Source organism: Malus domestica, chromosome 10 (genome assembly GCF_042453785.1).
Source record: "Malus domestica chromosome 10, GDT2T_hap1".
Taxonomy (NCBI): domain Eukaryota; kingdom Viridiplantae; phylum Streptophyta; class Magnoliopsida; order Rosales; family Rosaceae; genus Malus; species Malus domestica.
In genome coordinates this window covers 29,519,736-29,642,857 of record NC_091670.1, presented here as the reverse complement: position 1 = coordinate 29,642,857, position 123,122 = coordinate 29,519,736, and the positions used below count along the sequence as shown (strand labels likewise).

Below are 123,122 nucleotides of genomic sequence, written 5' to 3'. Positions count from 1 at the left end.
CCTTATTTTTAATTCACACATGCACACATAATGAATGCACACATAATTCAACGATGATAAAATGAAAGGGAGGGTTTTTGTTAAAAAAAAAAAAGAACAAGGAGGTTTGTAGTCTTAAAAGTCAAAGATATATAATTATATTGTTGTGGTCTATTTTAACTGACAGGGAGAGAAAGGGTCAGCAGCAAAGAAAGATGTGTTTGTAGGAATGTAGGGGAATGTGTGGGTTATCCCTCCTACATGATGTCTTTATTTATAGTAATAAGGGAGAGAATAAATCCTTCTACTCCAAGGAATACAAGTCATAATAGGAAATGATAACTAGAACCAAATCTAATATAGGATTTACACACACACTTTAATAGGAAGTTTACAACACTCCCCCTTTAGTGTGTAAATACTCAAGGTAGATTCAACATCATGTAGAAGTTAAGGAAGTCGACTCGTAGGCACTGATATTGGGAACACGTTATTCTCAATAAGGTAGGAACTTACATAAGGAAGTAAATCTCACAAAAAAAAACCCTAAGGCTATGGTAAAAACCCGAGTAGGGATAAAGTTTACATAAGAACTAGCAATGTTACAACTCAGAAAGTTTACGCATACCAATTCCTTGAACAATCTTCTGAAATGTCGTCTTCAGTAGTGATTTGGCGAAGAGATTGGCCAGATTGTCTTGTGATCAGATTTGCGTGACTTCAATCTTCTGATGCCCTTGTTGTTGATGTAAGAATAAAAACTTCGACACAATGTGCTTGGTGTTGTCTCATTTGATGTAACCCTTCTTGGGTTGTTCGATGCATGTTGCGTTGTCTTCATAGATCGTTATCAGGATGTCAACGACAGGGTAAATATCGCATGAGCTTCGAATATGGCCCACAACTGCTATCAACTAAAAGCATTCTAGAGTTAATTCATGTAAGGCAAGAATTTCAACATGGTTAGACGAAGTGGCAACGAAGGTCTATTTAGTTAAGCTCTAAGAGATTGCGGTGGCTCCAATGGTAAAAACATAACTCATTTGAGAACGCGCCTTGTGCATATCAGATAAGTATTATGCGTCGGCATAACCAACAAGGCAAGAATAGACTTGAGAAGCAGGGGGTGCGGCATCACTCGAGGATCCATAGGGATAAAACAAGCCCAAATCCATAGTACCTTTAAGGTAACAAAAGATGACTTTAACACCAGTTCAATGTCTGCATATTGGTGCATTAATGTATCTTGCTAAAAGATTAACAGCGAAGGAGATGTCGGGTCTAACGCATTGAGCTAAGTAAAATAAAGTGCCTATCGCACTTAGATAAGGAATTTCAGGCCCCAAAATCTCTTCATCATCTTCATTCGGACGGAAGGGATCTCATTTTGTATCTAGCAATCGAACGACCATATGAGTACTTGAAGGCTTCGCTTTATTCTCCTTAAAGCGGCGCAACACATTCTAGGTGTAGTTTGATTGATGTACTAAGATTCCATCCAAATGGTGCTTTATCTCGAGATATCAAGTCTTTCCTAGATCTTTCGTCTTAAATTCACTTCAAGTGCATGACAGTGAGCTCGTCAGGAGTTTTGATGAGATTTATGTCATCGACATATACTGCAACACTTGCAAAACCGGAATGTGACTTCTTAATGAATACACAAAGGTATAGTCCGTTGTTCACATATCCTTCTAGTCAAATTGACACACCCCGACCCGGAATGTCCACTAGGACTCCAAATCGAGCTGTGATAGCCGACACCTGGAAGGTGACGAAGTCATGAAGTATAGTGATATGGAAAATGTGAATAAATTTAAACCTTAAAATGCTTAAAGACAACAGTGCGTTGTGAATGGGAATGAACCCATATGTATCATACCCTCAGAGAATGCGCTGTCAGAGCATAAGTAAAGTACAATAGTGTAGGTAAGGATCATACCCTCAGAGATAGAGACCTATATTGAGATTTGCCAAGAATTCTCGTCGATACAAACTTTCAGCAGCTAAAACTTGGAAGGGCGAAAAAAAGACAGAAAATGTGAGTGGGCAAAAACAAAGCTTTTTGAAACCATTTCTCTTTCCAAAAATAATAATCTCTCACTGTAAAACCCATATAAGTTCCCAAAAAATAATAATACGTATGTATATAGAAATCATGCTCGAGAGCAGTGAAAACCAAGTATATGCCATGTCAAGTATCTCAGCAATGAAATAAGTAAGCCAGGTGAAATAAATCAATGTAAAATGATATGTCAACCGGAGTCACCTAACATGACCTGTACGGCTGAGCTTATAGCTGATCTACCAATTCCTGCACACGAGTTGGAACCACCTAATGTGGTATGTACGACAGGCTAGGTGTAAATAGATACGCTCTAGTGCTACGATCACGTGAAGGTTATGCGAAGTATCGCAAGTCACCTACGAGTCAGAACCACCTAATGTGATATGTATGACAGACTGGCACCTGCCTTGGATCCAAGGTGAGTGTGTGGTGTGGGAGGTGAACAATCACGTGAAGGCTAAGCCTTGGCTTCGGGCGGAGCACTAACACCGGGATGCAGGATAATGAGCACTAAATGCATCTAACCATAACCATACACACTGCAATTTCTATCATCAATATGCACTTACCTGAAGCTTACCTGGGCGTTAGCTATGTCATGCATTAATATGCATATCTATACTAATGCATATACTAAAATGTAATGCAATTGACATGGCATTTAAAAACGTAAATCCATTTAAAACAATTTCTAGGAAAATAGAAAACATATATATACGTATATATAGAAAACCAAAAGCCCATTCACCTGGAGTCTGCACTACAACTCCCTAGCACGAATATCGAGACATCACGAACGATTGGCGCCTAGAACAATTATCAAATCACATCTTAGAATTCTTATTGATAGAACATGTAACTTACGTAAAACACATCCCTAAGGGCGTTAATGATTCGAGACCCATTGACTAAAAGTCAACCGTCGGTCAAAGATCGACGATAGGGTCTATAACCCTACGTAACTAGATCTGGAAGATTCGTACCTCGAATTTCCAATCCATAACTTTCAAATATCCATATTATGCTTCTAAAACATCATACTAAAATTTCATTATGATTCAACGGTTGGATCTCCGCCAATTGCAAATTCAAGTGACTGTTAATGTTTTATTTTATGAACTTACAAATTCAATTCGGGAAGCTCCATACGTAGGATTCCGGATCTATAAGTTCCTAATGTCCTCAAATATTACGTACTATAACGTATCAAAGTTTGGTGATGATCTAACAGTCAGATCGTCAATTGCTAAAATAATCAAGCGGCGGACCTTCAAGTTATCAATTTAGCGTAAAATAGCATTGGCGGCCCACTGGCCACGCGTCGCCGCAGGTGGCCGTCGGCCGCTCCGACTAGCTGAAAAATTCAATTATTTCTAAAAATTCTCAAACTTCATAGAAATGAAGATCTCAGTGAGTAGAGCAAGTTTTATACATGTGACGAAGGCCAATTTGGCTAAGAAAAGCCCCAAATCGCCTCGAACCGGCGGAAACCCTTAAATTGGGTGTTCTCCAATTCGCCCTTAAATCGAACCCGACGCTCCAAAACTTGTTTGGGCATTGTTCCCTGGTTCAAGGGAAGTTGTTTGATGGTGGGGATCGATAGTAACACCTTTAAGAATGGAAAATCGACTCCATGTAAGCCCCGAGGCCACTGGTGATGTTCTTTTAGAAATAGGAGCTAATCCTCGTCTACAATGGGTGTAAATGGAAGAGGAAGCAACGACATGATGATTGGTGGGGGTGAGTCACCTCAATTCGTCGAAAAAATGGACGAAAAGCATCGGAATTGGCTACCCAAAATCGGGTTGCCGTCGGGTTAGAACCAGGTCATGTGAGATCCGGTGGTCCTCCATTCTATCATTTCCCCTCCTTTATTTTCTCCCCCATTAGTCACTCTCACTTCCTCTTCCTTCTAACTAGGCAGTGCCCACCCTTCTTTATCTTCTTTCCTTTGCATATCCATCATCCATTTCCTCATTTCCTTTCATTTGGGCCACACACGTGGCATTCTAAATTTTGTTCAAAAATCTGGAGCATTCCAGAAAATAATAAATTTACAATTTTACCCTCGACTTTAAACGTTAATAACTTATTCGTTATAACTTCAAATTGCGTTTCGTTTGCGCTCACGTATCCATAGCGACGAGTACTATGAGGATACGCCAAGAAAACGAACCTTACATGACATGACATGACGGTCCACAAAAGTCAATGTCTTTGCCTTGCAGGGCATTTCCATAAATTCACATTTAAAAATTATAAAATCATATTTTTGGGGGGACGAGTTGTTACACAAATACTCACTCAGACGGTTATACCACATTCTTCTTAATTGTTTTAAACCGTAGAGTGAATGCCTCAGCTAAATTGAGAGTGTGTTCCTGGGTTTGGAAATATTTGATCTTGTTAATGTAAGTCATTCAGGAACTTTCATATAAATTTCCATATCAAGATCCCCATAGAGATACGCAGTTACTACGTCTATCAGCTGCATACTCAGTTTTTCAGAAACTACCAAACTGATAAGGTAGCGAAAAGTAATCACATTCATAACGGATGAATAAGTTTTGTCCTAGTCAATCCCAGGGCGTTGTGAAAAGCCTTGCACAACAAGACGAGCTTTGTAACGTACAATTTCGTTCTTCTTATTACGTTTCCGAACAAAAACCCACTTGTACCCAACGAGCTTCACATGTGGAGGAGTATGAGCTACATGTCCAAACACCTTACATTTCGCAAGCGAATCAAGTTCGACTTGGATTGCTTGTTTCCAGTTTGACCAATCGGTTATACGTCGACATTCATCAACAGAACGCATTTCAATGTCATCACTCAACATGATCTCAGTAGCTACTGTATATGCTAATACATTGTCGACGATCATCTTATTTCTACACCATACATTGTCGACGATCATCTTATTTCTACACCATACATCGTCGACGATCATCTTATTTCTACCCCAACAATGCCATGGACACTCTCGATGGAATGTCTTTGACATGATCAAAGATCAAGGACCTAACCATTAGACATCTATGATGCCTCAGGTCAAATGACTACTTTGCATATTGCAACTTACGAGTTCTTACATGACATGTATGTTCGAACTCTCTTTTGATCGTTGTTCAGTGTACTTGATTACTCTTTCAAGCACCTATGTGTTTGTCTTAGTGTCCAACACTAAATGACTTGAGACTAGTCATACTCACGCTTGAGTAGACATAAAACATACTAAACTTAGCGGATTGTCAATGCCCAATTGGCAATCCTATGGTTAGGAACGTTTTAGGAATGAATATAAGAGAAAGGTCTCGTTAATTTAACTTACTTAAATCACTTCTCTCTTAGATCAAATACATTCCTTGGATTCCTTTATTGCTTAAACACATGATACAATAAATAGTGATTAACAATAAGCTTTGCCCTTCATTAAACATATAATAGTTTAATACATTAAGTATTTCAAAAGCTATTACATCAAATGAGTGGCTTTGTGGGCATACTTCCAACAATCTCCCACTTGCACTCAAAGCCACCTTCCCATGTATCTAATACCCATCTTTTCCATATAGCCGTCAAGTTGGATTTGAGACATTGGCTTTGTCAGTGGATCTGCTACGTTATCTGCTGAGGCAACTTTGAGGATGTTGACTTTCCCCTCGGCAGCATATCTTCTAATGATATTAAAGCGTTTGTTAAAATGCTTGTTCTTTTGATGAGCCCTGGGTTATTTGGCTTAAGCTATCGCCCCACTATTATCACAGTACAAAGTTACTGGTGATGTAATGGTTGGAACCACTCCAAGTTCAGTAATGAACTTCTTCATCCAGAACGCTTCTTTGCCGGCTTCAGCTGCAGCGACATATTCTGCCTCCGTCGTGGAATCAGCAATTACATCTTGTTTCTTGCTTTTCCAGCTAACAGCCCCACCATTCAGAGTGAATACATATCCGGAGTTGGAACTTATATCATCGACGTCAGATTGGAAATCTGCTTCTGTATAGGCTTCCACTCGCAACTCTGTCGCTCCTCCATAAACGAGGAACATGTCCTTAGTTCTTCTTAAGTACTTAAGAACCGTCTTGACAGCTGCCCAGTGTTCTGATCCTGGGTTTGATTGATATCGACTAGTAATGCTCACAACATATGCGATATCAGGCCTTATGCATATCATGGCATACATGAGACTTCCTATGGCGGAAGCATAAGGAATAGCACTCATCTACCGTATCTCTTCAGGAGTCTTAGATTCCATGGACTTAGAAAGGTGAATTTCATGTCTCACATGAAGAAGACCTTTCTTAGATTGTTCCATCTGGAACCTACTTAGCACCTTATCTATGTACATAGATTGAGATAATCCAATTAATTTTCTGGATCTATCACGATAGAGCTTTATCCCAAGTACATAAGATGCATCTCCCAAATCTTTCATGTGGAAGGTTTTGGACAACCACACTTTTACAGAAGAAAGTATTGCAGTGTCATTCCCGAATAGTAATATGTCATCTACATATAACACCAGGAATATTACTGCATCCCCAACGACTTTTTGATAAACACAATTGTCGTCTTCTTTTTTAGTAAAACCAAACGTTTTGATTTTAGTATCGAAACGAATGTTCCAACTCCTGGAGGCTTGCTTAAGTCCATAAATGGACCTCTGAAGCTTGCATACCTTAGTCTTTTCAGACTTAGGCACGAAACCTTTGGGTTGAGTCATATAGAGAGCTCTTCCTCTAGGTAGCCGTTCAGAAAGGCCGTCTTCACGTCCATTTGCCATATCTCATAATCATGGTACGCAACTATAGCAAGCAAAATCCGAATAGACTTAATCATGGCTACAGGAGAGAAGGTTTCTTCATAGTTAATCCCTTCTCGTTCCCTGTAACCCTTAGCTACGAGTCTAGCCTTATAAGTCTCCACGTTCCCTTCAACGCCTATCTTCCTCTTGAAGACCCATTTGTTTCCAACAGGTACTATACCTTCTGGAGGGTCTACAAGAGTCCAGACCTGATTTTGATATATGGAATCCATCTCGGATTTCATGGCCTCTTGCCATCTCTTTGAATCAATGTCGGACATTGCTTCAGTGTAGTCTCTAGGGTCTTCATTTGTGTCATTGTCACCTAGAAGGTGCAATTCCCCAAAGTCATTATCTAAGCCATACCTCTTAGGTGGCTTGCTAACCTTTTCAGATCTACGTGAAGCTAGGGGTTCAGGAACAGGGTTGTCAACTTGTCGAGTGCTTGTTTGTGGTTCATCATTAATCTCATTAATTTCCATCGTTTTACTTATAGTTCATTTGAGAACAAATTCGTCCTCTAGAAACTTAGCAGTTCTGGCGACAAAAACTTTTTGGTCGTCAAGATGGTAGAACTCATATCCCATAGTTTCTCTAGGATATCCCACAAAATAGTACTTAACTGATCTCGCTTCAAGCTTCTTGACATATGCTTCACAACCCCAAATCTTAATGTGATTAAGCCTTGGCTTTCTTCCATGCCATATCTCATAGGGCGTTTGTGAAACTAACTTGGAAGGTACTCTATTAAGCAAGTAAGCTGTTGTATATAGAGCATATCCCTAGAATGTTACTGGTAGATCGGCGGAACTCATCATAGAACGAACCATGTTCATCAAGGTTCGATTTCTCCTTTCAGAAACTCCATTAAGTTGTGAAGTTCCCGGTGGAGTCCACTGTGATATTATTCCACACTCTTTGAGATAATCTAGGAACTCGTTACTTAGATACTCTCCCCCTCGATCTGATCTTAGGATCTTTATCTGTTTCCCAGTTTGCTTCTCAACTTCATTATTGAATTCTTTGAACCTTTCAAAGGATTCTGACTTGTACTTCATAAGATACACATAGCCAAACCGAGAGTGATCGTCGGTGAATGTGATATAGTAGGAGAAGCCTCCTCTCGACATAGTAGACATAGGTCCACATACGTCAGTGTGGATTAACCCTAGAATTTCAGTGGCACGCTCTCCTTTCCCAATGAATGGATATTTGGTCATCTTCCCTTTTAAGCAACATTCACAAGTACCCATTTGGTCATTACCTAATGGGCGGAAATATCCGTCTTTCGACATCTTGCGAATCTTATCAAGGTTCACATGTCCAAGTTTAAGATGCCACATCTTTTCTTGGTTAACTTCTTCTCTAGCCCTTTTGGGTTTTGAGGTATTTCCGCTTTCAATACAGTGCATTCCACTACTTGTCTCTAGGTGAAAAAGTCCCTCTATCATATTACCATGAGAGATAATACGACCGTTCAAGTATAAAGTGCAACTCATTTTGTCAAACAATACTGAGTGCCCATCTCATAAAAGCATAGAGATAGAAATCAAATTCTTTATACATGAAGGAAAATATAAACAATTTTTAAGTTCCAGGACTTCCCCAGATGGTAGTTTAAGCTTGCAGGTGCTTATTGCTTTTGCAGAGATCTTAGTGCCGTTCCCAACTCGCACAATCATCTCCCTATTGCGCAATGTCCTGCTCCCTGTAAGTCCATGCAACGAATTGCAGATATGTTGACTAGCGCCTGAATCAAATATCCAGGAATTGGAGCTCATTGTAAAAGCACTCTCTATGACAGAAATAGTCCCTTCAAAAGTTCGTGTCATAAGGCTTGCAATGCGCACCCTGTATTTCTTCTTCCAACATTCATCCTTTCCACAATGAAAACATGTTCCTTTGGATTTTCTTGCCTTCTTCTTATGCAACCTTTTCCTTGTGATTGCATTCTCACTCCCACTGTCCTTTTTGAAACCTTGTTCAAACTTACAGCACATGTCAATCATCTCGGTAAAAGTATGATTGAATCTATTCACTTTATGGTTTACAATAAACTTAGTGAAATCATCCGAGAGATATGCAAGGAAAAAGTCTTGGGCCATTTTCCCATCGATGGAAGTTCCTAAACTTTCAAGATCTTGAAAGATCCTTTCCATCTTTTGTCCATGTTTTTGGACCGATGCCCCCTTTGCCATTTTGGCATTCAATAGATTACAAACATTTGAGAATCGTATGTTACTAGTCTCAATGTCATGTATCTTATGCAAACTATCAACCATGGCACAAGAAGTGTTCATGTGCTCATGTAGCTTCTTAAGCTCCTCACTAAGTGAAGTGAGGATTAAGCATTTGGCTTGTAAGTCATCCTCATAGTGTCTTGCATAATTTTGACACTCCTCCTTTGAAGCTAGTTTCGTAGGAGGTACATGAGGAGAGGATTGCTTAAGCACATACAATATGTCTTTCACCTTTGAGACATTCTCAATGTGGCGATACCAAGCAAGGAAACGTTGGCCCCTAAGGCCCTTTTGTCAAGTATAATGGTGGGTGTAATTTTAGGCATGTCATTAACTACATAACATAACATAAATCGTATTAGATTGTTGATTTTAAAACTACTTGATTGGGTCTTAAATCAAATAGTACCACCCACTATTTTTGGCAAATTCCACATCCCTCAATGGAATTCGAGAGTTATGTTGAACTCTTAGCGGGGTATGGGAGGCTCACCATTACCAAGCCCACCTCACGATGATACGATGTTAGTTAGCAAAAATAATGATGAGAGAATAACGCTTTAATCATTACAACTGTTGTAATTACCCATCTAGTTTGGCCTCTAGAGAATGATGCCTCACAATGATATGATGTTGGCACCATTGCACTTAGTTAAGTTATTCCCACCATGCTAGTTTGTGTAAGGGTTCAAGAATAACCTCACAATGATATGATGTCGGCCATCCTCATTGCCTACCTCACCACATCATGTATGTTTATATGGACCTTTCCTGAATGTAAGCACATACTTTGAACTTCCCCATGATAGGGTGAAGCCGGTGTAGGAGTCACAAACGATTGGAGCCCATCATGGTGGAAGGCCTACGAAGAGATGTTCAAAGCATCTCTCGCTTATCAACTTAATATTCGTTTTGTTGAGGGAGTAGTGTTGGGCTACATCAATTTTATTTTAATTTTATTAAAAGAACTTGGGCCTATCACAACCATTGGTCCAAGTTAATATGAATTAGTAGTATATAATACTCCCACTATTTCGATGAAACAAGTGAGACTATATGGAACTACTAACGAATGCATTGCATCATCATATGGATTATATGGTCATATTAGGTCTTAGGATGATTATGAACCGTTTGATTTGATCCAACACGAGCCTTGTGTTGGACCTTGGGTTTAAGGTAGATAGTTGTTGATTTTAGTTACGCGTTTAATCTAATTAAACCGTTATTTCCTATTGGGTTTTGGACCCAACTATTCCAATTTGCATACATATAAACAAAAAGGAATACATGAAATAAAGAGAAGGGCTTATGCCCTTTTACAACACATTAGAAGGACTTATGCCCTTTTACAACAAATTTGAACTAATCAAATTACATTCAAATCTAAACTACTTAACCCAAACATTCATAATGTAAAGTGGCCAATCACATAGCTCAATTATCGAGGCCTTTGGTTCATAATCACCCTTTTCTTAATCAATCAAATTAACTAAGAAAGCAACTTAAACAATTGGTTTTCGTATTCATAGAATTGATTTAAATGGAACTAAATGAAATGAAAATCCAATTCTCGTTAAAGAGACAAAACCATTTTGTTCTCATCTTATTTGGGCCGAAAAACAATGACCTCAACAATTGGGCCATAAGGTTAAAACATAAACTTTTGGGGTCACTTTGTAAAAACACAAGAGTCCACAACTTCATGTAATTACAACTAGAACCCAAAAATTTCAACAATAGTAAAAACTTCATTAAAGGAGAAAAACAATTTGTCCTTTAGCGTTTTTGGGCCTTAACGTAAAAACGTAAACTTTTGGGCCAAAGTACAAATACACAAAAGTATCAAAACTTTATATAATTGCATAAAAGGCCCTAAAAGTACCCCCACTAAGGGGTGGCCGGTTTTGGTAGTGAAAAAGGAGGGGGGGAAAGGTTTTGGTGAAAAATTCAAAATTTGAAAAAGTTTTGTGCAAGTGGATAGGTAGGTGAGGAAAAAGTTGATTGGGATGGGTTGTAAGAAAATGTTTTGTCTAACATTAAAGACATAAATCATCCATCACCAATTAATTATAAACTAAAACTTTATGAAAAACACCAAACATTTTGAACCAAAACTCCAAACTCTTTTGTTCTTGGTAAGAAACTCAAGAACATTGAAGAACACACATGAAAACTCATAAGAGCTCCATGAATGTTTTCACACAATAAAACTCAAATTTTCACTACACAAAAGAGGGTTAACATCCTAGGGTACTTAGGGGTTCCAAAAGTCACTTTAAAACTCTTTTAACAAGACAAACATGAACCAAAAAATCCACCCTTTGGATTTGGCCGAATTTCCCAACATACATGGCACCAAATTTTAGTTCCAATATTCATGCTTAAATGAACTACATCTACAACATTTGAGATGCTAAATTTTCAAGCAAAATTTATATTCAAAAGCAAGAACAAAGCTTGTAACATTTACAACATTTAAATCACAAATCATGAAAATCACAAAACCCAAAAGGATTCACCATAAACTAGACCTAGGCTCTTGATACCACTTGAAGGAAAAATTTTGTCCTAGCTAAGAACATGTGAGAATATTTGAACACATATGCAAACTATTAACACATTAAAGTAGGCATGCATTAAAAAACAATTCTAAAACCCATAACTTTCAAAGCCTAGTGAATGGTGAACCAAGAGACTCTTTTAACAACATTAAAGAGAAGGAAGGTTTTAGAGATTCATTACCCTTGAAGCTCATCCTTGTTTACACAAGGGATTCACCCAAGTTGAGGGCCTTCAAGTCACCTCCTAGCTCCTTGGATCTTCCTTGTGATTTTCTTCCTTTTGATGCTCCTTTGCTCCTAAAGGATGTGAGGAAAGGATCTCCAAAAACACTAAGGTTTGGTGTCTCTAAGTCTCCACACCAAGGATGAGGTGTGAAGATGAAATGGATGACTTAGAGAAGAAAAGATTGCTAGCTATTTCTTCCCTATGTGGCCGGCCTCCTTGTAGAGAAAAAGAGAGAAAATGTTTCACCTCTTTGCCTCAAGGAAACCCTAATGAGGTAAAAACTATAAAGAAGCTTTTATATCTCTTTTCCTAGGTGAGTGGCAAACTTGCAATTAAGCAAAACTTCCCACTACCCTTGCTATGGCCGGCCATCTTAAGTGATTGGGCTATTTGCCCATATTTGTTTTAGTTGTCATACAACTTAAACATAATGGGCCTAGTGGACCAAACCCTTTTGGACCCCGAAGCGCAAAACTAACTTAAAAGCCCAATACGAACCTTTCGTAAAATTAATTAACTAATTAATTATTCTTGACCATTCTCAATTAAACCATTTAATTGCTTATCCATCTCATTTATATTTCTTCACTTTCATCCTTACTCGGTGTACGATCCATTAGGTTCCAATTAGCGAGGCAGTGGGCGATTGTTACTCTTAACGATCGATCGTGAATTAAAACAACATTTCAATTCTCCCTTTGTTGAAGATTAGTGTTTGCTAATCTTCAGAGCTTCCACAAACCATAAGTGACACCTAGCAGCATGTCATGGCTACCCAAGCTAAGTAGAATTGGTTGGAGAACCTATCCAGTTACAATCACAATGCAATACGGTCATTCTCTAATACAATACTCTTAATCACATTGTTTGAGTGATAGTTTGTTTCATGTCTACTATCCAATGTAATACTTTTCTATATGATTCAATTGAATATGATTTGGAACATACTTCCTAAGTCATATTCGTATGCTTTGGCCAAAGACTCCCGAATCATATCTTAGAGTATTCTCCTTCCACCATGGAAGGTTAGAGATCCCTTGTTGTGCATTCATATGCCTACATGACTAGATAGCTTGACCCCAACAATTCCGTGGACACTCTCGATGGAATGCCTTTGACATGATCAAAGATCAAGGACCTAACCATTAGACATCTATGCTGCCTCAGGTCAAAGGACTACTTTGCATATTGCAACTTACGAGTTCTTACATGACATGTATGTTCGAACTCTCTTTTGATCGTTGTTCAGTGTACTTGATTACTCTTTCAAGCACCTATGTGTTTGTCTTAGTGTCCAACACTAAATGACTTGAGACTAGTCATACTCACGCTTGAGTTGACATAACACATACTAACCTTAGCGGATTGTCAATGCCCAATTGGTAATCCTATGGCTAGGAACGTTTTAGGAATGAACATAAGAGAAAGGTTTCGTTAATTTAACTTACTTAAATCACTTCTCTCTTAGATCAAATACATTCATTGGATTCCCTTATTGCTTAAACACATGATACAATAAATAGTGATTAACAATAAGCTTTGCCCTTCATTAAACATATAATAGTTTAATACATTAAGTATTCCAAAAGCTATTACATCAAATGAGTGACTTTGTGGGCATACTTCCAACAGTGTTCCTTATGGACAACAAGCACACGTGTGACCAACGTGTGGAAGCCTCAACCAAAGCCATAAAATATCTAAATGGTCTGCATGAAGGGTGAATCGATCCACAAATGTCCCCTTGAATCCTTTGTAGAAAAAATAGGAGTATTCGAATGAATCTTGTCATAAGAAGGCTTAGTAATAAGCTTTCCCATTTAACATGTTTAACATACGATTCCTTGAATCAAACTTAAACTTCAGGTTAGTGGATGCCCGTGTGATGATTTGAGGATACAGCGCATCGCTATTCGTCCATAATGTCTCAAACGATCTTGCCAAAATGTAATATCATGCGTGGTCCCAGAGGTAGGGCCGGCCACATGGTGGCACTCTATGAGGCATATGGTTGTAGTATACAAACCAATCGAGATACGCTCAATCTTCTCTAAAATACGCTTCTGGCCATATTCATAAGAAGTTATGCACAAAAATTCAACTTCGTTTTCTACGTGGGTTTTAGCGTGGTAATTGTTATCTTTAATGTCCTTAAAACTCAACAACGTTCTTCTAGAACGCGGAGAATAGAGTGCATCATCAATGGTCAAAATTGTACCATTAGACAACATTATATGTGCCTTACCATATCTTTCGATCAGGTTTGATGGGCCTGAGAAGGTTGTCAGAGGTGCATTCTTAGGTATGGAGTTAGTGGAATAGATGCGTTCACGTAAAACGGTGTGCGTGATTGCACTATCTAGCAGACAACTAACTTCCACTAGTCATACCTAGAATGAAAATTAATTTGAATCGGTCACATGCATAAAAGTTTTTTAAAAAAATCACTAATAGATAATCTAAACATAAAGGAAAATTGTTCAAAATTAACCAAAAACAAAAAAAAAAAGGTTCGGCCACTATTGTGGAATTCAGCCCTATTGTCTTATTTTAACTAAAAAAATAGTTTGTCTAAGATTCTAATCTTTCATAGGGGTAACGACCTCTTAAAAATAAAAAAATCTTCATCTTTGTACTCTTCGGTTTGTCCACTTGCACAAAATTTGATTCAAACTTCTTACGACGAGAATGATATTCAGCTACAACCTTCTGGGGAGCTCGGTAAACACAGGACCAATGGTTATTTGAACCACAACGATATAACATATCTGCATCCATGGTTTCAAGTGCTTTGCCCTTATTCTTGAAGTTTGGGGCCTTGGGAGCTAGGTTAGGGCGCTTATGGGCTTTGTTTCCTCCATTAGATGGGCCTTGGATTTGTTGACCTTGACGAGGTGGCTTCTGGCAGCCCTTACCACGCCTCTTTTGACAATTTGGCATTTGTTCGTACTACAATGTGCTTTAGGCACAACAGTCGCCCCAGTAGGTCGAGCTTGATGATTCTTCATCAACAATCCGAAAACTTAGTGAACTTATGAGCTCTATATTGTTGCGGCAGGACAATATTAGTAGCAGAGAATGTCGAATAGGTCTTCTCCAGGAGATCATCTTCGGTCAAAGTTTTGTTACAAAACTTGAGAAGTGATCGGATTCGACAAATTTCAAAATTATATTCATTCACAGACTTAAAGTCTTGGAAGCGCAAATGATGTCAGTCATGTCTTGTTTCAAGCAAGAAGGTGTCCTTTTGGTGATTAAAGCAATCAGCCAAAGCGACCTATAATGCTCGTGGATCTTCCTCAGCAAGATACTCGGTTTGTAGTGCGTCATAAATATGTCTTTGGATGAAGATCATAGCAGTGGCTTTTTTAGCTTCGCCAACAGGGTTGTCCGTCTCATTTTCAATAGCGGGACGCAAATTCTTTGCAGTGAGGTGGAGCTTCACATCTTGGACCCACTTGAGGTAGTTCCTTCCAAAGACCTCCAAAGTGGTGAAGTCGAGTTTGTTCAAATTCGACATGTTCCTATCACAAAATAGATGGACACGATGTGGTTAGTGCAATGGAGAAAAAATATCAATCCATTCACATAGGAGTATAACATTCACATTCTAATAGACATGTATTGGTTAAAATTCACATGAAAAACTTCGGGGGTGATGTTTTTAAGGAAAACTTCAGGTTTTCAAACAAGGCATGTTTTTAGAAACTTCAAGTTTTGAAATAATTATGAACTTCAGGTTCATATGTTCCTGTAGACAAACGCAAATAATGACTGAAATATGAAATAAGAAAATATGCAAATAGAACTTTAGGTCTATAATTATAGTTGAATTAATTATTTGGACTTCGGGCCAAATTTAAAGTGTGGGTGAAAAATATAAAATCCATTGGGCTTAAAAATAATTAGGCAATTTAAACTCCCAAAAACTTAGACCAAATCCCACGGGTGAGCAGAGTAAATTTGTACCGTGCGGCCCAGGCCTAAAAATTAGGCTGGGTTAGACACGGGCTGATCATGCCCTAAATGAAATGGTTAGGCTGCAAGCCCGGTAGCAGCAAAACGGGTTGCAAGAAGGCCAGGCCCAAAGACATAAGCCCAGACTGGGTGTTGATCAGGTGTTCCAGCTGCAGGCTGGATCCGGTGCATCGTATGGATGTGGGACACCATAGCCCTCGGGCTGGTGTCGCGAGTTGGGTCATGCATTATGGTGAATGTTCATGCTACCAGGGCTGCAAAAATATCAAGATAAAAACCGTTGTTTTGGAAGAACCTGATTGTGTGATGATATGGATGAACTGGTTTGATGCATAGAGTTTCCACATCAAATTCCTAAGCGCAGCGGTAGGAGCGTGCTGATAACGTATTGTAGCCTATTTTATCTGACTAAAGGGAAGGGGTCGGCGGCAATGAGAGATTGTAGAGACAGATATGTTTGTACAATTGTAGGGGAATGTGTGTGTTATTCCCTCATACGTAATGCCTTTATTTATAGTAATAACAGGGAGAAGAAATCCTTCATCCCCAAGGAATACAAGTTCATATAGGAAAGAATAACTAGAATCAAATCTAATCTAGGATTTACACAATCACACTTAAACTTCAAGGGAAGTCAATAATTAGGCTAATTTGAATACTTAAGTGTCGTAAACGTAAATAAGAACGTCATGACTCATGATTCTAATTTCTTTTGCAGTTATTACATTACAAATTACTGCGTGACTCATTTTAATTTTTTGTGTGTAACAAAACGCAAAAGAAATCAAGAATTAAACTAATTTAAATACACATGTGTCATTAAACGCATATTAAAAAAAATCAAGAATCATATTAATTTTGGTACATATTACAAATAAGTAAACATGTCACGACGTTAGGCCATCTTCAACCGAAGGGTTCAGAGAGCCGAAAATAACCCGAAAACCGTATCCAACGGAGGGTTAGGCCAAAGGGCTTGTGGGCCCCACTAGACAAAAAAGGACTAAAAGAACTAGCCAGCTCAACCTAGCCAGCCAATCGGGCCCGGGCCAGGCCACAATTTGAATGCAACGGTAACTAGCTGACGTCATGCTGATGTCAGCTAGCCGTTATTTTTGAATTTTTTTTATTTTTTATTTTTTATTTTTACGAAATTTAAAAAATAAAAATAAAAATTCTATTTTTTCCCTATAACTTCCTAAACCATTAAACAAGAATTTGACAGATTTTTTTGGATTTATATATCCATGGATTTTTATGGAGTTTAACTGATTTGTAGAGATTTCATGTAAAATTTTGATTCAATTCTCTCGAAATCTCATAGGGAGATGGGAGATTTGTAAATGCTTAAAATACACTATAAAATCTCTCTAATTCCCTCTAGTTCCTCAACTTTTCCAAATTCTTTAAATTCTAATTCTAATTGAATACACCTGAAATGCTATAAACTTTTTTAAAATTCTAATTGAATGCATCCGAATTTCAAAAGATTTTAATAAACTATATTAAAATCATGATTGAATACACATTGAAATTTAAAGAATCACTTAAAATCCTGATTGAATACCCCTGAATTCATTAAAAGAATTAAAATCCCTCAAAATCCCAATTGAATACACTCCCCTAAGTAACATGAAATAACATTAAACAATATTAAACAACATTAAATAACATTAAACAACATAAAAATTATACAACATAAAAAAAAATAGTTAACAACATGAAACTTAAACAACATTTTTAAAAAATATTTAACAACTTAAAACTTAAATGCCTACTCTATGCTTGTTTTGACCCAAAGATGTGCAACAACATATTGTTGTAGATACTTGTTTGTGGCACGAGAACGTATTATCCTATAGCGCCTCATGTACTCATTTAAAAATATTAAAAAATTCTCATTTTTTCCTATAAATTTAAGTTGTTGTAGTTTTTTAATTTAATTTGTAGTTTTTTAATTTAAGTTGTAGTTTTAAAATTTAAATAATAAACTATGTTTAGCCTTCGGTTGGAGATTTTTTTTTTTTACAGGACTATGTTTGGCCCTATGATCCTTTGGCTTACGATTGGAGATGGTAAGAAATACGATCATGCAGTGTTTATTAAAATATTAATTTCTTGAAAGATCAAAAAGTTAAAACGAACTATCTGATCCTCCTTCGATTGTAGATGGCCTTAAGATCAACCTGGCAAATGTCTAAATTTAGAGAGTCAGACTTTCACAATTAAGACTATTGCCACCTGACACCCCATTTTTGGCCAAGAATTGGACATTTCCAATCCCACTTGTCATCACTCATCACCAATGATCTGTAAAAAAAAGTGAAAAAAGCAAAGGGCTTTCACTTTCACGCGCCAAAATCTCCCATGTGACATGTAATGCCGCGTATTCACGTGCTTGTCTCTCCAGATCAAGGTCTAAAATATCGATAATATCGGAAATATCGGTAATCTAAAAACATAAAAATATCAAGATATTATCGATATCGATAAAAATTGAATAAAAATTGAATAAAAACCACAGAAATTGTAAGAAAAACTTGGAAATTTTTATTGAAACTTTACAGGATGTTTATTTAGTCAATTCTCTATTACTTTATCACAAAAAATTGGAAGAAAATGCATTGCATGATGAATTTAACTAATTTAAATTGATTATATAGCGAGCTGGCAAACATTATGAATGTAGAAAATATGTAGTAATTAATGAAAGAAATTTAAACACACCATAATCATTTATATATAATGAATTAGTACAATATTTTACACTTTATACATTTCATGGTAAGATACATGAGTGACTTAGTACCACATGGAGTTCCTATCAATATCTAAAATATCGATGATATCGGAAATATCGATAGTCTAAAAACACGAAAATCTCGATAAAAATTTCGAAATAATATAAATATTTTAGATCATGCTCCAGACGACAACCTGTATCCGCGTGTTTTTTCACCGTCACCGTCACCCTGTCTCTCTCTCTCCCACCTCTGTAGATCTCACTCTTTTTTTATTAGTCGAATAGATCTCACTCTCTCTCTCTCTCACTCCATCAGAGTCAAATCCTCCCATACTGTTTTTCAATTATATTGTTTCCGTATTTATGCTTTTCACTGGTCGCTCACAAGAATTAGGGACCCCGTCTCTCTCTCTCTCTGACTCTCTCGCTCGCCTCTGAGAAAAACCCATCGCAACCAGGTACGTCCTCTGCTCAATCCTCGTTGAACAATAGACCCCATCTAACGATTCAGATCCAACCCCACTCTCCAATTTCACTCACTCACTCTGTTTCTGCATTGCCCATCTGCAACTTCGAGTCTCTCTCCAAAAAAGATCTGATTTTTTTGCTGTTTTTCTTACAATTTTCATCTGGGCAAATTCAGATCGAACGTTTTCAGCTTTGGGAATTAACATTGCCGACGATTTTTGCGATTTCACGAGCTGGGTCGTATCAATCTCTGTCAATTTTTGTTTGTTGAAGTTGGTCTCACATTTATTATACATATGGCAACAATCAACTGTCGGTGCTTTGCGTCTGTTAATGCTTGATCTTTTTTTGCGGGTCTTGTTTCTGATTTTACCCTCCTCCATCTTCACTCTTATGCTTTCTACTGGTACCATTCGTTTTTGTATGCCATTTATTTCAGACATTTAATGTGTGTAGACAAATCAGGTAGTGGTACTTTTTTTTTCCAGATTTGTTCCTCTTTGAAAGAACAGGGTCAGATTGGAATTCCTCTTTTTATTGCTGGGATTGAATTTTTGTTTTTCTTGTACTTGTTTCACTTGCTTTGGTCTGGTTGGTGTCGGCTTGTGAGTTTCTAACACTACCTTTTAGCTGTTAGTTTCTGGTTTTCCTTTTCTGTTTTAAATAATGACATTAAGATATCTACAACCAAAACCTAATAACTTTTTCTTTTTCGTATAATATTGATTGGATTAGGATGATTCGTTGTGAATCTTGCGATTTAGTAAGTTAAAGGGCTGTCTTCCTTTCACCTGGATTACTTGAAGTGATGAGTTCAATGGTCTTAATCTTATATGTTAATTTCAATGTTAAATTCGTAGTATCGCGGATCATTTTCTTTATGTACTGGCATCGTATGTGTGATCTATGGAACTAACCAGTTTAATCTTGTTTTGGTGATTGAAGCTGTTTCTGAAGTGAGACATCGACTGATCTTCCTTTAGGAGGAAACTGGAGCTGGCATCTTGTAGCTTGGTTTTGAACTCTGCATGTTGAAGTCAAAGTAGAAGGGGGATTATCTTGTTGGTTTGCAACAATGTCGAAGGGAAGGGCTGACGGGAGCCCAAAGAAACGTTTGGTCACCTCAATTCTTGTTCTGGTGATCATTTGTGGTCTCCTATACTTGTATTCTAAGAAAAATGATTCCTCCACTCTTGAGTATGGCAGTAAGATAAGAAAATTCCGTTCTACTTACTTGGGTGCGGATGAAGATGTTGATGAATCACCTCCCAAACTTGGTGAAGATGAAGAGGATGGTGTTATATTGAAGAGCATACCAGTGAGTTGCCTTCGCTAACATTTACTATGTTGTTTCACTTCATAGTGTACTTATGAGTAATTTATCTGAGTTATCTATTTTTTAGGCTAATATAAGTATGTTCTCAATGATGAAGGTTTGTGATGACAGACATTCAGAACTGATTCCTTGCTTAGACAGAAACCTAATCTACGAAACAAGGTTGAAGTTGGATCTGTCTGTGATGGAGCATTACGAGAGACACTGCCCAGTGCCTGAAAGGCGATATAACTGTTTGATTCCACCTCCTTCTGGATATAAGGTGAGATCCTGCTTAAATCATTACATCAAATGGAATGAGCGAGGAAAGGTTGTACTAGAAGTTTCACTTGAATTGTATGGTCTGAAGCTTTTCTGCTGTTTTTATGTAAATAGATCCCAATCAAGTGGCCTAAAAGCCGAGACGAGGTATGGAAAGCAAATATACCTCATACTCACCTTGCGACCGAGAAGTCTGACCAAAAGTGGATGGTTGTCAAAGGTGAAAAGATTGGATTTCCTGGAGGAGGTACTCACTTCCATTATGGAGCTGGCAAGTACATCGCTTCAATGGCTAATGTAAGACAGTGGCCCTTCACAGGGTAAAAATTGAATTAGTCAGTAGAAATTTAGTAATTCTGTAATTTTTTCTTTCATGATAAAACACTGACTATTTTTAGTTTGGATTGGCAGATGCTCAACTTTCCTAAGAACATTTTAAATAATGGAGGAAGGCTCCGAACAGTCCTTGATGTTGGTTGTGGTGTTGCTAGTTTTGGAGGATACCTGCTGTCTTCTGATATTATCGCAATGTCCTTGGCACCTAATGATGTTCATCAAAATCAGATCCAGTTTGCATTGGAGAGAGGAATTCCTGCATATCTTGGTGTTTTAGGGACCAAGAGACTCCCTTACCCAAGTAGATCTTTTGAACTGGCTCATTGTTCTCGCTGTAGGATTGATTGGCTTCAAAGGGATGGGATACTTCTCCTTGAGTTAGATAGGGTACTTAGACCGGGAGGTTATTTTGCCTACTCATCTCCTGAAGCCTATGCACAGGATGAAGAGGACCTTAGAATTTGGAAAGCGATGAGTGCCCTTGTGGAACGGATGTGCTGGAAAATTGCTGCTAAAAGGAACCAAACTGTTATTTGGGTCAAGCCGCTGACTAATGATTGTTACATGGAAAGACCTCCTGGTACTCAACCACCCCTTTGCAGATCGGATGATGATCCAGATGCAGTCTATAATGTGAAAATGGAGGCTTGCATCACGCCGTACTCTGAGCGTGAGTACTATTTCCTCCATTTTCTAAATGATTTCTATAATTTTCGTGCTTTGTTAGTTGTCTTGAGAAGTCTCAAAATAACATGCTAGAACCTTTTTTTGGTCGATTACATTGTTATTTGAGAATTACTAATGTAGAAAATGGACTCACCTGGAACTATAGATTGCTGATACTTTTGCAGTATCTAGTTGTTTAAATGGCAGAGAGTTGAGAAAGCACTTACATTTTGTTGGTGTGTTCTTTTCAGAAAACCATAGAGCAAGAGGAAGTGGTTTGGCTCCTTGGCCTGCTCGATTGACTACGCCTCCACCTCGTCTTGGTGATTTTGGCTATTCCAGCGACATATTTGAAAAGGACATGGTAATTCTCAAAAAACCTGCATGTTTTTTACCTACTCCGCCGTGGTTATATTCACATATATAAATTACAAACATACAAATACTTGGTGTATGACAATATTGACGTGGTGCAGGAAGTTTGGCAACAACGAGTTGAAAATTACTGGAATCTTTTGAGCCCAAAGATTAGTTCTGACACAATAAGGAATGTGATGGACATGAAGGCAAACCTGGGTTCATTTGCAGGGGCTTTGAAGAACAAAGATGTTTGGGTTATGAATGTGGTGCCAGAAGACGGACCTAACACACTTAAAATAATATATGACAGAGGACTGATAGGCTCAGTACACAACTGGTACGTTGAACAATCTTTATGAGTTAATTTGCTTTTTATTTTTGACAACTCCCCGTATGGTTGGGGCAAACGGAAAGATGCCGGAGAGGATGGTACTCACTACTGGTTAGGCAAACTAGCCAATGAAAAATTCAATTAGAAACTTGTAGAACCTTGAACCGTTAATGGTGGTTGGTGTTTAGAATGAGAAATTCCCATGCCATGTATAGATTTGTTACTCTTAAAATATTACTAGGAAAGATCTCAGGCTTACTTTCGATATGGGAACGAGAGAACCTTTCGTTGGATTGCATTAGGGATTAGTGCATAATGGATAAACAACATGATATCAACTATGGTTGCCACTGTAACATGGCATCAGATATTGATATATCAGTTTGGTGCAACTGGTGACAGGTGTGAAGCCTACTCAACCTACCCACGAACTTATGATCTACTTCATGCTTGGACCATCTTCTCCGACATTGAAAGGAAAGGATGTAGCGGCGTTGACTTGTTAATTGAGATGGATCGCATCTTGAGGCCCAAAGGTTTCATCATTGTGCGTGATAACCGAAGGGTGGTGGAGTTCATAAACAAACATATGAAGGCGTTACACTGGGATGCAGTGGCTACCGCTGATGCGGAGGGAGGCACCGAGAAAGATGATGTGGTGTTTATTATCCAGAAAAAGATTTGGCGTACGAGCGAGAGCTTTAGAAATGTAGAATAGCGCGACATGATCCCGGCATTTCACAGCGCTTAAGGAGGTGCTGATTTTATCTATAATTTTGTTGCATTTGGTCAAGTTACATTTTTGTTTTCCACAGCTTTCCCAATTTTCTTTGTTCCTCTAATTGATACAGAAAGGGCACAATTTTTACTTTCTCATTTATAATTCATTGGGAAATTGTAAAATAATCACTTTCTGCTGTTGATTGGAGAAAAGTGGAGGCATACGCCATCTGCCTTTGAGGGGACTGAATCTGTAATCTTTAGCAATATATACGAGTACTAAAACGGAAAACTATATGTGCGTTTTTCCTATGCACTCGATTTCAAAATCCCGTCTTGAGGAAATGCTCAAACGCCCCTTGGCCCCTTGAAAACTTTGACATGTTAAAAGACTTGTAGTAGTCGAATTTAAACCACTCAAGAGGCCAAGGGGCCAAGGGACGTTCGAGAATAATGAGAATAATGAGTCGGGAAAGGAAAAATTGATGAGAGTGATGATGTAATCGACGCAGTTCATTGCAAAGTTATGTACTTCTGATATGTCGAAGTTATACTAATGATGTGAAAGATGAAGCCCGTCCCGTGGGTACAACTTTCTTTTTCTATAAATATGATCTATGGGTAAATTAAATTCTGAAGTTAAAGAGGTACATGTATAACATAACAAAGAGCCCTACAAAATTTGTTCTATAAACTCCCACGCTCTGTTCGTCTCTAAACGAAAGTTTCCTCACCCTTTCGATATCTCTTTCAAGGCCGAAAATTCTTTTGATCTCTCTAAATGGGAGATTGCTTGACTGCCATTTCAAGCAGATTTCAACTTGGATGACGAAGAGGCCAGGTGGGAAAGAATTCGGTGTCCGACAAACAGCAAGAAGGCCCCCAACAATCCAAGCGTTTTGAGAGTCGTAAATAGATCCAACTGTACATGGAACACACAAGTAGGCAAAGCTTAATCCATGTGCAGGGAAACTGAAATGACGTTTACTAGTATGCCTAATCTTAAACAACTTTGTATGGTTGCCTCAGAAACTGCATTCAAAAGCCAAAATCATCTTCAATAAGCGTAACCTATGTTGCGAACAAAATATATATTAGTGTTATTTTTTGGGTTCTAGAACACAGGTCACCCTATAAATATTAGGAAAACTAATGAAAATGGTTTGAAAACTTTGAGTTTTAACGATAAGGACAAAATAAAGGGTAAAGTGAATAGTACCATGATTGACTTTTTAGTGTAAAAATGTGGTTTTTCGTTAAAGTGAACAGTACCGGAAGCTTTTCGTTAAAGTTCCCATAAATATTAAAATGAGATCGTCCAGATCATTGGGGATATGAAGCAGATGGGAACCTTCCTGACTGAAAGTGCAAGTAAACAGAATTAATGGCATACCTTCAACCAGAAGAGCACATAGAGCAAAAGAACTGCAGCGATGCCAACATGGAATAGGATACCGAAGGCGGCGGGTACTGCTGAAGTGGGGAAGTTCTTCAGATTTACCCCCAAGCGTAATAGCTGTTTAATACATAAAATACAGTTAATTAGAATACAAAATGGGTAAAAACTTAAAGAATGTTGACAGCAACCAAATCTCTTTTGGCCCTTTCGTACTCTAGAGAATGTCAGTTTATGAACAGGTCACCTCAAACCAACTTGGACTTTCCAAGGGTATTCGAGCATGAACTGTTAATAAATTTCAGAGCCAAATGACAACAGATCAAGGATTCACTTAAGAAAGACTCACTCCAATCAAAAATCCAATCAATGGCAAAAGCACGAGGCCCAAGAAAACGAGAGAGAGCTCCTGAGAAGGACGCTTTTCTGGAACCCTAAAGATATGGGTTATCTCAGCTTTGGGCCCATACTTTGAGTAAGGATCAACAGCTGGAGAAGGAGGGTGCGAGGCCTTCTCAGGTGCTTCTGGTAGATCCAAATCAATCTGGCCAATAGCCCGTAAGAAAGAGTTTTCCTGTAAAAGAAAGAAGTTCGCTTAGACAACAGCACGTAAAAACTAAAAACAATTCTAAAAACTTGAGGAAAGCTCACGCTTACCATTACAGCATCGCCAACAGTTAGTTGAATGTCATAACTACCAGACAGATAGAAAAACTTCTCCACTAATCCGAGAAAATCCTGTAACAAGATACCAAAACCAATCAAAACAAAGAAATTAAAGAGCTCTCCTTGGGGTAAATCCATGACCTAAGATGGTGAAAACTGCACTTTTATATTATTCAAGTATCCAGACATTAATCATGGGTTTATTTATCACAGTATCACCTATATAGATAAATTAAAAAAAATGAAAAATCTAAGGATCTACATTTCTAAAAGAGCGCTACATGGCTCCACATAGTGTTCGCAAAAATCAGGCCCATTTGACTGCACATACATGCATAGTAATCTATGCGGGGGAAAAAAAATCGCAGTGAGTTGTGACCAAGTATGCTTTCAACTGACAGTCTTCAAAAAAAAAAAAAAGAGCCAAAAGTTAGGGGATGAATTCAAAGAAACTTTACCAGTATTTTCTCAAACTTTTGGCCAGAGATTCCCACCACAAAGATATGTTCAACCTTGGTCTCATGTGTCAACTTAAGAAATACCTGCGGCCCAACAAATGCCTAAGAGAACTGAACGGAGAGCATTTACTTAAGAATACAAAAAGACACAGAATACAAACCTGATGAGGCTTAAAAGCATGCCCTGAAGGAGTGGTCAATTGAAAGGATAGACGCAGCTTTTGGAGGTGGTTAGCTGATAGTGAGACAGTACTTCCTCCGGCTAAATTTAGTCTGTTAAATCGACAACAAACAAGTAACAAAAAGTTTATATATTTCAGAAGGGAATAAGCACGGCTTTTGTCATATAACAATTATAAAAAATGAAAAAAAAAATATAAAAAAATCCACATTGACCATGTGATTACAAGCATTCAACTTGCAGATAAAAATTCAGAAGAAGAAATGATAGAGCAGGAAATATAAACCAAATAAAATTTGAGTACGTACTTTTTCTGGGTTTCTATGCTCCCAATATCACTATCCAGTACTGCAATCTCTGCATTTTCAATTTTGATAACTCCTGTGATAAATATCTGTACTTGAGTAGACCCTCCAGTTGCATAAACATTTTCTTCTTCAGAATCATGCAGAACCACCTACGAAAATTTGGTAAACTCAGTACAAATTGAGGTCACATGGAAGTTAATCCAAAGGAATTAACCAAAGGAAAGAGAAGGGTACCTCAAAGACAAATGTGTAACTTCCAACATCGATACTTTCTGGCAGAACATCCAAGAAATGGGACCCACTTTCTTTGTCAAACTTGAGTTCCTACATCACACACATGATAAAGCAGTGAACCAAACGCCATCCATGCAAAAATCTTGTAAAAAAAGGATATCCAAAACTAATTTGTGATAGGAAGAAAAGAAGGGAAAAAAAGTTATTACCCACCTGGCTTGCAATTTTGGACGCAGCTTTTGAACCAGAACTGAATGCTTTCACCAGCTTAACTGTCAGAGGTGGTGCACTTGAACCAAGCACGGTATTCACTTTCACCTGATTAAAATTTCCAGTACAAATAACACATTTGAATTAACCAAAGTATGTTATTTGGCATAAGCAACATTATTTTGTAACTATATCTTTTCCTCGGTAAAAAAATTAATCCACAGATGGGTGATAAACACTGATTCTGTGCAGGTCAATTAAAAGCAGTACACTTTAGAAAATAATATGAGCATAACTTAGTACAGGAGTTTGACTTTTGAACAAGAGAACAAAAAACATAAAAAAAACAAAACAAGTCGGATTGAGGAAAAAGGTAAACAGTGCAGATTTCAAAAGACAATACATACTATATATGTATAGATATACATCAAAGAAAAGGCATATCCTTCTATTGTAACCTAGGAGATGCATATATATGTGTGTGTGTGTGTGTGTGTGTGATACCGTAATACCTCACAGCAATCAGTTTCAAAGAAGAAATGCTGTGTTGATAAATTGACAAACCTGGAGCAGGTCTTTCTTGGTCAATGAAAGCACTGTAGCTGGAAGTGATAATACCAAAGGAATAGAGACCCTGCACCAGAAAAGAGAGAAAAAAACACACAAATTAGGGCACAAAAAAGAAAATTTAACTTTAGATGTTGCATTGCACAGTTAGAAATGCAAAATACTTGGGAGATGCTATTCAATAAAAGAACAGGGTTTAGCACTTGCTTATTGCTTTCCAAAGACGCTAATGAGTCTATTTGGTTGAAAAAGTCTTTAGCATTGCCAGGAATGCCAATTCCAAGGAAGAATTTTGCCAGACCCAATATCTTGTCCCCTGGAATCTGCAAACTCTAAGCTAAAGCATTAGTATGCATATAATACCAACCCCCTCATTCCCCAAAAAGAAATTGCATTGCGCGGAAGAGCAGGAAAGAAAGTGGCACTGAGTATGCTTCCAATCACCTTTATGTTTCCAGATGTCACAGTTGCAAATGCTGTTAATCCTCGAATAACTGATGCAGTAGTTGAAAGAGGACTCTGATGCTCACGCAGATCAACAACTTTTTCATCAAAGTAAATGGTCCCATCATCTACAAAACATAGTTATATGATTTCACATGAATAACAAATATACCAGACAATTAAATGACAAAACCAAACTGAAAGCTGGATTGAATAATTAATGAAAATAAAACAAATAACCTGTGCATAGACATCAAAATGCATGCAGACTGCAAGCTCATCTTATAAAGCTAAACTTGCTTGGGTATCACTAAAATGACAGATATAAAGTTCCATGATATCACCCAGAAAAAAGATGCAATTAAAGCAACTGTGACCCAAAATACCAAATTTTTTGCACCATACTCCTGGTAAAATGTGATGATATAGAACTTCACAGAAGCAGTTCATGAACCATGGATTACTATATATAGTGAAAATCCAGATTAGGTGAGTCTAAAACCTACATCAGCTTCTGCCCTACAGAATAAAAAATTATAGCATAGGAAAAAGAAAAATGAAAATAACAAGCTTATAAGGAGACATCTGTTGGAAAATAATACAAAGATACACATACCATATTTCTCAATACTGTCAAAAAGCTTCAAAATATCACTTTTCAATGTACCAATCTGCCCAGAGACAACATTATCGAGTATTAATAAAATGAAATGTATAACAGAAAAGGACAAAAAATTTACAATAACAGAGTAGAAGCACATTATACTAATAAGATTTGTACAACTTATTACACATCTATATAAAAAAAGACTAAATGGAACAGAAAAATAAGTCCACTGATACTGGTAATTATTTGGTCAGTGTGTAAAGATATAACAATTCTGAGATATTGTATTAATTTATACTTTGTCGGTTGAAACGTCTAAGATACTATTAAATTAATGGCATGCAATATCTGAGACGTGTTTCTGTGCTGATCATATAAACCACACTTGCATGCACAGATAACATAATGTGGCACGTGTTTCTGTGCTGATCATATAAACCACAATTGCATGCACAGCTAACATAATGTGGCCAGTGGCCACATGTGTACCTTAGCTATTTTCTTCTACGGTTTTCTACATCAACAACAACAACAACAAAGCCTTTTCCCACTAAGTGGGGTCGGCTATATGAATCCTAGAACGCCATTGCGCTCGGTTTTGTGTCATGTCCTCCGTTAGATCCAAGTACTATAAGTCTTTTCTTAGGGTCTCTTCCAAAGTTTTCCTAGGTCTTCCTCTACCCCTTTGGCCCCGAACCTCTGTTCCGTAGTCACATCTTCGAACCAGAGCGTCAGTAGGCCTTCTTTGCACATGTCCAAACCACCGTAACCGATTTTCTCTCATCTTTCCTTCAACTTCGGCTACTCCTACTTTACCTCGGATATCCTCATTCACAATCTTATCCTTTCTCGTGTGCCCACACATCCCACGAAGCATTCTTATCTCCGCTACACCCATTTTGTGTACGTGTTGATGCTTCACCGCCCAACATTCTGTGCCATACAACATCGCTGGCCTTATTGCCGTCCTATAAAATTTTCCCTTGAGTTTCAGTGACCTACGATGGTCACACAACACGCCGGATGCACTCTTACACTTCATCCATCCAGCTTGTATTCTATGGTTGAGATCTCTATCTAATTCTCCGTTCTCTTGCAAGATAGATCCTAGGTAGCGAAAACGGTCGCTTTTTGTGATCTTCGCTAGATTGCTCCGGTCATTAGTGTGGATAAGTATATAAATGGATAGAGATAGGAAAGCAAACACCAGATGTACGTGGTTCACCCATATTGGCTACGTCCACGAAATAGAGGAGTTCTCATTAATTGTGAAGGGTTTACACAAGTACATAGGTTCAAGCTCTCTTTTAGTGAGTACAAGTGAATGATTTAGTACAAATGACATTAGGAAATATTGTGGGAGAATGATCTCGTAATCACGAAACTTCTAAGTTCCGGAGTGTGGTATCGTCTTGACTTGCCTTATCTGACTCGTAGGTAGATGTGGCATCTTCTCTGGAAGTACTCTTCCTCCATCCAGGGGTGGTATCTTTAACTGGTGGAGATGCACAAGGTAATGTATCAATTTCACTTGAAGCTTACTTGTAGTTTCAGGCTTGGTCAAGCGCGATACAAACCATGTAGTAGGAGTCCTCCAAGTCGCCGAGCTAGGGGATCTGCCGAAAGAGGTGACAGACAAGGTAAGCAATCAGAGCTCCAAGCAATCAGTCCCAGATCAGAACTTTGACTTCGAGTTCCGGTTGATTGTTCACATTCTCCCTATCTTGCAGGCAGCATGAAGGATAAAGAGAAGAAAAATGAGAAGAGATGATATGGGATACTTTTGCTTTTGAAGAAGTAACTTTCCACAGGCTTATTCTTGAATTGGGCTGGAGGGTTTTCTGGTTTCCTCCAGAGTATAAGGCCGACTTAAGAATTTGAGGGTCAAAACAAGTCCATCAAATCTATAGTACGTTCGACCCTGCTGATATGGGTTACTTTTGCTTTTGACAGAGTAGTGGATGTATCGGCACGTGTGCTGTTACGCTTGTCTCCACATGCTTCCTTGTATCCTTCTCACTTGCCCTATCTGTTCCTCAGGCAGATGCAGTATCTTCCCTGGAAGCATAAGATGTTGAAGATGAGTACTCGAGAGCAATGCCAGGTAAGTAATCAAGTAAGGGGTTCCAGGCAGTCAGTTCCTGACTGGAAGCTTGATTCCAAGTGCTGACTGATTGCTCTCTTTCTCCTTGTCTTGCAGGTAAGAACAAGGCTAAAGGAAAAGACACGGAAAAAACATGATATGGGATACTCTTGCTTTTAACCCTGATGATATGAGATATTCTTGCTCTAGTATAGCTTGTTTGCAGAGGTATTATCGGGGGGAAAGAAAACTGAATATTTCGAAAGGCTTCTTTGGGAGTGCCCTCTCAGATATGAGGAAGGGTTGAGCATTTTTGCAGGTCTGCCTGTCTGTTGGGGATAGAGGTCAACATATATAGGAGTCTCCCTAACAAGTAGTAATGCTATTCCTTTACCCTGCTTGGTCATAACACGGTAGTGGGAGCTGTCAGCTTCACATGTTTTAACTCTGTCAGAGCACTTTGAAAAAGTGGTCTGTGGTATCTGGAAAGCTGATGTTGTGTGTAAAGATTACAGACAAGCTTTATCCAAAGAGATCCGGCTCTTGAAGTTGGGAAAGTGGTGCCTCTTCGGTTTTTGAACAAGCAATCCTGTTGGAGATCTGGCTCTCGAGATTCGGAGAACGATGCCTTTTCGATTTTTGAGAAAGCAATCCTGCTAGGGGTCTAGCTCTGGAGATTCGGATAGCGGTGTCTCTTCGATTTTCGAGAAAGTAATCATGTTGGGAGTCTGGCTCTCGAGATTCGGAGGGCGGTGCCTCTTCGATTTTGGAGCAAGCAATCTTGTTGGGAGTGTTTTCTCGAATGTGAGAAAAGGTTGGGCATGTTTGCTAGTCTATCTTGCCACGAAGCACAGAGGTTGACACACAGGGACTTTCCAATTATCCAGCAGTGGTACTGTTCCTTTACCCTTTTTGTTTCACTCAATTTCGTTGAGTATTGAAAAAGTTATACTCAATTGAATCTTACCCAGTTTCCGGCGACCTCAGTGGCTTTCGAGGCAATTTCCGGCCAAACCACGAGTCAGACGTCGTGTGAGGTACCATTCTCTTCATCTCTTCGAGGGCTACAACTTTCCTTTTTGTTTCACTCAGTTTCGTTGCGTATTGAAAAAGTTATACTCATTTGAATCTTACCCAATTTCCGGCGACCTCAGTGGCTTTCGAGGCAATTTCCGGCCAAACCACGGCGAGTTGGCCGGCGTGCAAGGCATCAATCTCTTCGTCTCGTCGAGTAGTAAAACTTTCCTTTTTGTTTCACTCAATTTCGTTGAGTATTAAAAAAGTTATACTCATTTGAATCTTACCCAGTTTCCGGCGATCTCAGTGACTTTCGAGGCATTTTCCGGCCAAACCACGACGATTCAGACGTCGTGTGAGGTACCATTCTCTTCGTCTCTTCGAGGGCTACAACTTTCGTTTTTGTCTTGCTTGATTTCGTTGAGTTTTGACAAAGTTATGGCCGTTTAAAGTGGGTGTAAATTTTCGGCCGAAATTCTGATTTTCTCCTATTGGGAGAGTCCCACATCGCCCATGCTTGCTCACTGCCCTCGCAATTTGTCCTATAAAACCCACATTCCCCTGCTCAGTAAGCCATATCTTGTTCTCCCTTTGGGCTATGATCAAGTGAAGTATGTGTTGAGTTTTCTCAACATATTTAAGTATTTTTTAGTATTATGTGGCGATATTATCGATAATTTCGAAAATATCGCGATATTATCGATATTATCGATAATATCTCGATATTTTGACGAAAATCATTTGGATAGTTAAAAAAATATCGGATCTCCAAAAAAACGATAATATCGGCGATATTTCGCTGATATTATCGATTTTTTCTTCCATGTGCACTTCTAAGATCTTGATTTGTCCGACCTCTTCTCTCTTCAACACCTTTGAAAATGTCTGGCCCCTTCGACCGTCGTTTTGACTTGAACCTTGTTAAAGAGGCAGCCACGCCTTCTCCAGACAACATATGGCGCCCATCCTTCGTCTCCCCTACTGGTCCTCTTACAGTTGGAGATTCCGTGATGAAGAATGATATGACCGCTGCGGTAGTGGCCAGGAACCTTCTCACTCCCAAAGATAACAGACTACTTTCCAAACGGCCTGATGAGTTGGCTGTTAAGGATTCTCTGGCTCTCAGTGTTCAGTGTGCAGGTTTTGTGTCTAACATGGCCCAACGCCTATTTGCTCGAACCCGCCAAGTTGAATCATTGGCGGCTGAAGTGATGAGTCTCAAACAGGAGATTAAAGGGCTCGAGCATGAGAATAAACAGTTGCACCGGCTCGCACATGACTATGCTACAAACATGAAGAGGAAGCTTGACCAGATGAAGGAATCTGATGGTCAGGTTTTACTTGATCATCAGAGATTTGTGGGTTTGTTCCAAAGGCATTTATTGCCTTCGTCTTCTGGGGCTGTACCGCGTAATGAAGCTCCAAATGATCAACCTTTGCTACCTCCTCCTTCTAGGGTTCTGTCCAGTACTGAGGCTCCAAATGATCCCCCTCCAGTGCCTGCTCTTTCTGGGGCTCTACCGACTGCTGAGACTTCTCCTAAGCAACCTTTGTGAAGGCTCCCGCTTGTTTGTTTATTTTGACTCATGTATATGTACATATTTGTGACTTATCGGGAATATCAATAAATAGCTTTCCTTCATTTCAACGTATTGTGTTAAATACACCAAAGCCTTCTTCGCTAAGTTCTCTGAATTTTCTTTTGTTGAAGCTTGTATGTTAAAGCTTTGTGAGTGAAGCATGTAGGTTGAGGTAGTATTCCCTTAATTTCCCGAGTGAGGAAAACTTCTCGGTTGGAGACTTGGAAAATCCAAGTCACTGAGCGGGATCGGCTATATGAATCTTTGAACGCCATTGTGCTCGATCCTGTGTCATGTCCTCCGTTAGATCCAAGTACTCTAAGTCTTTTCTTAGAGTCTCTTCCAAAGTTTTCCTAGGTCTTCCTCTACCCCTTCGGCCCTGAACCTCTGTGCCATAGTCGCATCTTCTAATCAGAGCGTCAGTAGGCCTTCTTTGCACATGTCCAAACCACCGTAACCGATTTTCTCTCATATTTCCTTCAATTTCGGCTACTCCTACTTTACCCCGGATATCCTCATTCCTAATCTTATCCTTTCTTGTGTGCCCACACATCCAACGAAGCATCCTCATCTCCGCTACACCCATTTTATGTACGTGTTGATGCTTCACCGCCCAACATTCTGTGCCATACAGCATCGCCGGCCTTATTGACGTCCTATAAAATTTTCCCTTGAGCTTCAGTGGCATACGGCGGTCGCACAACACGCCGGATGCACTCTTCCACTTCATCCATCCAGCTTGAATTCTATGGTTGAGATCTCCATCTAATTCTCCGTTCTTTTGCAAGATAGATCCTAGGTAACGAAAACGATCGATCTTTGGTATTTCTTGATCTCCGATCCTCACCCCTAACTCGTTTTGGCCTCCATTTGCACTGAACTTGCACTCCATATATTCTGTCTTTGATCGGCTTAGGCGAAGACCTTTAGATTCCAACACTTCTCTCCAAAGGTTAAGCTTTGCATTTACCCCTTCCTGAGTTTCATCTATCAACACTATATCGTCTGCGAAAAGCATACACCAAGGAATATCATCTTGAATATGTCCTGTTAACTCATCAATTACCAACGCAAAAAGGTAAGGACTTAAGGATGAGCCTTGATGTAATCCTACAGTTATGGGAAAGCTTTTGGTTTGTCCTTCATGAGTTCTTACGGCAGTCTTTGCTCCTTCATACATATCCTTTATAGCTTGGATATATGCTACTCGTACTCCTTTCTTCTCTAAAATCCTCCAAAGAATGTCTCTTGGGACCCTATCATACGCTTTTTCCAAATCTATAAAGACCATGTGTAAATCCTTTTTCCCATCTCTATATCTTTCCATCAATCTTCGTAAGAGATAGATTGCCTCCATGGTTGAGCGCCCTGGCATGAACCCGAATTGGTTGTCCGAAACCCGTGTCTCTTGCCTCAATCTATGCTCAATGACTCTCTCCCAGAGCTTCATTGTATGACTCATTAGCTTAATACCCCTATAGTTCATGCAATTTTGTACGTCGCCCTTATTCTTGTAGATAGGCACCAAAGTGCTCGTTCGCCACTCATTTGGCATCTTCTTCGTTTTCAAAATCCTATTGAAAAGGTCAGTGAGCCATGTTATACTTGTCTCTCCCAAAACTTTCCACACTTCGATTGGTATATCGTCTGGGCCTACTGCTTTTCTATGCTTCATCTTCTTCAAAGCTACAACCACTTCTTCCTTCCGGATTCGACAATAAAAAGAGTAGTTTCTACACTCTTCTGAGTTACTCAACTCCCCTAAAGAATCACTCCTTTCATGTCCTTCATTGAAAAGATTATGAAAATAACCTCTCCATCTATCTTTAACCGCGTTCTCTGTAGCAAGAACCTTTCCATCCTCATCCTTGATGCACCTCACTTGGTTTAGGTCCCTTGTCTTCTTTTCCCTTGCTCTAGCTAGTTTATAGATATCCAACTCTCCTTCTTTGGTATCTAGTCGCTTATACATATCGTCATAAGCCGCTAACTTAGCTTCTCTCACAGCTTTCTTCGCCTCTTGCTTCGCTTTTCTATACCTTTCACCATTTTCATCGGTCATATCCTTGTATAAGGCTTTACAACATTCCTTCTTAGCCTTCACCTTTGTTTGTACCTCCTCATTCCACCACCAAGATTCCTTTTGGTGTGGGGCAAAGCCCTTGGACTCTCCTAATACCTCTTTTGCTACTTTTCGGATACAACTAGCCATGGAATCCCACATTTGGCTAGCTTCCCCCTCTCTATCCCACACACACTGGGTGATTACTTTCTCTTTGAAAATGACTTGTTTTTCTTCTTTTAGATTCTACCATCTAGTCCTTGGGCACTTCCAAGTCTTGTTCTTTTTTCTCACTCTTTTGATATGTACATCCATCACCAACAAGCGATGTTGATTAGCCACGCTCTCTCCTGGTATAACTTTGCAATCCTTACAAGCATGGAAGAAAAAATCGATAATATCGGCGAAATATCGCCGATATTATCGTTTTTTTGGAGATCCGATATTTTTTTAACTATCCAAATGATTTTCGTCAAAATATCGGGATATTATCGAAATTATCGATAATATCGCCACATAATACTAAAAAATACTTAAATATGTTGAGAAAACTCAACATATACTTCACTTGATCATAGCCCAAAGGGCGAACAAGATATGGCTTACTGAGTAGGGGAATGTGGGTTTTATAGGACAAATTGCGAGGGCAGTGAGCAAGCATGGGCGATGTGGGACTCTCCCAATAGGAGAAAATCAGAATTTCGGCCGAAAATTTACACCCACTTTAAACGGCCATAACTTTGTCAAAACTCAACGAAATCAAGCAAGACAAAAACGAAAGATGTAGCCCTCGAAGAGACGAAGAGAATGGTACCTCACACGACGTCTGAATCGTCGTGATTTGGCCGGAAAATGCCTCGAAAGTCACTGAGATCGTCTGAATCGTCGTGATTTGACACACTCCTGGCTTCCAAAATTCAATTCTTTTACTTTATATAAACTTGAAAAAACATAATCGGCATCTAAATTAAAGTTTAGTCTTATTCTTATGTGTAAGAAATTTAAAGTGTCAAATTCGGCACATTATTCTTCATCATTTTATTCACTTCCCTTTTTTTTTTTAATATCCTAAATAAAACCTCCAAATATTGTACTAATTAATTATATATAAATGATTATGGTGTGTTTAAACTTCTTTCATTAATTACTACATATTTTCTACCCTCACAATGTTTGCCAGCTCGCTATATAATCAACTTAAATCAGTTAAATCCATCATGCAATGCATTTCCTTCCAATTTTTTGTGATAAACTAATAGATAATTGACTAAATAAACATCCTACAAAGTTTCATTAAAAATTTCCAAGTTTTTCTTACAATTTCCGTGGTTTCCATGTAATTTTTATCGATATCGATATTATCCCGATATTTCCATCGATATTTCCGTGTTTTCGGACTACCGATATTTCCGATATTACCAATATTTTCTTCCTTGCTTACAAGTTATACGATCCCCTTTCCTCATTAGAAGAAAATCTATTTGTGTTTTTGACGACCCACTCTTGTAGGTGATCACATGTTCTTCTCTCTTCTTAAAGAAGGTGTTGGCTAAGAAGAGATCATATGCCATTGCAAAATCCAAGATAGCTTCCCCATCCTCGTTTCTCTCCCCAAAACCATGGCCACCATGAAAACCTCCATAGTTGCCTGTCTCCATGCCCACGTGTCCATTTAAATCTCCTCCTATAAATAACTTCTCCGTCTGAGCAATTCCTTGCACCAAGTCTCTAAGGTCTTCCCAAAATTTCTCCTTCGAACTCATATCCAACCCTACTTGAGGTGCGTACGCACTAATCACATTGATAAGTTCTTATCCTATTACAATGAATATATATAGTTTTCAACTCTTCTAGAAAAAACTTAGCCTCAGTTCACTTTAGTTAAACATAATAAGAATATGTTTGATTGGTGCCTGTATAAGCAAGAGAAAGAATGTAGACTACCTTAGACTGATCAACTTCAGAAGATTCTAATACGATAACTCCAGAAAGTGCTTCAAGAGCTAATCCTGCAAGGGGGATGGCAAGCTCAAATAGTGAGTATAAGCCACTTACAGTTACTAAATATCTATACCATGTTCCGCGAAGATGTAAAATAAATGGTAAAAGAAATATTGGTCTTCATAACAAAGTGCTGCTAAATCCCCTCTATTTGAATAAAGATCTAAGGGGAGCAAAGGAATTTAGGTGTCTGGAGGGAAAGTTCCCACTTGACATCACCAATTGATCAGAAAAAGTTATCCATGAGAAAATATGAAGCATAACAAAAGTCATTACCAGCAGCATAGGTACTAGCCTCAGGATTATCTGAACTGAAGCGCCACCTTCCATCACTCTGGCTGAGAGACTGCAACAATATTTCACAATCATTCATAAATTCAAAAAAGAAATATATTCTTATGTGAGACATCAAAAAAAGTGAATGCAAAAGAGGGAAAATGATTGAGAGTTCAGAATCCGAACAACCCATTCACATTACAAGGAAAATAAAGTTGCGACCAGAAGCTAAGAATTATCTGACATAGCAAGTTCTGTCAGGACCTGGAGATAGCAAAAACTGAAAATATTTCATCTAAGAAATACCACTAGTTGTTGTGGGAACTACCTTGATAGAATGGAAAATCCCACCAGCATCAACAAGAAGTACATCGACTTCAGGACTTTGATCCTGCAGCAAGAAAGACAAAATACAAGAATTAGGAAAAGAATTCATAATCTAAAGACGTAGGGCCTCAAAGAAACACAGAAAAGAGGCCCTTGCACAATAGTTCAAACAATTAAAATAGTAACATTATTCAAAATATTTGTTTTTTTCCCGCATAGAGTTGATTTTATTTTCATAAATCACCATTCCTACATGTTGAATCTGCAGCCAAACTAAGACCTCAAACCAAAAAGAAGATGTAAACCTGAGTTGGAAAGTGCTGCCGAAAGGTAGATCAACAATTTACCTTAATAAGTACCAAGCTTCCAATTGAGTAGTACAACTCAAGCAATGAACTTGCACCATTGACATTAGTTTTAAGTCTTGAAGCAATGCCCTAGACAAGGAATTAAGAATTAGTCACCAACTTCATTATTCTTCCACATAACTCATAAGTAATTACTTTCACGTCGAGAACAAAGAAAAGGGTGCTAAAGACTTAACAGTACCTCAAATACTTCATTTGTAACCTCGCATTCCAAAATGCCGTTAACCTTTAAGGCGTAGAACAAATCCTTTGGGGCAGACGACGATGACCTGAGTTTTTCAACAACAGACTGACAAGTAGCGGTCCGTATATCGGACTTCTTATTAATCCCAAGAACCTCAAACGATCTTAAGGCTTCATATGCCTCTTCTAAACTGTCAGCAATTTATCGAAATCGAATAATTAAAATCAAATTTGAAATCAATATCCAAAATAAACTACTCTAATCACGCAAATGAAAACAAATTCCACCAGAATTAAACGCTAACCGCGCATTATAGTAAAATGCAGGGAAAAAACCGAAACTTTAACGTCAAATCGCAGAATTCTAAGCGGTGACGTCACATAAAAGTGAAATAAATCCCTTTTTAATTGATCAATCGGAACATCCAAAGCATTTCATTTTCTCAGAAACCAAACGGAAAATATAAAATTAAACAAAAAGATTAATCATTTCGAGGGTTGAATTACCTCCCGAACGATCCATCGACGGGGGCAAATAGCTCCGCAGCCGCGGACCGGTGAGAGTCGGAAATCGGGTGGAAGACAGAAGCAGCAGCATGGCAGATCGAAACCGCCAAAATCAGGACCAGAAATCCGCCGAGGTTTCCGGTAGCCATTCCTGCAACAGTAACGAAACCAACAGCTTCAGATACGTAAATTCACTCGCGCATTTGTGTACGAATGCGATTCGGAAGACGCTAGGGTTTCAGATCGAGAGGAGGAACGTACGAAGAGCGTTGGAGAGAGAGAGTGAGATGGTCAACGGTGTTGAACTTCCAGGGCGAGTGAGGACTGAGGGGAGAGAGTGAAGACTCTGGGGCAGCTACGAACGAGGTCGTTTTAGTACGTTTGTTTGGGCTTTTTTGGAATTTTAGGGAATGGAGACCCGCGCATGTAATTACTTTTTTTTTACTTTTTTTTTTTCTTTTTCTGTACTTTCTTGCGTATAAATTAACAATCCGGTCTTCTGATTGGTCGAGCCTTGTCTCCGCTGTCCCTGTATTTCGAGTAAATATGGAAAAATCAATTTGCCTTTACGTGATGGACACTAAGACAATGTAATTTGTGTCGCTAATATTGCAGACGGGTCGCGTGGGTCTTGTTGATATATATTTACAGGTGAGAGAATTAAAATTTGACTCAAATAAATAACAAATTTGATAGTAAATTTATTGTGTAACTTAACCGGAATAACTATAAGGAAAAAAAAGGCCCATAGACGATAATGATGAAGGGCGTTGTGTCTGGACGGAATGGACACGCGGAAGGTGCCATGTAGTGCGGAATATTCCGAATCTCATGTAAGACAACTAAATGAACCTCGACGTGCTGCAGAAGAACTGGCGTTGAGCACAGGATAGGTAATTGAGCTAGCCTGTTCGTTATGGGGAATCAATGCTCCTGGCCGAAAGAGCTTACCTCTGGCACCTGGCTTTCTCCAGCGCCCTCGTTGTTGCGGAAAAAAGCCTCAATATTTTTTTAAGCAATCTTTTGTAGAACTCGGGTGTTAAACGAGGTCGTCAGACGTTGGCTAGTACAGATGAACTCTAGCACCCGAGTTCGAATGTCTCTCTCCGTACTTTATAGCTCGTTTGGATATGTTTTTAAAATGACTGAAAAAAATTTTAGAGAAAATGTTTTTGGGTTCTGAAAGCACTTAAAAGTGCTTTCTGCAAAACACACAAGTTATGTGCTTCTTCCAAGAAACACTTTAAGTGTTTTTCCAAGATTTACTTGCATTTTTACTAAAGATTGGTTCTAAAAACATTTTTACTAAAAACACTTTTAATCATTTTAAAAGCATATCCAAAAAAACTCTTAGATTGGTTAAAATGAACTCCGAAATTGGATTAAGGTGCGATGATAGCGTCACACCAATTATATTTGCGCGGATATCAGCTCATATATACATTCAATTCAAATCCATGGTTGTATAAGTACCTTAACTTGGGTAGATAAAGGCTGAAACTAAATTCGCAACGCATATTAATAGAAATCTACGACACTCAGGAAAAACTTAACGGATAACCAGTCCACAATCATTTGTGGTGCCGCTACATACCGGTGGTAGACATTCAGTTACAGTACCGAATTCAACCAGATAACACACCTAGTAAAACTTGAAGCTCCGAGACACTTCAAAAAACGACATGAAAGCAGCGAAAACATGTGAAGTACTCAGTACTTTAGAGGTGACTGCTGGGTTGGCAACAATCCAAAGCGCTTCTTCAGAAGATACCTTTGCCTTGAATATTTGTCATCAGGGGAGAAGCGGGCTGCAGTTAATCATGGGAAAGAAATGGATTAGTAACAAAAAGAACTGGGACGCTTTTCGCACAGAACATTAAGAAGAGTAACAGACACCAGATCATCACAGGACTCACTACTTATACACACATAACACAACCATTCAGAGCACGGCATTGAGAATTCGGGAACAATCAGGCAACAGAGAAGACGTAGGTTACAGCAATCAATCTTATATTTTTGCAATTACAATAGCAACGATCGGAAAAATCTCGTGAAAGATTACAGCTCCAAGCATCTAGAAATATCCAAAGGATTCGTAGAAAACAATCAGCCGGGAACTTAGGACTACTTTTGATTTCATCCGTCTCCTACCATCGCGATAGCAGTAAACAGTGAAGATCCCATACTATATCAACAACAGGGGTACAAAACCCTCACTAGTCACAACATAAACAATCAATGCAACCACCGATTCAGACAACTATCAAAGCAGAAAAGCTTATAACAAGCTCGAAAAAAGACTCGGACATCTTACCGGGATGGGCAGATTGCGTAGCATGCCCAAGTGGTGATTCCCTCTGCATTCACAAAAGCAAATGAAAAATTCAACAAGTACCTCAAAAATCGATATGCCGGCAAGTCACTACGTGTTCTAACAACAACCCAAAACACTCATCATCATCACATACCTTGGTGGTGTACACTTTGTTGCCATTCTCGTTTATGTAGTATTGAAGATACATGCTGCCTTGCCTGCTTTTTTCTTCAACCTGCTGAAAATTAAAAGCAATTCTCCATGAAACCCTCACAGAAATCCTTATTAAAAAAAAAAACTCCGCTGAAAATTTTCCAATTGAAACCAACCCATTAACTCCAACTAGTAAAATCCCTAGAAATTTCCTCGATATTTATTTTTTGGCGTTAAAAAATCTCGAATTTTATCAAAAAATTGTTTAGTAATCTTGAAATTGGAGGTTTTAAAACATGAAAATTATGAATTATTAAGGAGAAAAGACAAGAAATTGTTCAGAAAAAACATATTAAATTCGTACCTGAGAGCTCCAAAATGTAGGCGGAGAAGGTGCTCGGCGTCCGCGCTAGGGTTTAAGGTCAGTGAAGACTCTGATTTTGCGGAGATATATGCTGGATTAGCTTCCGAAATTGCCCCTCTACTGTTGCTTATTGCCAAAACGAACCCAAACTCTTGGCCCAGATAACAATGCCCGAACTCCGACCACTTTGCTTTTGTTGAAAATTTTAAAATCTGAAGCCCAATAGGCCCAATTCAATAGTAAGAGACTGAGACGGAGAGCAATATTTTTATGAAATTGTTATTGATACTCCGAAATTTTATCAGATTTCTTGTAACTTGTTAGTTTTGTGTTACGGTCATCGGGTACTTGATTCAATTGACACCAAGTTAGATGAGCGTCCCGTAATTTCTTATAACTTGTTGGCGTTGTGGATCAGCTAAATGCGGCATGTCTTTAGTTCGATTTACTTTACAATTGAGATTGAGGTAAAAGGGTAAAAGGGTAATATCACATCATCTACCTTAGATAAAATCCAGTTGACCATTCAAGTAAACTCCATCTCTCACCTTCGAACCCACGTCTCTCTGCAAACTCTGCTCATTTGAAACCTGCCGCCCACCATTTCCCCATTACTTCGAGTTCACGTCAAAATTCATCTCAAATTCTCCCCAAATCCAAATCACCAACTCCCTCACCAAAAATTTGATCCCCAAAAGATAATAATTTTTTGTAATTTTCTCGAATTATCAGCCGCATTGCTCGATCGGAATCCGGAAAAGCTCGAAGCTTTCAGCCCCCAGTTCGATCCTGAAACGATGTCGTTTGAGGACGAGGAGGAGGCGTTCGAGCACACGCTACTCGTGGTCCGGGAGGTCGCAGTCTTCAAAATCCCGCCGCGGAGCACTTCCGGCGGATACAAGTGCGGCGAGTGGCTCCAGTCCGATAAGATCTGGTCGGGTCGGCTCCGGGTCGTGTCGTGCAAGGACCGGTGCGAGATCCGGCTGGAGGATCCGAACTCCAGCGAGCTCTTCGCCGCCTGCTTTGTCTACCCGGGCCAGCGCGAGACCTCCGTTGAGACCGTCCTCGACTCGTCGCGCTACTTCGTGCTCAAGATCGAGGACGGCACCGGGAAGCACGCCTTCATCGGGCTAGGGTTCGCGGAGCGGAACGAAGCGTTCGATTTCAACGTGGCGCTTTCGGACCACGAGAAGTACGTGAAGAGGGAGCACGAGAAGGAGAGCAACGGCGGCGAAACCAGCGACGAGGGCCACATCGATATTCATCCCGCCCTCAATCACAGATTGAAAGTACGAAAATTTTTACTTTAATTTCTCATTTTTAGTGAGCAATTGTGTTTATTTATGTCATTTTTGGGGATCTGAAGGAAGGTGAGACGATAAGGATAAATGTGAAGCCGAAGCCGACGAGTGGGGCCGGGATGTTGTCCGCTGCCGGGCTATCCGGGACGGCAAAGGCAAAACCGATTAGTTTGGGGTTGGCTCCGCCACCCGGGTCCGGGAAAGTTAGGTCGGCTCTGCCACCACCTCCCAATGACCCTGTTGCTGCTAGAATCAGCTCTGGTGGTGTCAAGTCGCCGGATAACACAAGACGTGGATCCGACCCATTATCGGATCTTTCCCAGATTGAGGTATGCAAATGTTAGTCATTGTTGTTTTGGCACTACATTTCTTGTTCAGCTGTAATTGTTGTTCATCTTGAATTTGGAATTCGAAGTTCAAAATCAAATGCAATGTGTCTTTGAGTTTCAGTAAATATTAGCTATAGCATTTGTCGTCGAACTTAGCTGACTAAAATGCTAGAATTCCACCTTCAGCATTTGCGTATTGATTTGTTTAATGCTCTAATCTAGTCTAAACTACGGAACTTGAGTGCACAGGAAGGCACAAATTGTTTGATCGTATCTGTGTTTATTTTATGGAGACCTGCAGTATCGATTGTTTGTTGATAGGCTGATCTCTGTTGTCTATGCGTATTATTGAATTTTGATTGTATCCGTGTTGTTTGAATGGTAATGTCGAAGTATGTCTTGAGTGACTTGCTGCTTCTGACCATATATGGCGCATGTTTGTCATCAATGTCCCTAACTTATTTGATACAGGCCTTACCAGCCCTTCAAATCCTGATTGACCCGAAAAGTTGGTTCCGAGTCCCATTCTGAGAACAGCAAGCTCTGAATGAGTAGCTCGCCAACATGAGTTTATGTCCACACCTTATTGTCAAGTGCGTTCAAAGTTTGAACATGTAGGAAGTGATTGCAATCAGAAAGCTTAGTTCTAGCAAATTTGGTATTGTTTTTCCTTTTGTTTCAGCTGGTTTCTTCTGCGTCCTTTGTTTTTATGTCGATCGATGCATTTCTTCAGACACAAAGGAAAAAGATGCAAACTCTGTCAGTGCTATGGACATTTTACTTATCGTTGCCTCTTGGAGAACCCTTTTTCCATAATTCTGATTACTGATGCATTTTCTTATGATTCATTTCCAGAGGAATCTTCCCCCCACGACCGGATCAGGCTCGACAAAGACAAGTGCAGCAGGATGGGCGGCTTTCTGATTGTGTGAGCATCTGTTATTATCACCGAGGTCTTCATTTGATTTTTTTTTACTTTTTTTGAGGAAAAAAAAGTGAGAAGAAGGAATATGTGAGAAAAGAAAGAAAGCGAGGTACCAAATACTTCCATATGTGTGTTTCCCCGCAATATATTTTCGAGCTTCTTTTGTTCATTGTGCCGGCTCTTTGTCAACTTACAGTTTCATGTTTTTGCTTCTATATAATAGAGAAATGTGCCTTATCTATTTCATTTGCTATTTTCTCTGTTGTTTGTTCCTGGTTGGATGTTAGTACTTGCATTATGCAATTTGACACTCTGGTCGACTAAAATAAGTTGGTTGGTCATTTTCGGTTCATGAATTTTGTAATAACAGCGCCGTCTGCCCATTGACGAAGGGGAGGAGCGCAAAAGAGAGAACGGAAGTGTGAAAATCACTCCCCTGTCGTTTTCATAGAAAACTTGAAACATATCTTGCCAAAACTCCAAGTAATTGTCCTTTTCTTTACTGTATAAGGTGGTTTTCGTTGTGGCCTCCTTTCCAGTTTCCACTAGAGTTGAGGGATAATTATCTCAGAGTGCCTTGCAGGTTACTACTAGAATAAAAGTCCATAATTTTTCCATGGCTCTTTTTCACAGAACAATATTCTAGACTATTTCAATTTACGGAAGAAATATTCAAACTCGAAACCTGACTAGTTGACCTAACATTGTTGAATGGAATGAGTAAATTATCAACAATAACAACAAACCCTTATCCCACTAAATGGGGTCGGTTGTATGAATTCTAGAACGCTACTGTACTAAGTGGAACGACTAAATTATCAGAACTCTACAAATTACTGTACAGATAAAATGTATCTAATCAGTGTGGGTTTGATCAAAACCTTTGCCCTACAAAAGATATTACCAATGGTAAAGGATGAAATTAATCAGCACTTTCGAGCGATGAACTGACGGTTTGACGAATCACTACTTCAGGCTGCACTCCGCCTAAGTTCTGAGCCGTCCTAGAAGTTCCAACATCGAAGAATTTTGCTATGTTAAACTGATGCTCAATTCCGGTTTCCACGGCTCTTTCTTGGTTTCCTCGAATTTTTGCCAGTAATTCAGCAGAAGATAATGCCCTTCCAGCAGGTGCCCCAGCCACAAAGCCATCTGTGCTGCTGCTGGGGCCTTCGTCTGACCGTTTGGTATTCTTGATCAACTGGGAATTCACAGCAGACCCAAATTTCCCACGGACAGCTGATGATGCACCTGCCATTCCTGATTTCCCAGTCCATGTGGGGACAGACATACCGTCACGGCTTCGAAGCATCCGTGACTAGCGCAACGCTTCCGCTGCTCTTTGTGCAACTCAGGAAGCTTGCTCATCAAGCTTCATCTTCTCTTCATCATGGTCATTCATGATTACATCATGGTTCATAGCAATAAAAAAATGTCGTACCCAGTGCACAAGGCTCCCGCTTTACGCAGGGTCTGGGAGAGGTGAATGTCGGCTAGCCTTACCCCCATTTATGGAGAGGCTAGCCTTCATCATGGTTCATAGCAATCTGAAGTCAAAATTTGAACAGCATGTAAAATAATAAATAACAGGAACAGGAAGAAACCAAACAATTTCTTGATTGTTTCCGACAAAAGTAATAACAAGTTTATTTCAATTTAAGTTCCACAGCTGTAGATAAATCCTAACATGCCCACAGTTACAGTACTATAAAAAAAAATGTGAATACGGTAAACAAAGTGAAGAAACTTACGTGTATCCCTTGGGCGTCAAAAAGGCACCTCAAAAATTTTGTCTCTTCATCTACTTCACCGTTACTGGTAAGGCTAGCCGACATTCACCTCTCCCAGACCCTGCGTAAAGCGGGAGCCTTGTGCACTGGGTACGACAAATCTACTTCACCGTTACTCTGGTCAGCCTTTTCTTTCCCATTCCTCCTGGATGGTCCAGCCTCTGAGTTATTTGCCTCGTCAGCCACAGCACCATTGGTAGACAGTACAGAACCTCTCTGAGATTCTTGCTTATCCGGCTTATCATTCTGCGCACCAACGACGTTGGCATCTTCAGATAATTTACCGAACAGATAGGCTGTTTCGGTAGACCCATTCTCTCTGTCGTCACTCAGAGAGAAAAGATCCTTCATGTCTCTAGCTTTAAAGAACCTTCTCTGCTGTGGGTTCTTCAATATCTTATTGGTCAGGAAATGCTTGTAAATTTGTCTATGATATACCTTCTCCTCTATGGTTCCACGGGTGATCAGTCTATATATAGTTACATCCCTCTTCTGACCAATACGCCAAGCACGCTCCCTTGCCTGTTAAAAACACCCAGATTACAAGGTTTAACAAGGCACAAATCAACTATTCTAAACAAGGTTTAACGAAAATCCTGTAGGTATTACTTCAATAAGAAATATAATAGAAGGATCCATCCTCCTAAAATGTTCATAATTTTGCAAGGGGGACATATCTATGATTCTATCGTACAATTTTACAGAGGAGAAGACAAGTTTCCAAGTTCAAACATTTGCATCCAACTGAAAACTAGAAGAATAGTAAGTCCACCATCATATACCTGCATGTCAGTTGAAGGGTTCCAGTTGGGATCAAAGATGATCACCCTATTTGCACCTGTCAGATTTGTTCCTAAACCACCCACCTTAGTTGTTAAAAGGAAAACAACCACATCACTTGAGTTGTTAAATTCATCTATTAAGGCCATCCTCTGTTTGATGGGAGTAAGACAATCCATCCTCCAGTAACTATAACCATCAGCAACCAGAAAACTTTCAATAATGTCAAGCATTTGCTGAGTTTGCGAAAAAAAGAAGAACACGATGCCCTTGATCCTTTCCAAACTTTAAGCACTTGTGAAACCACATTTAATTTCCCACTGCGTTCTAGGGTAACATGCGGATACTCATCATCATCATCTACATCTCCAACATCATCTTGGTTTTCTTCTTCACAGCTGGGAGTGTCGTCTGCAAGAAAAATAACACGTCTCATTACTTTGCAGATTTCTATTGTCAAGCAAGGAAAATAGATATTAAACAACAAACTTGATAATATCTTGTAAAGAATAGATATACACTATTAAAACAACTTCTGTTTTACAAAACACTTAACTGTACCATACATCTGCCTAACACCACCATAAGCAGTGACAACACTGAACGTACCACTTTCATGCAAATTATTTTCCTCAAAAGAAATGTGCTTTCTCTTGGGAGCAGCCTCTCCATAAATGGGGGTAAGGCTAGCCGACATTCACCTCTCCCAGACCCTGCGTAAAGCGGGAGCCTTGTGCACTGGGTACGACCTTTTTTAAAAGAAATGTGCTTTCTCCATCTTTTGTCAGGCAAAGGACGCTTCCTTTTCTTTCCTGAACTTTTATTCCTCTGTGTACCATTTTCTAAGGATTGAGGAATTTTAAGCGGTTTCCTTAGCCTCTTAAAAGGATAAGTGGGTGGATCAAACTTTGGTAGAGTTTCTGGATCAAGCAGCTTTGTAGCTGGGCGAGCTTGAGCAGCCTCTGAAAGCGACTGCACTGCTCTAGCAACACTGGCTGAAACAAAATCATCACTCCTGCCTTCTTCTGCAAGAACACTACACCTCCGCGATGGCCCTTGTTCTTGAAGGCTGCGCCCAAAGCCCTTTAGCTTATGGAAAGGAGTCAAAATTCCTTTCCGAACTAATTCATCCCTTTCCTGGCATATCAAAAGCATCAACTTTGATATCCTTGTTATTAGTTAATCCATCTTACACATCAAAATTTACAAAGCATCAACAAAGCCTGCAGATGCTGCATCCAACACGGCATCAAAGTCGTCATCCTCATCAAATGAGACCGTTTTAATCCTTTTTGCTTGATTTTTTCCGGATTTCTGAACTTGTTTCAACTTCCTCTTGGGTGCAGGCTTGTCCTTGACAGTATCTAATAAGACTCTGTTGCGCACAATACCCGTGGATGGTCTTCCCTTGCCTAAATCCGAAAGCTCCTTCTCAAGTTGCACCTTTGCTTTCTTTAGACTTCTTAGCGGGTCAGTAGTCAGGGCATGCTGGAGGTTATCCTCCTTATTTCCCGGCTCTGCGCCATCACCACCATCACAATCACCATCTTCTCTCCCCACTTGTTCTGGTTCAACAGTGGACTCAACAGCATCGATTTCAAACTCAACTGCCCTCAATTTGTTATACAATTTGACCTCACTAGCCACCAATGGATCAACACTTTCCACTTTCTCAAGTCGTTCCTCCTCCTCATTACTCTCTCCAACTTCACTTACATTACTACCATTGCCATTGTTATGCACCTGCAGTTCAACACAACCTATTGTTAAATCCTAACATCCAATCCAATTAACTATTCCATCACTCTACCCATCTTTTCGGAGCTTAAAAAACACGATTTTGAAAATTTCGATCATCTACTCGCAATGCAATATATAATCCAGATTAAAACAACGAATTCAAGCAATTCCACATACCCCTGATAAAATGTCCCTCTCGATATCCTCCGCATTCGCCGCCGTTGCCCCTTTCAAACTGTTGAGCAAATTTGCATCCTCGTCTTTCTCCATGCTATTGCAAATGTGAAATTTAGGGCAATTTTTTCTGATAATTTCAATTAGCAACAGCATTTAAGCATGCATTCGAATTCAATTAAGAAGAAAATCCCCAAAAATCAAACACAAAACATCAAACAGAAATCGAATTCGATAAATTACGTACCGAATTCAGATATTATAGGTTCACAGAAGCGAAATCCTCTCTCTTCTCTCTTCTCTCTTTCTCTTTCCTATTGTGAGAGGGTTTTGCAGCTACTGTTCGGTTGCTGTTTCTATGGCGCGCGAGCGGCACACGATCATTAACCTGCGCACCCTCTCCGTCGTCTCCGAGAAGTTGACTTCCGCGGCTTTCTCACTTATCGCGGCAAGGGCGTGACCACGGGTCCCGCGGGTTTTTTAATGCATCGTAAAGACACGACATGTCGTTGGAGTAATCTTCAAATTTAAAATCTTAACGTATGTTACAACAGCTCCACTCCTTTGCTTCTACGCGCCCTCCCGCCCAATTCTAGGTTTCGGGTTTGTTGCTACAAGATCAGTCTGCAATCTCTTTCCAAAGGTGTGACACCTAAAAGATGGACTTACAGGATTCATCAGCTAGGAGTAATTTTTGGGTTTTAACAGTTACGGACCCAGCCGCTAAAGTTGGGGTTGGCCGGAGCCCACCCCTGGCACCTTGGGTCTGTTCCTTATAGCAGCAACTCGCTCTTTTCGTTCTTTTCATAAATTGTCTTATTTTTTATGATAATACATCGGATTATTACTCAACATTGACAACAAAACAAAAATAGTGAATGCTAACGATTAGTCGTCCACACTCGTGATTGGCCATTTGTGCAACTAAGAACCATTGGTGCATATTAGTTTCACAATACATCAACTTGCGGTTATAACTCGCTTGAGCCTTGCATGAGCCTAGCATATATTTCTAAAATAAAAAGTAGTCACTCGGTACTATGGTTTGGTGATATTTCTCTTCGCTTAGAAGTGAGAGATATTAGGTTCGAATCTCGTAGATGACGAATTCGATACCAAATTAGGCTGCCCATTATGTGGTTTAGCCGAACTTCCCCTCCCTCTAATGTAAAAATATCGATGTATTAAAAAAATAATATAAAATTAAAAAGAGAATATTTCACCAAGATTTTGTTTCAACTTGCGACGAATAATCAATTTCAAAGTTTAAAGGGTTATATGTGCATTACACAAGATTCTTCAAAACAAGTGTGTGATATTTCGAACGCCAAAATATACTTTTGAAAAGAGTTATATGTGAATTATTTAAAACTTTTCAAACTAAAAAACAAACAAAATCAAACTAAAAGTGACTAATTGCAACCAAGGAACAAAATGTCGATATTATCGGTTTTTCGCCGGACCGATATTTTAATAGGTATCCAAAGGGTTTTCGTCAAAATATCGCGATATTACCATTAATATCACGATATTATCGATATTATCAATAATATCGTGATATATTAAATCTCTCTATCGCCTCTCTCTCTTCTCTGCATCCTATAACCCATTCCCATCTCCGGGTCTCCCCCCTTCCCCTTCCCTACAACCCTCCACCCCTTCCCCACCCACGCCAACATCTCCCTCTCTCTCAGCTCACTCCCTCTTTCTCCCCCCTCTCTCGCACAGACTCTCCCTCTCACGCCGATTTACATTCACACACCCATTTACACACCCACACCCATCGACGACGGTACCAAAATCATCACTGGCGTCAACCCTCTCTCCCTTCATCTTCGTGAAGCTCCGGGGCACCCTGAGGACACCCAACCCAGGTCCGGCGAGCCATGGGTGTGCGAGCCCAAGTCTCGGGTGGATCGTACCCATCTAGACGATTGCAAATCCCAAACGCGCAGCAACTCTGAATCTGCAACTTCCGATCTCGGCAAGCTTCTGCAGCTTTGCCGTCTGTGAGCAAATGGAGGAAGAGAGAGTATGCGCAAAGACAGAGAGAGAGAGAGAGAGAGAAAGAAAGAAAGAAAGAAAGAAATGGGAAATTGGGACCGAACAGATTTAATGGGAAATTGGGAAGGTGTTTTACTTTTCAAAGGGTCAAAATGTATGATCATGAAACTGTATGATGATATGGGGACTCAGCCCTTGGAAATGTGAAACAAGTGGAAGGGCACACAGTTTTGAATTATGAAACCGTGTGCTTTTTGTCTTTTCAATATATATATATATATATATATATATATATATATATATATCCTTTCAATATATATATATATGGTTTAGAATTATATATAGAATAAGATAATATATATATATATATCCTTTCAATATATATATATATATGGTTTAGAATTATATATAGAATAAGATAATATATATATATATATATATATATAAATGTTCTATGAATTTTTTGGATAATGTTTTTTTTTTCCCTTAGACCATCAAATTATGTAGATAAAATAAATAATATAAAAAAAGTATCCATATATATAAATGATTATGGTGTGTTTAAACTTCTTTAATTAATTACTACATATTTTCTATACTTACAATGTTTGCCAGCTCGCTATATAATCAACTTAAATCAGTTAAATCCATCATGCAGTGCATTTCCTTCCAATTTGTTGTGATAAACTAACAGATAATTGACTAAATAAACATTCTGCAAAGTTTCAATAAAAATTTCCAAATTTTTCTTACAATTTCCGTGGTTTCCATATTATTTTTATCGATATCAATATTGATAATATTCCGATATTTCCATCGATATTTCCGTGTTTTCAGACTACCTATATTTCCGATATAATCGATATTTAATACGTTGATTGCAACAACATTTTAATTGAAGTGGCACATTGACACAATTCTTTTGGCATATAAACAATTATTAAACACAAGATGTCAAATGTACAAAGTAAATATTTTCGACCAACTAAGCTACAAAACTTTTCCTATTCACATCATTATTTTTTTTTTTTTAACAAACGATATTTTCTACACTAAGGAAGATGGGTAGACTTAGCCTCATAATAACCTAATAATAATTTGGAAACTTAAGACCTTTTACTCACAAGTGAAAGAATATCATTAAACTATATTACTGAGTGGCATTCGCCTTTTTTATTTTAAATTAAGAGAATAATTGGGAAATAAAGGATACGCAACCCGCGGGAAAACTTTGAACATAAACACATGGAAGTGGAAGAACCCGGCCACCCACGCGAATCTTCGCCGATCAGTTTCTCGCCAGATCCAACGCACCAAAAAATAAAATTAAATAAATAAAAGTTTGTAAAATCATTAATTATTTGTCAAAATCCAAAAGGAAAATTCTAAGGAAGATGGGGAGCTATATATACCAATACACAAATGGAGGGAAGATGTGTCTCCCTCTGCTGCCCACAACACACAGAAGAGAGAGAAAGTGAGGAGAGAGAGAGTTTATTTAGGGTTATCGCGGATCGCACTGTCTTTTCTTTCCTGCCCGTCGCTAATTTTACGCGGTAATCCGAATTCTCAGCCCCAATTTTTCAATTTCTTTTTTCTCCAAAATTTTTCATTCCTACAATGCTCGATTTGCATGCAATCGATTGCATTCGATGCGTTTCGTGATCGGAATTACAATGCAGATTGCTCGCGATTGAGAAATTCACGTTGCGATTTTGGCATGGTGGTGGGCTGCATTGCTAGGGGGAGGAGGCAATGGATTCGGCAAGGAGTTGGCTGCAGAAGCTTCAGCCGCGCGACAAGCTGAGGAACTCGACGAGGAGGAAGGAGCCGTGCGCCGGCGGGGATGGAGGCGGAGACGAGTCAAATTTGGACGAGGAGGCGCTTTCCAATGTTACGAAGCAGAAGGCCGCGGCGGCGAAGCAGTATATTGAGAACCATTACAAGGAGCAGATGAAGAACCTCCAGGAGCGGAAGGAACGGTATATATATATAATTGCATTGATGAATTTGCATTTTTGTTTTCGGAAATTAGGAAAAATGTAGAATTCAGCAATTGTAATGCTAAATAATGCAGCTTTGTGATAATTTCTTGTTGGATTTACTGATATAGGAAGAGAAATTTAAACCAGTTTCTGTGAGTTTTTTTTTCGATTTTGATTTAGTAAATATGATTCTTTATGGCAGACGAAATATGTTAGAGAAAAAGTTGGCTGATGCCGACGTCTCTGAGGAAGATCAAAGCAACCTTCTGAAGTTCTTGGAGAAGAAAGAAACCGAATACATGCGCCTTCAGAGGCATAAAATGGGTGTTGATGATTTCGACTTGTTGACTATGATCGGCAAGGGAGCATTTGGTGAGGTATATGCTTTCCATCAAGATCTTGTACTTGTATCGTCTTCTTCAGTTTTAATAGCTTTAGAAGTGTTTTTGGTCTCTGTATATGGGGAACGCGGAGTTGGTGACTACATGATTGGCTACTAAAAGAAAAATGTTACATTAAGTAGAGACCGTTAATGAAACAAAAAGTTCAGTTTCAGCGTCCTAGCATAGCACGGAGTTTTTGTCTTATGGGGTTGATGTAAGTGTTTGACCAGCAAAATGTTGCTTCATGGTGCAGGTTCGTGTATGCAGGGAAAAGACGACTGGGTCTGTATATGCCATGAAAAAGCTAAAGAAATCAGAGATGCTTCGTAGAGGCCAGGTAACCATTTTTATTGTTCTGCCATTCAAATTTACTGAGGTAATTACAACTGCATTTAACGCCATTTGCTTTATATTATGTTTAGGTAGAGCATGTCAAAGCAGAAAGGAACTTACTTGCTGAGGTGGACAGCAATTGCATTGTCAAGCTGTACTGTTCATTTCAAGATGATGACTATCTTTATCTTATAATGGAATACTTACCGGGAGGAGATATGATGACTTTGCTTATGAGAAAGGATATTTTGACTGAAGATGAAGCTAGATTCTATGTTGCCGAAACAGTTTTGGCTATTGAGTCTATCCATAAACACAATTATGTTCATAGGTTTGTTGCACAAATTCACAATTCACACTGATTTTTCTGACAAATTCGGCAACAGAATTTTATTGGACTGTGAAATGGAGGTTAACCTAGTCTCCTTTGCATATTACAGGGATATTAAGCCTGACAATTTGCTACTCGATAGATATGGACACTTGAGACTGTCAGATTTTGGGTTGTGTAAACCTTTAGACTGCAGTACTATCCGAGAAGATTTTTCAGTAGCACCCAATGCTAATGGCGCTGCACAGAATGATGAACATCCTGCGGCTCCAAAACGAACACAACAAGAGCAACTGCAACATTGGCAGAAGAATAGGAGAATGCTTGTAAGTTATTTACCACTATGCAATCTAATATCTGCTTGAGAGTAGATCAAAGATGAACTGATTCTTTGTGGATGCACAACGTTGTCATTCATGACCTTTTTGTAGAATGTTGAAAATGTGTCATTCCTTAAATTGTTGATATATGCCTATTGCAGGCTTATTCGACTGTTGGTACCCCTGACTATATTGCTCCAGAAGTTCTGTTGAAAAAAGGTTATGGGATGGAATGCGATTGGTGAGTATGATGAATTTTAGCAATAGGATGTTTGAATGTTTAACACCGATGAATTAATTTCAATATGTTTTAAATATCAATTGAGATCTCTTTACATAGACTCCATTTTTGTTAATCAACAATCAGTTGGAGAATCATGTGGCATACAATCACTATTTTTACCATGTACTTCATTTTTGTTAAATCAACAATCAATTGGAGAATCATGTGGCATAACAATCACTACTTTTACTACCTTCTATATTTTAATGGGACCATTTTTAAAATTGGTGTACCATATCACTTTTATGGACCATAAACTCAAGAGCCACCTTGTTTTTCGATGCCTGGATTGACCGAGTTGTGATTTTTGTTGATACACAGGTGGTCACTTGGTGCTATTATGTATGAAATGCTTGTGGGTTACCCACCCTTCTATTCTGATGAGCCAATGTCAACATGCAGGAAGGTAAAGTTTAGAAATATTGAAAGTTAGATTGTTCTCTTTTAAAAAGTCTCAACCATAATTCCCTTGGGCTTTTTTGTGTGTGGCTTGTGACTTCTTATTTCACCATTTATCCTATCCTATTTTCCTGATGTTTTTTGTCTTGCTCGTCTCTTGTAGATTGTAAACTGGAAAACTCATTTGAAATTTCCAGAAGAAGCAATGCTATCTCCAGGGGCAAAAGATCTTATTAGTAAACTTTTGTGTAATGTCAACCTAAGGTTGGGAATAAACGGCGCAGATGAAATAAAGGTGTTGTATAGTGTGTCCTGTTCTAAGTTTCTTTGATTTGCTCATGAACTTGTTGCATATAATGGGAATTACCTTGCTGCTGATTCCTATTTCAGGTTCATCATTGGTTCGATGGGACTGAGTGGGATAAGCTTTATCAAATGGATGCTGCATTTATTCCTGAGGTCAATGATGATTTGGATACTCAAAATTTCGAAAAGTTCGATGAGGTATAGATGTCCCTCAGTTTTTGTGGATTTTGTCAGGCTATTTGTGGTGAGCATATCATGTTGCTCATAGTTTGATGAATAATATTTTCGGTATGCAGGTTGACTATCAAACTCAGAGTTCATCCAAAACTGGTCCCTGGAGAAAGGTAAGCTTATGAGTTTCAGTCTTTTCACTCAGCTATTGTCACCGATTTACATATAGAATTTGTCACATTGTTTGTTATATAACTTGCCCTACAAGCTACCCCTGCCGCACCCCTAAATCTTTCAAAATCTTCCCCTTATATTTTTCTCTCTCCATTTTGCAGATGCTCTCTTCTAAGGACATTAATTTTGTGGGCTATACCTATAAAAACTTCGAAATTGTTAACGATTATCAAGTGCCTGGGATGGGTATATCTCTTTCTATCTTCCATGAACTTGCTGGAGAACTTTATCTTTTGTTATATATTGGTATCAGTTTCAAAGTTTTCTATATATACGTGGGCATATACATGGATTTTGATGGTTCATGTCATGCAATCTATGGGTAAACCGGAAAATGTGTGGTCTTTGGTATGGCAATTTTCTGTTTTATGTAAACTTGGGTGTCTTCTTTCTATGTAGCCTCGTTGAAGAAGAAAAACGCCAAATCGAAAAGACCATCTGTAAAAACACTTTTTGGTAAGTACATATATTGCTGCCCAGCATTTAAAGTTTTAATCCAGGATCGGGCAAATGTCTTTTACATTTCTCACCTTTTTGTGTTCACTTGATGCAGATGAAGAGTCTGAGACGTCTGAGACATCAGAAACTTCCGATAGCGGAAGTAGTCACCATGTGCAAGGGAGCTTTTTGAACCTCTTGCCTCCCCAGTTAGAAGTATCTCAAAACCGGGAGGAGTCTTCCTGACCTGACCAATCCATCACACAGACTAGGAGCTTGTTCCCAATTGCATTTCGGCTTTCAAGTGATGAAGGATACAATTCTCGACGCTGCCTTCTACGCCTGTATTTTTCCGTGGCTATACCGGCTGGAGCTTCGAGGTTTCGAACGAAAACTCAAGAGGCTCTTGAGGCCTGAAGAAAGGTAGTGCAGTTTGAAGCCACTAATTCTAATTGAGCCTTTTTCTTAGACCAAGCCTCCTGTAAGTTTTCCCTGTCTTGAAAGATGAAAGTAAAACTGAAGAGTAAATGTTACCCAAATTCAATTTACCACAACTAACGTGTAACTGTTGATGTATTTCTACCAAAATATTGTACAAACACACTCGAATTTGTTCGCGGTATACATGTGTTATTCACTTTATTAACTAATGACACCGATGTATGCTTGTTTTTTTTACTTATCAACAATTATTGTCGATGAAATTTGAACTCAGAACCTCATCTAACATGATGGAAATTGAGTCACCAAAATTATTAAGTTAATCTTTCTCTTTTCCTTTGAATTTTGTGCTTCTAATCTTTTACTTTACAAATCAATCTATCAAATAGGAAAAAGCACCAACTGAATTGGTTACGAATTTCAGTTGGTTGCGAACTTTTAATCATAAGTAGTATTGGAAGAATTTATAGTTGGTTTTATTTGAACGTATCTTTCCGATCAAATTTATTTGAACGAATGACGCCACCTTATGTCATGCTTACTGTGACTATGTCGTGTATGTATATTATATTTTTCATTTATTTAATTTATTTTTATCTTTCAGTCGAAAACATTGAGTATGAAGATTTAGAATGCACGCAACCGGGAATCTCATTGGAGGCCAAATGAATTTAGGGCATAATTTGAAAATTTTCTCCAATTAGGGATATGAAAGGAGTATTTCTTTGGGGGAGTTAAGTAACTCAGAAGAGTGTAGAAACTACTCATTTTACCTCCAAATCAGGAAGGAAGAAGTGGTTGTAGCTTTGAAAAAAATGAAGCATAGAAAAGCAGTGGGCCTAGATGATATACCGATCGAAGTGTGAAAGGTCTTGGAAGAGACGTGTATAGCATGACTCGCTAACATTTTCAATAGGATTTTGAAAACGAAGAAGATGCCAAATGAGTGGCGAAAGAGCACTTTGGTACCTATCTACAAGAATAAGGCCGACGTACAAAAATGCATGAACCGTAGGGGTATTAAGCTAATGAGTCATACAATGAAGCTCTGGAAGAGAGTCATTGAGCATAGATTGAGGCAAGAGACACGAGTTTCGGACAACCAATTCAGGTTCATGCTAGGGCGCTCAACCATGGAGGCAATCTATCTCTTACAAAGATTGATGGAAAGATATAGAGATGGGAAAAATGATTTACACATGGTCTTTATAGATTTGGAAAAAGCGTATGATAGGGTCCTAAGAGACATTCTTTGAAGGATTTTAGATAAGAAATGAGTACGAATAACATATATCCAAGCTATAAAGGACATGTATGATGGAGCAAAGACTGCCGTAAGAACTCATGAATGACAAATCGAAAGCTTCCCCATAACTCTAGGGTTACATTAAGGCTCATCCTTAAGTTCTTACTTTTTTGCATTGGTAATGGATGAGTTAACAAGACATATTCAAGATAATATTCCTTGGTGTATGCTTTTCGCAAACGATATAGTGTTGATAGATGAAACTCAGGAAGGGGTAAATGCGAAGCTTAACCTTTGGAGAGAAGTGTTGGAATCTAAAGGTCTTCGCCTAAGCCGATCAAAGACAAAATATATAGAGTGCAAATGGAGGCCAAAATGAGTTAGGGTGAGGATCGAAGATCATGAAATACCAAAAAGCGATCGCTTTCGCTACCTAGGATCTATCTTGCAAAAGAACGGAGAATTAGATGGAGACCTCAACCATAGAATACAAGCTGGATGGATGAAGTGCAAGAGTGCATTCGGCGTGTTGTGTGACTGCCGTATGCCATTGAAGCTCAAGGGAAAATTTTGTAGGATGACAATAAGGTCGGCGATGTTGTATGGCACATAATGTTGGGCGGTGAAGCATCAACACGTACATAAAATGGGTGTAGCGGAGATGAGGATGCTTTGTTGGATGTGTGGGCACACGAGAAAATATAATATTAGAAATGAGGATATCCGAGGTAAGGTAGGAGTAGCCGAAATTGAAGGAAAGATGAGAGAAAATCGGTTACGGTGGTTTGGACATGTGTAAAGAAGGCCTACTGACGCTCCGGGTCAAAGATGTGACTACGGGACAGAGGTTCAGGGCCGAAGGGGTACAGGAAGACCTAGGAAAACTTTGGAAGAGACCTTAAGAAAAGACTTAGAGTACTTGGATCTAACGGAGGACATGACGCAAAACCAAGCGCAATGACGTTCTAGGATTCATATAGCCGACCCCACTTAGTGGGAAAAGGCTTTGTTGTTGTTGTTGTTGTAGGGATAACTAGCCTCCATGCACGCGCGTGCAGAAGACATTTTTGAATCACAACGTGTTATGCATGATTTACATGTTTTAAATGTATTTATATATGAAAATGACTAATAAATACATTTAATAAAAGTGGTCTTTTAACTAATCAAAGCAACTGAATCCATATTAATAAAAGTTGTCTTTCAATTTCCATCTACATCTTATTGAATTTACATTAAGATTAGAAAAAATAATATTTAATAAACAACTGATTGTTAGCCTATTGTGAGACTAAGCTCACTCCCTTCCCTTAGTGTAGATAACATCGTTTGTTAAAAAAAGATGATCATTTAACAACTAATTGAATCACATTATTATGCGTGTGCGAGAGACTTTTTTTATAACTGGCATTACGCACCTCTTAAGTGTTTAAAAATTGAGAAATAATATTTAATAAACAACCGCGTGCAAAAACTATTTTTTGAATCACAACGTTCTACGCGCGACTTAGACATTTTAAATGTATTTATATGCGTGAATTGCTTCAATATTTTTTTATTTTGTTATTTTTTTTTATCACCAGCGCTACACGCCTCTTGAGATGTTTTGAACACAATATTCATGATTTTTCTTATTTTTTATTATATTTTTCTTCCCCATCACTTGGGCACCATCAACTTTGTCATTTGTTTATTCTTTTCTCTCTTCCTATTTATATTTATGTTATATTTTATGATGACCAAATTACCATCTTATCCTTGCATGATTTGATATATTATTTTGGGTAGGTTTTGAATTTTTTTGGCTGAGGGGCAGTTTAGTCCAATTATTTTTGTCAAAGGGGGTGACACCAAAATTTTTGTCCCATGCGTGACCCAAAGCCACTGTTCATCTCACCGTTGGCTTTATATATAATAGAATATGATTATTCTTCTTGGTGGGTCTATGTTTGCTCTAAGTTTGCCGTATGGTGACTATATAGACTATAGAATCACCATCAGTCAGCAACCATTACAATAATTCTCACTTTACTGCACTAAAGTATCGTGGTTTTTAAACTTTTATACATCAAGTTTTTTTTCATCCCAATCTCATATCTAACATGAAGATTGTGGGACACTTTCATACTTATGTGAGTTTGATCTTTAACTTTTCTGTTAATTGATGACATGATAGAATTTGACACACCGGTTCATGCCATGTAGGCTCACAGATTAATTAAATAATAAAAATTAACTTTACAATAATTTGAGAATAAAAATGTTGTACAATACAAAAATAACTCTACTTTCTAGCTAAATTCGATGAATCGAATACTAACATCCATGATCATCAGCCAAACAAATACTAAAATCGAAACTGCCAAGCAATGAGGCACCTGCAAACACATCAACAGTGAAATCAGAAACAAATTTGAATTCGTTGACCGATCCTAGGTCTCGTCGCAGAGTTTCGCATGCCGAAATGGCAGAATTTGGCGCTGAGCACGAGATGGTCCTACTCAGAGACAATGATGCTAGAGCTCTTAATGTGATTGTTAGCGAAGGTAAAGTTGAGGTCGGAGCAATGGTGGATGTAATCGAGGCCGTGGTGAGGTCGGTGGCACAATTTGCATCCGGGAGAGGGATGGGGAGGCAGGATTTGCGCTAGAAGCAAATTAGAGGTCGAGGAGGAGAGGAGACGGTTGAGAGGAAGTTGGAGGTGGTGGAGTGGATCTCAGAAATGTCGTAGATTTGTGGGTTTTTAGGGAGGGAGGATTTGAATGATTTGTCACGCTAACTACTATTCATGCTAAATAAGTATAAACCACGTGTTAAGGCTTGCCAAGTGAATTATGGTGTGGACAGCTACGAAAGTTTGTCTGGCCTAGGCAGAGTCAAGATTGTAGAAGACTTTGGGCTGCTTGGGAGTCCAAAGATTCAAGCCGACAATCTTTGAATTTCATGTAGAAAAGTTTGAGAGAGAATAAACCTAGTTTCCCCTCTTTCCTAGCAACCAATCTAGTTAGAAAAGAACCTGATTTAAAAACCTAAGTTCACGTGAAAGCCTAACGCACAACCCGCATTTAATGAGGAGAGGTGGACTTTCCCTTCCTAGCTGAAGAACAATGAACAAAAAGCTAAGAGACGCATTACTAAAATTAACGCATGTAGAAGTTGACCAAGGGAAGGAGCGCCTTGGGAAGAATGCGCGGCACAATCTTCATGAGAGCAACGACGCTCATCTGTCTTACACTAAAAAAGAAAAGTTGCAGTTGGGCTAGGAAAAAGAAGAAGGAAGACTTAGCTATAATGAGAGAAACCTAGAGATGTCCTAAGAAAACCTGCAAAGAGAACCCTTCACCTACAAAGGGAGGTTCAATAGGGGGATATAACGTTACTGAGAGGAGGAGAGGAGTTCAAGGTTACATGACACCAAACAAGGGAAATCATTCCCCATGTGCAAGCATACTTGAATCTTACAAATAGACATCTTCTTACAATCTTAGGGGTCCCTTCAACTTCCTTCGATCTTCCTTAGTCAATAGAAGCTCTCTTAGAACCTTAGAAATCTAGATTACTCAACCCAAAACATCATGCAACCATGCAAAGTTCTCTCTCATGCTAAACTGACAAACTTCTAGCTTCCACGTCACACTTTACTTAGGCAAGTCATTATTTGTCTAATCATGTTATCTTTGAGTCATTAACCTAACCGAGACACACTAATTCTTCCCAGGTATCCTGAACTTGGTGTTCAAACGGACCAGAGGAAGCAAAGAGTATCCGTCAAAGCTCAAGTTCAGCTCGGCCTAAAAGTCCATCAACAGAAGTCAACAACCGTATTCAATTCACTGTAAATATACTTAAAAGTTAAACGACCCTCATCAAACTTTGACGGATAGGCCTGCATTGACTAAGAAGCACAAGCATAAGGTGAGAATGTTCCCATTGTCCCTATAGGCACACACAAAACTAACTCTACCACACATTTTCTCTCTCAATATGTTATGTTAGTTGTAGCATGAAAATGGGACAGAAGTCAAATTTTGAACATGTTAAAAACATTTTAACTTTACCACACAAGGGAAAAGTGAAACATATTTCTTTCATCATCTTGTCGATTTTAGATAGGGAAAGCTAAATATGGAAATATATTATTTAAAATGCTCAACTAATTCCTTAGTTTGATCAGCAAAAACAAACAAAACCCTAATTGTAATTTTATCCCCTCCAACAAAGAAAATAGAACTAGGATCCAAACTGGTTGACTGGGACTTGGACCACCATGGATATTGACAAGCTTGATGGCTTCTGCTTCTCTCTCTCTCTCTCTCTCTCTCTCTCTCTCTCTCTCTCTCTCTCTCTCTCTGTGTTTGTCTGAAAACAATAGGTTGACGTTATGACCTCACAGAATATGTGCTCCCATAAAACTGTGGGTTGGTTTTCTGTACCACCAGAAGGTCGTATCTGAGGAAGATTTGGCTGGCTGAATAGGACGAAAATGATATATCATGACCAAATGGTTTGAAACCAGATTTTCAAGAATAAAATTTGGGTTTAGCCAAATAATGAATAAGTTAATAATGTTTTTTTAATTAATGATTTTTTAATTAATACTGTTTTTTTTTGGTAAGGTTATGATTTGTTTTGTATTTAAAACTAAATTATCGCAGAGTTAAATAATAAGTTTTATTTTCAATGAACAAATTTACTAAGCATACACTTACAAGATATATAAAATGAAAAATATTTTGTGAATTGTTATCATCCTTGTCCTTGCGCTTCCTCTTCTTAAATATAATAAGGGTAATCTTACTGCCCTTGCCCTTGCCTTGCCCTTGATCTCCTAAACGGGTGGACTTGCTCTAACATGTAATTAGTTATGATCTTATCTATTTCATCTTAAGCCTATACATAGACACTCTAAAGAGATTGAAGGATACTCCAATTTCTCCACCTAATCTCTTGTTTCTGTTTATCAAAAAAAATCTCTCTTGTTTGTCTCTTTTCTCTATATTTTATTTTAATAAATTAAACATTTTGTTTACATTAATTCTCAATTGACTAGAGAGAAAATAGCAAACGAATACATTTTTATTTTCCTGGTGAAGGGGCGTGGAAGCGAAACAAACTACAATTTTACAATTTTAAACGTAAAAAGGACGATCTTATTATTTATTTAAGAGAATTGTTATTTACACTCTAAATTTTTTATATTTAGAAGAAAAAAAATATATCCATGACTAGTGTATAATGAAATTTTTATAATGCCAATAATAGTTCCGTTTTTAATACTATTTTATCCAGTATTTACAAAGACCGTGATAAATTTAAATTTTTGGATTTTTTTTCCTCAAATGTAGAAAGATTAGACCATATTAGCTCTTGGACAATGGTCGCGTGCGAGGCACCTATCCTAGGTGAGGATTTAACCCTAGAAAAGACCACCCGCTCGCCGTCCCTTCTCCACCAATTTTATTAATAATAAATGAAAGTAAACAAAAAAAATACATGTTGGAGAACTATACAAGTGAATCTTGGAAAACACTTTGGAACAAAAATATTTTCTTTAAATGTGCTTTCAATAAGTTTAAAAACATCAGACAAGTTCAAAAGCTTTGAAACTTTACCACATACGGGAAAAGTGAAACATGTATCTTTCATCATTTTGTAGATTTTAGATACGAAAAGCTAAATATGGAAATATAATATTTAAAACGATCAACTAATTCCCTAGTTTGATTCTGCAAAAACAAACAAAACCCTAATCGAATTTTTCTCCCCTCCAACAAAGAAAATAGAACTAGGATGGATCCAAACTGGTTGACTAGGACTTGCACCCTGGATCTTGACAAGTTTGATGGCTTCCGATTCACTCTCTATTTGTTGTGTCTGAAAACAAAAAGTTTGACGAATGACTTCAGAGAAGATGTGCTCCATGAACTGTGGGTTGGTTTTCTATACCTCCAAAAGGTGGCATCAGAGGAAGATTTTGCTGGCCGAATTTCTGGAGGAAAATGAGATATCATGACCAAATGGTTTCAAACACGATATTTCAAGAATGAGATTTATTTAAGTTACGTAATGATTCAATTATAACCATGAACCAAACTCGTTATTTGTAAGAGTCAAACGTGAGTATTATTATCCGTGAATTTTTTTATAAGTAATCAAATTTGATACTTTTAAGGATTTTCAAACTTCTTTGCTTTTGTTATTTTTCAAATTTTAACAACTTGAATAGAGTGCGAGCACTTCAAGCAGTGTTCAAAGATTGACTGAGGGGTTTCGAGAAAATTTGAGCATTGGTTGAAGGGTTTCTCCGGCGACTATTTCTGAATCTTAAAATAACAGGCCGAAAGTTTTTAACGTACGCCAAAGAAAAATTAGTCTTTCAAATTTGGACAAATCTCTAAAGTATGGTGCTGTTAATCAAGAAATCGTCAAATTAAGAGTACTTTTTTATATGCATAATTAGTAATTTATTAGTACTGAAGGACATGGTCCAATCCAACCCAGAAAAGCAAACAAAATTTTGGGAATAATTTATTTAGGTCTGTCGCAAAAAAATGTCTTATCAAGTGGGCCAATATTTTTAAAATAAAAAAAACATTTTATTATTACTAAAGAGATAAAAGGAAAATTCAAAATTATTATAATAATATAAAGAAATGAAAACTAACAAAAAGTTCAAAAAAACTTTAGTTTTAATGAAAAATGACAAATAAAGTTGTAGTGAATAATACCAAGAAAATGTTAAAATGTGATTTTTCGTTAAAAGTGAACAACACTGAGAATGTTTCGTTGAAGAGTTTCAAACTTAGAATGTATTAGCAGAACTCAAAATCTTAGGACCGGCAGTTGAGACAATCCAATTATTTGATGAAATATATTAAAACATTTAAAATGAAAAAAATAAATTAAGAGCAGCCATCGATCATTAACGACTGCTTGATGTGTTTAGTGGGTTAGTTGTTTCTTTCCTCACCTTCTTGATTTGCAATTTCATCTCCATTATATTATAAATAACTTAATTAAGCATGTCATCACTTGTATAAGAAATAATATGAGTTTTATAGCTCAGTGACAAGCAATTTTTCATGCTTACCTACATAATTCAAAACATATAACGTTTGAGATGTAAGTAACAAAACCACCACAGGATTGCCTAGCGGTTGGGGTGAATTTCAAGCATGTATTTCACTTGTTTTGGGTTTGATTCCTGACGCTGATAAATCATACGATGGTGTTAAGCAGAGGTTGAAATGCATCTGTGAATCATTCCGACTCCCAAAAAGATAGCATTGTCGTGGCTTCGCCACCAACTGATCACTGATTTGAAAAGAAAGGAAAAAAAATGCAAGTAACAGAACTAGTAATTTAGGTTACATACATGGATAGTGACATAGACTCAATATAACTAGAACATCTTAATTAAATATACATATACATATACATATATATATACACACACACATTTGCCAAATCATTGAACTTGTAAATAAAGCAATAATAATGTAATGTTCTAAGAGTGACATTCTAATATTTTATAAACTAACTCTTAATCTGGTATATTGTTTCTCTTTTCATTGTTAGAAGAGATCTTAAAGTCCGAATTCTTCCTCCCCATTGATTAGTTAAAGACCATAATCTTTTATACTAAAGCTAAAAAATCAAATGCTATCAAATGCATAGCTAGAGTATATTTTTTCCTATTTTGCACTCAAATTTAAATATTTATCCTTAGTTTTTATGTTCAGATATTGAATAAATAGGAATGTACATAAGAGAAAAGGAGTGCACAAAAATTTATTTCTAAAAACGTACACTGATTATTGTTTTTAAACAAATCTGAAAACACATAATATTATTAATGAATTTATTATTGTCTTTACACAAATCTGAAGGTATCATCATGCTTGATGAATCAAAATACTTAACAACCAAATAGACTTGTAAAATTAAAAAAAAAAAAATTGTATACGTCCAACGTAAATTAGGTTCTTATGCCTCTTTTTTTCCCATATTTTATTAAGGTCTTTGACTTTTGCTCATGTCATTATTTAAACATAAATGATGTACATGTCATCATATGTCAATTTTAAAACTAAAAAACTTATTAGTCATTTCCAAATATATCTTTTTAGTATTTTTCATATATTTCTATCTTAATTTGTACTCTCTTTTTTTTTCACCAATATTATTTTTAGTTTTAAGTTGTATCTATAATTTTAAATTTTAATATGTACCCATATTTTTAAATTTCATTTGTACCGATTTTCTTTTTTCTGAATGACCCTATATTCTATCAATTTATATAATTAATATATAAGAAAAATCACTACCTGGATTACGTAGGTCTTGGCTTGTAGCCAGTTAGCCTCTTCTGTATGTCTTGGATATGCCGGCCATCCCTTCCATGCCAAATAAATGCCAAAATTCTGCTATGTCATGCCGACGACCTTTTCTTTTGGCCACCACCTTTAAAAATAAACTCCATCTCCTTACCACCATCTCCCCTACATTATTTTCTCCCTGCCCAGCTTTGCAATCTTAATGATAGCAGAATTTGAAATGGCTCACGGGACTGTCAACATAATCCAATCCCACGAACCGTGGATTAATTATCCCAACCCTAATGTTACTGGCTTCCAAAATAATCCCATCCCCAATCCCAAGCCCGTCGAAAACCGGTTTATAAACTTGGAGAGGAGTGAACTCTCTCAGTGGGTGGAGCACATAACGAAACACCTCATCGACGACTTGCCTGAACCCGCCACCACCAACACGGCCTCCACCGACACGTTACAGACGTCTGAGGACTATTTTGTCCCGTCATCACTTTCCACCGATTTAATTAGTCCGAGGAAAGTCCCACGGAGAAGCTATGGTGAGCATGAGCATCATGAGCTCCAATGGGGCAATGAACTTCAACTCCATGCAGATAATAGCGACGTAAGAGCAAGAGGAGGGAATAATATGAGTAAGCTCGATGAGCATGGCTTAACCCTAATCACCCTCCTCTTCGAATGTGCTGTTGCCATCTCCGTTGACAACCTCCCCGAGGCCCATCGGATGCTCCTTGAGCTAACCCATATGGCCTCGCCGTATGGGCCATCATGCGCTGAGCGCGTGGTGGCTTATTTCGCCAAGGCCATGGCTAGTAGGGTTATCAGCTCCTGGTTAGGCATTTGCTCTCCATTGATCAACTACAAAAGCGTTCATAGTGCTTTTCAAGTCTTCAATACCATCTCTCCTTTCATCAAATTTGCCCACTTCACTTCCAACCAAGCCATCCTCGAGGCCTTTCACCACCGCGATAGGGTGCACATTCTTGACCTCGACATCATGCAGGTATATATGGTTCGAAATTTCGATAGTACCTTACGGATAATACTTGCCTCCTTCCATTAGAATTAGACATTAATTCCAATACAGTTCTGACAATCATGTTTAATCTCATATGTATTTAATGAGTTATTTTTTTATATGTCTCAAACTGTGATTTTGCATGAACGAGTTGTTTCCCTCATGTTAGCTAACATCGATATATATTGTTTGCAGGGTTTGCAATGGCCAGCCTTGTTTCACATTCTCGCCACACGCATGGAGGGTCCTCCACACCTGAGAATGACCGGTGTGGGCACATCATCGGAAATTCTTTTGGAGACCGGAAAGCAGCTCTCGAATTTTGCTAAGCGGCTTGGACTATCATTCGAATTTCATCCCATTGTAAGGACAGTTGGCGAGGTAGATGCTTCCATGGTGCAAGTACAGCGAGGGGAGACCCTCGCCGTGCACTGGCTGCAACATTCGTTGTATGATGCAACCGGCTCCGACTGGAAAACGTTGAGACTCATCGAAGAACTAGCACCAAGACTTGTCACATTGGTAGAGCAAGACATGTCACATAGTGGCTCATTTTTGGACCGTTTTGTTGGGTCGTTACATTACTATTCGACAATGTTTGATTCACTAGAATCATACTTGCCCAGTGACAACCCTAGCAGGCACAAGGTGGAGCATAGTATGTTTTATAGAGAAATCAACAACATATTGGCAATTGGAGGCCCGGCAAGAAGCGGCGAGGACAAGTTCCGGCAGTGGAGGAGTGAACTTGGGGCAAGAAGTGAGTTCATGCAAGTAGAGATGAGTGGAAATTCAATGGCACAAGCACAGTTGATATTGAATATGTTTCCTCCTACACATGGGTACAGCCTTGTGCAAGGAGATGGGACTATTAGGCTTGGGTGGAAGGATACTAGTTTGTATGTTGCTTCTGCATGGACTTGCTCTCATGCTTCAAGATAGCTAGCCAGTTTTTTATACAAGCAAAATTGGGGAGGGGCCTAAAGAAATATCGAACTTTAGATTTAGGCTGTAGGAGTAAAAGCTCTTAACTGCTTGAATTACAGGCTACTTGCAATGACCAGGTCTTTTTTGTTGGGTTTATGTGGTTTTTTTTTTTTTCTTCTAGTGAAATGGTTGGTCATTGATTGTATTAATTTGGGGTTTGGAATGCTTAATTACCCTTTGACACTCAATACAACTTCAAATTAACAAGCGTACGTATACTTTTGTTGTTGTGTAACTACTTAGTTGCATATGACAATTTGTACTAGTGTTACAAATTAGCATGTAGTCCAATATCCTAGTGGATAGAGTATTGAGTCCTACCCATAGCGCCTAGGTTCAAAACTTACCCTTCCCCTAAATCCCTTAACAATTTCGTCAAAATTCTACTTTGTAATTTGGTAAACAACAATTAAGCTCCTTCCTTGTAAACCAAGATGCATTGTCCCTCATTCTCCCAACTAAGTTTCCAATTTCCATTCAAATCAAAGTTAAATGCAAATTAAAGCACCATATTATCATGCAATGAGTTTTAATCCACCTCTCTTCCCAAGTATTCCTTTATAAACAGCAAAGTCTAATCCCACGCAACTCAAAACACCATCAAAGTCGATCGAATTCATGTTATTAGGTTGAAAATGTCATCTTCAAGAATTGTCCTTAGCATGTTCTTGTTGCTAGAGAGAGAGAGAGAGAGAGAGAGAGAGAGAGAGAGCTAACTAGAAAGAAAACATAACGAAAAAAGTGACCAGAAAATTGTAGCTGTCTGCCCATGTCACCAACTCACCATCACTTGGGTGCAAAATTTCGATGAACAAAGTTGATAGCCCGGGAAAACATCTATGACTTCACGGTCTGCAAGAGTAAAAGGCGAAGAAATCCTTCAGTTTCTAAATCAAGGAAAGAGCCTCCTCTACCATGCTCACTCTTCTCTATAAATCTTTTGAAGAAGCATTTATCTGGAATTTATTTTTGTGTTTTCTTTATCCGGAGAAGAGGAATTATAATCAAGTTTTCAAAAATCTCACAATCACTAAATAAAACAAAGTGCCCAGGTTATGCTTTGCTTTAGATGGATACATACCTTCAGGTACTTTTTGTGAATCCTCAATGCCTCGTTACATGCCTTTTTAGCATCCAGATTTCCGGTTATGTCACCTAAGATCTGGAGACCAATACGAGATTAGTGAACACAAAAAAGTAACATGAGTTGCATCGGAACATATGAGAGAGAGAGAGAGAGAGAGACCGAGACAACATCATCTAGACCCTTAGCCTCCTTTAAAAGTTGCTTATTTTTGGTCTCAAGAACACTTGCAACAAGAAAGACAGAAAGTGCACCATGTTGTTCTGTGTATCCTGTCTTCACAATGTTTCTCTCGAACTTGCCATATTGCTTTAGTTCTTTGTCATTTACATTTGGTGGTGTAGCAGCACCACTTGGAACTTCATACGATGAGAAAATGTTTGGGTTGTATTCCATGGCCCACATCAGCTGAAACCAATCTATTACCGTCTTAAAACAAGCTTATGAAGGAAAGCAACGAAAAAAATACACCTTAATACATTAATTACATTGAGATTCACAAGACCCACAGTTTGAATTCACATCAGAAATCGACAGCGTGAATCCACAGTATGGCAAATAGGTACGTTTTTCCTACTCACCTCCCACAGATACAGTGAATCCACAAAGGAAAACTCTCTTCGGAACAGGACCATTAACATGCGAAAAGCAAATAAATACTCCCCGCCGTCTAGATCATCTGTCAATAAGATGGAAAGGGAATTTTAGCAGAGTATGATGGACCTGTGTTAGTTGACATGCACAGAGCAAGTATTACCAAGGTGCTGATGAAGTTTAGGATCAATAGTTCTGATTACTTGGGAGAGTGTACCCAGCTGAGATTGCACCCCTATCGAACTCGCACTGCACCTAAAATTCTCTCTCTGTTTTTGAAACAAAAGCAGGAATCTGAATTATACCATAACAGAAGCATATCACAAGCACAAATCATCTAACAGATCATATAAAGAAAATTTGTCAGCGGTAAATAATAAAAATGAACAAGACAAATAATCAGCCTCAAGGCCCCCAAAAGAGAACTTAACACTTCTTATTTTCTTGTCATGCATGATCTCTATCAGAAGGGAATTAAACACACCATCGATGAAACCAGATGATTAGTAGATGTTGTAATCCAATCCAGTTCAGCAGAACAAACTAAAAAACTTCTTACCAGTATAATCTAAGGTTAATTATGCCACATTTAACTTGACTATAAGTTTAAGAGTTGATTTAACAATTGAAACTTGACTACTTGATCTGACTTTTGATGCCTAAAGCTGAATCATGTTGCCTTTATTTACTAGTGCAGCGCCTGACAGATTCAGCACAGCCAACATTCATGTACCCGCTGACTAGAGAACTTCAGCTAATTATATCGTTAAGAAATCCATTTACAATGTTTTATGGGAAACAATTTCCAAGATACCTTCTAGGTCTGCCAATCATCCATCTTGATTCTTAACACCCTCACATCCATTCTTGGAACACCTTTCTCAACTGTCCATTCTAGTCTACATGATGAATTTGAGCAGTCAGGACTCAGTCTACAGGAAGAATTTTTTTTTTTTTTTTTTTTTTTTTTTTTTTTGAATCTAGTGTCTCCGGGTCTTTTGATCCGACTACTCACTAGGCCACCCGCCTGACCCCACAACATTTGGTAGGCAAGAAACTCTAGCAATTGCTAGGTGGGTACCTTGAGAGGTGTCGAACCCCAGACCTCTTGGTAACAAACCAAGGGCCTGACCATTAGACTAAACACTCTTAGGTAGTCTACAGGAAGAATAAGACAACCAATATTGCTCATGCTAGTCAAATACTAGATCCCAGTTTAAACAAAACCTAGATCCCAGTTTAAACTGGTCACAATATACTACCTGTTCGGAATCACTCATAACAAGTTCATGGACAATGAACAGCAACAAGAGGCAGTCAACACTGTTCTATCAAAACATGCAACCACCAATAGTACCATCAAGGTAAGAACGAAAACATACCAGCCTTCGCATAGTACGTTCGAAACACCAATAGGCATCTGCTTCATTTTCAATAAGAATTACCATTGGCGAGCATATATCATTCATTCCTGCTCAAATGTGCCCATTATAAATGTCACTTAATACTGTTCAACTTTAATAGAATATCACTGAGATTCAGAAACATCCACCTTGAACATAACCAATATCATTGTCCACCCAAGCATAAATTGAAAGAATGTCCCAAAGTTTTGCCTGATTAGCTTGACTCTCATAAAAGACAAGTGTTCGATCCGTGCGAGCAACATCCAAACCTACAAGCCAAATCCCCCAGTTGAGTAATCACTTCTAATAGTTAACATAAGTAAAAACAACCATAAGATACCGAAATAGATAAAGGTTCAGAGCTTATATAGTATTGAAAAAGAAAAAATCTAATAGTGAGCAGATGGTAAAATAACCATAAGATAATCAAATGTGTATGGTTCATAATTTGAGCTATGAAAACAGTTAAATTACCATTGGAAATATCATAAATAATCAAATATATATGCTGCGCATTCATACATGAATAAAAAGTGTAAAGTATTTCCCTCAAGAAAAGAAAAACATGTGTCAAGTTAAGGTAGTTTTCTGGGCTTTCTTCCCAGTGAGAAAAACTGTACCATGAGAGCAACAGAAAAGTGAAAATGTGTCAAGTGGCAAAAGGTAGGTTGGGTCATCGGTTTACAACTTATCCAAATAATATAGTTTTGCAACATATATGCAACAGATATGTACCAATTTGATGCAAGAAAAGCTTCCACTGAATCACTTTCTTGTCTGAAGAAGCATGGTTTGCATCCTCTCTCATATTGCCATTTGCTGATTCTTCTATCGGTTGGCCATCATCCGTGATGATTGGTGTTGTAAGAAATTTTCCACTGCCAATAACTGGAACCATCTTCTGGCATTCAGCCTTCAATCTGTTATACTGCTCCCTAAAATGGCACGTTATACATTAAATCAAAATAAAGAATGTAAGATGGAGTTGAGGTACAGCATGCCAATAGGACTTTTTTGTTAAGGGAAAAAATGTAAGGGGAAATTAGAATACGTAAAACCACCTAGCGGTGCATACTTGACTAGAAATAAAATCTTTACCCCTTCCAAGCCTCACTAACCTCACATTTCACCTACACCCCTCTTTATCTACCAAAAAACTACAGCACAGGCTTAGGTCTAACACCAAAAACCAAGCAAAGAAAAAAAAAACGTAAAACCCCATGTTGTAACCATCCATACTCCCAAAAGATGTTACTCTAGAGCAATTCAAAACTTAAAGAACCAGGATCTTTGCATGGCTCCAGCATCATGAGGTTATGTTCATATTAAAAATATCTGTGGATTGACGTAAGAGGAGTTTCATGGGTGCTCCATTGCTTTTGATGACGATTAAATTGAGAGCCATCTTCTAAATATTAGATTGTAATAAAAAATAAAAAAAAAGTATTACCTCCGGCATTGCCTGAGCTGATTTCGTTCATCGAAGGTGCTATTTGGATCAAAGCAACCTAACAAGAACTCCCAAACTACACCTTTGATTGCAGGATGGACGCCCTAGTATATCAAATGAAGTAAGAAGATATATTCTAAACATCTTACGCATACAATTTGAACTTTGAATGCACCAAAGGAGCAACATCATGTGGTGTATCTAACATCAGCAAGGATAAAAATTATATATGATGCGTTTGCAAATCCTACGTACATTAAAATTTAACGTCTACTTTTTTTTTCTTTTGTTGGGGACACAACTCAATAACACAAGTGACGAAACACACACAATAATACAAAACAACCACCCACCTCCAACAATAGATCCTAACGAAAGAAGAAGTTACAAATAAACGGATGGTTACCCCTCGTTGGATTCGTCTAAGCACTTTAGCTATATCCAAATGACCATCTTCAGAGAACGCAGCATGCCATCTTCTTTCACTAAGAGTTTTCCCCGCCTGCAAAAGTTGATACTTATAAGCATGGATCACACGTGCTCAGCAGGAGTGTGACACACCAGTAAAAGTACAAGAAAGTAATCATGTTGCGATTCAGCAATGAAGGTGCATAACCATATCTTTTCAATGGAAAAACACTAGAATGATCTTACCAGAATGAAACTGTTCCATAAGGTGATTAAAATCAACTGTGTTAGACAGAACTAAAAGATAAATTAGAAACAAAATGAAGTGAAAAGGGCATACCCTTAGCCTAAAGTGTGTCTTCGGGATGTCAACTTGGCATTCTGGTCTAACAGGATAGAAAGCATCCAACTCAGCTGTTGAAGCTTTCTTCATAAAAAACAATGCCATTCTCCCCCACAACCAAGCATCCAAGATACAACCAATTCAATCGCTTTCGCCTTTTCTTTGTCCGGGCACCTAAATTCAAGTACAGCGTCAGTATTATCACTTAAACATAAACACTAAGAAGATCACATATACTCGAAAACGAAACAAACATATGGGATCATCCCACAATCCATCACCACCGTTTATCAGATGCCCAAAATACCAGATTTGCCCAACATTATATCATTTTACATAATCTCTATCTCCAATGCAAAGTTTTCACATTTCAATATCTCAAAACAATCTATCAGATAAACCCAAAATCCCCTTTGCGTTCAATGATTTAAACGTTTAAACATATCCCAAGATTAAAACTTTATGAAAAAAATCCCAGATACAAGAGAACCCCAGATTCACATATCTTATTTATGTTCATCATGTTGTTTCTACACATCTAATGCATTCAAAACATTCAAAAAATGTAGATTTCTAATACCTTCACTAACTGGAGTAGTAGAAATTCAAATTAGGATTGTAATTGCTGCAACCCCTCTGAACTATTCTTCAAGATGGTGGAAAAAATTCACACGGATTGGAGAGAAAGAGAGATGGGAGCGAAGAAAGCGCAGGAATATTATAGGAAAGGAAGAAAGTCTGGCATCCATTTTTGCTTCAACGGTAAATTTGTTTTTTTATTTTATACGAGCCCTTTTTTGGATTATAGTTATGGACTTGGATTGTCTGCCCTCCCATTTTGGTGTCCTTCTCTTATTTTGTGTGGTCACGGTTAAGCCACGTTAATATTTTATATTATTTTTTTATAAAAATAATAAAATAAAAAGAAATAGTAATATAAAATGTTGACGTGACTTAATCGTGACCACACAAACAGGAGGGCACGAGAAGGGCACTGAAATGGGAGGGCAGACGATCCAAGTCCGTTAGTTATTATAGCCGGAAGCGGCAATACACACGGGGACCCCCACCACTCCAATGGACGGAAAGGAAACCGTCTAATTTTTTAAGCGTACCAATTTGCCTTTATGTCAAATTTTCCATCAAATCGGACGTTGCTTTGTAACTTTGCTCATCTTGGTGGTGAAAACTATAAAAATAAATAAGAAAAAGCGATAAATTTGACGGCTCAAGTTAGTCAATGTACGAGACTCAAAACTAAACTGAAGGTTGATAAATACAAATAGAAAGATGGTTATGAAATTTACAATGTCTTGTTAAATCTTTCCCTTGAACAAGTTACTAAAGTGTACAAAAAAATGTTAAAAGATTTTACAAACCAAAGAAAATGGATACATTTTTAAATTTTACAAACCAAAGAAAATGGTTACATTTTTAAATATTAGGGAACCGACCTAGAAATCGAGGGGTACAAATGAAAAAAAGTTCATTTTCAACTCAGTGTTTTTTTTAAGAAAGTACTTCAAGTGTGTTTGGAGTCCAAAATTTTTTTCTTCTTCTAAATTTAATCATTTTAAAAGTAAAATGAGTCATTTTAAATTTTTTGTCCTAAACTAATTATTAAAAATTAAGTATAAAGAAGCACTGCCACTAGTATAACCACAAGCCATTTAAAAAAATACAGTAAAATTTCTATAAAGTAATACTTTGACGCACCCCGACCTAAATCAAGACATGTTGGCCGTCACGTGAGGGTGACGTAGCCATGTGCGCAGTACGGAAGAATAACGATATAAAGAAATGCGAATAAATAAAAACCAAACCAACTAGAGCACTAGTTAAGATAAGGTGAAAGACGAGAATAAGTGTGACTACACATAACCAGAGCATAGGTAGCCTAAGTGCAGTTCAGCAGGACGAATACTAATTATATAATACCAAAGATGGTCCTACATTTGTGATGATCTGTCAGAACCACCGTCAATTCCTCGTGAGCCACCAACGAGTACTCTTACCTAAAACCTAGAGGGGCGCAAAACAGAAAGTGTGAGTGGGCAAAAACAAAGTTTTTCAAAACCATTTCATTTATCAAAAGTAGTAACCCTTTGTTGTAAAACCCGTATAATTCACATAAAATAGCATACATGTTTATAGCTCAAAACCAAATTTGAAATAACAATTCCACAAATATACCATGTCAAATCTCAGCAAAAAATAAGTAAGTCAGGTGCAATAAACCAATTTGAAATGGTATGTTAGCCGGAGTCACCTAACGTGACCATTACGGCTAGATCTATAACTCATCAACTAGTTCTCTGCACACAAGTCAGAACCACCTAAAGTGGTCTGTACGACAGGCTAGGTGTAAATAAATACGCTCAAGTGCTACGGTCACGTGAAGGCTGTGCGAAGTATCGCAAGTCACCTACGAGTCGGAACCACCTAAAGTGGTCTGTACGACATGCTGGCACCTGCCTTGGATCCAAGGTGAGCGTGTGGTGCGGGAGGTGAACGATCACGTAAAGGCTAGGCCATGTCCTCGAGCGGAGCACTAACACCGAGGTGCAGGATAATAAGCTCGAAATATATCTCAGCACTAATGTACTCACTACCATCAATATACTCACCTAAAGCTTACCTGAGCGTCCACAATGTCGAGCAACAATATATACGTAACCATAATAATGCACAATTAAACATAAAGCGCATTTGACATGGCATTTCAAAGTATCAAACCATTTAATTAAGTTTTTTGGGAAAAATACCAAGTGTATATATATACTAAAAACCAAAAGCCCACTCTGATATGTGGAAGGGTCGTAACCCCCGAGCCTTACTTGACTGCACTCGTCCTCAGGATAGGTCTCATCTATATGCGAAACAACTATTTAAAGTTATTTTTAAGCACATAAACAAAACTAGCTAATAAATTCTCATATATTGCTTAACTGGGGTATTTGAATATACCACCGTGATCTACTCAACCCCACGAACATCCCCATATTTTTAGAAAAAAAATTTCGATCACCCATGCGCATGTGCCTGGCACACTGACGGATTCCCTAACGGCGTTAGAGAATATTCCGTTAAATAAAAACATATGTCGTTAAAGATACATGACACCGTTAGAATATTTCGTCAACTTTGACGGAATATTCGCTTCCTTTTTCCTTGGTTCGCTGGAGTCTAGTGCAGGCCGCTGCTGTGATCACCAGAAATTGGAAAAACTTAGAACTTCAATATCTCATCCATTTCTCAACCAAAATCCATGAAATTTTCACCAAAATGAAGCTTAGGATGAAAGGAACAAATCCTTACCACTTTTAGGTCCTAAAACCCACTAAATCTCGTCGGGAAAACTTCGATAATTTGGCCACCTCTGCAACTCGCCAAACCCGAGCTTCCTGACGTTCAAAACCTTCCAAAATTCTTCCCTGAGCTTCATGAAGAAGTTCTAAAGCTCATTAGAACCTTAAAACTCGATGAAACCACCACGTTCACACTTGAAGCATTGTACCTCACGCTGGAGCTTCTGGTTTCTTGGGTTTCTGAGGTTCTTCCTCCAAACAAATGGTATAGCTCTACTACTAAGCTTGCAAGGAACTCGAAAATGGTCTCCACGAACTCGATCTGTGAGAGATGGAGTTGGTTGAATGATGACCGTACGGGTTGTACGGAAAATGGAAGAAAATACAAGAAGGAAGGAAAGAGATAGTCAACGGGAGGGTGAGAATGTGTGTGGTCCAGTTTGCAGCCAATCAAACAAAACCTTAAGCCTTTTAGTTATAATTGGGTCCAATTACTTAGGAATAGAACTAATTGGTCCAAAATCTTAGCCCATTTACACACACACGACTCAACGATTAAAGGGCATATAAGTCATTTCACATCATCGATAAAATATTTCGGGACGGGCTGTCACAACTCTATAATGAAATAACCTTCTTAAAATCCAAAATATTTTGATGACAACTTTAAACCAATAATATACTGGAATAACTCTATATTATAAATGTTATAAATTTTCTTAGTCCCATGGCTCCATATAGTCTTGTTACCCAAGAATCCTATTTAGTAATTACAACATTCATTAAAGACAACATAGTTATAATTGTCAATGAGAACAAAAATATGCAAGAAATAAATACATGGCATCCAAAGAATCCTATTTAGGAAATACAACATTCATTGAGGATAAACAAATAGGAAAATTAATGCAAAGGGCTTGAAATTTTTTAGTTTTAATAAAAAACCATGTTAAAAGTTTTGTTTAACGATTAGTACAAAGCCCACATAAAGTAGTCCAACTAAAAATAGCCTAACTATAATAAAATATGATTTGTCGATTTTACCCCTAACTTTTTTAGGTTGAGTTCGAGATTTTCATCGTTAATGGAGTTCATCGTTGTTTTGCATACCTTCTTCTTTTTCTTTGAAACAAAAATATAGATCATCATGCTATTTAATTTATATTTTGTATTATTTCGTTAAAACGTGATCGTCGTTATTATTCATAAATTCGATGTACTGTTTTTCAAATTTTCTTCGTTAGTGGTGTTCATCATTTATTTCTTCAGAAAATAAATTTGAGATCGGCATGTTATTCAATAATAATGACGGGTCATTGTTTCTAGAATGTAAAAATAAACTGTTTCTGAATTTTAAGTAACACTGTTTTTGGAATCTAAGTCACTGTTTTTGGATCTAAATGAAATAGACACACTATTTCTTAAATGTAAGCTAGTAAAGAAATAGTGAAATTCATTGTATTTGGATTCAAAGCAAAATAAGCATCCTATTTCTTAAATATAATCAACTGATGCATGAAAGAAAAGAAACAATCAAAGGTTAAAACATAGACTGTTTCTGGAATCTAAGTCACTGTTTCTGGAATTTAAGTCACTGTTTCTGGAATTTGGTTCTTTTATTTCCATATACGGTGTTTGTTTGTGCACAGAAAAAAAAAACACTGTATCTGATTTTTTTTTTTTCAGAAACAGTTTTATGTTTTGGTTCTTTTTTTTTTCCTATTTACAGACGCCTGACATGTACGTACATCACCGGGATCGTAGGTCCTTATTGGATCTGATTGGAATAAAATACTAACACTATAAATTGTTTGTGGTACATATAAGAGGATGAGGATGAGGACGATGACGAGGAAGAGCAGGATAAGGGCACGAAAAAGGTAGACAATAGTTTTTGATGGTTTTTTATTAAATTTTGAGTCATTTTGGTTAAATAACATTTTAGGATGGTTTTTGGTTAAATATTTGTTGGTCCAAACCCCTATCATTAAAGCCTCCTAAATAAATTGATATATAATACTTTTTAACTACACCTCTGTTAAATAATAACATTCCTAAAGTTATAAAATTGGTTTGGTCCCAACGGTATGAAGAAGGACTTCATTGTAAAAAGAGGAACATATAAGGGTACAACAGAAAAGATAAATTTTTCAAGCATTATTCCCTCGACCGCAGCGGATTCCCGCTCAGCTTGAACAAAACCCTATTTCTTCACAACCCAAACCCTAGCTCTCCACTCTTGCCTCTCACTCATCTTCTCCGACTCCTCTGCCGGATTTTGTCAGATCCTCTGGAAAAATGCCGTTCAAGAGATACGTGGAGATCGGACGAGTTGCTCTCGTCAACTACGGCAAAGACTACGGCAGGCTCGTCGTCATCGTCGATGTCATCGACCAAAACAGGGTATGTTCTGGCTTTTATTTACGCACAATGCCAGTTTTCCTCAATGCATTTTTCCTCAAAGCTTTCTGCTTTACGATTACAACGCCGAGTAAAATAATGGGTATGTGTTTGTTTAATCAGATTTTTTATGAAAATATTGTAAGAAATTAATCAGATATTGTGACTTATTATATGAAATTAAGCAGAGATTTGATGAAATTTTACAAAAAAAAAAGCAGATTTTGAGTTTATGTAAGTACATTGTTCTGTATTAATTATTTTGCAAGGATTTGACAGACTTGTTGTTTGTTCTGCAGGCTCTGGTTGATGCACCTGACATGGTGAGGACACAATTGAACTTCAAAAGGCTTTCACTGACCGATATCAAAATCGACATCAAAAGGGTTCCGAACAAGAAGACTCTGATTGCTGCAATGGAGGCTGCTGGTGAGTTTCGACTATTGAGTGAATATGGAAAGATGAGGATTTGAGGCGTATCCAATTTTATTTTGTTACCAACGTAATTGAGTTTTTCCGTAATGTGGTTGGCAGACGTAAAGAACAAATGGGAGAAGAGCTCATGGGGCAGGAAGCTGGTTGTGCAGAAGAGAAGAGCTGCACTTAACGATTTCGATAGGTTTAAGCTCATGTTGGCAAAGATCAAGGTGAGTTATTAATCTCTCATTTTTCTTTTCTAAAAACTGAACCTCTTGTGTGTTCAATTTCTAGTTTTGTATGTTCATAAGATTGTTATTCAATGTGTGAGAAGTTGACAAAAACCATTGAGGGTTAGGCTTTCGGTCCTTACCTTCCCTTTTTCACACCAAATGCCGAAATTCATCGAAGTTAAGACACTGCCAATTAGGTATCACTAGCTTCTAAAATCTGGAAAGGTTATGCCGGGCTTGGCCTTTGCAATTTCTACCGGCAGCGAAAATCATTTTTTCAGTTCTGTTATGCATGATTTACAACTTTCAATGGGGAAAAATTGCATCCTAGCTCCTACTTTGTAAAAGCATGAATCTTTTGATACAAAGTGAATAATTGAAGATTCAAAAAACCCCATCTGATGACTGCCCGAGCCCAGGCTTCTCTCTTTACGTGTTTATGTTGGTAATTCGTTCACTTGTTAATTTGTCTTTGTAAAATGTTGTTTTATTTTTGTGCATGTACAGAGGGCCGGAATCATCAGGCAGGAGCTGACGAAGCTCAAAAAGGAGAGTGCATTCTGAACGCAGTCCTGTTAACATATTTCGGCGAGTTTATGTTTTGATTCGTAGAGGCGACGGTAGCTTGGTGTTTTGGTTAGTCACAGTCACGAGTGGAAACCACCCGCAAAACATTATCTTTGTAAACCTTGTGGGGATTTTTGTTGAAATGAAACACCTTGTGGGGATTTTTGATATGTTAAATCATAGTTTTGATTTTGCAAGGCTTGCTTGATCTGTGAAATTGCCGCTGATCTGAATGTGCAATTTCCAAATCAGTGGATTCTACTTCGTCGATGGATTAAACCCCGACTAAATTCAGAACACTGCTTAGCTCCTTACCTTATGTGACGTATCTATCGTTCCTCTTCCTCCTAATCATGTCAAAACCATAAAATACCCATATTATAAGCATGTTTTGCTAAACCTTGCAAAAAGCCTCCAATCCAACTTGTAGGTAAGGTAACATTACACAGCCTACGCCTTCTTTCTTTTCTCAAATCTTTAATTTAAATAAAAATCCAATAAAATAAATCTATAGAGAAAGATATAAAGCAAGAGAAAGCAAAGAAAATAAAATGGTGAGGGGGATATTGGACCAAAACAGAGCATCTGAGCAAATGTTACAAGGCAAGGCACTTAGGAAGTTTACAACACCATAAGAAAAGCAACCGGCTCGTTCGAGCTGCTTGCAGAACAGCATGGACTACCGTTACCTAGACGACGATTGGTTTGTACAACTCCATACTCATCCTCCTCCTTGAGTTTCATGGAAGTGCAAAATGAGCGCCAATCCCGCTTGAAATTTACCACTTGAAATTTACCATTGATGAATGTTGCACGACCAAGCATGAAATTTAATGTCGAACAGGACTAGATCCACTGATCAGTGCCACGGAGCATCTTGACATAAATGATTCTTTTCACTTGACGAGCGACTTTGACGAAGGATCTGAAGCTATCTCGTACGCAGCTGGATACACTTGACGAGCGACTTTGACGAAGGATCTGAAGCTATCTCGTACGCAGCTGGATAAACATAAAAGGGTCAAACAAATCAGTTAACACGCATGATTTTGCTGATCCTACATAGCAGATGCTCCATGTTTGAATTCAGTAAGTAATGCTATGGTTGGATTCACATTAGAACCTTATTTTGAGTTCGGAACAAAATATTTTGAGTTCTATAATTACAAAAGTACGATGGCACATTTGATTTCATGATGAACATAGCACTTTCAGATATTTACACTCTTTTCCACTGGAACTCCATGTAAACCTCACCTTCGTGAACTTAAAAAGGAGCCTCGAGTGATTCGTCCCAAACTTCTACACTTCCATTAGAGGCATTCTCACCATCTTCTTCCATTGACAGCCGTATATATTCTCTGTGTGCAAAGCGGTCCCACTCAGTCAAAGTTGGATCCTCACGTTCCTGCACGCATCAAAATGCCAGGACACCATTATTGTGCCAGAGAATTAAACCAGTATTTCTCAATTTCTCATATGTAACCCGTGCAAAAATACCTGACGAATAAGAAATGGATCGCGACTTTCAAAAGCTATGAATTTATTAAGGTTGAAAAGGATATTGAAGACATTTCCTGAAAGTTTGCAACCTTTCAAGTCAGCTAGAGTGATATAATCTTCCCTCTGCATGAACAATGTCAAAATTAGTCATGTCTAATGAGTGACTGAAAGTAAGATATGGAATTTAGTAATATAATAACAATAACAATGATGACGATGATGATATTTGACCTCTGGTGCAATCATGTCAACTATTTGGCACAAAATATCCTCAAATAGAACAGGCTCTTGGGCCATGCATTCCATACGATGCAGCTGCTCCTCATAAAAAAACTGCAACTCATTGGGTGTAAGAACTCCATTTCCATCCAGATCTATACATCTGAACCTACAAAATGAGATTTGAGTAAATAAAAAGGAAAAAAAGCAGACAAAGTAGAAGATGAATCACTAAAGACATAGCATCAGAAAAACAGGTTGGTGAATCAAGGCTTGTCCTCACAGCAATGAGCGTGGCTACACTATAGTATGTGCATGACTTATCTTTAAGACTCCACTATCGTGAGTTATTTGCAGTCCAAAAACGTCATCCTGCACTCCTATACAAATTTTTCCTTGTGTTTTTGTAAATTTGGAGTGCAGGATGGCTTTTTCGGGGTCCTAATAACAGCTCCAAAATGAAAAAGTGATTCGTAATCTTTGAACTCAAATGCATCTGATAATTTCCACAACGAGAATGGGAGGTTACAATTCAAGCGCATGAGATTTTCACAAAATCGGGCAAGTTTTTTTTTCAATTTACCATTTTAATCTTTCAATACTGATGAGTTTATTTTAAATATATTGCAGAAGAGGACGTTTCAGGACGTTTCAGGGAGTTAGAATATTACACCAACTTCCAAGTTTTGGATTAACGTATTAAAATATAGATTTCACGCTTTTCATGGTTACACTCATCTAACAATGGCTACATCCACTTGAAAACAGGAACATTGACTGCACTTGTAAAAAATAAGAATTCCATGACATAAAATTACTGAATGTCAGAATGGAAAAAGAACAAAGAAACAAGAAACGTATACCAATACTCAAGGCTAGGCTCACACGACTTATCCTCCTCTGACAACATGAAGTAAGCAAAATCTTCATAACCCATCTTCCCTTCAACCTTGCTAGTAAATTTCCTCGGAATCTGGAATGGAATGAGCAAATACGCAATCAACTCGGAAACCTCATTTAAATAAATAATTTGTTCAAGAAGTTTTGAAGAGGAAACTATAATATGCACCAACCTGTGAAAATATTCTATCAACGATCCTGTAGGTAAGGGCATGATTACCATATCTAATAAGATTCTCTTTGTCGATCAAGAAATCGTGGTCTGTGTCCAGCTCCCAAAATTTGCAGTATATGACATAAAAATGTTCATATGAGAAGTACCTAAAATTTGGCAGGAAAGAAAATATCAATAACATAGTTTAGTAGTTTTAACACAATTTAGTAAAGAAAATGAATACGGGTTCCCTTTGGGCAATCTAAGAAAAAACGCTGATAGGCTGTTCTTATGTTCCTTCTAAATCTTTCATCCACTATAACTTCTTTCATGTAAACTTAAACAGTCAAACCATTAAAACACAACTAAATTTAAAATCAAAGCTTTCAAGAGTACCATTCACTCCCCCACAAACCAGAAAACCCACATCATATACATAACTATACAAGTAGGGCAACACGTGAAAGTAAAGCACAAGGAAAGTAACATTAATTGGTACTTAAAGATTCATGTTCCAATGATAATCCAACCTTAGAACTTTGTTAATGTCCTCTTCCTCATCTGCATGTTGCATGGCAGCAATTAGATTTCCTCGTTTTAGCTCCCTAAGGGTAAGGCGACCATTTCCTGATCTGTTTATGTAGTAAAATATTCTGTATATTACAGTTTCAGCTGGGGCATTGAAAATGAAGCTTATGTAAGCAAATAGTAGTATGAAAAAAAAGGTCAGCTCAGTAAAAATATTCACTTGAAAATACAAGATCATCTCAAAATACATAAAAAAAAAAAAAAAAAAAAGAAAAAAAGAAAGAAAAAAAAGTGCCTTATGTAACAATATATGCCTAGGATAGTAACTAATTGAGTCAACCATATATTTCGTGACAAATCTGATAAAACCCTATTGTAACAACATATTCCTATCCTTACAATCTTAACTTGACATCACAGTTCATTCAGAAATTGTCTATCTATAACCAACAGAACCATGCAATCAGTTCTGATATGTGAATTAGAAACCTTACTTCTGCATAGAATATACTAAAACGAACAATAATTATTGTCACGAACTTAGCAGTATGAAACACATACCATATCTTTCTTGAAATTCAGGAGTTCCATGTAAAAATTCCAACCCTGGATGAGTTGCCACAAGCTCTAGAAGAATGGGTTTGAAGTCTACCTGCATTGAGAATGCGGACAACAATTGAGAAGCTAGAATGCAGAACCAAAATGTCTGAAAACATTAGCACATAACTGACAGAAATAGGCATTTAAGTAAGCAGAAAGGGCTTCAATCAAATGGCAATTCTCATAGACAATATAGAGAAAAATAGTGTTAAATCAAACCTGAGTAAGGTAATTACGATCAGACTGCTTTAAAATTTTAAATATTTGAGTTGCTGTATCCATTGTGAGCATGTTTCCATCAACCCAATATTTGATGAATGCATCCCTACAAACCAATTATGTATATCAGCAAATAATAAAAATATAAAGAACAACAAGAATAAAAGTAAAAGATAGATAAATGTATACAGCTTGTTGAGTCATGGTTCTATAAGTAACATAAGCTATTCTACTAATGAACAAAAGAAATGGAATAAAAGGTAGAAGGATCACAATTCACAAATAAAATATACACTGGGAATGTGTGAAACAGCTAGCTGAAGGATATAACTTCCCAACAACAAACACATGACAAGAAGCATTTCATAGACCTTTTCTTTCACAACTGACATATTGAGGCCTCATTAAAACGAGATCTAGTTGCTTTTAGTAAGCTTAGTTACTTTTCTGCATACCTGGTCACTATCCCGCTGCAGCTAGCATCAATCTTTCTAAAGATGGCAGAAGAGACAAATGTTGGCAGCTTGCATAACTCCTTTGTAACCAACTTAAACTCTGCATAATCATAAAAATAACATAAACTCCTTGCTTTCAAAATATTCAGTTTCACTAATATCTGGAAGTGGATGGGTAAGGAGTGAGAAAGAGAGGGACTTCTTGTCTTTTGCATTTCTAAAGGTGAATTACAGATCAGATACACATCTCACCGTGCAGTTGCAATCCATCCATCTGACCACTGAAAAGGTCATCAATTCTAGAAAGACATTGCTCCTTAAGTTCCTTTGGTGGTGGTGGACCATTATGAAAATAGAACTGCAAAGCATATTGAAACATACAATACCATGAGAACTAATTCTTCAATGTTGACAGAGTGAAAAGAACCCAGTATTCAAGTTCACAACTAAATTTCTACCTCACAATATTTACAAAAATAATAATGGACGTAGTAGTAGTAGTAGTAGGGCAATTAGGACTGAGTTTGACCTGAGGAATGGCTTCTCGCACTGGTTCGCTAGCCAATTTTAGTGGAGAGCGAAGAGAAGAAGGACTAGTCTTCGGCTTTGAAAAACGCGGAGAACCAGGGGAACTTCTTGGTGAAAGTGGAGGTGTACTTCCAGCCGGAAACATGGAAGGTAACACATTGCTCCCAGCAGTATTTGCACTTGACGTGCTCCCAGGTGCAGTGATAGGAATTCCGGCTATTGCATCATCTACTAGAGACTTCACCTGTCAAAACAAACCACAAAACATCAACTTTTTTTCAACACCTGAAATGACCGAATACACAGTTCTTCTGGTAATTACGTCTACCCGAATCATACATAAATACTACACAAAAGCAAATCCTTTACTTTAATGACAAGATCAACTATTAGTAAGCAAAAAATAATAACATACTTGAGGAAGTAACCGATAGAGACAGCTCTCCCACATATAAGGTATTAAGCTAACAATAGAAACCCTATAATTATCCAAACAAGAAAACCTACAAACTATAGCTTTGAGTCCAGAAATGCACATTGATAACAACGAATTGTACATGAACAGAGAAAAGTGAGCAAATTTACCAAACGACGGGTCTGCGGGAGCGAAAGCCACTGAGCAAACAAATCCTCAGCAATTTGAGGACTGGTTTTAAGTGCAAACGGTGACAATTCCGGCAGCTGTAAAAGCTCAGGATCCAAAGAACCAACATCCCCTGCTACTGTGTCTATATCCATCGATAATTCACCCCTTCAATTCCCAAAATCATCACAATCGGCGACGCTTCACCTCCTACCGCAATCCCAACCCACTCGCTTTCGATCAATTTTCAAAATGAAAATTTGAAAAAACCCTAGGTCGGAACCGAAACGGAATGAAATTAACAGTCCGAAACAGCCACTGAGATTTTGCTCTGAATTGGAACGGAAACCCTAGGCCGGAATCCCAATTGAGATAGAACGATTGTAGAAGCGGTACCAGTTCTATCGCCGTCTCCGATGCTCTGTGAGTACGAACGCACGCTTTCTTCCGACTCTGATTTCTTACTGGTCACTGCGGGTGAACTCAGACGCCGCCGGGAAACCTCGCGGTTTTGGGCGGTTCCGGGAAATCGGAAAACCGCGCTCTGAATAATTCGTGTCTGAAGTGAAAGACTCGGAAAGACCGAGGGGGTCTATTTTGGTCAGAGAGAGAGAGAGAGAGAGAGAGAGAGAAGAGAGAGATTGTAAGAAGAGATAGAAAAGGCTAAAAAATAGAGGGTGGGGAGGGCGGCGAGGAGCGAGAGGATGGGCGCCACGTGGGATTTTAAGTGAACGGAAACTGCCGCCGGAGCCCGGAAACATGCTTGTCAAGAGTCCCCTTGACAATTTAACTTGGCGAACATTGTATATTTCTTTGTTAATTTTTTGAGTTGTTCGTAATGTTTAAGGAAAACTAGAAGTATAAGAAACATATAAGAATCTAGAAATGAAAATAAGTAGTGTTAGCATTTTGTTTGTACTAGATTAGTAGCGCCGAATTTAGTTGTTCAACCAGACTTCCAGAAGAGTGGTAGAAATTGAAGAGGAGAATTCAGAGTGGAGAAGATAAGAGGCGGTACCAATCTGGTTCTGAAGTGGTTCTGTCTTTATATTGGTGTACTACTAATACAATGTTAATATTGTAAAAAATGCAGAGCACAAAGACAAGGGATGAGCATTATAACACGAGAATAGCACGTTAGTCGAGCTAGCAATTTTAAACATGGAACATGAATTACGACATTGTAATATGATTTGATTCTTGTGTCAGTCTGAAAGAATTGTGTTTTCATGGAAAGACAAAACGCGCGAAATACAAAATTTGGTTAAATATTAAGAATTTTCATAAATAAAGAAGTAAATAGTGGAGTTATCAATCTTCCCAATTATAATCGATACATTTCTATATAAATATGGATAAGCATATAATAATTTGTATATAAATGGCACCTCTACATTAATATAGAATGATAGGCACAATTATACAAGTAAAGGAAAAACATAAATTGGTTACATTGAGAGTTATCTTATCCTTAAAAAAGAATTCGAGAAGAGTTTCTTTCATTATTGTAGACATCGAAATTTCGTAAATAAATGTTGACCGGTAAATCAAAGTGTCAATGCTCATGTATTACATAAATTTTACACGTAGCGTGTGACTCAACGAAAATTGAAATGAGTTGGAAAAGTCATCAAATAGGACACGTGTCAACACCTGGCAGAAACGACTTATTTCATCTGGAATATTATATTCAAAATTAGGCCTTGGAAATTTCTATAAATACAAGCCTATTTCATTCATTTAAGGGGACCAAAAATCATTAAGGAACCAATTCATATTACACCTTGAAGCTTTGAAGCTCTGAAACTCCGAAGCTCTCAAGCATACAGGCTCCCGAAGAATCAAGAAAGCTCTCTTCGTTCTTCGTTCATCGTTCATCCAAGATCAAGCCCCAACGGCCCTTTGGATCAACAATCATCCACCTTCAAGATCAAGCCCCGACGGCCCTTGAAGAAAGCACCATCGTTCGTTCATCGTTCATCCAAGATCAAGCCCCAACGGCCCTTTGGATCAACAATCATCCACCTTCAAGATCAAGCCCCGACGGCCCTTGAAGAAAGCACCATCGTTCATCATCCGTTCATCCAAGATCAAGCCCCAACGGCCCTTTGGATCAACAATCATCCACCTTCAAGATCAAGCCCCGACGGCCCTTGAAGAAAGTGTTCTTCGTTCATCGTTCTTCCAGGATCAAGCCCCAACGACCCTTTGGATCAACGAACGTCGACAAATCCACACATCCAACCGTTCTTCAAGATTAAGCCCAAAAGCCCTTGAAGATCTGTTCATCACTGTTTCTTCAAGATCAAGCCCAAAAGCCCTTGAAGATCCGCTCAAATCCACCTTCAAAGATCAAGCCCACGGCCCTTTGAAGAAACTTCCAACTGTTCATCCAAGATCAAGTCTCGACGGCCCTTGGATCAACGAAACACCCACCAATCAACACCTTACGGAGATCGAATCAGAGGATCAAAATAGAGAGAGATTGTAACCCAAAATCATCAAATACAAATATTTGTTTGTGCTAGTTTGTTCTTGTCTCTTTCGTTTCAGGAATTTTCCGTGTTCACAAATTGGCACGCCCAGTGGGACAATCTCTACTTCTCATCTCTTCCTCCGTTCAAGGAATATAAGCACACTTCCAAAATCAATGACGTCAAGAAAAGCTCAAGTTGTTCCCATAACCGGCGCAAAGAACAAAGGCGCCCTCGTCGCAAGTGGTGTCACGTTGGGGATCACAACTCGAAGCAAAGCAAAAGCTACTTCTGCCACCTCTTTCACCTCTGCATCAACTCTGCCAGGGGAACGAGAGTATCCCAGGCGCGAGCCTGTGATCACCTTAGCCTCGCTAAGGGCACCAAGGGGGGAAAGACCAAGGGAATACTCCGAATCAATGCTCTCCGATGACGATTCAAGCGGCAGTTCAGCCATGCAAGTCATGACCGCTGGAGCAACTTCAGTCGAGGAACAGCTTGCTCAAATGAATGAAGCAATCGCAAGACTAACTCGAACTGTGGAAGAAAAAGACTTGCAAATCGCGGCATTAGTCAATCGACTGGAGGCGCAGGACAACGAGAAACCCGACCCAGAGGATGATCCACTAAAGGGAGGAGCTGGCGGAGACGAAGAACCCCCGGTGAAGAAAATCGATGGGAGGCCGAAACCAGACCAAGCAGCGGCACTCATGGGATCTCTTTCTATCCAGCAGCTGCAAGAGATGATCACTAACACCATCAAGGCACAGTACGAAGGGAGCTCATATACCTCCGGGTTGTACTCAAAGCCGTATTCAAAGAAGATTGACGCCTTAAGGATGCCGAGGGGTTATCAACCACCAAAGTTCATGCAATTTGATGGAAAGGGAAACCCGAAACAGCACGTTGCCCACTTCGTTGAAACTTGCAACAATGCAGGAACCGAAGGGGACTACCTCGCCAAGCAGTTTGTGCGCTCGCTGAAAGGAAACGCCTTTGAGTGGTACACGGATCTGGAGCCTGAGTCCATCAACAGTTGGGAGCAATTGGAGCGGGAATTCCTCAATCGCTTCTACAGCACCCGCCGCACTGTGAGCATGCTAGAGCTAACAAGCACAAAGCAGTGGAAGGACGAGCCAGTCATGGACTACATCAACCGATGGCGTAATCTAAGCCTCGACTGTAAGGACAGACTCTCCGAGATTTCTTCAATCGAGATGTGCATCCAGGGCATGCAATGGGGTTTACAATACATCCTTCAAGGTATCAAACCACGAACTTTTGAAGAATTAGCCACCCGTGCCCACGACATGGAGTTGAGCATTGCTCACCATGGAAAGAATGAGCCAATCACCGATTTCAAAAGGGATAAGGTGTTCACTTCAAGAGCAGACAATCATGGGAAAAAGCCCGCCAATGAAGCTTTTACCACCAATACCACCCCTATCAAGACCTCGTTCGCGCCCGTCAAAATCTCTTTCAATAAAGCAAGGGAGATAAAAAAAAGGTGAGCCTTTCCGCACCCAAGATAGGTACAAAAACACCTTGAGGGAATTGGAGCAGAAGGTATACCCTTTTCCGGACTCCGACATAGACGCAATGCTGGACAACCTACTGGAGAAGAAGGTGATTGAGTTACCCGAATGCAAACGCCCTGAAGAAATGAATCGCATCAATGATCCCAAGTACTGCAAGTACCATCGTATCGTGGGTCATCATGTGGGCAAGTGTTTCATCCTAAAAGAACTCATTATGAAGTTGGCACAACAAGGACGGATTGAGCTCGACCTAGAAGACACAGCTGCGACGCACACCACTACGGTCGTGTTCGGATCCTTTGATCCCGTGCTTCTTCAAGAAATGCCTGACCATGCTCGGCAATACTCAAACCACACTGCACATTCTGCACCACCGTCACTGGGGGCAAGCAACCAGGACGCACCTACTGACGATGACAGAGGATGGACATTGGTGACCTATAAGAGGATGAGGAAACCAAAACTGCAAGCTATAAAGCAAAAGGGGGAACAAGGGAGAAAGCACCGCCGTCGCAGCAATAGGAAGCCTAAGAGAAACATAGGAGCTGCCAAGCCAATATATGCTGGGGAACCTGCAGAGCAAAAGCCACGCATTCCCGTCTCATTGCACGAGTACTTCCCGGAGGACTTTTTCCAACATTGCACTATCACCGCATGTCATGTGGTCGAAGTAGAAACGGAAGAACCATCAAAGGGCAAAATTGTCGCCGCTGAGGGAGAAAATACTCCGACACCTGAAGAAGGTCTGCCAATACACTTTAGCATCGAGGAAGCGCTACAATTGCCAAAGAAGATACGAAGGGCATTGGCAACGGTTTTAGCGAGTCCAAACGACCACGAAGTGCAAGAAAGCAAGAACGAAGGCTTGAGGCCTCGGCCACACGAGTGTGCCACATGCTGTGCCACCGAGGACACAATCCATTTCGCCGACGAAGACTTGTTGCTAGGATCCAAGCCTCACAACCGACCTCTCTTCGTCTCTGGGTACTTAAGGGAGCATAAAATCAGCCGCATGCTTGTGGACGGCGGGTCAGCCATAAATATCATGCCAAAGTCAACAATGACCGCAATCGGCATCAAGGCAGACGAACTATCCCTAAGCCGTTTACTAATCCATGGTTTTAACCAAGGAGGACAAAGAGCGATGGGCATGATCCGAGTGGAGATGACCATTGGTGAACTCAAGTCAAGCGTGATGTTCCACGTGATTGATGCAAGAACTTCCTACGGTCTGCTCTTAGGAAGGCCTTGGATCCATGCGAACGGAGTGGTACCGTCCACCATTCACCAATGTTTAAAATTTTACCAAGAACGAGTGAAGGTGATCTATGGCGACACCAAGCCATTCACCGAAGCCGAATCACATTTCGCAGACGCCAAGTTATACATGAATGAAGACACGGTGCCCGAAACTCTTCCAAAAGAGATTAAATCCATGAGCAAAGCAGCGTCTAAAAAACAGGAGTGGCAAGCTATACCCAAGAAGCAAGAAGAAGAAGCTATGCCATTTTCAAGCAAAAACGACGATGAGCTTTCTAAACCTGCAACAACCAGAGGAAGTAGGACGACCCCAAACGGACCAAGCGTACCCGTCTTCCGGTACATCCCGACGTCAAGAAGAAAGAATGGTCAATCCCCGTTCGAAACTGCAGCGAGCAAAGCCGATGCACAGCGGCACATAGATAATGTAAAGTTGCTCAAAACGAATGCAGTTTTGCCTCTGACCCAGCTAGGTGACACTAAGGTTGCAAAACCATCACAAGGCTTCATAAAAGGCCTACCAAAGGGGGTAGAACCAAGCTTTCTCCCAACCAAAAGGACCGAAGAAGGTTTTGATCCAAACGCCTACAAACTTATGTCGAAAGCTGGGTATAACTTCACCTCCTCTGCAAATTTGGGAAAGAATGATTTGAACACCGTCAAAGACAACGAACGTGATCTCACTAAAACTCAGAAGAGGTTAGAGAGGCATGGTTACGGGGTTAGCAACAACAAAGCTGGGCTTGGCTTCACACCAAATGCATCGGTGAAGATCTCCAGCAAGGCAAAAAATGCTAGCGCTCAACACATCAGCATACGCATTATACAAGATAAAGAGGAGCCTCAACCTGCCCCCCGGACATCAGTATTCGATAGAATGAATTGTTCAAAGCCCAGAGTTTCGACACCTAAACTCATTAGCGGTCAAAACAAAACTTCCGTCTTCAAAAGGCTTAACGCGTCAGTATCTCGAGGCTCTGTTTTCAAAAGGTTATCAAAACCTAAAAAGCAAAGCAATACGACTAGCTTTCCTCCACGACAGTCAGTTATGGAAAGACTCGGAGAAGCCAAAGAGTATTCCAAAAGGAGAAAGACGACACCAGAAGTATAAGAGATCGATCGCCTGGCAGAAAAGGATGACGTTCGAAGTTCCATTCCTTCAAGAATGAAGCGCCAAGCAATATTGGAGGTTAACACAGTTGGATCACTGAAAGTGAAAAGGCGCACCATCATTCACACTGGACAATCTTCATGCCAACTAGCTCGAGAGGTTAACACCGAAGAAGAAGCCCAAGACGTCTTCCACATCACAATCCAAAAAGGTGAAGAAGATGAAAGCCTCGAAGAAGATGTCATTGCAGCACCGTCACAACTCGAAGATGGGGGGCAAGCCACAGTTGACGATCTCAAAGAACTCAACTTAGGCACAAGTGAGGAACCGAAGCCTATCTTCGTGAGCGCATTACTAAATGCAGGCGAGATAGAGAAGTATTACCAGCTGCTATTAGAGTTCAAGGACGTCTTTGCTTGGACCTACAAGGAAATGCCCGGCCTCGACCCTATCATTGCTGTGCATCATCTTGCAGTCAAGCCTGGAACGCGACCAATAAAGCAAACTCAAAGACGCTATCGATCCGAGCTCATCCCACAAATCGAGGCCGAGATTGACAAGTTGATCGAAGCAGGCTTCATTCGAGAGGTGCAATACCCCAAGTGGATCTCCAACATCGTCATAGTCCTTAAGAAATCTGGACAAATACGTGTTTGCATGGACTTTCGAGACCTCAATAATGCTTGCCCAAAGGACGACTTCCCCTTGCCAATCATTGAAATCATGGTGGACGCAACCACTGGCCATGAGGCACTATCATTCATGGACGGCTCTTCTGGATACAATCAAATTCGTATGGCTCTTGAAGATGAGGAACTAACAGCCTTCCGCACTCCAAAAGGTATTTACTGCTACAAGGTGATGCCCTTTGGTCTGAAGAATGCTGGAGCTACATATCAACGTGCAATGCAGAAGATCTTCAGTGACATGCTGCATAAGAATGTAGAATGTTATGTAGACGATGTGGTGGTCAAGACAAAGAAAAGATCAAATCACTTGAAGGATTTGCGAGTAGTGTTCGAAAGGTTGCGAAAATACAACCTCAAGATGAACCTGTTAAAGTGTGCATTTGGCGTCACATCTGGAAAGTTCCTTGGCTTCATTGTCAAGCATCGTGGCATTGAAGTGGACCAATCAAAGATCAAGGCCATTCAAAGCATGCCCGAGCCGAGAAACCTGCACGAGTTGAAAAGTCTACAAGGATGGCTAGCCTTCATCAGACGCTTCATCTCCAACCTCGCAGGGCGTTGTCAACCATTCAGTCGACTCATGAAGAAAGATGTTCCGTTCGTATGGGACAAAGCATGCAACAATGCTTTTGAAAGCATAAAGAAATATTTATCAAGTCCACCTGTCCTGGGGGCACCTGTACCAGGGAAACCGCTCATATTGTACATTGCTGCTCAGGAAAGTTCAGTTGGAGCACTCTTGGCGCAGGAAAACGAGTCCCAGAAAGAATGAGCGCTCTACTACCTCAGTCGAACGCTCACCGGCGCTGAGTTGAACTACTCCCCAATAGAAAAAATGTGCCTGGCCTTGATGTTTGCCATCCAGAAGCTCAGACATTACATGCATGCTTACACCATCCACTTGGTTGCTAAAGCTGACCCGGTCAAATACGTCATGTCCAAGCCAGTTTTGACAGGACGACTAGCTAAATGGGCATTGCTTCTCAATCAATACGAGATCATCTATGTCCCAGCTAAAGCCGTCAAAGGACAAGCGCTAGCAGACTTTCTTGCCGACCATCCAATCCCAGCCGATTGGAAAATCTCAGACGACTTGCCCGACGAAGAGGTGTTCTGCATCGACATATTCCCGACATGGACGATGTTCTTCGACGGATCTGCACGAGCAGACGGAGCGGGGGCAGGAGTAGTATTCATGTCGCCACAAAGGCAAGTACTACCTTATTCATTCCAGCTAAGCGAATTATGCTCCAACAACGTCGCTGAGTACCAAGCATTGATCCTCGGGCTCCAAATGGCAATCAACATGGAAATCGCAGCCCTTGAGATATACGGCGACTCCAAGCTCATAATCAATCAACTCCTGACTGAATATGAGGTGAGGAAAGATGACCTCGTCCCATACTTCCGGCTGGCAACGCAGTTGCTACAAAGGTTTGAGGCCGTGACACTAGAACACGTGCCAAGAAAAGAGAATCAAATGGCAGACGCTCTCGCCAACCTAGCCTCGAGCATGACATTAGGAGAAGACGAAGCTACAAACGTGCCAGTCTGCCAAAGATGGGTAATCCCGCTTGTCACTGAAATAGTACTAAGTGATACAAACGTTATTTCAATACTTCCGGTCAACGTTGAAGAATGGAGACAGCCGCTGATCAACAACTTGGAGCATGGAATGCTTCCAGATGATCCGAAACACCGCTCTGAAGTACGTCGACGAGCACATCGCTTCCTCTATTACAAAGGGACACTCTACCGACGATCTTTTGAAGGGGTACTTCTGAGATGCCTAGGCGAGGAAGAAGCCAATCAAGCCATGGAAGAAGCACACTCAGGAATATGTGGAGCGCACCAGTCCGGACCAAAGCTTCATTTCCAGCTCAAAAGAATGGGTTATTACTGGCCAAGCATGGTAAAGGACTGCCTAGAATACGCCAAAAGGTGCCAAGCCTGTCAATTCCACGCCAACTTCATACATCAACTGCCTGAACCATTACACCCCACAGCTACTTCATGGCCGTTCGATGCATGGGGGTTGGATGTCGTAGGACCAATTGCGCCAAAGTCATCTACAGGAGAGGCTTACATCCTGGCGGCAACAGATTACTTCTCTAAGTGGGCTGAGGCCATACCCCTGAAGGAAGTCAAGAAGGAAACTGTCGTCTGTTTCATCAAGGGGCATATCATCCATCGATATGGGGTGCCTCGCTACATTGTCACCGACAATGGAAAGCAGTTCTCAAACCGACTCATGGACGAGCTCTGCGAGAAATACAAGTTCAAGCAGCACAAATCTTCCATGTATCATGCTCCGGCCAACAGTCTTGCAGAAGCATTCAACAAGACATTGTGCAACCTCCTGAAGAAGGTAATCGGTAGAACAAAGAAAGACTGGCATGAAAGAATAGGCGAAGCCCTATGGGCATACAGGACAACATATAGAACGCCTACCCAAGCCACACCTTATTCTCTTGTATACGGCGTAGAAGCTGTTCTACCCCTCGAAAGTCAAATCCCCTCGCTAAGGATGGCTATACAAGAAGGCTTGACTGACGAAGAGAATGCAAAGTTGCGTCTTCAAGAACTGGAGGCACTGGATGAGAAAAGACTCGAAGCCCAGCAACACCTGGAGTGTTATCAAGCGCGACTTTCTAAAGCCTTCAACAAGAAAGTTCTCCCTCGGTCTTTTCAAATGGGAGATCTCGTCCTCTCATTGCGTAGGCCTATCATCACAACTCACAAGACAAAGAGCAAGTTCACGTCAAAATGGGATGGACCATACGTAGTATAAGAAGTCTACACCAATGGCGCCTACTTAATCATGGCGGAAGACGGCTTAAAGATCGGCCCTATCAACGGCAGATTCTTGAAGCGCTACTACCCCTGAAAGGCAACAAATTTATGCTCCTTGTTCGCACGAGCCTAAACTGCACGAACCAAAGCTCCTCGCCTGCACGAGCCTAAACTGCATGGCACAACGCTCCTGGTCTGCACGAGCTGAAACTGCAAACAAAAAAAAAACAAAAAAAAAAAATGTATTTGAACTACGTCATGACTTGATCCCTCCTCAACCGAGGGTACGTAGGCAACTTGAAACTTCAAAACTTCAAGTACAGTCACATCATCAATAAAAACACAAACACTTTGAAGAATAAAGAGCAAATCCAAAATACGGATACTTTATTTCTTTAAAGGAATGAGTTGGCAGGCGGCATGGTCGGTGTGCACGGCGACGGCACCTCCGAGGAAAGTTGCAACAAAAGGCACTACACAGCATAAACTCGTTGCAGTCTTTTGCATAACCCCACACGGTAAAAGTGACGTACTGGAACGAGCTCCAAGCAGCAACAACAGTGCATTCTGGCCACCATGCTTCAAACGACGAAGAAACTTCAATGACCGCCGTCATACGACTAGCCGGTCATGAAGCTCGACGCTTTACATTCTGCCTCAAGCTCCAAGGGGCAAGGGCAAGTAGCAAGGCCGTCAACACCAGCTTCGTCACTCTGGCCACCATGCTTCAAATGACGAAGAAACTTCAATAACCGCCGTCAAACGACTAGCCGGTCATGAAGCTCGACGCTTTACATTCTGCCTCAAGCTCCAAGCGGCAATGGCAAGTAGTAAGGCCGTCAACACCAGCTTCGTCACTCTGGCCACCATGCTCCAATCGACGAAGACACTTCAATGACCGCCGTCAAACGACTAGCCGATCATGAAGCTTGCCACCTTACATTCTGCCTCGAGCGCTACATAGCAAATCCCCGCTGCAGTCTCTTGCACAACCCCACACGGTAAAAGTGACGCGCTGAAAGGCATATATATATATATGTATATATGTGTGTGTTATGTTAGATAAGTAAATACATATGATAGAATGTGTTATGTTAAATAAGTAAATACATATGTCATAATGTGTTAGTAAAATAAATAAATAAATGTTAAATAAGTAAATACATATGTTAGAATGTGTTATGTTAAATAAGTAAATACATATGTCATAATGTGTACTATTTAAAAAAAATGAATGAAACAGTTTCTTCAAAAAAAAAAAATAATAATAAATAAATAATAAAAAATAAATAAATAAAATATATATATATATAAGTTCCATTCTCAGCCCACAGCGCACGGATCCAAGCCCATGCAGCCCAGGCCCTTATCGAAGCCCAAAGAGATCATGCACCATACCTCTGCTGCCCCAATCCACCACAACAATGTTTTTTTGGGCCAACAATGGTTTAGACATCGCCGTCAGGCTCTTGAAGCCCACCAAGCACGGGTCTCTTCCTCCCTTCCGCCTGCAACAGCAAGGACCATGCCCAAATCTCCATGGTTTCTCCCAGAGAGAGCACGACATCCCCACGCTTCATCTGAAAAAACTTGCATCTCTCTCTTGCGATTGGTATTATTTCAAACATGGAGGACCACACCTCAAAGAACAAGAAGCGGGTCCGAGACAACTCGGACGACTCGGCCGAGGTGAAGCGGCTCAGGGAAGACATTCTGGGTTTTTCTCGACGACTCGGACGCCGATCCCACGACTCAGGACCTCGACTCCGTCATGAGAGCTTCGAGGACGAGATAGTTGCCGCAACAAATTCTTGTCAGTCGTCGCCACGTCCGGCATCGGATAAGGAGCAAGAGTCGGAGACCGATCCAGCTTCGGTGCCGGTGGTTGACCTGACGTCAGAGTCCGGCGAGTCAAATCCCGACCTTGGATACCTGCTAGAAGCTTCGGACGACGAGCTGGGCCTGCCTCCGTCGGAGAACTTCAGCGACGAGGCGGCGAAGCGCAGGAATCCCTTGCAGCAGCTTTTGTGCACGGAGCAAACCAAACAAACTCCTCACCCGACGCCTCAATCTCGACATCTCTGCTCTCCGCGAGCTCGACCGACTCGTCCGCACACTCACACCCCACACGCGAACCGGGTCCAATGGAATGAGTCTGTTTCAATCTGCACCTGGCCTGGAGTCATCTGCAATGGCGAACACGACTGCAATAATCTCTCCGCGAAGTCTGTTGTCTCACCAACCCACTTCCTACTTGGTGCCATCATTCCTTCTTGAGTTATCACAATCCCACAAAAAAAACAAAACAAAACAAAAAAAAAAACAAAAAAAAATGGGAGCAGCAACGAGGGTTTGGATGAGCACTGTGGTGATGGTGATGGCGGTGCTGTCGTTTAGACTTGGGGACTGCGCGGCGCCGGTTCCTGCGGTAGACTGCTCGAGCCTGATCTTGAACATGGCGGACTGCTTGTCATTTGTGTCGAATGGGAACACGGACACGAAGCTGACAGAGACTTGCTGCAGTGGCCTCAAGACTGTGCTCAAAGCCGACGCTTCCTGCCTCTGTGAGACCTTCAAAAGCAGTGCTCAACTCGGCGTCGTCTTGAACATCACCAAGGGCACCGCCCTCCCCGCCGCTAAAGTCAACCATTAGTGAACATGCTACGGTAGTGCAGTGAAGATCACCGAAATTTATACAAGAAAAAAAAAAGAAAAAAAAAGGAGAATGGAATCTTACGGTGCTGGCACCACGTGAAAAAAGGAGAATGGCATGAGCACCATTCTGAAAAGAAAAAAATATATAAATAAAAAATAATAATAAATATATATATATATATGTATATATATGTATATGGTGCATCCAGCACGGGAAAAAAAGTGGTGGATCAGCTACACGTGAAAAAAAGAAGAAAGAAGGAATTAAAAAATAAAAAAATAAAAAAATAAAAAAAAGGGTTTCATGGTGCGTCTGGCACCATGTGCAGAAAAAGAAAGAAAAAAAAAATATATTTATTTATTTATTAAAAATAAAAAAAAAATAAAAAAAAAGAGAAAAGAAAAGAAAAGAAAATGAAGTTATGATAATGTGGTATGTATGTACATAATATATGTATGTATATAGCAACAAAAAAAAATGCATCGAGAGAAATAAAGTCCATTTTATTTATTTTTCTTGAAATTTTACACAAATTTGCATTATGCATACCTTAAAAAAAAAATCAAATCAAATTTACAACAGGGGATATTCAAGGACGATCAGGTGGCGCCTCACAACTCGGCAGAGCTCCAGGAAGAGAAGGCGTCAGAGGTTGGCTGTTTGAAGCCTCAGCAGTCGGTACAGCCCCAGAAGACGAAGGTAAATGCTGCTGGAACAAACCCACAAACCTCCGATAATCAAGTAAAATCTGACCATCAGATTCCTGCATCTGGTCAATTTTCCTCTTCATGTTTGTGGCATAGTTATGTGCAAGCTTGTGCAACTGTTTATTCTCATGCTTGAGCCCTCTGATCTCCTGTTTGAGACTCATCACTTCAGCCGCCAACGATTCAACTTGACGGGTCTGAGCAAATAGGCGTTGGGCCATGTTGGACACAGAACCCGCACACTGCACACTAAGGGCCAGAGACTCCTTAACAGCCAACTCATCAGACCGCTTGGAAAGCAGTCTACTATATTTGGTAGTGACAAGGTTCCGGGCCACCACCACAGCGGTCATATCATTCTTCATCACCGAATCCCCAACGGTAAGAGGACCTGTAGGGGATATGAATGATGGGCGCCATATGTTGTCGGGAGAGGGCGGGACTGCCTCTTCACCAAGGTTCAAATCGAAACGACGTTCGGAGGGTCCAGACATTTTCAAAGGTGTCGAAGAAAGAAGAGGTCAGACAGATCAAGATCTTAGAAGTGCAAGAAGGGAGTTTCTGCAAGCGAAAATTCAAGTGTGCTTTGTAACGAACTGCGTGCCTCTATAAAAAATCAGCACTCAACGGGATTTCAGAGATCGAATGGGCAAGCTCAGAATTCGAAGACGCCAATTCAAAAATCGAAGAGGCAAGCTCAGAAATCGGAGAGGCATCTCGCTTTTCCAGACGCGTCAGCACCCATCACACGCAAACTCAGCTTTGCGGAAATCACGGGTGATTTGTCGAAGCGCCGATCCCAGATATCGAAGAGACGCCAGTCTTTTCCAGACACGTCAGTACCCATCACACGCAAACTCAGCTTTGCGCAAATCACGGGCAATTTGTCGAAGATTTTCGGTGAAGGAGAAAGCACGTGAAAGTTTACTGTTCAATCACGCGTTAGTTGCCGACACAAGTGAAAGAATAGCACCTCTACAGGTATTAAGGGACCTCCTATAACTGTCCACCTTCACCTTCCGTAGCAGGACAGACATACAGAGCCTCTCTTCATCTCCAAAAATGCTTTCCCAACGAAACCTCTCGAGTCATTCAGTGTTCCTTATTCCTTGGGGTACCTCTGCAAGCCAATGACTCCAAAAGCAAAAGTATCTCATATCACCAGGGTAGAAAGCAAGAGTATCTCATATCATGCGTTCTCCCTATCATTTCCTTTGTCCTTGTTCTTACCTACAAAGACAAGGATAAAGAAAACAATATGTCGGAACTTCCACTCAAACTCGGGTAAGGAACCGACTGCTTGGAACCCTTCCTTGATTGCCTACCTAGCACTGCTCTCGAGTACTCGCCTTCCACTGCTGCTGTACTTTCAAAGAAGCTGCCACATCTGCCTGGAGGACAGATAAGGCAAGTGAAAATGATACCTTGCAGCATGTGGAGACAAGGTGCAGAAGGAACAAGCAGAGAAGAATGCGGTCTGCACGGTCAACTCAGCAGAAGGAGTCCGAACTGAGGAACTCGAGAAGCTGCCACATCTGCTTGAAGAAACAAGCAGAGAAGAATGCAGCATGCACAGTCAACTCAGCAGAAAGAGTCTGAGATGAAGAACTCGAGAAGATGCCGCATCTGCCTGAGGACGGTGAACTCGTTTTGACCCTCAAATTCTTGGGTCGACTTACTAGGCGTTGTAGGCTGCACGTGCCGATTCACCACCCTTGAATCAAATCCTTAAAGACCAAGTCACCAACTGGAAGAAGAGCCCATCAATCTTGAAGATCATACCGTTGACCAAACTGCTCAGGTGTGAATTAGAAAGATTGAACAAAGCAACAAGTCGTCACCTTCACCTCGTGTCTGCTTGCCATGTGTTCGAGTCAGCCTTCAAGAATCAAGCCCCAACGGCCCTTGAAGAAACTTCCAGCCAAATTCAAAATCAAGCCTCGACGGCCCTGGAAGAAATCACAAGTCCGATTCAAGATTAAGTGTCTACCACCCTTGAATCAAAACCTAGTTCAAGAATAAGCTGTGGAAAATCAACAATTGAAGGAATCCAGAAAATCCTTCAACCCAGTTCAAGATCAAAGCTGTGGAAAGTCAACAAGCGCAACAAAATACGTGCCGATTCACCCACTACCAAAGCCGAAGATCATCTACCACATGAAGCTCCTTGTGGTCCAATTTCAACCTTCAAGATCAAGCCTCGACGGCCCTTGAAGAAATTTCAAACAAAAAGTTCAAGAACAAGCCTCAACGGGCCTTGAAGAAATCTCAAGCCCAATTCAAGATCAAGCCTCAACGGCCCTTGAAACAATCTCCAGCCCAATTCAAGATCGAGCCTCGATGGCCCGTGGATCGACATCTACAGTAAGGGACTTCAAAACGCATATCCTACACGTGACAAGCACATGTATACGACGTGCCTTGAAGTGGGGGCATTTGTAGACATCGAAATTTCGTAAATAAATGTTGACCGGTAAATCAAAGTGTCAACGCTCATGTATTACATAAATTTTACACGTAGCGTGTGACTCAACGAAAATTGAAATGAGTTGGAAAAGTCATCAAATAGGACACGTGTCAACACCTGGCAGAAACGACTTATTTCATCTGGAATATTATATTCAAAATTAGGCCTTGGAAATTTCTTTAAATACAAGCCTATTTCATTCATTTAAGGGGACCAAAAATCATTAAGGAACCAATTCATATTACACCTTGAAGCTTTGAAGCTCTGAAACTCCGAAGCTCTCAAGCATCCAGGCTCCCGAAGAATCAAGAAAGCTCTCTTCGTTCTTCGTTCATCGTTCATCCAAGATCAAGCCCCAACGGCCCTTTGGATCAACAATCATCCACCTTCAAGATCAAGCCCCGACGGCCCTTGAAGAAAGCATCATCGTTCGTTCATCGTTCATCCAAGATCAAGCCCCAACGGCCCTTTGGATCAACAATCATCCACCTTCAAGATCAAGCCCCGACGGCCCTTGAAGAAAGCACCATCGTTCATCATCCGTTCATCCAAGATCAAGCCCCAACGGCCCTTTGGATCAACAATCATCCACCTTCAAGATCAAGCCCCGACGGCCCTTGAAGAAAGTGTTCTTCGTTCATCGTTCTTCCAGGATCAAGCCCCAACGGCCCTTTGGATCAACGAACGTCGACAAATCCACACATCCAACCGTTCTTCAAGATTAAGCCCAAAAGCCCTTGAAGATCTGTTCATCACTGTTTCTTCAAGATCAAGCCCAAAAGCCCTTGAAGATCCGCTCAAATCCACCTTCAAAGATCAAGCCCACGGCCCTTTGAAGAAACTTCCAACTGTTCATCCAAGATCAAGTCTCGACGGCCCTTGGATCAACGAAACACCCACCAATCAACACCTTACGGAGATCGAATCAGAGGATCAAAATAGAGAGAGATTGTAACCCAAAATCATCAAATACAAATATTTGTTTGTGCTCGTTTATTCTTGTCTCTTTCGTTTCAGGAATTTTCCGTGTTCACAATTATCTCTAACCTCTCACATTTTTTTCCTTCTGAAAAAAATGAAAAAAAATTTCGAACTTAAAATTTCATGTGACATACATTAAATTATTATTTATTTTTGGTCAATAGTGAGAGGAAAGGTTAGGAAATGTCACATGCATACCTAGATTTAATAATATTGTCGTGGAAATAGTTAAATTCAAGTCTATTCTCCAATCATTATCATTTTGTCACTAATCCCCAATTCCCCATTTGAGTCAATGACCTTTCTAAAATGTAAATTACGAAAAAATCCCAAATATTAAGTTAATTAAAATAAATAAAATGAAACTTTAACGAAAATCTCTCAATCATCACACTATTTACTTCATTTTTTATTCCGTTAAAACTCAAAGTTTTTAATTCTCGTTGAATAAAATATGAAAAAGCCGTCAATTCATATGATTGAAATTTCAGAAATCATGGAGGGTCTACTTCGATATATACCTCCAAGTCCCTACCTATATGAAAAATAGGAAAACACCCCACAGAAACCTTCTCCTCCATCCTTGGACCCCTCTCTCTCTCTCTCTCTCTCTCTCTCTCTCTCTCTCTATAAATTCTGCAACTCGAAGAAGAAATCTCTGCGATTCTTGCAGTTGTCTGTACCATGAACATCTTCAGTAAGAAACCCACGGCCAAAGGTTCGCGCTTTCTTAATCTCCTGCCCAATTTTTGTTTTTGATTTCCTTGCTTAGGATTAAGCTGAAATTCAATTATCCAACCGCTCTTAATTTTCGTAATTATGGGTTTAATTCATATTCTCTTAATTTCTTCATGTGGGTTTGCATTTTTAATCGCAGAGGCTCTTCGGGAGAGCAAGAGAGAAATGGCTAATGCTACCAGAGGTAATAAACATGTGTGCGTGTGTGTGTGTCTGTATGTATTCGTTTCTCAGCATTTGTGTGGTTATAGTGATCATCTTCATGATTCAAAGTTCCGGGTTTTACGGTCTAATTCACAGCACTGAAATTGTACTGTTTGTATCTTGTACATTATATTGGTCGATTTTTCGGTTAGGCAATTTATGCCCCCTTTGGACTAGCTGAGGCATTGGGGCTTAGTTTTGACAATGCACTGTTTGAATAGACACTATAGATGGGATTAGACGGGTTACCGCTCACTAGTAATCTTTACTTTGTCCAGCTGACCTGTAATTTTACACCGGAATCTGATTGTGTGCCTGTATGTAGGTCTCACCTTGTCATGGATTAGCATTTCCTTTATTTGAATTTTTTATTTTGGTCCTTTTATTCATGTTTTTCATCCACATTTTGCTTCAGGGATAGAGAAGGAAATTGGAGCATTGCAGTTAGAAGTATGTCAAGAAACTCCAGTCGACAATCCCATTTCAGTTTTGTGTATTTATAAACTTGTTGTTTAATATATTTTACTGTCATGTCAGGAAAAGAAGCTTGTAGCTGAGATAAAGAGAACAGCTAAAACCGGAAATGAGGTATGTTTTGTGTATTCGACCATTCTTGTCAGTCCATGAATGTTTGAGTGACTGCTCCGATTGAATCTCATAAGAGGTAGTCAATTTGTATTCCCTCAGGCCTTTGTCTTGTATTCTGCAGGGAGCAACTAAAATACTAGCCAGGCAGCTAGTCAGGCTTAGGCAACAGATAGCTAACTTACAAGGAAGTCGAGCTCAAATGAGAGGAATAGCAACTCATACGCAGGTGGACTGTCAAATTTCTATCTCTATACAAGATTTCTTCTATTTGAATTTTATTTTTCGCATTTGCGTTATGTTCTTGGTTGTAAACGTTATTCTATCATGCAGGCAATGCATGCTCAGTCCTCAGTTGCTGTTGGCATGAAAGGTGCTAGTAAGGCAATGGCAGCTATGAATAAGGTTTGATTGTAACATTGAAACATTATTTTTGTGCAGTTTTCATATTATAGATAGGAAAATTTTGAGATTGCATCTTATGATGAGCTTTAGTTTAAAAGGCGTTCCGTCAACAACACCGGGCACTTCTGTTAGATGTAAATAAATTCTGATAGACGTATACTCTGTTACATTGCTTCATATTTTCATTATTAGGAAATTCAAGGTATTTTTAGCAGCTGATTTTGTGTTTATGTTGCAGCAAATGGCTCCTGCAAAGCAAGCAAAGGTGATACGCGAGTTTCAGAAGCAATCTGCGCAGATGGATATGACTGTAAGATTTTCTATCTTTCAATATACTGGCACAGAATTAAATTTCTCTATGCTTTGTTGCATACACAGATCATAACTTAGAGATTTGTTTATGCAGACTGAAATGATGTCCGATGCCATAGATGATGCCTTGGATAATGATGAGGCGGAAGAGGAAACTGACGAGCTGACAGACCAGGTAGGTCCTACTTGCATTATATACGACTTTATTGTTGAGATGGATCTTTTCACAGATGATGCAAAAGAAATGGAAAAGAAATCTCTTTTATGGAGCAATACATACTATGCATCTTTGATTAGGTTAATTCTTATAGTTGAAGTTTGATTGAGAAGGGTTTGTGTTAGATGCTGTGGAACGAGTTCATATGAAACTGAGAAATAGTTTATGATCTCATTCTTCATGGATATTGTTTGACTATTGGTCTTCGGTATCAGGAATTAACAGAATTTCTTTTGTTAAACTTACTCAAACAGGTGCTGGATGAAATTGGTGTTGATGTCGCTTCGCAGGTTGGTATCAATGGTTTTGCATTTTTGAGTTTTTGTTAGCATGTACTCTATTCCTTGTCATTTGATCTGGTGTGCTTTGTATTTGATCTACTTACAGCTTTCAGCAGCTCCCAAAGGAAAAATTGCATCAAAGAACACTGAGGGTGTTAGCAGGTACAGCCTCTGATTGCTTTGTCATTGTAATTAACTGTCTGAATATTTTCACAATACATTACGAAATAGTTGATGGTTTGCTATACTTGCAAGTAAAATTACAATGATGACTGCATGATTTATTTATACACACTGGCGGAAAGAGCACCCAAACAATAAACTTGTTTGCAGAAAGAGCACCCATACAATAAACTTGTTTGCAGAAAGAGCACCTCAAACAAATTGACTGTCATTCGTGATACGCATTCATTGTTTGCAGAAAGAGCACCTCAAAACAAATTGATATGTCATTCGTGATACGCATTCATCATTGCAGTTGTTGCTTCTTTTTGTTTTTGATTTGGTTACATCTAACTAAAGAGTTTTCAACTTTTTGCAGTTCCAGCGTTGATCTTGAGAAAAGATTGGCAGCTCTTAGAAATCCATGAGCCAAAGATTGGAAAGCAGAGAATCTCTTCTTTTTCTTTTCTTTTCTTTTCTTTTCTTTCCCAGAGTCGAATATTGACATCGTGCAAGGATGCACATTGTAAATATTTTGTTAGTGATGTTCTCCTTAGCGATTATCCATTTCAGCGTCGCTGCGTATGTAGAAGCTAAGGTTATACGCTCGATGACTTTCAAAGTGCTGACGATGCTAATGTATGAATTGCTTCTTCTATCATGAAGGGAAGACAGATTTTTTGAGTTTACTGGACCACAGTTTCAAACTTTCGATAAGTGCGCCCCAACTCTCTATTTTGATGTTGCCGAACAATGAAACATTGGTTTTTAGAGCATCATATTTCATACATAAAAGAGTCTTACTATACATCGGTGTATGCATTCTACATTGCAATTCAAGCGCCCGAGATTTACTGCTAATTCCTTGGACTCTCGAGCGCAAATACATCGATACATTCTAGAATTTTTGTATTTCGATACATAGCAAGTTGCCACGAGCTCTCAAGTAAATACGGTCAAACTAGTAAACAAGGTCGTTGAGCAAGCGGAGACATCTGTGGATTCTTGATTGTGGAAGAAATTGAACTGCAACAAATTTCCAACCGTTCGAGCTCAGGCGAACATTGTTGAACAAGTTTTTGAAGCTCAGGCTAACATTGTTGAACAAGTTTTTGAAACGATGTCCATTACAAACAAACACAAACCGGTCTGAGAGCACGCGTATAATATAGAAATAGTAATTATTACAGCTAAGCGGAAGAAAAATGTATGTTTCTGATACAGTTACAATGGCCGGAACCTCTTGGGAGAGGAGAAAAAAAGTGGGAGGAAAAGCCTGAAGATGCCGTCTTTGGAGACATGCAAAAGGGTCTGTAACCGCGGTGCTTAAGAGATTACCCATGTACAGAAGCGAGCGAATTTTGTCTTTGTTTTTCGGTTTTTTTAGTACTCATCGAATAGGCTGAGTATTACCCATTACTTCTTGATTACTTCTGGATTGAAAATATCTGTAGTGAGATACTCTCCATTACTTCTTGATTGAAAGGAGCTCAAAGCTCCGGAGAGGATCATCTCGGGTGCCTCTTGCAGCTGCAGGGCGCTTGGGTTCGTAACCTCTGTTCCCGGTAGAAGGGCGGCTACTGCTTGAGACTAATCTGCTCGTGCGACCGTCACTGGGAGTGTGGTCACCTGAGGAGCTTGGCTTACTGCTGGCAATAGCTTTTCTTGAAGTGCTGCCATATCGAGAGGAATTGCGTCCCCTGTCAGAATCATGGTGCTGAAAATGCAACAACAGCTCTCCATAAGAATTTTAATTACAATAAATTGCACGATTTCAACTTGAATACTTGGGATGAATAACATGCAAAATTAAGGGTGAAAAGCGTATCATACAAGTGAGAAGAGACGACACACTCAAACATAAACCAGGACCATAAATAAAGTACTAAACTGTATAGTTTGTAATTCTTCTATTCTTGGACTTTTCACCTAACTAGGCCAGGATTCAACTTTGCTTTCGTTAAAATTTTAAAACAAAGCAAGGACGTCACAATTAGGTCGTAGATAATTTGTAAAAAATAAGTGTACGGGTCATAATTAGGAAAATCAAGATATCAACTTTCACTTTTGGACTTTAAAATTGACAAAATTTTGAATACAGCAGGACTGAAGTTCTTTTACTTGGTGACTTCTCAAGATCCAATTTTCAGAAAGCAAATCGGCAAGATTAAATTCATGTAGCTTAACATACTTGCAAACTGTCCATGCCCAAAGCAACATAGGGATAATTAACAGACAGAGAAGACTTTACCGCATCTCTGGATGAAGGTACATCCTCAAAAGACTTGTGTTTCAAATGATCCTGGCGTGGACTAGAACCTGAGGTGTTTCTCCTTGAGAATGCTTCAACTGCACCCGAGAATCTTTCTCGAATCTCTTTCCCAACTGGATAAGCCAATTGCATAAAAGGGTTTAATAATTGTGGGAAACCAAAAAGGAGACTACTGAGCGTAAAATTGTAGTGGAAAGTTAAATAACGAGCTGAAGAAAGGGAACTACACTGAAAAATTTATAGAAAACTAAGTCCTCAAATACTCGATAAATATTCAAAATTAAGAGGGTAACTGGCATCAAAGCTTAGGACTCATTAGTAGTAAGTATGAGATATAAGAAACTAAACAGGACATCAAAGTCAAAAGCATACATCAAATCCATAACTTTTTATTGAAATCAAGGTCAATTAATCCGATTCGGCACCTAAATGAAATATATTCTTTGAAGAGAGAGCAACACCTGATCCTCTATCAGGTCTTTCCATAGATGGCCCTGCGCTTAAACCTGCTTTCCCACTGGCATGCTAGAAACAGAGAAAAGAAGTAAGTAAATAACATTCTTATAAGATCAACACTTCAACATAACATTTCCAAACACTAACCCATCCTCTAGAGCTGCCACCAATCTGAGGGTACTTCAACACGGTCCAGTCAAATACATAGTCAAATTGATAACCTGCAAGTAATCATAAAATTATTATCCTGAACCCAAACAGAAAAAGGAAAACACTAACAATTAAAAGAAAAAAAGTTTATAAATCTAATACAAAATAACCAAATTTGTGAAGATTACCTTCTCGAATAAACAAGTCTCGGAAAAGCCTCTTTAAATAAGAATAATCTGGCTTGTCTTCAAACCGCAATGCTCGGCAGTAATGAAAGTAGGATACAAATTCAGCTGGATGAGATTTGCACAGCACCTGTTAAACATATCTGTGGCTATATTATCCATGTTGCAACATTAACAACAATTCCCAGAACTAGGTGAGAGTCAATAGCAGCAGCATGTAGTGTGTGAGCGCGAGTGTGCATGGAAACATATGCTTGAATACATATCAAGTTATGAACAAACATAAAGCACTGAATTATCTGACTAGGCTTGGTTCAAACAGCCTCTAAACAGAGTCATTGTCAACCCATGCAAATATTGAGCCAGTCAAGAACCCAACCAAAATCAATGGAAGTGCCAGTCTTCCTAGTCAAGACCTTTTTCCACATCAGTCCCCATTTCTAATCTTTGGTCGATCTCACTCAAATAAATAAATAAATTACATATATTATATATACAGGCCCTTTAACAAGAGGGATCCCCATTTTTAAAAAAAAATGGGGACACCCTCTTGACCGTTGGATTAGCTTTAATGAAATTGTCTGGTTGAGATTAAATCACAGGCCACACAATCTCAACCACACAATTTCATTAAAGTCAAATCCAACGGTCGGGGTGTTCCCATTTTTTTAGAAAAATGGGGATCCCTCTTGTTCAAGGATTCCATTATCTATATATATGTGTACGTATGTATGTATGTATGTATAACACGTGTAAAATGTCCATTCTTGGAACATATGAAGTTGCTAGCAATAAGAATGCATGGAGAAAGTTGTTACCTCTATAGGAGTAGTGATTTTCTTTTCACTAATTTTATCGTACTTTTGCTTCTTTGTACCAGCTTTTAAACCTTGCCAGGGAAGGCTGATTAGAGGCAAAAGACAAAAAAGAAAGAAATAAAAAAGTGGAATAAGATACAATGTAGCATCAAATACCCAAAATCAGATAGCAAATGCCCAAAAAACAAAACACATGAAGAACAAGTGCAAGAACTATACCCTAACCTTCCCCTTAGGAAATACATCAGCACATAACCAAGAGATTCCAAATCATCTCTTCTGCTTTGCTCTGAAAGTGAAATAAAACACAATGAGAATAAGTAGAGCATAGTATGTTGGATCTTTGATTATCCATTTACTGTAATAATTTACATAGTAAATAAAACGACATAAAATATCTCTCACCAATTCCAAGGTGGGTGTTAACACTTGCATAGCGAGCAGTTCCTGTGAGGTTCTTGTTCTCCCTAACAAATGAAAAAGAAACAAAAAGAAACAAATTTAACTTTCAAAGTAACCACAGCAAATCCAACGCTGGCACAGAGGGATCAAAAGTACAAGATTAAACATTAAAGTCAAAATCTAATAGAAATGGAAGCAGTGCAGAGATATGTCGATAATACATTGACAGACAACCCACAGAAACATATTTAACACAAGCAGCGACTTTACCAAAAAAAAAAACTTTACCAAAAAATTTATCATAATTTGTCACTTTCCAAGTAAAATTTACCTGTATGGTATGTGCTTATGAGTCTGAAGATCCCTATACTTCTTTGCAAGACCAAAATCAATAGCATACACCTGTGACAAATAATGTCAGATATATTACAGTTCTAAATAAAAAAGTGTGATTGGAAGTGTTAATAAAAATAGATTTGAAATCCCACCCCTAATACCATATGAGATCCCCAATAACGAAAAAGTTTCAAGCAAAAGTGTTCCATTAATGCACTAAGTGCTATAATTCGCATGGCAACTGCAGTTAAACAGGAAAAGATACCTGATTGGCTTTACGCCCTAGGCCCATTAAAAAGTTGTCAGGCTTAATATCACGGTGAAGAAAACCTTTCGAGTGCATGTATTCAACTCTGTTAATCTGAAAGATGAAATTGAAAAAGTAAAAACGATTATCCTGGCCAATTTAGACATATTAGGTGAAGGATAGTAATTAGTACTTACCAATTGATCTGCAAGCATCAACACTGTTTTCAATGTGAACTTCCTATTGCAGTAGTTGAACAAATCTTCCAAACTTGGTCCAAGAAGGTCAATTACCATGATATTGTAGTCAACCTCAACTCCAAACCACTTGAGGTGGGGTATTCCGGCTTCATCATAAAATGACAATGGTTAGTTGTTTACTATCGGTTATTGTTAAAAAAAAAACTTATCTGAGAGAGAGAGAGAGAAGAGAGACTTACTTCCTCCTTGAAGAAGCAAATACAATTTTGACTCATAATGAAGCTGGGGATGCTTCGTCTTCACAGGTTCCTGGAATTTGGAAAGTAAACTAGCTCATCAGATGCACGCAATTATAGACTATTGAATTATATGTAGATGGTACAATAAGGAAATGTAACAAGGTTGTATAGGACTGGAACTTTGTGATATCAAAACGCATCCATGACAAATCTTAAATAGAATAAAAGGTTGGCTTCTCATAGAGAATTTTCGTTGATAACATAACTGAAAAGAAATGAAGAATATAAAGCATGAAGAAATGTAACTCGCATAGAGCTTGTCGAATATGAAATCTAAAGTGCCATTCCTACTCTTATTCACAAAGATTCAAAAGAGAGTATTCATTTTGTTCTTCGACTTCCTCTAGTGATTAAAGAAATGTTGGACAAAACATGATTTTATTCAACACGTTCATTAAACCGGAGAATTCATAAGGTTTTCCTGAACCCAAAGTATTGAATGACCAGAAGCTCACAGTCAACATAACCAAGTACACTGATGAAGCTAACAATTTATAACTCAGGCACAAACTATAGAATGCTTAAAAACATTACCAAACATCAGAACTGAATCTACGATTCAAGGATTGATCACATACCAGCTTAACAGCCACCTCTTCTCCGGTTTGTACATTTACACCTAACACCAGAACAGGAATTTCATTACAAAACACATGAAATTAACATAACGAATAACTTTCGGCGAAAAAACAGGTAGCAAGCACTGAATACCATACCTAAATAGAGTTCTCCGAAAGAACCACTCCCAATCTTCCTCCCCAACTTAAACTTTCCAGCAATTACATGCTCCATGATGCAACAATATCCAATACGATTCGACCAACAAGCTCAAACCGGCTTTATTTCACAGCAATTTGTACAAAATTCAGCCTTTATTGTTTGCATAACCCAAAAACGGCCAAACAATAAACCCCCAAATCTCCAACAAAAAATTAAAATTACAAGATTTTCCTCCGATCAAAACCTCCGATTTTCTCCCAATAACTCGGCCTACGGACCACACGATCACAATCCCAGCATTAAATTACCATCAAATGGAAAATAAAAACGAAACCCCAGAAAATCCAATTGGGAAATCCGGCTTTATCGACAATACCGACACAAAAAGAGGGCAACTTTTTGGAAAATCAAAGGACCCCTTTTTCTCCAGCTGCACATCCAGAACGCCCCAAATCCCAAATCGACGATTGCAGACGACGAATTCGAATCCTGAATCACAAGAACATTGACCTACATTGACCTCGAAGCCCTCGATTCGGAAGCCAAAATAAAACAAAATCTTCAAAAATTTGAAATCTGCTGCGAAAATGTATTAAGTACCAAATCAAACGAGGATCAATTGGGAGGATTTTTGTTGGGATCGGACAGAGCTAGAGACAAATTGTTTTTTGCAATATGAACAGGAAAGGGAAATTGGCGGAGGAAAATAATGCCGAGAGAGAGAGATGGGGGAGGGGCAGAATAAGAGGAAGGAGTCTGGAGACGATTATATTTGTTTGTTTTTTAGTTGTAATTTTTTTTTTAATATTTTTGGAAATTGGACTTTCCATTTCGATTTTATTTATGAAAATAAATAGGAATTAATCAATTAATTATAAGATAAAAAGGAAATAAAATATGAGGGGTGATGCGATATCTTCTGAGATTCTGAGCTGCAGCCTAACTCGTTTGGGCTGTCTCTTTGGAACGGGTCACCTCAGGTCAAAAGCAAAGTTAAAAAATTTAAAAATAAAAACAATTACTAAACGCACGTAATATTATTATTCATGATACTTCTAAAAATTCTTTTCATTTGTTGTGAATAGTAAATGTTTGGTAAATAGAGTCTTTCGTTTCAACCAACTGCTCATCGAGTTCAAACCCTTATCTTCAGTTGGTCTACAATAATTTAGTGTAAAATTCTATAGTATGTAAAAATAATTTTCGACAAAAGTTGTGTTTTACAATAATTAAAACAAATAAAAAAAGAAAAAGAAAATTATTTTACAAAAACATGTCCGCATTTTCTTATAAGAAACTAATGAAAAAGGCTTGAAAACTTTAAGTTTTGACGATAAGGACAAAATAAAAGATAAAGTGAATAGTACAAATATTGATTTTTAATGTAAAAATATAATTTTTCGTTAAAGTGAACAGTACCGAAAACTTTTCGTTAAAGTTCTATTTTCTTATTTGCTGTCTGTAATTTTTTTGTTTGTATTTTATGTAAAAATTAGTTAAAATTTAGATATGTGAGGATCTTCCTGGTCCTGAGTGGGATATTCTCAATCTTTTTCTCCCTGTCTGTCTTTTTTCTGATCTGTTTTTTTCACTATTTTGATAGGAAGTGGGACTTTGTCTCAGGCTCTCAGACATGGAGTTTTGGCCCATTTTTTTTGGGTCAGAATCTTTGTCAAATTTGGAATAACAACTTGCATAAAACGGTCCACCGTAAAGTCGCATTCTGATTTGTGAGTGAATACAATGTACACGATATATCGAAGACAGATATAAGTGAAAGATGCTATTTTGACCTTTGAAAATAGGACTTTGTCTCACGCTTTCAAATGTAAAGTTTATGGCCTTTTTGGAGTCAAAATTTTAGCCCAATTTGGTTTTGGATTGTGCATCTTTCTCGGTTGCATCTCCAACTCCATTACCCAAAATAAATAAATAAATTGGTTGAAAATTTGAATGAAAATAATGTCTAACAAATTGTAATGTTACACTTGATGTATTAGGCTAGTGTTCTTGAAACATGAAAAAAATTCTCAGCTAAAAGGAGTGGGGTAAGACCTAGGAAGGCTTGCAAAGAGACTTTAAGAAAAAATATAGAATACTTGGAGCTAACGGAAAATTTGGTACGGAACTGAACACAATAACATTATGAGGTTCATACAGCCAATCATATTTAATGAAATTAAGCTGGTTGTTTTAGTATAAATAAATTCTAAAATGATTAATTGCTTACAAATTACAATTAATTTGGAAAGAAAGAGGAATGCTAAATGGACTATCTTAAAAAAATAAAAAATAAAAGACACTTCTGTGCCATCTCACCGTTAATATTGTGCCAAAAGTATCAGGCGGGTGAGAATCTGCATAGAATCCCGCTTTAAGAGAGTGTCTTACCATAAAACAATAACTGCCCGGCCTCATCATCTATATGCCACCTAAGACTTGGAATTGACATATCTGATTTTTGGGATCTCTTCGTTTGTCTGTCGTTTTCCAGGTTCGTGTTCATTTACCATTTCACGTTTCTCATCTTCTCTCGACGCTTTCACGTTCAATCCATTAATTTATTTGGGAAATTTCAATTTGATTAAATCTAAACTATTCACGTCTGTTTAAATAAGAATAATTTTTTATTTTTTTAAATTTCGTGAGATCGTAATACTTGTAGCTTCAATGGTACAGCGCTTTAAAAAAAAAAAACTGGCTAAGTTCTTTAACTTGCACGCATTGAATTATGAAAGCAAACACAAACATAAATTGCCATGCTGACCATAATATTCAGATTACCAAATCCGACTTGTGATGGTTTTTGCAGATAATTAAGCACAAAAATGGCAGGATCAGGAACTGTTTTCGCTTCTGCTCTGGAAGGGATGAACCACGTTAAATCCGACTCCGGCGAGATGCTTGCCAAGCCTTTCTTGGATGTCTGCAACCACTTGCTGCCTGTTTTAGGTATGAGGGTTTGATTTTTAACCCGAAAGCGGATTGAATTCAATGTGTTTTGATGCTGAAAAGACCGTGTTTCTCTCGATTCCTTGTTTCGATTCCAGATAAGTTTGGAGCTGCCTGCGCACCTGTGAAATCTGATATTGGTAATAACATATCGGTAAGTTGCTCTTTTTTTAACTTTTTTTATAGGAACAATAATGTGACTTTCTGTACAAGCAATCTGTTCTAGGTTTTCTAATGTTTGCAAGGTTTTTGATGTTCTTCTCTACATTGCAGAGGTTGGATTCTAAGTATTCGTCGAGCCCGTCAGAGTTTAACCTCTTGTACAGCATAGTTCGAGTTGAGATTGAAGCGAAAACTGCGAAATGCTCATCTAGTTGCACAAATGCTCTACTCTGGCTAACAAGGTATGTCGTGTTCGTGTTGCATGTTTTCCACCTGCAAGCCAAACCTTGTTTCGTTGAGAACTGAATGTGCTTGATTAGGGCTATGGATTACTTGGTGGAGCTGTTTCGCAATCTGCATGATAATCCGGACTGGCCAATGTCGAAGGCTTGTAACGAAGCGTACGGCAAGACGCTGAAGAAATGGCACAACTGGCTGGCTAGCTCAAGTTTTAGTGTAAGAACTCTAATTCTTTTCCATTAGATATGCGTGCGATCTTCGTCATTCTTTGGTGCGATTAACTGCACTTTTAAAGTTTTTCGGCAACATATGCGGAAGCGTAATTTTTTCGAGTTGCTTGATTGAAATGCAGGTTGGGATTAAGCTTGCTCCGGAGAGGAAGAAATTCATGGACATATTAGGTGGTGAAACTCCTGAATTAAACTCTGATATGGGGAAATTCTGCAGGAACTTCTCTCCACTCCTCGAAGAAAATCATAAGTTCTTGGTAAGGTTTTTCGTGTTCGGGCAACATGGTTTGGTTCGAATTTGCGTAATCGGGTTCTGATTAAGTTTTGTGTTCTTAATGTTTTTGCAGGACTCTGTTGGATTGGACAGTTTGAAAGCTTGATGCATGTTCTAAATGAATGTTGATTATATGTTGTATGTGTAATTTATGTACGAAAAAATTGCATTTGCATTCTTTGTAAGCCTTGCTTACTGTGCTACCAAATACAGCGTTGCAAAGGGTTTGTAACTAAAGTGGTTAAAATTATTTATTTTTGTAATAGCAGTTGTAGGTTCGATTTCCCTCTCAACTGTCGCTTGTATAGAAAAAATTACAATGTATTTAATTAACTTAATTTACCACTAAGCTCCAATGTGACAACAATTTGATTCATTTCTTTATGTTTGATGACAATGATCTAACAGTCCTTAAAGAGTCAAAAGATCAACATATTAAAAGGTTTTTAAACCCTAACTAAAGTAAGAATTCTATGCCAATTGAGTTATAAATTATAAGTTATAACTAACGATATTGTCAAATAAAACTTCTTGGTGCAACTTGACTTGGGTCAATCCGGAAGCTTCCAAATCCGCTCATGCAGACGTTTCTCTGTTTACAATGACTGTAATTTCTAAACATAAAAAACGTGTTACTGTGAGGCGAAATTCTTTGATTCGAATACCAGATCAGATGACCATACAGCCACACACAAAAAAACATCCCTACCCCACCAGCCCCCTGATTTTTCACTCAAATCCGGTCCATTATGTCCCAATGAGCTCACAAACAACGGCGGCCGCACCCAAAATCAATTGTTGAACGCATAGCTATCTAACCGTAGCACTTATCTTGCTTCAATATCCTACAAACCCGCTACGTGAAATCCGACTCATGTAGCCAGGGATCCAAATGCAAGTGTTACATCTAGACGTACGTAGCCATTTTCTCTTCAAGTAATTTCCACCCAAGAAAATAGCCAACCAACAATACAAGTTCATAAGCATCTACCATTCATTACAGCCTCTAAAATGACAACTCCCCCCCCCCTATATTTAGCATTTCAAAGATTTTATTTTCATTCGAACTTTCGCACCGGAAAATTCGACGTACTTCTGGTTGACAATTATAGGGTTAGGGGAAAAAGAAGAATGCATTACCATCGAATTAACGAGATAAGCGATGGGTTTACTTTAATTAAGCATAATTTGTTTTTCAGTTCATCCCTTTTCTCATCACTGCCACCCTCAATGCCACATTTGTCAAAAGCTGTTGTTCGTTTTTGAACACCTTTTTCCCTTTCTTCTAAAGTTCTCCCCATCTCGTGTGCAAATTAATAGAAGAAAGTGAATGTTCTTAGTTTTTTAGGGAGAACAAAAAAACTAATAGGTCTGAATGTCGCCTCCTCGCATATGGGCCTGTAAAATACGGCCTTGCATCAAGGTATCGATATCGAAATGCAGAGGAATATAATTTTTTGTTGTCGTTTCTTTTATCAACAAACTGTCGTCTATGAGATTTGAACTTAAAATAGAATGACGGATTTCGGTCTTGTTTGCATTAGCCCTTTCGTGTTGTTTCTTTTGATTTTCGATTATTAACATCTTCTTCCTTTATTGTGAATTTTATAGAATTGGAGGACAAATTTTGGATTCTAAATCTAGTAGGGAATTCCCAAGAGTATTTTTAATTGGTTTGTTTAATTAGAATGGCGGCTAAAGATGCAAATAACGGCAAGATGGTGGTGAAAGATGCAACTAATAACAAGATGAAGGGCCTCTTGAAAGGACTAAGATACATTTCTCAAATATTTGGTACGTATAAAATTGGAAGAAGGTTGCAATTAGAGTGATTTATAGGCGCACTTTGATAATTTTCTCAAAGAAATTGCCATTCCTTTTAGCAGATGAAAACAAAGACCAAGAAATGCAGATTGGACTTCCTACGGACGTAAAGCATGTGGCTCATATAGGATGGGATGGCCCTTCAACTGCTAGTTCACCAAGCTGGGTATTTAACTATTTTTCTTTTTATTATCAACAATTATCGTCTATAAGATTTGAACTCCGCTCCTAACCAGTGGAGATTGGGAGCCGCTAGACGAGATCATCATGTGTGTTTTCATGCAGATGAATGAGTTTCAAGCTCCACCCGGATTTGAACAATCACCACCTTTAGGCAATGGTGAGACGAAGGAAGATTCTAGGGTCAAATGGGTCTCTGAAGGTACACTTTTTTTTTTTTGTGTGTCTAAAATCACACACTTCGAAAATGTAGGTGGTTTTGGTTGACATGTTAATGTCGTAAATGTACGTAGATTCGAGCCGGAAAGGTTCAAGGGGTGCTAGGTCACCAGGGCATGACGTGCCGGATTTACCCAAGTCGTCAAGGCGGCATTCATCAAACGGGCACGGAGTTGGTGGACCGGATTCCCCCAAGAGGGGAAAATCAGATAAACCGAAGCAAACAAGGCGGTCTTCTAAGAACAAGGACACATCGGATAGTAGTATTAGAGGCATCCGGCAATCCACGGATCCAAGTCAAGACAGCGAATCGCCGCAAAACCTACCGGACATCCCTAAGAAAACGCATCGGAAGAAGTCGAAGGACTCATCCTTTGGGGGGACATCAGGGTCAAGAAGATCTAAACACCAAGCTAGTTCAGAAACATGTACATCTCCTGGGCACCAATCTGCAACCATTTCTCAGAATTCTTTTTAAGTGGGGGAAAACAAGGGATTTACATGAATTTCTTCACACTGTTGATTATTGTTGTAGCTAGAATCTTTAATCAGGCTAGCTATATAAAATGTATCAGGGAAGTGAAGCCAAAGAATTGTGATTTTCAGCCTAATAACATTTTACTTCATTTTTTTTTCGTAAAAAATGAATTTCGTTAGAAATCCAGACTGCATTATCAAATCATCCTTACGTCACCTCTCAGAAAAGTAAGAATTTTCTGAGTTTAGTTCAATCCGACCCCACAATGATCCGACAAATAAAAATTGACCTAATCAGACTAACTCAACCTATGTTTCAAAAATTCAAAGCAATTACTACTGTAACTATTGCTTTCCGGCCCAGACATCATTGTCCAACACAGTACAAGGGTGATATGCTTTTGTCTCTCTCTCTCTCTCTCTCTCTCTCCAGGATTTTGAGATCAATTTTGCCCTAATTGGACAACATTCCAAAACATGTTTGAGACTGCAAACACCAACCATTTAGGGCAACTTTCACCTTCTCTCTCCCCTGGCAGTTGCTTGCTCCCCACTCAAAAAACCTTTTCGTGAAACGGCTGCAGAATCTCACAGTTGCAATACAGCAAACAGTTGACCCTTCCATTTTTTTCACCCATGGATAGATAAAGGTTCAGGAAAATGTGGTAAAAAGTAAAAAATAAATAATAACATGATTAAAGATAATGATACAATAATTTATATGCACTTTCCATTGACAAAAAGTCCATAATTACATTAATCTCCCCTGTAATCTCAGTGACTGCACATATCCAAAAATTCATACTCCATGTCAGTAATTATAACCTGTTCTTTTCTCTGTTACAAGACCTAATCCCAGTCAAAAACTCTCAAATCTCTAGCTTAATCCTAATTAAGCAAAGATTAACACAAACAAAACACATGTGCCAAACATAATCACAGAATTAGGAAGAACAACAACTTGCACTGAAGAGTCCAGAGTTAGAGGGGCAGAATTGGGTTTCTGGGTTTTCTTGCAGACCTTCAGCTGGGTCTTGGAGGAGAGGATCAAAGCCTTATCATCGGCACAAAGATTAGGGTTTCCAGCCAGTTTCAAATTTTGCCCAAATTTTGCTGAAAATTTACTACCACCAAATGAAACTCTGCCACTGAGGTTATTGTTCTGCAAATTAATCACGCTCACAGATTCCAAGAGCCCTAACTCCTCAGGCACTGTCCCTTCAAGCTTGTTGTTATCAAGCCCTAAATACCTTAGATTCTTCAAATGCACCCCCATTGAAGCTGGAATTTCACCAACCAGCCCCATTTCTGAAAACCCAATTCCTAGAATACCCCCAAGCTTGTCCCAAATTTTCGGAATCTGCCCTCTCAGCAAGTTCCCGCTCAAATCTAATTGCTTCAGCCTTGGCATCTCACCCAGAAACAGAGGAACCCCATAGTTGGTGAAATTGTTGCGGCTCAGGTCCAGAAGCTCCAAAGTTTTCAAGTTCTTCAAGCTCTCTGGGATTTTACCATTAAACCCATTGGATCTCAGGTCCAGCTTCACCAGCTCCGAGAGATTTCCCACCGATTCAGGGACATCTCCGGAAAAATAATTGTAACCCAGATCAAGAACCTTCAGCTTCTTCAGCTTCGAGAAGCTCATCAGGGGGATTTCGCCGCCGAGTTGGTTCCGAGACAGAGTCAGCTCCTCCAGGTTAACCAGGTCGGCGACGCCGTCCGGGATGTTCCCGTAAACCCCATTTCCGGTCAGAACCACCCTTCTCAAGTCGGTGAAATTACGGATTATTACACTGAGGGAGCCCACCAGAGACGGGTTGTCGATGAAAACGAGCTCCTCCAAACCGGACCCGAAACTCTTGGGGATTTCGGGGAACGAAACGCGCGTTCCGGTGAAGCAGCGGTAGAAGAAGAGCTTGCGGAGGTACTTGAAGGAGGTGAAGAGGAGCGGGCTGAAGGTGGCGTTGGCGGAGCACGGCGGGTTCGGGGTGTAGTCCGAAACGTACCCGAAATTCATCTCGGTCACGTGCGCCACCGGTTCGGGGGACGAAACGTTGTCGTAGAAGAAGTCGCAGACGACACCGTGAGGGGCGGAGAGGCAGAGGTCGTCGGGGAAGAGGGAGCGCCAGGAGATGTCGGGGTTGACGGAGCCAAGAACTGTGTAGACGGCGTCTTGCTCGGCGGGGGTGAGGAGGGGTTGTGAAATGACGGCTATGGACAGGAGGGTTGTGAGGAGGAGGAGGAGGAGGAGGGTAAGTTTGGAAAAAGGATGAAACAGAGCCATTGGAGAGGAGGGGAAGGTGGTGGGTGTGAAGAGGAAAAGAAGTGGGATTTGGGAGGAGGGTATATGGAGAGTGAGGTGGGTATACCGAGGAGGAAAATGAGGGTGTAGGTTATGTTATGGTGAGGACTCTCTCACGCATTTTTCTCTGGTGAGAGTGGGAGCGGTTGGCTCATGGTTTTTAAGTGGGGGTGCGAGGGAAGGGAAGAGGCTGGCTTTTCTGCTGCTTCCTGGTTGCGTAGCAGGTTTTGATGAATTTACCAATTTAGCCTTGTTTTTGGACTGGTGTGTAAGACCAAGCAATGACCAAGTCAATTTAAAATTAGATACATACAATAATTTTGGTGACCCAGAAAATTACTGAAATATTGTGATGGTGTGTCGGCAACGCAGACCCAGCACTGCACACCATGCACGGCAGCGCAGACCCAGCACGGCAGAGAGATACCCACTGAAAACCTCGAACACATCAACCTCACCGCTCCGCTTCTTCAACGACCACGATCTACACCCGCTCGAACTTTAACAGGCACAAACAAAAGCGACCGGAAAAGTTCTGGAAAAAATAAAGGTTGTGAGCCGGCGGAGGAGCCGACAGGAACCTGCGGACTGTAGCAGCCGCGAGGCGACAGAGACGCGCCGCACCCGCCGACTTGCTGTCTCGTGTTGTCAGCTGCACCATGAAAGCGATGGCTAACCCTCTCGACACGTGGAGTTGTACGGAGGATCCGTTTCCGGAAATGTGAGAGCATGCGAAGGTGGTGTCGTTTGGTGGCAGATGGGAGTTAAAAAGAGCGGGAAAGCGGGACCCGCCAAGTCAGACAATTCTGGAGCACGAAATATGCGTTTTTGCTGTTTGTTTTGCTTTTTGACCTTTTTGTTGGGTTTTGGAGTGGAAAGGAAGGAAACAGAGGCTAGAGGAGGAACCAATTAATAAGCAAATTCCAATAGGGCGAGGGAGAGTGCGGTCCTCTTCAATAATTTACACGAAACAGGTTTCCAGAATAATGAATGTTCTGACGATTAATTCAAAATTATATATATATATATATATTTATTTATTTTTAATTTTTTTTTTCTTTTCAAATACTCTTAATTAGAGGTTTGGAATGCCAACATAACGAAAAATCCGTTCTATGAAAATCATGTTTGTCCTTATTTCGTGCAACTTTTGAATGTTGGATTGCACAATATAACAAGGAAAGGGGGAGAGACAAAAATGGTGTCATTCGGATTCAAGGTAAAAGCTGAGCTTCGTTTGCATACCCGGATTAAGCTTTTGGATGGATGCTCTTTCATTTTGGTCTAGGTCTGATGAAATTGAGTAGAATATAAGGGGTGTCCTACTCAAATTTTTTTTATAATTCTTAAAAGAACTTGGATGAACTTCTCTTAAGAACACTTTTTTCAACAACCCGAAAATTTGTTTGGTATTTAACCTGGAAACTATTTAAATCTTAAAGGATTTAGGCTATATAACCCAAAATCTTGTTTGTTGAAGGGGTATGATTCTCTTCCCTCTTTTTTTCCCTCCCCTTCTATTCCCTCATATTTGAAGGGTCACGGTTAAGTCACGTTAACATCTTGTATTAATTTTTTTATAAAAAGATAAAGACAAAATAAAAAATGTAAGAGGAAATGATGGAAGGGATGGAAAGAGGAGGGGAGAGAATCCTTGTTTGAAAATCATTAGGCGGCGTTGGCTGAGGGATGATATCGAGGTTGGGTCGGGATCCGAGAAACAACCTAGACAATACTCACCAAGGCCCAATATTTTGACCACTTGATTTGGAACTCCCAATTTCCCATTTCATAAAATGAAATCATGTTGTTTTCAGGTGGGTTTTGTTCACATATATAGTGGTGGGTTGCTAATTTCAAATGTTGCCATTGAAATTGGGCAAACTTTGTTGTTCTCAAATTTTAAGCTAATTTTTTAATTATTTTTTAATTTGAGTTTCACAAAACAGGTTTACCAAACAAGTTTTTACAGGCTCTAAGGGTACGTTTGTTGCACCGGACTATCTCGGACTGGATTAGCTTCAGGGACTAAGCTGGACTGGCTTAGATTAGACTAAGCTGGACTGATTTAGTGAAGCGTTTGGTGCAGTGTCGGATTAAAAAGCAGGACTAATATATTTTATTATTAAATTTATATTTACAATATTTTATCATTAATTTAATCTATATATATTAATATTTTATTATTAAATTATCATTTTCCTTTTATCTTCTTTTGTCCGCCAGCCCTCCCCTCTCATTTTCTCTGCCATTTCATCTCCTTCCCAGAACATCTTCCTCTCTCTCTTTTTTTCCGCCCGCTGCATCCCTCCCCTCTCCTCTTTCTCTACCATTTCATCTTCCTCTCTCTTTTTTTTGTCCACCCAAATCTGCCTTGCCGCACCAGCAACTCCACCTGCTGCTGGCAGAGAATTCAGCGACTTGAGGTTCTGGAGCTTCTCGGATGGCTCGTCCATGGCGATGGTGGCGGCAGGAAATATGGGATTGGGGATTTTTTGTGGGTGATGGTTGGTGGTGGGAAATATGAGATGGGGGATTTTTTGTGGTTGATGTTGGTGGTGGAAGAACCCTTGCAGGGAGGAGGAAGAAGCCCAGAACTCACAGAAGGGCTCGCAGGGAGGTGAATCAAGCAGGACGAAGAGAGATGTCATCGAAATCGAGGTCGATGAGGTGAATCAAGCAGAACGAAGCGAAGTTCCTAGCTAATCCTGTGGTTTTTGGGGGGACTGGTGAAGACAGGCTAGCACGCCTCGCAGGGACTCGTAGTCGAGGTGAGTCCCATTTATTTTAGTCCCACAACCTACCAAACGTAGGATTATAGTCCTACTTAAGGTAGTCCAAGCCAATCCCTCCTAAGGAGGTGTAACAAACGTGCCCTAAATGGTTTAGCCATCAATACCATATCCCAAAGTAGATGTCAAGTGATGGAATGATGATATGACGTTTTTTATATGTTAAAAAAAAAAAATTTTAACGAAACATTTCCGGTACTGTTTACTTTTAACAAAAAAAAATACATTTTTCCCTCTAAAAAGTCGCTTCTAGTACTATTTAT

General features: G+C 39.2%; 16 protein-coding genes across 36 annotated transcripts; 9 read left to right on the top strand and 7 right to left on the bottom strand.

The window, feature by feature from the left end:
- Positions 1–18,796: 18,796 nt before the first annotated feature.
- Positions 18,797–23,375, top strand: LOC103445614 (probable methyltransferase PMT3). Of its 5 annotated transcripts, none has more exons than XM_008384628.4 (8): positions 18,797–19,063; positions 20,019–20,391; positions 20,507–20,671; positions 20,785–20,967; positions 21,082–21,676; positions 21,924–22,036; positions 22,149–22,369; positions 22,766–23,375. In XM_008384628.4, the coding sequence occupies exons 2-8, from the start codon at positions 20,149–20,151 to the stop codon at positions 23,079–23,081; spliced, it is 1,836 nt and encodes a 611-aa protein (XP_008382850.1). In that variant the 5' UTR covers positions 18,797–19,063; positions 20,019–20,148; the 3' UTR covers positions 23,082–23,375. The 5 variants fall into 5 exon arrangements, with proteins under 5 accessions (XP_008382850.1, XP_070663256.1, XP_070663258.1 ...); XM_070807155.1 differs by lacking the exon at positions 18,797–19,063 and adding an exon at positions 19,073–19,538; XM_070807157.1 differs by lacking the exon at positions 18,797–19,063 and adding an exon at positions 19,075–19,345.
- Positions 23,376–23,666: 291 nt separating this feature from the next.
- On the bottom strand, positions 23,667–38,955 carry LOC103445666 (dolichyl-diphosphooligosaccharide--protein glycosyltransferase subunit 2-like). Of its 4 annotated transcripts, none has more exons than XM_029109971.2 (20): positions 38,820–38,955; positions 38,559–38,709; positions 38,050–38,242; positions 37,848–37,937; positions 37,502–37,564; positions 37,174–37,243; positions 36,841–36,905; positions 28,164–28,218; positions 27,548–27,675; positions 27,311–27,435; positions 27,101–27,170; positions 26,540–26,644; positions 26,327–26,416; positions 26,093–26,241; positions 25,765–25,876; positions 25,604–25,687; positions 25,137–25,217; positions 24,829–25,053; positions 24,477–24,599; positions 23,667–24,005 (listed from the first exon to the last, which is right to left on the bottom strand). In XM_029109971.2, the coding sequence occupies exons 2-20, from the start codon at positions 38,705–38,707 to the stop codon at positions 23,889–23,891; spliced, it is 2,094 nt and encodes a 697-aa protein (XP_028965804.1). In that variant the 5' UTR covers positions 38,708–38,709; positions 38,820–38,955; the 3' UTR covers positions 23,667–23,888. The 4 variants fall into 4 exon arrangements, with proteins under 4 accessions (XP_028965804.1, XP_070663255.1, XP_028965803.1 ...); XM_070807154.1 differs by having other exon boundaries at positions 27,311–27,426; XM_029109970.2 differs by having other exon boundaries at positions 38,559–38,852.
- Positions 38,956–40,053: 1,098 nt separating this feature from the next.
- Positions 40,054–41,561, bottom strand: LOC103445611 (H/ACA ribonucleoprotein complex subunit 3-like protein). 2 transcript variants are annotated; one of them, XM_008384625.4, is made up of 4 exons: positions 41,393–41,561; positions 41,030–41,113; positions 40,876–40,918; positions 40,054–40,366 (listed from the first exon to the last, which is right to left on the bottom strand). In XM_008384625.4, exons 2-4 carry the CDS (start codon positions 41,081–41,083, stop codon positions 40,269–40,271), a joined length of 195 nt encoding a protein of 64 aa, XP_008382847.1. In that variant the 5' UTR covers positions 41,084–41,113; positions 41,393–41,561; the 3' UTR covers positions 40,054–40,268. The 2 variants fall into 2 exon arrangements, with proteins under 2 accessions (XP_008382847.1, XP_008382848.1); XM_008384626.4 differs by having other exon boundaries at positions 41,030–41,110; positions 41,393–41,486.
- A 336-nt stretch (positions 41,562–41,897) lies between these two features.
- LOC103445613 (uncharacterized protein At1g03900-like) lies at positions 41,898–44,188 on the top strand. 2 transcript variants are annotated; one of them, XM_008384627.4, is made up of 3 exons: positions 41,898–42,681; positions 42,759–43,022; positions 43,878–44,188. In XM_008384627.4, exons 1-3 carry the CDS (start codon positions 42,190–42,192, stop codon positions 43,944–43,946), a joined length of 825 nt encoding a protein of 274 aa, XP_008382849.1. In that variant the 5' UTR covers positions 41,898–42,189; the 3' UTR covers positions 43,947–44,188. The 2 variants fall into 2 exon arrangements, with proteins under 2 accessions (XP_008382849.1, XP_070663254.1); XM_070807153.1 differs by having other exon boundaries at positions 43,494–44,188.
- A 1,359-nt stretch (positions 44,189–45,547) lies between these two features.
- Positions 45,548–48,884, bottom strand: LOC103445665 (protein CHROMATIN REMODELING 8-like). The gene is given in 7 exon segments (XM_070807152.1): positions 45,548–46,259; positions 46,520–46,768; positions 46,770–46,796; positions 46,798–46,928; positions 47,127–48,260; positions 48,435–48,561; positions 48,679–48,884. Coding segments are annotated over 5 exon segments (972 nt in total). The 5' UTR covers positions 47,215–48,260; positions 48,435–48,561; positions 48,679–48,884; the 3' UTR covers positions 45,548–45,782.
- Positions 48,885–51,852: 2,968 nt separating this feature from the next.
- Positions 51,853–56,268, top strand: LOC103445609 (uncharacterized). 2 transcript variants are annotated; one of them, XM_070807150.1, is made up of 14 exons: positions 51,853–51,991; positions 52,118–52,417; positions 52,623–52,797; positions 53,057–53,140; positions 53,226–53,467; positions 53,577–53,793; positions 53,949–54,028; positions 54,392–54,476; positions 54,633–54,764; positions 54,860–54,973; positions 55,072–55,119; positions 55,282–55,366; positions 55,580–55,636; positions 55,734–56,268. In XM_070807150.1, exons 2-14 carry the CDS (start codon positions 52,191–52,193, stop codon positions 55,862–55,864), a joined length of 1,677 nt encoding a protein of 558 aa, XP_070663251.1. In that variant the 5' UTR covers positions 51,853–51,991; positions 52,118–52,190; the 3' UTR covers positions 55,865–56,268. The 2 variants fall into 2 exon arrangements, with proteins under 2 accessions (XP_070663251.1, XP_070663252.1); XM_070807151.1 differs by lacking the exon at positions 51,853–51,991 and having other exon boundaries at positions 52,057–52,417.
- A 9,495-nt stretch (positions 56,269–65,763) lies between these two features.
- LOC103445664 (scarecrow-like protein 23) lies at positions 65,764–67,855 on the top strand. Its single transcript, XM_017335113.3, has 2 exons — positions 65,764–66,641; positions 66,852–67,855. Exons 1-2 carry the CDS (start codon positions 65,844–65,846, stop codon positions 67,596–67,598), a joined length of 1,545 nt encoding a protein of 514 aa, XP_017190602.2. The 5' UTR covers positions 65,764–65,843; the 3' UTR covers positions 67,599–67,855.
- A 394-nt stretch (positions 67,856–68,249) lies between these two features.
- On the bottom strand, positions 68,250–73,687 carry LOC103445608 (uncharacterized). 4 transcript variants are annotated; one of them, XR_001791032.3, is made up of 12 exons: positions 73,509–73,684; positions 72,926–73,102; positions 72,584–72,679; positions 72,178–72,281; positions 71,463–71,662; positions 70,874–70,996; positions 70,704–70,792; positions 69,485–69,590; positions 69,309–69,406; positions 68,982–69,135; positions 68,725–68,805; positions 68,250–68,495 (listed from the first exon to the last, which is right to left on the bottom strand). XR_001791032.3 is itself a non-coding variant. In XM_008384621.4 (12 exons), the coding sequence occupies exons 2-12, from the start codon at positions 73,031–73,033 to the stop codon at positions 68,481–68,483; spliced, it is 1,266 nt and encodes a 421-aa protein (XP_008382843.2). In that variant the 5' UTR covers positions 73,034–73,102; positions 73,509–73,687; the 3' UTR covers positions 68,250–68,480. The 4 variants fall into 4 exon arrangements, 1 of the variants encoding a protein (XP_008382843.2); XR_011572035.1 differs by having other exon boundaries at positions 68,890–69,146; positions 73,509–73,683; XR_011572036.1 differs by having other exon boundaries at positions 68,982–69,146; positions 73,509–73,683.
- A 4,686-nt stretch (positions 73,688–78,373) lies between these two features.
- LOC103445607 (large ribosomal subunit protein eL14z-like) lies at positions 78,374–80,050 on the top strand. The gene is made up of 4 exons (XM_008384620.4): positions 78,374–78,639; positions 78,936–79,065; positions 79,171–79,283; positions 79,794–80,050. The coding sequence occupies exons 1-4, from the start codon at positions 78,535–78,537 to the stop codon at positions 79,848–79,850; spliced, it is 405 nt and encodes a 134-aa protein (XP_008382842.1). The 5' UTR covers positions 78,374–78,534; the 3' UTR covers positions 79,851–80,050.
- Positions 80,051–80,400: 350 nt separating this feature from the next.
- Positions 80,401–86,589, bottom strand: LOC103445606 (serine/threonine protein phosphatase 2A regulatory subunit B''alpha-like). Of its 2 annotated transcripts, none has more exons than XM_008384618.4 (13): positions 85,545–86,589; positions 84,961–85,203; positions 84,684–84,789; positions 84,432–84,531; positions 83,977–84,082; positions 83,719–83,809; positions 83,160–83,301; positions 82,649–82,796; positions 82,439–82,548; positions 81,588–81,744; positions 81,354–81,479; positions 81,111–81,261; positions 80,401–80,855 (listed from the first exon to the last, which is right to left on the bottom strand). In XM_008384618.4, the coding sequence occupies exons 1-12, from the start codon at positions 85,695–85,697 to the stop codon at positions 81,121–81,123; spliced, it is 1,623 nt and encodes a 540-aa protein (XP_008382840.1). In that variant the 5' UTR covers positions 85,698–86,589; the 3' UTR covers positions 80,401–80,855; positions 81,111–81,120. The 2 variants fall into 2 exon arrangements, with proteins under 2 accessions (XP_008382840.1, XP_008382841.1); XM_008384619.4 differs by having other exon boundaries at positions 80,401–80,799.
- Positions 86,590–97,739: 11,150 nt separating this feature from the next.
- LOC139188667 (non-specific lipid transfer protein GPI-anchored 31-like) lies at positions 97,740–98,060 on the top strand. Its single transcript, XM_070806326.1, has one exon. It carries the CDS (start codon positions 97,740–97,742, stop codon positions 98,058–98,060), a length of 321 nt encoding a protein of 106 aa, XP_070662427.1.
- A 4,584-nt stretch (positions 98,061–102,644) lies between these two features.
- On the top strand, positions 102,645–105,811 carry LOC103445600 (vacuolar protein sorting-associated protein 2 homolog 3-like). Its single transcript, XM_008384609.4, has 11 exons — positions 102,645–102,936; positions 103,096–103,140; positions 103,576–103,610; positions 103,698–103,748; positions 103,870–103,974; positions 104,079–104,150; positions 104,389–104,460; positions 104,557–104,637; positions 104,934–104,969; positions 105,067–105,122; positions 105,502–105,811. The coding sequence occupies exons 1-11, from the start codon at positions 102,903–102,905 to the stop codon at positions 105,548–105,550; spliced, it is 636 nt and encodes a 211-aa protein (XP_008382831.1). The 5' UTR covers positions 102,645–102,902; the 3' UTR covers positions 105,551–105,811.
- A 438-nt stretch (positions 105,812–106,249) lies between these two features.
- Positions 106,250–111,996, bottom strand: LOC103445601 (casein kinase 1-like protein 6). Of its 4 annotated transcripts, none has more exons than XM_008384610.4 (14): positions 111,204–111,996; positions 111,066–111,106; positions 110,428–110,497; positions 110,186–110,334; positions 110,007–110,102; positions 109,737–109,807; positions 109,409–109,470; positions 109,223–109,292; positions 109,004–109,088; positions 108,189–108,315; positions 107,998–108,071; positions 107,856–107,919; positions 107,374–107,507; positions 106,250–106,839 (listed from the first exon to the last, which is right to left on the bottom strand). In XM_008384610.4, the coding sequence occupies exons 1-14, from the start codon at positions 111,277–111,279 to the stop codon at positions 106,591–106,593; spliced, it is 1,368 nt and encodes a 455-aa protein (XP_008382832.1). In that variant the 5' UTR covers positions 111,280–111,996; the 3' UTR covers positions 106,250–106,590. The 4 variants fall into 4 exon arrangements, with proteins under 4 accessions (XP_008382832.1, XP_017190669.1, XP_008382833.1 ...); XM_017335180.3 differs by having other exon boundaries at positions 107,820–107,919; positions 111,204–111,985; XM_008384611.4 differs by having other exon boundaries at positions 109,229–109,292; positions 111,204–111,985.
- Positions 111,997–113,561: 1,565 nt separating this feature from the next.
- Positions 113,562–115,414, top strand: LOC103445602 (glycolipid transfer protein 1-like). The gene is made up of 7 exons (XM_017335119.3): positions 113,562–113,701; positions 114,020–114,159; positions 114,258–114,313; positions 114,433–114,563; positions 114,642–114,777; positions 114,914–115,048; positions 115,139–115,414. Exons 2-7 carry the CDS (start codon positions 114,036–114,038, stop codon positions 115,169–115,171), a joined length of 615 nt encoding a protein of 204 aa, XP_017190608.1. The 5' UTR covers positions 113,562–113,701; positions 114,020–114,035; the 3' UTR covers positions 115,172–115,414.
- An 830-nt stretch (positions 115,415–116,244) lies between these two features.
- On the top strand, positions 116,245–117,914 carry LOC103445603 (CRIB domain-containing protein RIC6). 4 transcript variants are annotated; one of them, XM_008384614.3, is made up of 5 exons: positions 116,245–116,488; positions 116,753–116,859; positions 116,949–117,055; positions 117,175–117,271; positions 117,363–117,914. In XM_008384614.3, the coding sequence occupies exons 2-5, from the start codon at positions 116,754–116,756 to the stop codon at positions 117,764–117,766; spliced, it is 714 nt and encodes a 237-aa protein (XP_008382836.3). In that variant the 5' UTR covers positions 116,245–116,488; position 116,753; the 3' UTR covers positions 117,767–117,914. The 4 variants fall into 4 exon arrangements, with proteins under 4 accessions (XP_008382836.3, XP_008382835.3, XP_028964791.2 ...); XM_008384613.3 differs by having other exon boundaries at positions 116,248–116,488; positions 116,677–116,859; XM_029108958.2 differs by having other exon boundaries at positions 116,252–116,488; positions 116,952–117,055.
- Positions 117,915–118,467: 553 nt separating this feature from the next.
- Positions 118,468–120,293, bottom strand: LOC103445662 (piriformospora indica-insensitive protein 2). Its single transcript, XM_008384677.4, has one exon. The coding sequence runs from the start codon at positions 120,047–120,049 to the stop codon at positions 118,658–118,660; it is 1,392 nt and encodes a 463-aa protein (XP_008382899.3). The 5' UTR covers positions 120,050–120,293; the 3' UTR covers positions 118,468–118,657.
- Between the last annotated feature and the right edge of the window lie 2,829 nt (positions 120,294–123,122).

Bases quoted from the DNA above. Each gene is read 5' to 3' on its own strand.
- LOC103445614 (XM_008384628.4), top strand. From the start codon at position 20,149: ATGTCGAAGGGAAGGGCTGACGGGAGCCCAAAGAAACGTTTGGTCACC. The intron at 20,392-20,506 runs GTGAGTTGCCTT...TCAATGATGAAG, and splicing joins TTATATTGAAGAGCATACCA to GTTTGTGATGACAGACATTC. The intron at 20,672-20,784 runs GTGAGATCCTGC...TTATGTAAATAG, and splicing joins CACCTCCTTCTGGATATAAG to ATCCCAATCAAGTGGCCTAA.
- LOC103445666 (XM_029109971.2), bottom strand. From the start codon at position 38,707: ATGGCTACCGGAAACCTCGGCGGATTTCTGGTCCTGATTTTGGCGGTT. The intron at 26,417-26,539 runs GTGGGTAATAAC...TGTGTGATGTAG, and splicing joins CGTCCAAAATTGCAAGCCAG to GAACTCAAGTTTGACAAAGA. The intron at 26,242-26,326 runs GTACCCTTCTCT...AAATTTTCGTAG, and splicing joins GTTACACATTTGTCTTTGAG to GTGGTTCTGCATGATTCTGA.
- LOC103445611 (XM_008384625.4), bottom strand. From the start codon at position 41,083: ATGTATCTTCAATACTACATAAACGAGAATGGCAACAAAGTGTACACC. The intron at 40,919-41,029 runs GTATGTGATGAT...TTGTGAATGCAG, and splicing joins ACAAAGTGTACACCACCAAG to AGGGAATCACCACTTGGGCA. The intron at 40,367-40,875 runs GTAAGATGTCCG...GATTAACTGCAG, and splicing joins TACGCAATCTGCCCATCCCG to CCCGCTTCTCCCCTGATGAC.
- LOC103445613 (XM_008384627.4), top strand. From the start codon at position 42,190: ATGTCGTTTGAGGACGAGGAGGAGGCGTTCGAGCACACGCTACTCGTG. The intron at 42,682-42,758 runs GTACGAAAATTT...GGGGATCTGAAG, and splicing joins CCCTCAATCACAGATTGAAA to GAAGGTGAGACGATAAGGAT. The intron at 43,023-43,877 runs GTATGCAAATGT...ATTCATTTCCAG, and splicing joins CGGATCTTTCCCAGATTGAG to AGGAATCTTCCCCCCACGAC.
- LOC103445609 (XM_070807150.1), top strand. From the start codon at position 52,191: ATGGATTCGGCAAGGAGTTGGCTGCAGAAGCTTCAGCCGCGCGACAAG. The intron at 54,477-54,632 runs GTAAAGTTTAGA...CGTCTCTTGTAG, and splicing joins CAATGTCAACATGCAGGAAG to ATTGTAAACTGGAAAACTCA. The intron at 55,367-55,579 runs GTATATCTCTTT...CTTTCTATGTAG, and splicing joins TTATCAAGTGCCTGGGATGG to CCTCGTTGAAGAAGAAAAAC.
- LOC103445664 (XM_017335113.3), top strand. From the start codon at position 65,844: ATGATAGCAGAATTTGAAATGGCTCACGGGACTGTCAACATAATCCAA. The intron at 66,642-66,851 runs GTATATATGGTT...TATTGTTTGCAG, and splicing joins TTGACCTCGACATCATGCAG to GGTTTGCAATGGCCAGCCTT.
- LOC103445608 (XM_008384621.4), bottom strand. From the start codon at position 73,033: ATGGCATTGTTTTTTATGAAGAAAGCTTCAACAGCTGAGTTGGATGCT. The intron at 72,282-72,583 runs GTAACCATCCGT...TTGATATACTAG, and splicing joins TTAGACGAATCCAACGAGGG to GGCGTCCATCCTGCAATCAA. The intron at 69,407-69,484 runs GTAATACTTGCT...TCTTATTGACAG, and splicing joins TAAACTTCATCAGCACCTTG to ATGATCTAGACGGCGGGGAG.
- LOC103445607 (XM_008384620.4), top strand. From the start codon at position 78,535: ATGCCGTTCAAGAGATACGTGGAGATCGGACGAGTTGCTCTCGTCAAC. The intron at 78,640-78,935 runs GTATGTTCTGGC...TTTGTTCTGCAG, and splicing joins ATGTCATCGACCAAAACAGG to GCTCTGGTTGATGCACCTGA. The intron at 79,066-79,170 runs GTGAGTTTCGAC...TGTGGTTGGCAG, and splicing joins TGCTGCAATGGAGGCTGCTG to ACGTAAAGAACAAATGGGAG.
- LOC103445606 (XM_008384618.4), bottom strand. From the start codon at position 85,697: ATGGATATAGACACAGTAGCAGGGGATGTTGGTTCTTTGGATCCTGAG. The intron at 82,549-82,648 runs GTTGGTGCATAT...ATTCCATTCCAG, and splicing joins TTGATAGAATATTTTCACAG to ATTCCGAGGAAATTTACTAG. The intron at 81,745-82,438 runs GTATACGTTTCT...CTCATTTTGTAG, and splicing joins GAGCCTAGCCTTGAGTATTG to GTTCAGATGTATAGATCTGG.
- LOC139188667 (XM_070806326.1), top strand. From the start codon at position 97,740: ATGGGAGCAGCAACGAGGGTTTGGATGAGCACTGTGGTGATGGTGATG.
- LOC103445600 (XM_008384609.4), top strand. From the start codon at position 102,903: ATGAACATCTTCAGTAAGAAACCCACGGCCAAAG. The intron at 104,638-104,933 runs GTAGGTCCTACT...TTACTCAAACAG, and splicing joins CTGACGAGCTGACAGACCAG to GTGCTGGATGAAATTGGTGT. The intron at 105,123-105,501 runs GTACAGCCTCTG...AACTTTTTGCAG, and splicing joins AACACTGAGGGTGTTAGCAG to TTCCAGCGTTGATCTTGAGA.
- LOC103445601 (XM_017335180.3), bottom strand. From the start codon at position 111,279: ATGGAGCATGTAATTGCTGGAAAGTTTAAGTTGGGGAGGAAGATTGGG. The intron at 110,335-110,427 runs GTAAGTCTCTCT...TTTATGATGAAG, and splicing joins TTTGCTTCTTCAAGGAGGAA to CCGGAATACCCCACCTCAAG. The intron at 109,471-109,736 runs GTAAATTTTACT...TTCATTTGTTAG, and splicing joins CATAAGCACATACCATACAG to GGAGAACAAGAACCTCACAG.
- LOC103445602 (XM_017335119.3), top strand. From the start codon at position 114,036: ATGGCAGGATCAGGAACTGTTTTCGCTTCTGCTCTGGAAGGGATGAAC. The intron at 114,778-114,913 runs GTAAGAACTCTA...ATTGAAATGCAG, and splicing joins TGGCTAGCTCAAGTTTTAGT to GTTGGGATTAAGCTTGCTCC. The intron at 115,049-115,138 runs GTAAGGTTTTTC...ATGTTTTTGCAG, and splicing joins AAGAAAATCATAAGTTCTTG to GACTCTGTTGGATTGGACAG.
- LOC103445603 (XM_008384614.3), top strand. From the start codon at position 116,754: ATGGCGGCTAAAGATGCAAATAACGGCAAGATGGTGGTGAAAGATGCA. The intron at 116,860-116,948 runs GTACGTATAAAA...CATTCCTTTTAG, and splicing joins ATACATTTCTCAAATATTTG to CAGATGAAAACAAAGACCAA. The intron at 117,272-117,362 runs GTACACTTTTTT...AAATGTACGTAG, and splicing joins GGTCAAATGGGTCTCTGAAG to ATTCGAGCCGGAAAGGTTCA.
- LOC103445662 (XM_008384677.4), bottom strand. From the start codon at position 120,049: ATGGCTCTGTTTCATCCTTTTTCCAAACTTACCCTCCTCCTCCTCCTC.